Genomic DNA, 144,179 nt, shown 5'->3' with positions numbered 1-144,179 from the left:
ATCTGCCCAAATCTCTAAATAATCTCTGAACCATATAAGCATGAGACAAAGCACAAGAATTATAGCTAAAAATGAAAGAACTGCACTTATGTTTGAGCTATTACCAAGAGACTGAGTTTGCAGTGTGAATTCAAGGAAGTTAACCACTTGATAAAACAGGAGAAAATTAGCATTTTTGGAGACATGGAATAGAATCAAACTATAACAGTCACAATATTCATTAAATAATCTAAATTTATTCAACATATGAAGAGTCAAAAATAAGTGATGTATTCTAAAGATAAATGGCAATCAAAGGAAGACTGCTTCAATAAAATTGATAAAAACAAGTTAGTACACCTGTAATCCCAGCACTTTGGGAGGCTGAGGCAGGCAGATCACTTGAGGTCAGGAGTTCAAGACCAGCCTGGCCAACATGGTGAAACCCCTTCTTTACCAAAAATACAAAAATAAGCCAGGTGTGGTGGCATGCACCAGTAATCTCAGCTACTTGGGAGGCTGAGGCATGAGAATTGCTTGAACTCGGGAGGCAGAGGTTGCAGTGAGCCAAGATCATGCCACTGTGCTCCAATCTGGATGAAAGAGCAAGACCCTTTTTCAAAAACAAAACAAAACAAAAATGATAAAAATAAAAACCAAATGAAAATTCTAGAACTAAAAATGTTATATCTAAAACTTAAAATTTACTTGGTAGGCTTTATAACCAAAAGGAAATGACAAAGGAAGAAGTCAGTGAACTTGAAGATAAATAAGTCAAAATTATCTAATTTGGAAAACAAGAAAAATATTTTTAAATGGGTAATATAAAATGGTTCAACTCATGTGTAGCTGAATTCTCACAAGAGAAGGGAGACATTCAGAGAGAAAAATATTTGAATAAATAGTGGTAAAATTTTTCCCCAATTTGGGAAAGGTTATAAATTTACAGATTCAAAAAGCTCAGTAAAATACAAGCAGAACAAATGCCAAAAAACCTAACACATCTCGCTAGCTACATTATAGTCAAAATAATAAAAATCAAAACCAGAAAAATTTGAAAGTAGCTAGAGAAAAGTGACACATTACATCCAAGGGAGTAATAATTTGAAACCACTAACTTGCCAGAAGAAACTATGAACAACAGATGATACTGGAACAACTTGAAAGTGCTAAAATAAAATTTAAAAACAATAACAACCATCAACCCAGAAATCTATATTCAGAAAAATGTTCTTCAACAATGAGGGCAAAATAAATATGAGTCAAGATAGAAGAAAACTGAAAGAATTTGTTGCCAGCTATACTGAACTACAAGAAGTGCTCAAGAAAATTCTTCAGGTTTAAGGAAAATTATAGAAACTCGAAACTCAGATTATTTGAAAATAGTCAAGAACCTCAGAACTGATAAATATCCACTAGAAATGTCAACTATGTGAACAAATGTAAGAAACTATTTTTCTGCTAAATTAAAAGCCTTATATATTATACATTGCATGCATGTATTAAGACATCACTCTGTGCCCCATAAATATGTACAGTTATTATGTATCAACTAAAAATAAAAGAAAAACTTAGCTAAAAAAAACATGACCTAGTTGGCTTCCCGGGGCATCTTACCAAATAGTTACGGACGAGATGGTATCAATTCTTTGCAATCTTTTTCTAGGATATTGAAGATTAGGAAATATTTTGCTACTTATTCTTTGAGGCCAGCATTACCCTGATACAAAACCAGAAAAATGCGCTACAAGCAAAGCAAATTTTTCACCTATATTCTTGACAGATATTCTCAAACAGAATCAAAATTCCCTTCAGATGACCACATTCAGAGTGTACTATTCTTGATAGTTCTGAATCTGATAGATGTTGAAATATTGGGGAGACCTCCCAAGAAACAGAACTCTTAGTTCCCATAAAAGTTCTGAACTAACTAAGGCCAAAAGAATCATATAAGTGTAGGCAAAATACTTTATTCTTTTTAATAGTAGGAAATGCTATTTGTATTTAAAGGCAAGTTGCTTTAGTGATATTCCCTCAATTCATCATGACTGTATTATTGGATTTTCACACTGCTATAAAGAACTACCTGAGACTGGGTAATTTATAAAGAAAAGAGATTAAAGTGGTTCACAGTTAAGCATGGCTTTGGAGACCTCAGGAAACTTACAATAATGGCAGAAGGTGAAGGGCAAGCAAGGTACATCTTACTTGGTGGAAGACAAGATAGAGCAAGTGAGGGAGGAAGTGCCACACACTTTCAAACCATCAGAGCTCATGAAAATTCACTATCATGAGAACAGCATGGGGGAAATCTGTCTCCATGATCCAATCCCAGAAATGCAACATTTGGCAAGAGTACCACAGAGGTGATATGCTCTTCTCAATGCATTATATCAGAGGAAATTAGACATTAATATGTCTAATTACTGTCAATGCTAACCTGCTTACTTGATTAAGGTGGTGTCTGCAGAGTTTTGAGCTCGTAAAATTACTATTTTTTTGTTTTATAATAAACATGTACTTTAAGATTGTGCAATTATTTTGTTTCTCATACTTTCAAGCAATGATTTTGACATTGATTTGTGTATCTTGCCTATAACAATTATTATTGTGACGCTTTAATAGTAGTTTTTATATTTCCCTCATTGCTTCTTCTACATGTATTAATTGGAATTAACAAAAAACTGTTCCTTTCTTGCCCCCTTATTAATTTACTAGACAATATCAGTGAGGATTCATAGTTTCTTATTCCGTGAGTTTAATAAGCCAGTATTACTATTATTATTTATTTAATTGCTCTTTTTTTTTTTAACTATGGTCATTGGGAGCTCTTTCAGGCTGGTTTCTGCCCTCTTGATGCGACTTCATTTTTTTTAAGCACTTCTTTATTTTATGACCCACAAGGTACTCCAAAGGAATCTTGCATTTTCACCTTCCCCAACCTTGCAATCAACTGTTTCTCCAAGGAGCCCTTGATCCTTTTATTAGAGAATGATGTTTAGAAATCAAGCCCTGTGTGTTTGGTGTGTTCATTGCTACTAGGATATCATAGTTTCTAGACCTCTCTGAGGTCAGAACTAGGAAATATATGTATGTATATTATATATATGCACAACAGAGATGTATATAACATACATGTATATATGTATGTATACACCCATGTGTACACACTTCTATGTATGTTATATATATGCACAATATAGTTGTATATAACATACATGTATATATGTATATATACACCCATGTGTACACACTTCTATGTATGTTATATATATGCACAATATAGTTGTATATAACATACATGTATATATGTATATATACACCCATGTGTACACACTTCTATGTATATTATATATATGCACAATATAGTTGTATATAACATACATGTATATATGTATATATACACCCATGTGTACACATTTCTATGTATATTATATATATGCACAATATAGTTGTATATAACATACATGTATATATGTATGAATACACCCATGTGTCCACACTTCTATGTATATTATATATATGCACAATATAGATGTATATAACATACATGTATATATGTATGTATACACCCATGTGTACACACTTCTAAGTTAATTTCTATGTCTAGCTCTCTGGATAAGTGCTTAAAAGCCATGAGTTCCTACCCCATGAATTCAATACCTTCTATTTAAACCACCACCGCAGGGGTCATTCTAGCCTTCCCTCTTTCTTATGTATCTTAACTTTTTACTTGATATATTCATATATATTTGAGGGTTTTTTAAAAGCTTGTATTACATTTATAATTAAAACATCAAAATAAAAATAAAAGCAAAGGATATTATATTAACAAGTACAATGCTTGTCAGTTACCTACACTGGGCAAAGCAATAAGGTAGATATAAATGGGAACGAGACATATACTGTCTTTAAGAAACTTTATCGTATTGATAACATGTGATGCAACAGCACGTCAATATTGTCCAAGATAAGCAATTGAATAGTAATCTAATATGATATAAAGATTTGACAGATATTTATGGTCTTAATCGCTAATATTCTTAAAGTGCTTTTGAGCTATTCTGATAAGGAGGTCTTAGAAATTGCCAATACTCTCAACCTTTCTCTTGTATTGTTTCATTTTATTAGAGAAATAAATTCTTTCTATTGATCATGAAATTTAGTTGCTTTTGAACAGAAAAAAAGATGAAGAACTACTGAAAGCTTTTAGTTTAAATTCTCTGAAGTGTGGAAGGCGATAACTTGCCTTCAGATGCCCTGATGCTTGTTATAACCTGATCAGCAGCAATAGTCATTGTTCCCTCCAGTGATCAACTTAACACTTAGGGGGACTTAATATCCCGGTAACCAACACAAATGGATGCGAAGAACTTCAGTGCACAGACATGAGTCTCCTAGCCAGTTCATATAACCTGCAATCAAAGTCAGGGTGTAAGCTTCCAGTAAGTTTAGGAGAGATGACTGTCTTTGGGAAAGAGCCTTATTTAGCTTTTTATACACAATCATTAGGAAATTTGCTCAGCCCTCAAACATCTCTTGAACTGATGGTAAAAATTCCTCTATCAGCATTCTTTTATCTTTTATATACTGCCTTTTCCATTGTAAATCCAATAATTTGAGAGATGCAGGCATGAAGTTACAATCAATCCAGTTTGGGCCAGTAAGCGTGTATTGAATGCCTCTTACAGACAAACACTGTGCTAGGCTTAGGATGCAATGCTGAGTAAAATGCATTTCTTGATTTAAGAACCAGTGTAGTCTAAGCAACAATTTCCCAAAGCCACCCAAAGGAATGCAGAAGATTGCAACTGAGGTCCTTGTTAAATAAAAAATAAAGATCCCCAGGCTCTGTCTCAGAGATTCTCATTCAATGGATCTGAAGTTCCAGGAAATTTACAGTGTAGACATACTATTTAGACTGGCAATGATAGATGAGTGGAGTTCATTTGTTAGACACAGGTGTGAGGAAGGAAGGCTTTCCAGGCAGTGAGAAGAGCTTGAATACAAATTCGAAAGAGGGAAGATGTTTTGCATGTTCGGCGGGCAATTCATTGCCTGCTGCAATTTGAACATAAGCAGGATATGAGGACATATGGACAAAGAGAATGAAACTATGGGAGAAGTCACAAAGAGGCCACAAACAGGAAAAAAATGCATTAAACTATTGCTTTAAATGTAGATGTATTCATTCACTCATTCATGCAACAAATACTTATTTAGCACTCACTGCGCCCAAGTTGAGTGAGCAGCTTGTCAGATAGAGATCACAGGACAGGCTGAGGAGAATGGGGTCTGGCAGCACAGGAAGGAAAGTCAAGCTCAAAGATGACTGGCTCCAGCTTCCAATGCAAAGTGTTGAAATGTTGGGGTTAGATCCCCAAGAAAAGTTTCCTGAGATGGGGCTAGTTTGGATTTGAGTGGAAACATTGGAATTAGATGGGATAATGTTTGTAAAAATTAGTTGTAATTATATATTGCTATACAAATGTTCTGACTTCTACATATTCATGCAAAAATTTTGCATATGAAGTATGAGGGGAGATTGACCCAAGACAAGTTATTTATTAAAGAATTTGTTTAGTACCATGATAGATTAGGTACTATCTAATCTATCTTTAGATAGGTAGATTAGAACCATGAACTTAAAGAAGCAATTAGAAAAGGAAGAAGCTTAAGGTCTGACTTGGTTCCTTAACTCTCTATTGTAAAGTCTCCCACCAGGGCCCAAGCCATAGATATCCATTTCACTCTGAAAATCTCATTTGCACCCAAATGAGAGATTGAAGCCAGGGAATTCATGCTATAACCTACCTCCACCTCCCTTTCCATCTCTTCCCCTTCTTTATCCTCTTCCCTCCCCTCCCTCCTTGCTTTTTTCTCTCCTTTCCTTTCTTTTTTGTTGGTGTTGTGCTTTGTTTTCTGGTTTGAACTGCTTGGGGGTACTCTGTTTAAGGAGTTTCTTTTTTGTTGTTTTGCTTTGGTTTTCATTGTTGTTTTAGTTTACTTCAACTTTGTGTGAGTGTGTGAGAAGTACACAATAGACTTTTCTGATGTCACTGATGATCCATAACAAAGTAGGTCACTCTAAGCTCCTCTGCTTCTTCAAGTGACCTGACATGGAAATTGTGTCAAGGATGAGAGAATCTCAGTATTTTAAGAATTAAAGCTGGGCCAATATCTTAGTTATCTCAGCCTGCCATAACAAAATGCTATACACTGGATGGTTTAAACACCTGAAATACATATATACACTGGATGGTTTAAACACCTGAAATATATATATATATATATTGAGACGGAGTCTCACTCTGTTGCCAGGCTGGAGTGCAGTGGCATGATCTTAGCTCACTTCAACCTCCGCCTCCTGGGTTCAAGTGATTCTCCTGCCTCAGCCTCCCAAGTAGCTGGGACTACAGGCGCATGCCACCATTCTCAGCTAATTTTTGTATTTTTGGTAGATATGGGGTTTTAACATTTTGGTCAGGATAGTCTCAACATTTTTTACAGTTTTAGAGGCTGGGAATTCCAAGATCAAGGTGCTGGCAGATTCACTGTCTAGTAAGGACCCACCTTTTGACTTGTAGAAGGCTGCCTTCTCACTTTGTTCTAACATGGTGGGAAGAAAGAGCAAGATCTCTAATATCTTTTCATATAAGAGCACTGATCCCATCATGAAGGCCCCATCCTCATCACCTCATCTTAACCCTGATTACTTCCTAAAGGCCACATATCCAAATACCATTACATTGGGAGCTAGGACTTCATCTAAATTGGGGTGTGAGGGAGACCCAATTCAGACCATAGCCACCAGTGGCTCCCCAGATACCAAGAACTTTTCTCTTCATGTGCTATGGCTGGGGCTGATGGTCCAGAGTGCTTACTCCTTATGGTCACATGGCCTATGAAGTTCACCTCACATATGCTATAGCCAACTTTATCATTAGACCAGAAAACAAGTCTGACCAAGTAGTTGTAAGGACAATGAAAGACCCTTCATCAAAGGTGGAGGGACAGATATCACTACAAAAATTCAGTGCAGCCTGGGATACCCTGTGAGGTCTCTCTGATGCCTTCTCATCACTTTTTTGATGTGGTTACATTTTTCATCTTTCTCCAATGGTCAAGTCAGATCTCGCATTTTGGGTGGGAACGTGGAAGGCCATGTCGGTGAACTTCCTGTTCAGCTCAGGGATGACCCTCCCGCAGCCTTGACAGCGCCGGGGAATGTAGAGAGGATGTCCTGGGCGGAACCCCAGCCATCATGCCAATTTTCCATAGGAGCTGTCTAAAGCTTTTGGTATGGCAGTAATAGCACGGACTGTGGTCACCAATCTCTCCACAATACCAATATTGTCATGGTGACCTTGGCCAGGGTGGCCATGAGTTTGCTGGTACAGGAGGCACTGCTGCCAATACTGAAGGAATGAACATATATCTTATGACTCACTGTCACCACAAACATGGCAGCAACCACAGAAGCAGCAGAGAAGATGATCCCCTGGGGTCTATCCTGCAAGCGAGTTCCAGCCTCTTATAAGATAGTGAAGACACCAGTGGACTCTAACATATTCAGCTCCAGCATATTACCTACCTTGTATGCTGTAAGATGGAGATGTACCTCCCATTGATCACGGGCTTCCAGTCTCAGCTTTGACAGTGTCATTTAGTTTGCTATGGAGGAATCATATAAGACACACAGTTGGTGATCAGTGTGTTGAAGTAAATGGCATCCAATGAAAGTGATGGTATTGCTCTGCAACTGTTTTGTTTTGTTTTGTTTTGTTTTGTTTTGTTTTTTGTGGGTTCTTTTTAGACAGAGTCTGAGTCTGTCACCAGGCTGGAGTGCAATGGCGCAATCTTGGCTCATTGTAACCTCTGCCTCCCAGGTTCAAGCAATTCCCCTGCCTCAGCCTCCCAAGTAGCTGGGATTACAGGCACGTGCCACCACACCTGCCTAATTTTTGGTATTTTAGTAGAGATGGGGTTTCACCATGTTGGCCAGATGGTCTTGATATCCTGACCTTATGACCAACCACTCTGGCCTCCCAAAGTGCTAAGATTGCAGGCATGAGCCACCACACCTGGCCTGCTCTGCAATGGTTAAAGACAGCCCTTCCTGGCTAGCAGGCACCTGATGTGACCAAATCTGTTTATTCTAAACCATCACCATCATGTCTTAGAGATGCAGCCGGCACTGCACAAACAGCACAGCTGACCATTGAGTGGGAAGGAGCTTTTCGTTAAAGCGAAAAACGGCAACATGTTTCTATGTACCTAGTTTCTCACACACTTACTGAAATAACCAAAGAGGAAATTATCTGTATTAACACTGGAACCCAGGGATGAGTCCCAACACATGCTAGACACCTGGAGGAATTTCTCACATGTGTTATACAGAAGGAACCCCTGGGGGCTGATACAGCCTCAAAGAGAACCTAGATGGTAAACACATGGCAAAAGAAGTTCCCAGGGCCAGAGCAAGCAGCCCCTGTGCCTGATAGAAAGGGTGCTTTACTTGTCCATTGGAGACATTGAGACGTTCTAACCAGGGAAGTGATTAAGTCAACTTCTATTTTTCACAGATTAATCCAGCTACTGGAAGGCAAATAGGCTGGCAAAGGACAAGAGTGGAAAAGGGAGACCGGTTTAGAGACTTAACTAAGGTAGTGGAAGTAGAAAAGAATAAAGTGGATAAATGCTCCATACATATTGTAGGAACAATAATAGGATACAGTGTTGAATTAAAAATATTTGTCTCTGGTGGTAGAATTGTAGGTTGATTTTTAGTTACCTCTTTTTTATGCATTTTATAATTTTTTTCTGCAAGGAACATCAATTATTTAAATTTTTAAAAACTTAAAAATTTCAAAAATTCTCCCTGAATACACTAAAAAGAGCTAACTTGATTATGTAGAAGGCATATCCTGGCTAAATAGCTCTCAGATAAGAAAAGTTCTCAAAATAAAAACGAAACAGATGAAACAGGAGTAAGACTAACCACTGGCATGTATAAGGGGGTAAAAATTTTATATCTCTATGTTTGACCAGGGCAGTAATTGCAGGATTTTTTTCGTTTCAGCATTGGAATTCTTCCTTCAAATAAAATCTCAGTGGAGGCCCTGTATCTGGTAGAGATCACTGGAGCACTGTCTGGGAAAGAGCTAGGAGGCTCTGAGTCCCACCTGCTCCACTCATGCCTGAGGTTGTGCTCTTCCCTCATCTTCCCCCCTTCTCCAAGAACAAAGGCCAAGACACCTCCAAGGATGAGATCAACAATGGTTTTGCTTTTTGTTTTCTGTTCTGTTAGCTTTAGGGATTTCAGCAGAGGCAGCTCTGTTTGACGCATGTGATATCTGGGTGACAGATAAAGCTGAGTAGAAGCCTGGCTTCTATCCTTAGTCAATCACAGCCATTATTGTGCAATGGCTAGAATGAATGCACTGTAAAGGCAATATATCACTGATTACAAAGGCATCTTAGATGGGAAAACAGAGTAAAAGGTGGGAAAGCAAGAAAAAGAAGCCTTTTTTCTTTCAAGGAAAGATAAGACAAATGAGAGATCAGAACATGGCTTACAAGCAAAATGTCTGCCCTAGATTAGGTTTGAACTACCTCTTTGATTTTTCTGTTTGAATCCAAGTCATTGTTAAGGACACCTAAGCAAGTCTGAGGGAGCAGGGCCATTTCAGCAAAGGCAAATGGACTGGCCCCCTTTCCCACAGGCAGTCATTACCCCTTGCCAGCTACAACTCAGACAAATGAAGAGGTGCAACTGCTCCTACAAAATCCAGTTTGCAGCACAGCTTTAAGAGTTTATGAATTCGGGGGGAAACCACACCTTTTAGACTGGTTGGATTGGGAAGAGGTTTGAAGAGGAGCAAGTTCATGGGAGACTAGGTAAGAAATACATTGTTTTTCCATCTCAAACTCTTCTCTTTCTTCATCCTTATGGTTTCAGTGCAGCTGCCCTATTCTCATACGACACTGCACTCCTGGTCAGATGATGCACCTGGATTGGGCATAGACTCATGGTGGACCAATTCTAACACCTCATCCCCACATCCAGGGAATGAGATTTGCTCTCAGCCACAAAGGCTTGCTGACATTAAGAGTCCTATTTTAATAGAATTCTATTTTTTGTTTGAAAAATGAGAAAAATAGGCTTATACATGCCTTACTGCCCCTGGAACAAGTAAAAAGACAAGAACAGCAATTCTGATAAACTGAGAAGTAAATATGTTTTATTTTAAAGCTTGATTTTACAAAACAGAATTTAGGATTTAAAAGGAAATATCATTACATATATATTCATAAAATTTGCTTTATAGTAGGAGTTCTTTTAAACAGCCTCAGCTAATCAGCAGCTAAGCCAATATTTTGATCCTCTCTGTAATAATCCTGACCCATGCTGCAGCTGTTTGTTTACTCTATAGAACATGCTGGCCCTTGGCACCCACCAGATGAGTTGTATATTTAATTACTAAGAATATTTGTTCCTCATTTAACTCTACTCTTATTTTATATGCACTGTACTTAAATATTCCACAATCTGAAAAAAATGTGATTGCAAAAAAAATAGTTGAGTGCTTTAGAAAGAGTTAATAAAGACAATTTACTTTTAAAAAATGAATTAGGTTGAGTGAGACAGCTTTAAATGACCAAAAGGAAAAGTAAACATCTAGATGGAATATGTATTCAGATTTTTTTTTGGCAAACAACTTTTGTTTCTCATTTTACTTTATAGAAATAAAAAGTGGAAATCACAGATAATGCATTCTAAGTATGACCTAAGCAATAAAGACCACATAGAATGCCAGTCATAGGACCTAAGTTGTAAAAACCATATTTTTATATTAAAGATTTCATGTGAATATATTTATATTTTAACAAAATGTTTCATCATTTTACACAAAGGTATGTCCTTCACATTAGCCCCCATTTTTACTACCTCTCTACCTTGACAGGTAATCTATAGATGAGAGAGCATCTGCTCACGTACTTTGTCTATCCACTCATATAACTTCAATTATCATCAAAATACTGATGTCTCCAATATCTGTATCTCTAGGACAGATTGCTCTCCTAATTTAAGATAGACTGCATATTGGATACTTCCATTTAGAAGTACCAAAAATATCTAAACTCAACATCAAAAACTATCTCCCACATCTCATTGATTTCTTATCTCTAGGATCCCAGTGTCGCTCACATGTAAGGTTCATACCTGATTTCCTCTTCATCCACCACTGCCACTGCAGCATCTAATCAATTCCTGAGGGCTGTGTATAAGCAAGAGGGGATGTGGACTCTTAAGAACCCTTCACGTCTATGTAGTTCCCTTTGCCACACTGCCATTCTCCTATTTCCAGCCACTGTCAACTCTCTCCTGGAATACTACAACAAGCTCCTAATTGATCTCTCTGCTTCAAGCTTTTTCCAATTCAAATATTCTCATTATCACAAAGCAATCTTTCTAAAATGTTAAGTGTGATCCAGTGAGTCCCTTGATGAGCTTCTTGATTAAAATTCTATGGTTTCTCTTTGTTCTTATAATGAAATCCAAAGTTCTTAACAAGGTTTACAAAGCCTTGCAGCATCTATCCTCTAATTATGGCTCCAGACTCAGATATTACCACTTTCCTTTTAAACTCTAAACTTCAGCTAGAATAAATGTCCTTCCCTTCTGGCGACATACTAAGCTCACTATTGCCTTCTGGGCTTTGAGTATACTCTTCCTTCTTCTTGGTTCACTCCACTACCCATCCCAACTTCACCCTCCAAAAAAAGTACTTCCTTGGAATTACTACCACTCATCCTATAATTCTCACCACAGGCATTGTTTTCACAAAAAACCTTCAGGGACATCCATGTCATCAGGGTGGTTTAGATGTTCTTCTAAGAGTTCCAAGGTACCCTGCACCTTCCTTTCCATGGCATCTGTCACTCTGTGTTGTTGACTATCTGCTTACAAGGGCTAGGGCAATGTCTTGACCACTGCTATATCCTCAGAGCCTAATAAGGAGTAGTTTCTTCATTAATGAATGTTAAATGAGTGATTGAAGAAAGGGTCCCTGCAAGTAGCTCTGTTCTAGCAATGGAACCTCCATTTCTGAAGGAAAATCTCTCTTATCTTTCCTGCAAACTTTGCCCTATTTTGGACTTTTAGTACTAAGTACTCTATTATTTATACCCTAATACTAAGATTCTATTCCTTAAGGGCTTGCAGGAGTAGCCTATGCTGGGAATTCCTCTCAGGATCTACTCCTTCCAGTCGCAAAAAACAATAGGTTTCAGTCTTGGTATATGATCAGGTCGACTATGAGCTGACTTGTTTATATTTTATAGCCCTGTAATAAAGGCATCCATCAACAATTTGGTAGGCCCTAGGATTTTCTCTAAGAGGTGATATTTTTTTGTGAGAAAAAGTAAAACATTCTTGTTTACTAGTAAATTAATGTTTATTAATTTTTCCAATAAACATGCACTAAATATCTACTGTGAGTTGTCACTGGACCACAGTCAGACAAAAAAATAAATCTTCCATAAACACTAGATTTACATCTAAGGGTTAAGCATGACATATTGAGGAAAGGCTGAAGAGCCTTTTGCCAGGCTACAAACTCAATCCTTTATCATTCTGAAAATTTGCTATAAAAGAAACTAATCAAGTAATCATGACTCCAGGGATAAAATGGCATAATTAGTTTTCATTGACCAAACCCTAGTTTAACCCCTCATCACATGTCTGTTCCAATAGCTTACTAACAACTTGTCTCACAAGGTAGCTTAAACTGAGGGATTTAAAATTTTATTGCTAAAATTTAAAAGTACACATTTACTTGGGGGAAAAAAAAGCATTCACACATGGCAACCATTGGCTGAGTAATACTGTGGTTGCCTCCTTTACATGGGTCAACTTCTTGTCTGTTCCCACCAGCTTCCCACTTACAGATCTACCTGTTCCCTGGAGGCTTTTAAGATGATGACCCTTTATATCAGGATAAAGTCTAGACACATCATACATGTTCAGTGTGCACCTCTTCAGCACAGTTTCTACTGCATCCCATTATTCCAGTACTCTGAATAGAAAATGGTCATAATATACCCTGTTTTTTCCTGTCTTTCAACCCATGAACATTCATTTCCCCTATATGACCAACATCTGATTTATGGATGAAAGAAACAGAGGAAAGGAAAGCAAGCTATAGAAAGGTGGAAAGGCTACAGAATTTCTCAGACAAGGCATTAGAGTGGCAACCCTGCATTAGGAAGCCACAGAAATTAGCACCTATCTGTGTGGAACCCATGCATACATAGCCTGAACTACCACTGAATTGGCTTTAGAATAAACTTCTCCATTAGGTGACCAAGTTAAAGGCACTATAGCCTTGCCTGCTGGCTTTGTACCAGTTTTTCACATCAATGTAATGAAAAAGCTGACAATGGCCTGGTGTTGTATTGGTTGTTAACATGATACGTCGTGGCAACACTTATCCAACCGACTGCTTTGTCAAAAGATGAAGGAAAACAGAGAAGAGGCAGAGACTTTGTGACAACACATTCTAGGGCAAGATAAGCTGTATTATAAAACCACTTAAATAACTGAAGATGTAAATTACCTATTCTCAATATAGAATGTACAAACTAGTTTTCTTCATTCTAAGTATGGGCAGCAGTTGTGTGTCTGCCCAGTAGAGGGAGGTCTCTTACCTGCATACAAAAATAACATTCAATACACAGTCATGCTCAAATGTACACACACACACATATACACAAATTTCAAGTTCTCATCCTGAACTTGAAATATTTAAAAAAAAAAAAGATTTTAGGGATTTCTGCCAAGACAGCCAAATAGGAGCAGCTCTGGAGCACGGTTCCCAGTGAGAGTGATGCAGAAGGTGAATGATTTCCACATCTCCAACCGAGGTACCAGGTTCATCTCAATGGGACTGGCTAGAGAGTGGGTATAGCCCAAAGAGGGCAAACCAGGGCAGGGTGGGGCACTGCCTCACCCAGGAAGTACAACGAGCCAGAGGATCCCCCTCCATCCCCACGGAGGCCACTGGGGACTTTTCCAGCCATTCCAGCACTCTGGTTCAGATACTGCACTTCTCCCAGGGTCTTTACAGCCCAGAGACCAGGAGATTCCCACGGGGTGACAAGCACCATGGGTTTCCAGCACAACACTGGTGGCCGGTTCAGCCAGCACCAGGGGTTTCCAGCACAAATCTGGACCCCTTCCTTATACCTTATGCAAAAATTAACTCCAGATAGATTAAAGATTTAAACATAAGACCTAACACCATAAAAACCCTAGAAGAAAACCTAGGCAATACCATTCAGGACATAGGCATCGGCAAGGACTTCATGACTAAAACACCGAAAGCAATGGCAACAAAAGCCAAAACAGACAAATGGGATCTAATTAAACTTAAGAGCTTCTGCACAGCGAAAGAAACAATCATTAGAGTGAACCAGCAACCAACAGAATGGGAAAAAAAATTTGCAAGCTACCCATCGGACAAAGGGTTAATATTCTACAAAGAACTAAAACAAAGTTACAAGCAAAAAAATGCAACCCCATCAAAAAGTGGGCAAATGACATGAACAGATAATTTTCAAAAGAAGACATTTATGAGCCAACAAACACATGAAAAAATGCTCATCATCACTGGTCGTTAGAGAAATGCAAATTAAAACCACATTGACATACCATCTCACACCAGTTAGAATGGCAATCATTAAAAAATCTGGAGACAACAGATGCTGGAGAGGATATGGAGAAATAAGGATGCTTTTACACTGTTAGTGGGAGTATAAATTAGTTCAATCATTGTGGAAGACAGTGTGGCAATTCCTCAAGGATCTGTAACTAGAACTACCACTTGACCCAGCAATCACATTACTGGGTATATACTCAAAGGATTATACATTGTTCTATTATAAAGACACATGCACACATACATTTGTTGTGGCACTGTTTACAATAGCAAAGACTTGGAACCAACCCAAGTACCCATCAAGGATAGACTGGATAATGAAAATGTGGCACATATATACCATGGAATACTATGCAATCATAAAAAACGATGAGCTCATGTCCTTTGCAGGGACATACATGAATCTGAAAACTATTGTTCTCAGCAAACTGACACAAGAACAGAAAACCAAACACCACATGTTCTCACTCATAAGTGAGTGTTGAACAATGAGGACACATCAACACAGGGAGGGGAACATCACACACTGGGGTCTGGTTAAGGGGTGGGGGTTGGGGGGCATAGCAGAGGGTAGGGAGATTGGAGAGGGGTAACATTAGGAGACATATCTAATGTAGGTGATGGGGGCATGGAGGCAGCAAACCACCATGGCATGTGTATGCCTATGTAACAATCCTGCGAGATCTGCACATGTACACCAGAACTTAAAGTATAATAATAAAAAAAAACTCAAGAACTTGAAAGTGTTTGATGTAAAATCATGCCAAAGGTTATTGATCGGCATGATAATGGGATGCAGAAAAAACTATGTGGAGAGGCAAGCTGGGTACACATTGAATAGATTGTATGCTTAGTTTAGACTTTATCCTGACATAGAGGGTCATAATCTTAAAAGTCTACAGGGACAGGTAAATCAGTGATTGAAACAACTAGTAGGAACAGAAAAGAAGTTGACCCTTTCAAAGGAGGGTTATTAGTGACTTGAAATCTACCTAAGACAACAAACAGGAAAGGAAAATGGATCATAGTAAATAAACTCTTGGGGATCATTATGAAGTTATTTTTGCTCCAGACTGCCTGGATTATAGAAAGATATTAATATATAGCCCAGTCTGAGAATGTAATGTCTAATGAAAAACTCAGCATCTCCATCTTGAGCAGTTAAGCTAATGAGATATAAAAGATTTCTACCTTCAAAGATGGAGGTGATTAATCAAATTATTTTGCTATAGAATACATCCTATGAGTAAACATTTTGAGTGATAACAAGTGATCCTGTGAATAAACATTTTGACTGATAGCATCTCAACTAGAACCCAGGATGCTGAACCTACACAACCTACAGAACCCCACATTCAATATAAAGTAGGGGCTGAGCCAACACAGGTTCTTTTCTGCTTCAGTCATGTGACTTCTTTAACATGGTCTCCTGATGACTTCAGGAAGTTCCAAACTAAAGTTTTAAACAAAAACAAGACAATGGCTTTCCTAGTCCATTTCCCCAAGTGATTTAGCTCTAATTCAACCATTAGGTGTCATGCTTCTTCGATGGTGAATCAGGGTGAGCCAAACAAAGAGTAAGCCCGTGGAAAACACACCTTCAGAATAGCAGAGGAATCACTGCTCCCAGAGGTTGTCCAAGCCACTAGGTGCCACAGACACAGCAGCACAAATAACTTTTCATGGTCTTATTTAAAGAAAGTGCTTGAGAACTAAACCAAAAATTGCTTAGGGTCTAACAACATGAAATGAAAACTACAAATAAAAGTAGTAATCTTGGCAAATGCTTATGTGCTCCTTGCTATATCCCAGGCTCTATTCTGAGAGCTTCTCTCATACTGACTTATTTGCTCTTCGGCATTCCTGTAGTACTGTTATTTCCATCTTCACATTATAGGTGAAGAAACCGAGCCATAGAATAGTTAGTTAATTTGCTAGTAAATGATAGGGTCCAGATTGGAACCCAAGTGTCTGCTTCCTGAGTCCTTGATTCTGGATCGCTAAGCGAGAAGAGATCCAGAATTTAGAAACTTCCCTAAATAAGTACATCTTTCATTTAAATGTCTACAAAATGTAGCATTCTGTCAACTAGAAAACTGCCCTTCAGGCCGGGCGCGGTGGCTCACGCCTGTAATCCCAGCACTTTGGGAGGCTGAGGTGGGCGGATCACGAGGTTAGAGATCGAGACCATCCTGGCCATGGTGAAACCCCGTCTCTACTAAAAATACAAAAATTAGCCGGGCGTGGTGGCACGTGCTTGTGGTCCCAGCTACTCGGGTGGCTGAGGTGGAAGAATCGCTTGAAGCCAGGCGGAGGTTGCAGTGAGCCGAGAGTGCACCACTGCATTCCAGCCTGGCGACAGAGTAAGACTCCGTCTCAAAAAAAAAAAAAAAAAAAAGAAGAAGAAGAAGAAAAAGAAAACTGCCCTTCAACTCGACTCTTACAGTTGCATATAAATTACCTTTATTAGCAATGTAGTATATTTTAGTAAAGTTTGATGTAGTAAAAGTAGGAGAGGCTAGGTCCTGTAAAGATTTTAAAGTAGCTCTGAAGCCAGGTCCTCAGAGCCACAAGAACTTTGTTAGAGGAACTGAGAAGAAGGTGTCAGAGAGCCACAGGAGCAAACTCACTGCTCAGACTCAGGACCTCCGTGCAAGCACCATCTCTTGCTCCATAGGCCAATAACATCCTTGCTGACCACCCTAGGGTTGGCAAACTACTTCTGAAAGGTCCAGATAATAAATATTGCAGGCTTTGCAGACCATTCAGGCTCTATGGCATTCACTCAGCTCTGTCATTGTAGTGCTAAAGCATGTACAGTGGATATATAAATGAATAGGCATGGCTGTGTTCTAAGACAACTTTATGAACATTGAAATTTGAATTTCATATAATTTTTATGTATCAGAAAATATTATTATTCTTTTGTTTGTTTAACCATTTGATTTAATTTTTGATTTGTTATAAAACCATTGTCACCTAATAGGCTGTACAAAGACAGGCAGGTATGATTTGGCTCTGGGGCCATGATGCGCCTACCTTTGCTCTTCAGGGAAATCAGGAAGGAGGAGGTGACAGATGGGGAGGAAGAAGCCTGAGCGCCACCTAGAGGCCAGAAAAATCTGATGTCACCCCAGGATAATCATTTTGGAAAGCTAAATCATTTCTGTGGCTCCCAACCATAGAAATACAACAAAATTATCCAGAGTACTTGTTAGAAATACAAATTTTTAGGCTCCACCTCCAGGAATTCTGATTCAGTCATGTGGTTAGGCGAGGAATCTATTATTTTAAAAGCAGCTCATTGAAAAGCAAACTCAAGATGGCGCTGTGAGAACAACCCAGGATTGGAGCTCTTCTCGTTGAATCTGCAAACGGTGAGTCAGTGCTGCATTTCCAGACTGATCTTTGTTGCCCACAGAACGGGGAAACTCCCAAGTATAAAAAAGACACGGGACGCCAGGCAGTAGGTCTGCCTGGCGAAGCCGGCAGCCGGGGCGGCGGCGGCCGGCCCTACCCAGCAATCCCCACAGGGCGCACTTGTCCGGGTGCCCTGTTGAACCGGCAACCTGAGACTTGAGAGGCCTGGACTTGAGACTGAATGAGACTTGGACAGTAGCCCAGCCCAGGGGATTGCAGGAACAGATCGTTTGGGATACCCAGTGGGACGAACAAAACCGCGATTTCAAACTATCTCGAGTAGACGGTCCGAGACGCTCTGTGGGGGAGGGGCGTCCACCACTACCGAGGCAACCCGCCCCAACTGAGATACACGCCCACTGCTGACGCAGCCTGCCGTTGCTGAGGCAACCCGCCCCAACTGAGATACACGCCCACTGCTGACGCAGCCTGCTGTTGCTGAGGCAACACGCTACAACAAAGAGACTCCGCCGCAGGGCGAGGCGGAGACCACAGCAGAGCCGGCAGGAACAGCACGAATCACACAACAGCAGGGCGGAGCCTCGGCAGCCAAACAGTGGCTAGTCTGCCTTCTAGCTGGGCAGGACACCTGATCAGACATCCAAAAATAAAGCCCAAACCCCTCAACACAGAGCATTTGAGAAAAAAAAAAAGGGGTTTTTTAATGAGCTCAGTTGCAGCAGAATCAAACATAGCAGCCTAACAGCCCTGAATGAACAACAGAGTGCACAGCTCAGCAATTAAACCCCTATAAAGTACAAACTGTCTCCTCAAGCAGCTCCCTGACCCCTCTATATCCAAAAGACTGACATTAGGCAGGCATCATCCTGGGACAAAGAGAGCAGAAAAAGAAACTGGTAGCATCCCTCGCTGTGCCACAGCTACTAGAGGTGTACCCCAGACAAGCAGGGTCTGGAGCAGACCTCAGCAGTCGTACAGCGAAGGGGCTAGACTTGTAGAAGGAAAACAAAGCAACAGAAATACTTCATCATCAACATTCTGGGTGTCCACTCAGAGACCCAAACGAAAAGTCAGCAACTACGCAGACGACCAGCGGACAAATCCACAAAGATGGGAAGAAACCAGCGCAAAAAGGAGGAAAACACCCGAAACCAGAACACCTCGCCTCCTAGAAAGGACCAAAACTCCTCACCAGCAAGGGAGCAAAGCTGGACGGAGAATGACTGTGACGAAATGACGGAATTAGACTTCAGAAGATGGATAATGAGAAACTTTTGTGAGCTAAAAGATCATGTATTAAATCAATGCAAAGAAACTAAGAACCTTGAAAAAAGATTTGAAAAAAGATTCGAGGAAATGATAACAAGAATGGATACCTTAGAGAGGAATATGAATGAATTAAAGGAGCTGAAAAACACAATACGAGAACTTTGCGAAGCGAACACAAGTTTCAATAGCCGAATAGACCAAGCAGAAGAAAGAATATCTGAAGTCGAAGACCAACTCAATAAAATAAAACGAGAAACCAAGATCGGAGAAAAAAAGCACAAAAAGGAATGAACAAAGTCTCCAAGAAATGTGGGACTATGTGAAAAGACCTAACCTACGTTTGATAGGTGTACCAGAAGGGGACGAAGAGAATGAATCCAAGCTGGAAAATACTCTTCAGGACATCATCCAGGAAAATTTCCCCCACCTAGCAAGACAAGCCAACACTCAATTGCAGGAAATACAGAGAACACCACAAAGATTTTCCACAAGAAGAGCAACCCCAAGGCACATAATCGTCAGATTCAACAGGGTTGAAATAAAGGAGAGAATACTAAGGGCAGCCAGAGAGAAAGGTCAGGTCACCCACAAAGGGAAGCCCATCAGACTCACAGCAGATCTCTCAGCAGAAACACTACAAGCCAGAAGAGAGTGGGGGCCAATATTCAACATTCTTAAAGAAAAGAACTTTCAACCCAGAATTTCATATCCAGCCAAACTGAGCTTCAGAAGTGAAGGAAGAATAAAATCCTTTGCGAACAAGCAAGTACTCAGAGATTTTGTCACCACCAGGCCTGCTTTACAAGAGCTCCTAAAAGAGGCACTACACATAGAAAGGATCAACCAGTACCAGCCATTCCAAAATCACACTGAATGCTAAAGAGCTTCAACATAATGAAGAATCTACAACAACTAACAGGCAAAACAGCCACTTAGCATCAAAATGGCAGTATCAAATTCACACATAACAATCTTAACCCTAAATGTAAATGGACTAAATGCACCAATCAAAAGACACAGACTGGCAAATTGGATAAAAATCCAAAACCCATCAGTGTGCTGTATACAGGAAACCCATCTCACATGCAAGGATACACAAAGGCTCAAAATAAAGGGATGGAGGAAGATTTACCAAGCTAATGGAAAGCAAAAAAAAGCAGGAGTTGCAATTCTCATCTCTGATAAAATAGACTTTAAAGTAACAAAGATCAAAAGAGACAAAGAAGGCCATTACATAATGGTAAAAGGATCGATACAACAAGAAGAGCTAACGATCCTAAACATATATGGACCCAACACAGGAGCACCCAGATACATAAGGCAAGTTCTTAATGACTTACAAAAGGACTTAGACTCCCACACAATAATAGTGGGAGACTTTAACACTCCACTGTCAATACTAGACAGATCAACCAGACAGAAAATCAACAAGGATACCCAGGGCTTGAACTCAGACCTGGAGCAAGCAAACCTGGTGGACATTTACAGAACTCTCCACCCCAAATCCACAGAATACACATTCTTCTCAGCACCACATCACACCTACTCTAAAATTGACCACATAATTGGAAGTAAAGCACTGCTCAACAAATGCAAAACAACTGAAATCATAACAAACAGCCTCTCAGACCATAGTGCAATCAAGTTAGAACTCAGAATTCAGAAACCGACCCAGAACCGCACAGCTTCATGGAAACTGAACAACTGGCTCTTGAATGTTGACTGGGTAAACAACGAAATGAAAGAAGAAATAAAGAAGTACTTCGAAACCAATGAGAACGAAGACACAACGTGCCAGAACCTCCGGGACACATTTAAAGCAGTCTCTAGAGGAAAGTATATAGCAATAAGTGCCCATATGAAGAGAATGGAGAGATCCAAAATTGACACCCTATCGTCAAAATTGAAAGAGCTAGAGGAGCAAGATCAAAAAAACTCAAAACCCAGCAGAAGACAAGAAATAACTACGATCAGAGCTGAGCTGAAGGAGATTGAGACACGAAAAACCCTTCAAAAAATCAATAAATCCAAGAGCTGGTTTTTTGAAAAGATCAACAAAATAGACAGACCACTAGCCAGACTGATTAAAAAGAAAAGAGAGAACAACCAAATAGATGCAATAAAAAATGATAAAGGGGAAATCACCACAGATTCCACAGAAATTCAAACCATCATCAGAGAATATTACAAACAACTCTATGCGCATAAACTAGTAAACCTGGAAGAAATGGATAAATTCCTGGACTCCTGTGTCCTCCCAAGCCTAAACCAGGAGGAAGCTGAAACTATGAATAGACCAATAACAAGGTCTGAAGTTGAGGCAGCAATTAAGAGCCTACCACACAAAAAAAGCCCAGGTCCAGATGGGTTCACAGCCGAATTCTACCAGACACACAAGGAGGAGCTGGTACCATTCCTTCTAAAACTATTTCAAACAATCCAAAAAGAGGGAATCCTTCCCAAATCATTTTATGAGACCAACATCACCCTGATACCAAAACCTGGCAGAGACCCAACGAGAAAAGAAAACTTCAGGCCAATATCCATGATGAACATAGATGCAAAAATCTTCAATAAAATATTGGCAAGCCGATTGCAACAGCAAATCAAAAAACTTATTCATCATGATCAAGTAGGATTCATCCCGGGGATGCAAGGCTGGTTCAACATACGCAAGTCTATAAACGTAATTCACCACATAAACAGAACCAAAAACAAAAACCACATGATTATCTCAATTGATGCAGAGAAGGCATTTGACAAAATTCAAGAGCCCTTTATGCTAAAAACCCTCAATAAACTCGGTATCGATGGAACGTATCTCAAAGTAATAAAAGCTATTTATGACAAACCAACAGCCAATATCATACTGAATGGGCAAAAACTGGAAGCATTCCCGTTGAAATCTGGCACTAGACAAGGATGCCCTCTCTCACCACTCCTATTCAATATAGTACTGGAAGTTCTAGCCAGAGCAATCAGGCAAGAAACAGAAATAAAGGGTATTCAAATAGGAAAGGTGGAAGCCAAATTGTCTCTATTTGCAGACGACATGATAGTATACCTAGAAGACCCCATTGCCTCAGCCCAAAAACTCCTGAAACTGATAAACAACTTCAGCAAAGTCTCAGGATATAAAATCAATGTACAAAAATCACAAGCATTCGTCTACACCAATAACAGACTTAAAGAAAGCCAAATCAAGAGCGAACTGCCATTCGCAATTGCTACAAAAAGAATAAAATACCTTGGAATACAACTCACAAGGAACGTAAGGGACCTCTTCAAGGAGAACTACAAACCACTGCTCAACGAAATCAGAGAGGACACAAACAGATGGAGAAACATTCCATGTTCATGGTTAGGAAGAATTAATATCGTGAAAATGGCTATACTGCCCAAAGTAATTTACAGAATCAACGCTATCCCCATCAAGCTACCATTGACTTTCTTCACAGAACTGGAAAAAACCACCATGAACTTCATATGGAACCAAAAGAGAGCCCGCATAGCCAAGTCAATTCTAAGCAAAAAGAACACAGTGGGGGGCATCACACTACCGGATTTCAAACTATACTACAAGGCTACAGTAATCAAAACAGCATGGTACTGGTACCAAAACAGAGATATAGACCAATGGAACAAAACAGAGGCACCGGAGGCAACACAACATACATACAACTATACAATCTTTGATAAACCTGACAAAAACTAGCAATGGGGAAAGGATTCCATGTTTAACAAATGGTGTTGGGAAAACTGGCTAGCCATGTGCAGAAAGCAGAAACTGGACCCCTTCCTGACACCTTACACTAAAATTAACTCCAGATGGATTAAAGACTTAAACATAAGACCTGGCACCATAAAAACCCTAGAAGGAAATCTAGGCAAAACTATCCAGGACATAGGAGTAGGCAAGGACTTCATGAACAAAACACCAAAAGCATTGGCAACAAAAGCCAAAATAGACAAATGGGACCTAATGAAACTCCACAGCTTCTGCACGGCAAAAGAAACAGTCACTAGAGTGGATCGGCAACCAACAGAATGGGAAAAAATTTTCGCAGTCTACCCATCTGACAAAGGGCTGATATCCAGAATTTACAAAGAACTCAAACAGATTTACAGGAAAAAAAAAACAAGCCCATTCAAAAGTGGGCAAAGGATATGAACAGATACTTTACGAAAGAAGACATATATGAGGCCAACAATCATATGAAAAAATGCTCATCGTCACTGGTCATCAGAGAGATGCAAATCAAAACCACATTGAGATACCATCTCACGCCAGTTAGAATGGCGATCATTAAAAAATCTGGAGACAACAGATGCTGGAGAGGATGTGGAGAAAAAGGAACACTTTTACAGTGTTGGGAGTGTAAATTAGTTCAACCATTGTGGAAGACAGTGTGGCGATTCCTCAAGGCCTTAGAAATAGAAATTCCATTTGACCCAGCAATCCCATTACTGGGTATATATCCAAAAGACTATAAATCGTTCTACTATAAGGACACATGTACACGAATGTTCATTGCAGCACTGTTTACAATAGCAAAGACCTGGAATCAACCCAAATGCCCATTGATAATAGACTGGATTGGAAAAATGTGGCACATATACACCATGGAATATTATGCAGCAATCAGAAATGATGAGTTCGTGTCGTTTGTAGGGACATGGATGAATCTGGAGAACATCATCCTCAGCAAACTGACACAAGAACAGAAAATGAAACACCGCATATTCTCACTCATAGGTGGGTGATGAAAAATGAGAACACATGGACACAGAAAGGGGAGTACTAAACACTGGGGTCTATTGGGGGGAAAAGGGGAGGGCCAGTGGGAGGGGGAGGTGGGGAGGGATAGCCTGGGGAGAAATGCCAAATGTGGGTGAAGGGGAGAAGAAAAGCAAAGCACACTGCCATGTGTGTACCTACGCAACTGTCTTGCATGCTCTGCTCATGTACCCCAAAACCTATAATCCAATAAAAAATTAAAAAAAAAATAAAAATTAAAAAAAATAAATAAATAAAAGCAGCTCATTGATTTAGGCAAGAGGTCTTCAAAATGTGGTTTGCACTTATGTGAAGAAAATAGTAGAACTGCTTCCTATATTATTATTAGTCAATAAAAAGCAAGACGAAAGTGAAGTTTTATAAATACTTATCACATAAATTGACATTGGCTCCTTCACTGGGTGTGTGTGTGTCAGTGATCACTGATCATAAGCAGTACATGAGGAAATCCTAATGTGGAAGAACTGGTAGAGGCACCTTCAGTCCTGTTTCCTCTCAGTGTACAACATTTAAAAAGGCCAGTACCAATAATTACTGAGACAATTCTGAGAAAGGGAAAAGATGATTTATCTACCAGATCTCAAAACCCATCATGAAGCTATGTTAATTACAATCGTAGTATGGTGCCGGGATAGACAAATAGGTCAATGGAATGAAATAATAGTGTATGAGATGATAGACTACTCAATACATACTAGGGGAACTAGTTATATCTAAATAAGAAATGAAAGTAGATTCCTAACTCACTTCATCAATAAAAATGAATTGTAAGATAAGTAAAGTATGAAGAATACAATTGTTAAACTTTCAGAAGAAAATCTTTTTGGTTTCAGAATCAGGTAAGATTCTTAAATAAGACACAGAAAGTATGAATTGTAAGGGGAAGGACTGATAAATCTGACTCCTCTAAAATAAAAACTTATTTATGTTCAACAGGAAACTTCACAAACATAATTAAAATTCAAGCCATGAAGCAGGAGATTTACAAAGTATATAACCAATAAAAGACTGTATCTAGAATTTGTAAAGAACTACCACAAATTAGTAGAAACTAACAAACAACAACAAAAAAAATGCTTGTATCTCTTCTTTCTTTTCTATCCCTCCTTCTCTCATCAGAGAACCAATTATCATCCTGAATTATTGCTGAATTTATCACGGTAGGTGAACCACAGCCCCAGAGCCAAATCATGCCGGCCTGTCTTTGTACAGCCCATGAGCTAAGAATGGTTTTGTAACCAATCAAACTTTTTGTAACAAATCAAAAATCAAATTTAATGGTTGAAACAAATCAAAAGAAGAAGAATATTTTCTAACACACGAAAATTATATGAAACTCAAATTTCAATGTTCATAAAGTAGGGGGAAAGGGAAGAGTGGGGGGGGGAAACAATGCAAATGCATAACTCATAGAAGAGGAGCTCACAGCTAAAAAGCCAATAAATACAGGGAAAGATGTTTAATATCATTAACAACAGAGAAATGTGATTTCAGATGACAAGATACAAAGTCATATACCAGATTGTAACTAGATTAAAATAACTGATTATACCATGTGTTGTCAAAGATTAGGAGATAAGGAAACCCTTCTTTGTAGATGCCAAGAGTGTAAGCTGGTATAACCACTTCAGAGAGAAATTTAGTAGAAATACTTGTTAAAGTTGAAGAGGCACAAACCTACAGCCTCAAATTCAACTTCTGGAAATACACCCTAGATAAATTCTCATACATGTTTCAAAATAAGATATATAGAATAATTTTCATAGCAGCACCGTTTGTAACAGTAAAAAAATAGATAAACATAAACATGCACGAATGGGAGAATGTATAATTTGTGGTCTATTAGAAAGGACTTTAAACTGACTGAATCAGAGTTACATGTGTTAGTATATGTACATATCTTAAAAATAGTGTTATTGAGAAAAGGCAAATTGCAGAATAACACATGTGGTTTTAAAACAGAAATAATGCCAGGCATTATTTATGGATGTATGCATATGTGGTAAAGTAAAAAACTGCACAAGAATGATAAATTCAGCAATAATTCAGGATGATGATTGGTTCTCTGATGAGAGAAGGAGGGAAAGGAAAAAAGGAAGGGATACAAGGGACCCGGTTTATATCTGTTAGACACCTAATAGGGTTGAGTATTCTTTGTAATGTAATTCTGTGTATTTTTTAGTATGAGTAAACTGCTATAGTAAAGAGGATTTAGAAGAAGAATAGAGTTAGATATAAGGTCATAACTTTTTAATCAAATACCAGAATGTCCACAGCTTTAGTAGTGAATGGGGGTGGATAAAATTTCAGACAGATTTTGTCACTCATCAATAGATTCAATGAATATGGGGCTGTCTGAGGTGACGGACACTTATAATGAGATCAACAAATCCTAATTTGCCCCAGACAGTCCTGGTTTATATATGTTGCTTGGTGTGATTATTAACAGTTCTCCCTTTCCCTTTTAAAGGTGTCTCCCTTGCGGAATATCTTTGTGGTGTTCTCTGTATTTCCTGCAATTGAGTGTTGGCAAAACTATCCAGGACATAGGAGTAGGCAAGGACTTCATGAACAAAACACCAAGAGCATTGGCAACAAAAGCCAAAATAGACAAATGGGACCTAATGAAACTCCACAGCTTCTGCACGGCAAAAGAAACAGTCACTAGAGTGGATCGGCAACCAACAGAATGGGAAAAAATTTTCGCAGTCTACCCATCTGACAAAGGGCTGATATCCAGAATTTACAAAGAACTCAAACAGATTTACAGGAAAAAAACAAACAAGCCCATTCAAAAGTGGGCAAAGGATATGAACAGATACTTTACAAAAGAAGACATATATGAGGCCAACAATCATATGAAAAAATGCTCATCGTCACTGGTCATCAGAGAGATGCAAATCAAAACCACATTGAGATACCATCTCACGCCAGTTAGAATGGCGATCATTAAAAAATCTGGAGACAACAGATGCTGGAGAGGATGTGGAGAAAAAGGAACACTTTTACACTGTTGGTGGGAGTGTAAATTAGTTCAACCATTGTGGAAGACAGTGTGGCGATTCCTCAAGGCCTTAGAAATAGAAATTCCATTTGACCCAGCAATCCCATTACTGGGTATATATCCAAAAGACTATAAATCGTTCTACTATAAGGACACATGTACACGAATGTTCATTGCAGCACTGTTTACAATAGCAAAGACCTGGAATCAACCCAAATGCCCATTGATAATAGACTGGATTGGAAAAATGTGGCACATATACACCATGGAATATTATGCAGCAATCAGAAATGATGAGTTCGTGTCGTTTGTAGGGACATGGATGAATCTGGAAAACATCATCCTCAGCAAACTGACACAAGAACAGAAAATGAAACACCGCATATTCTCACTCATAGGTGGGTGATGAAAAATGAGAACACATGGACACAGAAAGGGGAGTACTAAACACTGGGGTCTATTGGGGGGAAAAGGGGAGGGCCAGTGGGAGGGGGAGGTGGGGAGGGATAGCCTGGGGAGAAATGCCAAATGTGGGTGAAGGGGAGAAGAAAAGCAAAGCACACTGCCATATGTGTACCTACGCAACTGTCTTGCATGCTCTGCTCATGTACCCCAAAACCTATAATCCAATAAAAAATTAAAAAAAAAAAAAAAGGTGTCTCCCTTTGGAAGATCAATAATATGGTCTCCTGAATGATAAAGCACTGTGGCTGATGATGCAGGCTATCAGGGGCTTGTCTGATAGGACCACATTGCTCATTAGATGAATAAAGAGCTACAGAGGAGAAATTAAAAATAATATGGTTAATAGCTAGTCTTCAGTTGATCTTTTATCTGAAAACTGAAGACCTCAGCCGTCTCACGTTTTCTTTAGAACGAGGCCAGTTTAGAACATAGGTCTGCGATCTTCTCATCTTCTCAAAGACACACCTGATGGAGTAAAAAGAATTACATAGTTAAGATCACAGACATGGCTGCAGGCAAAAATCACCTGGGGAGCCTTGAAAGATGGAGATTCTTGGGTCCTAACACCAGATTATTGATTTGAAATCTGTAGAGTTGTGGCTGCAGAATCCATACATTTTTTAAAACTCTACAAGTTACTGTGGTGCACAGACCCATGAAATTTTGTAATAAATACCAGAGCTCTCGCAGTTGTGCTATTTTAAATAACAACTTATTATTGGGAGCTGAAGTGTTTTTTATATTAAATTTAAATCCTCATATATCTGACATGACCTGTCTTCATCTTTTGCCTTAATGATTTTCTAGCCTCGTTATTCACAGCATGCAGTCAATCTTTCTCCTGGCGGGGTAAAAGCAGATGGGTGTCTATAAAAAGAAGGCTGGGGCCCAGGATCTGAACAGGCTTGTCATGATCCCTCTTAGCAGCCATAAGGACATAGAGGACAATGCCAGGCCAAGGAGTGTTCAGTTATTTTGCTGATCCCACACCATCTTGAGAAACTCTAGTCTTGGTTAGTTAGTGGATAAAATAAATGCCAGTGGGCTCCTGCTTTCTGGAGGAGGCATGTCAAAATGAAATTCCCTTTGAGTTTCTAAGAGGGTGGGCTGAAAATGAGAGGAAGAAAATTGTCTCAAGCTGTAGTAAAAATTATTGAGAAATGCTAAAGCATAATGTTTTGCATTTCCTGCTCTTATTTTCTTTGTTTGGTTGGTTTTAGTTGTTCTTTAGTTTCATTTTTTTTCTCCTGGAAAAGCATCTTTGGATTTGGCCAAGGGTTGCTGGATTTACTTTTTCATGTACTGAAAGACATCTGTGTAAACTGAGAATGTGACTGACTGGGTGTGCTGCAGCCAGCAATCAAGGGGGCACACCACTGAGCACTGGCGAAGCTTGGGTAATGTCCTTGTCACCTTGAATTTTTAATTCACTGGCACTGGATTCTTGAGGACCCAGGTAATATTGTGTCAGATACACGAGCTCCTAGAAATTGTTCGCATTGAATTGTCTGGGAAATCATCTAAGTATAAAGTTAAACATATCTCAGTAATAATTTTTAGATATTTCATCTAATTGGATTTTCTCATTTCCTTATTGAACTCTTTTCTTAGGGGGAGAGGGTTTTGGGGATAGGGAGAGTATTAAACCATAAATACCTTCATATCCTAAAGGCCTCTGAGAACTGGGGTCAGGCTGGAAATCTATCAGAAATATCTCTTATCATGTCCTGAGAGACTCCTTCGCCACTGGCCTGATCGAGCTGACTGATAATGTCCTACGTGTGTAATTTTAAACCTTCGTTGAATATCAGAACCCCTGGAGGAACTTTTAGACATCATTAATGTTTCACCCCACCCAGCATAATTAAAAGATAATGTCTGGAGAGGGGGGTCTTGATGTCAGTGGTTTTCTGTTGCTTCTTAAAAATTCCCAGGCGTCGGATGACTAAACATTCAGTATGCTTGAAATGGAGGGGTTTCACTTGAAAAGCTAGAAAAATCCTGCCCAAATCAGGTTGAGTTAATCACCCACAATGCAGGTGAGACTCCCATTAGGATCATTGCTTCCTGGCTCTGTCTTACTGCACCCTAAGGGAGCAAAATCTCTGGGCTCTGCACCCAGTGTATAGAACTTGCCAATCTGTCTCACTGATGGGATTCATATCTACTGGTGATGGAGGAGATAACTGTTACCTGGAACCTTCTGATGCTGTTAACTGTGACCTAACAAAAGGCTGTGAGCAAGATATTAGAAGATGCAACAAACCTGGCCTAAGAAGATGGAAGAAAGAAAGTGGTTCCACGTGGCTGGCAACCAGAGAGCAATGGCAAAACCTGAGTTCACATGAAAAGAAAGGTGGTAAGGAGGGATTTCAAAAACAAAGCTTTCCTATTAGTCAATTTTTCTTATTCTGTTTTTTTTCTTACTCATTATTATGAAGAGATTAGGGATACCCTTTAGAGTATCAGACACTTTGTGTGCCCCTGCCTCCACAGGTGTTCCTCCTCTTTGGAGAGCCAGCTTTTGGTTTTTTCCAGGTGTTGTATCCTATAGTGTCCTGTGCAGGCCGCTGGTGGGAACATCAGCTTGTGTATGTGGTAGAGCCAGCACTGCTGCCACACACCGGCACCTAAGTCTGAGTCACTTTAGTCTTCCCTGAAGCCAAGCTGGACTGTGTGGCACTTATTGCACTTCAATGAAAAGGACATTTGGGTGTATAGGAGAGGATGCCTGATATTTGAGCGTACCAATAGTAGGTAGATTTATATACCATGCAAATGTCCTTGGGATGAAGGTGAGCTAGCAAGGTACTCAAATCTAGAGGTGAAGCTCATGCAGTAGTCACCTCACACCCACCTTGCCGTACAGCACTCTACCCTTTAGAATAAAGCCTTTGTAATGGCCGTTTTGCTTATTTTACATCATCTCTTGTGAATTGAATATGTTTGCCTAATATTGGTATCTCCTGGGCACTGGGAAAGGAATCTCCTTGCATGGAGAAGTTAGAATCTCCTAGATCCACCTGGTGAATTTCCCAGTGCTCACGAGCAGGTTCTTTTTGCCACAAAATGTCAAATTTAAAGGATCTAAGTTGTTAGAATGATAGAAAAAGACTGAACTGGGAGGAGATTAGACAATGGGGTGGAAGGTTATAAACTACCTAAACTTTTATGTAAATTTCCTTTGACTTGGACTTGAAATATCACATTGCCTGATCCCACGATAAGTGCAGAAATTGATAAGAGCTTCCTTGTTTCCAATAAAGCCCATCTCTAGCCTCTGCCTTGAGGGTTCTGTGTTTGGAAGGCCACACTCCTGGGAGAAAAGGAGTCCTGGAAGTACTGATAGAGATAAGCTATATTCTTTAGTTTGTATCACATGCTAGACTGTTTTTATTTTCCTATGCATAAACTCATCTGATTCTCATAAAAGCAGTACAAAATATATGGTATCATCCCCACTTTATAGAAGGAAGCTGAAACACAGAGAATGGAAAAAATTCCCCACAGTTGCACAGCCAAGAAGTGGAGGGGCCTTAGTTCAGACCCAGGCAACTGCTGATTTCTGAGCTAGAAAGGCTCTTGTTAGACCCCAGGGCCTTGTGTCAGCCTTAGCAGTAGAGCATAAACTCATCCACTCAGAGTGAAGGGAGGTAGGTTGACCAATCTGGCAAACACTTGAAATAACGCGAATGAAGGGGATGACTGAAGGGTGAGGCGGGGAGGATGAGAGACCTAGCCAGTAATGGTTAAAAATACTGTGGGGCAGCAACAGCATTGGAGAGTGGGGGTTTGTAGAAGCACCAATCTGCACATTTGGGTGATTTTTGTTTTTAATCAGTGGCCTTTATATATTGGGACAAAGAAGATAAGCAACTGGGCTTCTCCAGACCAGTACATAGCCAAATGGTGTACATCTCAACAAAAATGGGGATTTTATACTAGGTTGGAGAGTGGTTTTAAAGCAGCAATGAGGGGCTCATAGAATGCAGACCCCACGGGTCCTTTGCTTTGTATAACGTGGGGAATGGGCAGCCTCCACCCTAGTCAGATTTCCAGTACAACAAGATGTTGAGTAAACCCCCAGGGAAGAAGTGAGTAACTGTTTCTTACGTTATAGTGGAGTGTGCATAGGGCTTAGTAGAAAGCCTTGTGCCTTACGTAGTCCATTCATGCTGCTGGAACCGAATACTCAAGATCAGGTAACTTTTAAAGAACAGAACTTGTTTTCTCATAGTTCTGTAGTCTAGGAAATCCACGATCAAGGCACAGGCAAGTTTGGTTGTCTGGGGAGGGCCAAATCCTCCAGAGATTAAGAGTGCCCTGTCCTCGACTTGGTGAAAAGAGAAAGGACCAGCCAGCCAGCAAAACGCTGGGTAAGCCTCTTTTATGAACGCCTTAATATCATTAATGAGGAAGGAGCCCTCATGGTCTAATCACCTCTTAAAGGCCCTACCACTTGATACTATCATATTGGCAACACCTGAATTTTGGAGATGCTGCATTTAAACCACAGCACCTTGCAAGTGAGTGAGGAAAAAAAGCAAAAAATATATGGGATAGGGAGGCCAGGAGAGGAAAGGCCAACAAGAGAACTTACATCATCAGCATTCGAGGCATGGAGTGTGGAGTGCTCACCTATAGATCCCACAGGACTTGAGCACAGGTACTCCCTGGCCAGTTAGGTTGAGGATGGGGGGTGTTGGAATGTGGTCTTCAGAGGTTGAGGTGGACAGGGGCTGACTAGGGCCAAAACTAGTGTCTCTCCCCTGATTTTCAATGTGTGCTCTTTCCACTAGTTGCAAGCATGGTGAGGAGGAAGTTGTGTGGGATAGAAAAGGCCTGGGGGAAATGGTGCCTTCAGGCCACCTATCACATGCCTCAAACTCCAAAGAATGTGAACAACAGGACAACAGGAAAATAGATTTGCCCTCTCCCCACTGTCATATGTGTGACAGTAGAAAGCTGCAGATTTGAGTCAGAAACTGGTAAGTACACCCCTGTCTCTCAGCAAAGTATGGTATAGGACTTTTTCTTGGTCCTCCTGGAGCCTGCTCTAATACCCAGGGACTTATACCAACAGGGTGTGTGGTGTGGTTCAAGTTTTGGCCTCAGTGCAGGAGTTCTGGTGGCTATTTAGAAGGGAAAGCAGCCAGGGTCTCTTTGCTTGCAATGAATGACAGCCTTACCTGCTTTTCTTTTCTTTTCTTTTTTAAATCTGTTCCATACCTTGGCATTCCAGAGGTCACCTTTTTATTTTACCTGAATGGAAAGCCTGACCCAATCCATCACTATTCTCTCAAGCTTCCCCCACCAGGAGCCCAGGCAGGCTTGAGTGCAGCATTTCTCCAAGTGTGGTCTAAGGACCACCCACAGGAGAGAGGCCCTGCCCAGGTGCTGCACGTTTATCAAGTTCCCCAGCACGCTCTCAGGCACATTCCACTTTGGGAACCACTATTGGGATGTCCTGCCCCACCTCATTGCTTCTTAGTTAATTTCTCTTTATTTCTTTCGTGACCTTCAGTCATTTACTTACCAAAACCCCTGAGAATATAAGCCCAGGCTAAGTGCTGAGGATGCCACAGCAAACTAGACAGGCACAGGCTGGCCTTCACAGCTTAGGGCTTCTGGTATTTGGGGAGGGGAAAGGGGAATAGTAGAAAGGTTGGCAGACTAAATAAATGATCATAGTAAAGTGTAAAAAAATTACAATAAATTGTGGCAAGAATAATAGTTTGTTAATGTGGCTCAGGAGGCCACCCAAGAGAGGGAAAAGTGTGACACCCTTACCTTTATGGTTCAGCTGCAGATGGCACCCCCTGGTCCTGATACATCTCTCAGAGAAAGGCAAAGATGAGAGACAGAGTTCTACCATGGGATACAAGGAAGGATGAAACAGTGTATAGAGAGGCTCTGCACCATCCATGGTATGGGGAGTTAAGGGTGAAAGTCTGGAATGATTTATGTTTCAATATCAGCGGGAGATGCAAAATTTTCCCAATATCTGTGACCTCACCCAGAGTAACAAGCAGTAAAAGCCAGAAAGTAAAAATAAGGCTGGGCTTTTATAGAGCCTAGCAGAAAAGGGAGTGTAGAGAGGTCTGCAAATCATGCTGCAGCCAGCAGCCAGGCTGGTGGAAGGGAGAGACAGTGGGTGAAAGTTCTACAGTGAGAAATAAGGGTGCATGGAGAGCCAGCTGCAGGAGGAAAAAAAGACCCAAGCTGCAGACATGGTGTGGTCCTAGACACATCCACATGCAGTTTTCCCCACTGCTTTCCACATAGTCAGATCTTGCCTTTCAACTTGGTACTCTATCTCTTCCTATCAGCAGATTCAGTTCTTTTTATTTTGAATTTCTTTAAAAGTTTCATTTCATTATGCTGCTTTTTTTTCTTGGGCTGCCAGCTATTAAAAGTTTCTTATTTTTCCCTCTGCTGCTAGGAAAGTCAGAGCTAAAGTCAATGCCTAGTTAAAATAACCAGATTTTCCTAGGCATTGAGTCAATTTATTTCCCGTTCCTTCCTGTTTTAATTTTTTTTTTTTTCTATTTTAACAGCTGCACTACAATTTATTTCTATTCTTGAAAGCTGTCTTAACTTTTTTGGAAGTTTATGGAGATATAAATTATGATGAAATGAAACACATGTGTCCATTTTCTCCCACCCACCAATCCTTTACCCTTCCCCCTGACTGCAGTCACATTGCGGTGGAATCGCATCTTCCTGTGGTGTTATCCCAATCTCCATAATACTCTTTCGTTACTATTCACTGCAGGCACAAACACACCTGCCAGACCTCCCCATTCTCTTCATTTTTCTCCTTGATTTTCACCTACTGACCTTACTTGTGGCTCCCACCTCTGTCCTGACCCCTAACATTTAGTGTTCATTGTTCTTTCCTGATTCTGATGCATCCCCTGTCTCCCAGAGGTTGGCTAATGTAACACCATTCCCCTAGAGAAGAATTAATGTTGACTTTCTTTCCACAACAGATCCCCCTAGGGAAATTGAGCATTCACTTATGGGGGACCAAAGTGGGACTCAATTCAGAGATTCTTACACCCTGCCCCCAAACCCTGAGCAATGAAATATATGTAACCAAGGTCTTCCTTTGTGCATTTCTGTTCCGCTGCTTGGTAAATGTGTGCTCACTCATTCATAAATGAAGCCTTCTCAGCCCAGCATTGCTCATCCTGCTGTTTGACAGTTGTGCTTCCTCAACCCTTTGAATCTTAAATTAGTGTCACTGCAATGTTATGATTCATTGCTCTCACTTCTTCTCGAGGTTGTGGTTGTTTCTTTTAAACAGTTCTTCCATTAAGGTGAAAGAGCCAACACGGAACACACGCATGTGTCTTCCCCATTCCCCAGCTCTGTGGGTGGTCCCAGGATTTTGTTCCAAATATAGCCTCTGAGAAAGGGAAAGCATACTTGTTTGTCTGCTCCTGAAACTTAATTTTTAGTGAAAGTCAGTACTAGCAAAAGATAGTTTAAAATTTTTGAAGGAGTTACAACTGTTTGTGTTCTATACTATCTGAGTTCTACAGTAATATGGTGTGGCTCTGTGTCCCACCCAAATCTTATCTCGAATTGTGATCATCATAATCCCCACATGTCAAGGGAGGAACCTGGGGGAGGTGATTGGATTATGGGAGCTATTTCCCCTATGCTGTTCTTGTGATAGTGAATGAGTTATCACAAGATCTGATGGTTTTATATGTGTCTGATAGTTCCTCCTTCTCTCTCTCTCTCTCTCTCTCATTAGAAGATGCTTGCTGCCCCTTCACCTTTCACCATGATTGTAAGTTTCCAGAGGCTTCCTCAGCCATATAGAACTATGAGTCAATTAAACCTTTTTCCTTTATAAATTACCCAGTCTTTATAGCAGTGTGAAAATGGACTAATACATACAGTCTTAAAGATGAACTTTAGCTTAGCCCAATTTGGCTAATACAGAGCATGAACATCATTCATTCATATAACAAATGTTTGTTGATGAGGCTATGACATGGTTTGGCTGCAAGCCCACACAAATCTCATCTTGAATTCCCACCCACTGGGAGGTAATTGAATCATGGGGGTGGGCCTTTCTCCTGCTGTTCCTGTGATAGTCAATAAATCTCATGAGATCTGATGGTTTTGAAAATGGGAGTTTCCCTGCACAAGCTTTCCCTTTGCCTGCTGCCATTCATGTAAGACATGACTTGCTCCTCCTTGCCATCCGCCAGGGTTGTGAGACCTCCCCAGCCATGTGGAACTGTAAGTCCATTAAATCCCTTTTCCTGTATAAATTACACAGTCTCGGGTATGTCTTTATCAACAGCATGAAAACAGACTAATACAGGCTCTGTTTTAGGAGCTGGGGATACATCACTAAACTTTTGGTGGAGCTTGTATTCCAGCAAAAAGAAGACAGACATCAAAGCATGTTTAAGTGATGTCATATTGGACTGTGTTAAGTGTTATGAAGAAAAATAAGAAAATTTTGGGTAAAATGACCAGGAAAGAACCCTTTGATGAGGTGTTATTTGAACAGGGACCTGAATGAAATGAGTGATTCTTTCCACTTCCCTTGACCATGGCAGAAACCAGTAATCAACCAGAGCCATCCTTTCTTTTTCCTGGAGCTATGCAATCCTCCACTCAGTACTCCAGGCCATCACTGCCATTTGGTTGGTATTGACATGAATGAATGGGCCTATTTTCCATTCTATTCCAAAAATGCATTTCTTTTCTAAAATGAGGAGGAAATTTTAAAATAGAGAATAAATCTAGGAACCAGCTTTTACTCATAATTACTTAACAGTTTAATGATGCAGGGTTGATTGTTTCCTGTATGAGCCCATTTTTGCACTGCTGATAAAGACATACCCAAGACTGGGTAATTTATAAAGAAAAAAAGGTTTCATGGACTCACAGTTCCACATGGCTAGGGAGGCCTCAGAACCATGGTGGAAGGCAAAAGGCACTTCTTACATGGTGGCAGCAGGAGAGAATGAGAGCCAAGTGAAAGGGGAAACTCCTTATAAAATCATCAGCTATCTTGATACTTGTTTACTACCATGAGAACAGCATGGGGAAAGCTACACCCATGATTCAATTATCTCCCACCAGGTTCCTCCCACGATATGTGAGAATTATAGGAGCTATAAATCCAGATGAGATTTGGGTGGGTACACAGCCAAACCATATCATTTCCTCTTCTTGTGACAAAAAGATTTTTTTGTCCTTTTGTGATTACTTTGTATGTCTGATTTTATAACTCACCTCTTTAGTGGTTTATGGCCCTCTCACAGTCATGGGGCTATGCAGCTACCCAGTGCTATTAGTCCTACCTACCAGCTTTAAATTGTGCATGCTGTCATGCCATAGTCATATTTTTAGGTTTTCAACTGGAAGCGTCTTGAAAGTAGCATGTTTTCCTTAACAAAATCCATTTTCATAAATAAAAACACTCTATACATATATCTCCCAATTTTCTTTTTATCCATTCATTTAATGGGTGCCAGACACAGAGTATTAAAGATAAATAAGCCATAGTGTCTTAGACTTGCATAAATGCCAATGGAGAATAAAATAAAATAAAATATTATATACAGGGATAACTCATATCCTCTTATAGTTGTTTTTAAGATACATGACTCTATAAATCACAACTTCAGTGATCACCAGTGACTTCCAGTTGCCAGTCTAGTGGTAATCTTTATTCTACTTGATTTTTACTTAGGCCTGGGGACCACTTCCTGCTTTACTCCAATTGCCTTTCTTAGTTCCTGTTGTTATGTATTTTCTTGCTCTTTGTTCTCGTCCATCTCTGCATTCTTTCTCTTGTGGATCTTTGTCACTCCCAGATATTTAATATTACTTTCATGAGTCTCAAATATGTATTCCTGCTTACAACTTCTCTTCTGAGTTATAGTCCACTGGAATATCCTTCTGGGACCTGAAATTCTGTATGTTCAAAGTCAAACACATGATCACTGTATTTACCAGCTTCTTTCTGACTGCAAATAATGGAAATACAATTGAAACTGGCTTATATGGGGAGAAAGAGGAAAAGATTTTCCTGTATAATCAAAAGACTCCTGAGCTACAACCAGGAACTCAAACAGTATTATCAGAAATTGAGTCTCTTCTCCTTTCCTCTTCTCTCTCTCTCACCCTCCCCCCACCTTCTCTCTCTCTCTCAGAGAGGGTGTGTGTGTGTGTGTGTGTGTGTGTGTGTTCGTGTTCTCTCTCTCTCACCCTCCCCCCACCTTCTCTGTTTCTCCACCCTCCCCCCACCTTCTCTGTTTCTCTCAGAGAGGGTGTGTGTGTGTGTGTGTGTGTGTGTGTGTGTGTGCACTGACTTTCTAGGTCAGGGTCTCCATATTATAGCTCCCATAAGCACCAGGCTTTCCTTCACTAGCTTAGTAAACCTACAGAAAAGGGAGAACTTGTCTTTCACAACAGTTTTATCAAAAATCCTACAATTGAATAGTTAAATAGTTTATTTAGTTTAAGGAGGCACTTCCTACTGTTTGCTCCAGAGCTCCTCAGTTCCAAGGGGTGGTCACTGGTGAACATAATTTGAGAAATGTTGTCTTAAGAGATACTTGTTTGTTTAACGAATAATTTCTGGAGAAAGGACACAATTCTGAACTCTAAATGCTGTATCTGCTACAAATAACTGGTTGCCAAGAATATGCCACCGTATCCAAATTACAGAACTTATATAAGCAGATGGATTCTTGCTTGGGGGTAAGAAAATTCATCTGAACTTAAGAGGTAGGTGGAGCTAATGATTCTAATTTGACAGAAAGTCACATGGTTTATATGGCTGACATAAAAACACACCCTTATAATTTGTAGGGCTCTCTTGTTTCTACTCTTCTGCCAATGGGGATATTACTTAGTTTCAGCTTAACAGAACAATCTATTTATGCAACAGAGCAATCTATTTATTTCCTTTTTGTTTTCTTTCTTTCAGTGGTAGGTAGAGATGGGCCTACTGGTAGTGACAGTGGTAGGTAGAGATGGGCCTACTGGTAGTGACAGTGGTAGGTAGAGATGGGCCTACTGGTAGTGACAGTGGTAGGTAGAGATGGGCCTACTGGTAGTGACAGCTTAACATTGCCCAGACACCTGGGCAGAGGCCACATAGAACCTAGCTAATGCAGCCATGTCTCATCTCCCACAAGCTGCATCTTCCTGCCTTTGCCTTTTAGCCGTATTCCACTCCGTAGTTCTTCTCTTTGCAACTGACCTTACAACTGAGCTCTTCCTCGGGTGTCTTTTCAAAGTGCTCTCTACAATTAGAATTCTGTGATTATCTGTATGTTCTCTACTCTGAACTTTCTCTTACAACTGTACCTCTCCTCTTACCCAGCTGGCCTATGGGAATTCATTATACTTTGTAAGACTCTGTGGTCGGCCCAGTGTTTCCTCTACAACCCTGGGAGTGCCGGGCTGACAAAGTTGTTTACTTCCTATTGCTGCTGCAATAACATACTGTAAATGTAGTGGCCCAAAACAACATCAATGCATTATCTTATAGTTCTGGAGGCCAGGATTTGAGATGACTCTTACGGGGCTTTAAGAAAGATGTCCTCAGGGCTGTGTTAAGTCTGGAAACACTAAGGGATAATCCTCTTTCTTGCCTTTTTTAGAGGCCAATTGTCTTCCGTGTCTCCTGGCTGTATTACTCCAACCTCCGCCTCTGCCTTCACACATCCTTCTCTGACTGTGACCTTGACCCTCCCACTTTCCTCTTATAAGGACTCTTGTGATTACATCAGGCCTAATCAAATAACTCAGGATTATCTTCTCATCTCAAGATATTTAACTCAATTATATCTTGAAAGTCCCTTTTGCCATATAACATAACACATTTACAAGCTCCAGAGGTTAGGATGTGGACAGATGGTGGGGGATTATTTAGCCTACTCCAGGACAGTTGAGGAGAGGGAGATTGTGTTCTGCATTGATCTTTTTCCCTATTAATATCTACAATAGGCATCAGCAAACTTTTTCCATAAAGGGTCATATGGTAAATAATTTTAGGCTTTGTGGGCCAAGAGGCAAAATCTAGAATATAATATAGGTGCTTACATAACTCTTTTGAATGTAGCTGTTTAAAAACGAGCAAACCATTCTTGGCTTACAAGTGGTACACAAACGTGGTGGTGGGATTTGGCCCATGGGCTGTAGTTTGGCAAATTCTGCTCCACAATCTCTTGTAAAATACTTCCTAAGAAGCTCATGCCATTCAGCTAAATCTCTTCTGTTTTTATCTTGCCTTTGTCACTTATGTATATCCTGGTCACTCTTCAATACACATTGAGGATACATTACCCACTGGAACAAGTATTCAAGAAGGTAGAAACAGTCTCTTGAGTTCCAGATAGGCAAAAGTCTAACCCTACAGAGTAACAGTAACATCATAAAGAGAAAACATGTTTCTGTTTATGAATCACCTTTCTATAAAAAGTTCCTGATTCAGAAGTGCATTTTTTTTATTCAAGAAACTCACTTGGAAATACCCAGATATTGCCATGAGTGACCACAGTTTTTCTACTCCAAAGTATCTGCCAGACTTAGTGTTGTGACAGGGTATAAGGCATCAAAAACTTTCCATGAAAAGACTAGAGACTGGCTGAAAACACAAATTTTCAGGACTATAAAGGAAATTTTTTAGTTAATCATCTCATCTTTTTTGATGATGTGGAGCTAGTTGCATGATTCTGGGTCTTCATGGACTCCCTAATATGGGCCCTGGCCTCAGGCCCAGATAAACCTCTCTTTAGAGTGCCTCAGAGGTTCCTTGTGTTCTTCAAACCACAGCTGGAAGTGCAGGTTATTGTTAATTTCACTGTCACTACCAGTAGGCCCATCTCTACCTACCACTGAAAGAAAGAAAACAAAAAGGTAATCAATAGATTGCTCTATTGCATACGCTGGAGTACAGTGGTGTGTTGTAGCTTACTGCAGCCTCAAACTCCTGGGCTCAAGTGATCCTCCCACCTCAGCCTCTGGAGTAGCTAGGACTGCAAGCATGCATCCCAAAACCTGGATAATTTTATACTTTTTTTTTTTTTTGTAGAGACAGGGTCTTTCTATGTTTCCCAGTCTCATCCTGAACTCCTGGCCTCAAGTGAGTCTTCCAAAGTGCTGAGGTTATAAGCATGAGCTACCTTAGCCAAGACATTTTCATATATTAGTTCCCTATCTCAGTAACTAAATGATGGTTATTTCTCATAGACAGGAGATAAATTGAGTCTGAGGGTCAAGTGTCTAGACCATATGAGTGAGACTGAGATGGTCTTGAAAGCAGAAATAATGGAATAGATGATGTGACTATTTTGCAGACACAAGAGGCATACTTCCGGTGTTTACATTTTAAAAGTTTACCTTGATTTGTTCAATCCTTGAGGGACTGAAAACCTGTATCCATGAAGTTAAGAACAGCCATAGCAGTTCAAGAAGAAACATCCATGCCTTCAAAACCTGTAAGAATTTTGTAACATTCTGAGTGTTAAATCGAACTTGGAAAAATGTACTGCGAGCTCTATCACACAGTCACATCTAAGTTAATGTAGGAAAGATGGGAGAGACTCTAAAATTGAGAGAGACAAGGAAATAATTAATGGTAGAGGAAAGAATAAATGAAATCACATAAAAGAGACCTTCGCACACTCAAGAAAATTATCTTCATCACAAACAATCAAGGCTTTGGGGATTTGTGGAACAGCATGCTGCAATGGGCTGTATTTCAAATTCTCTGAGACCTTCTGCATTACTTTATCAACTCAAAAAACATTTAAGGGGACACTACTATGAAACAGGTCCTGTGTGCACACTGAGAAATTAGAGGTAAGATACAGTAGAGTTGCCAGGGGCTCAGGGACTAGGGCACAAAAACAGGTACAGAAAAACCACAGTGTGAGTGTGCAAGGAGCAGTGGGGACACAAAGGAAGAATTTTACTCTATCTGGAAAAAGAAGAATATTCTTTTTTTTTTTTCAGATGGAGTCTCACTCTGTCACCCAGGCTGGAACGCAGTGGCATGATCGTGGCTCACTGCAACCTCCACCCCCCAGGTTCAAGCAATTCTTCTGCCTCAGTCTCCCGGGTAGCTGGGACTATAGGTATGCACCACCACACCCGGCTAATTTTTGTGTTTTTAGTAGAGATGGGGTTTCATCATATTGGCCAGGCTGGTGTTGAACTCCTGACCTTGTGATCTGCCTGCCTCAGCCTTCCAAAGTGCTGGGATTACAGGCATTAGCCACCACGCCAGGCCAAGGAAGGATATTCTTATTCCAGGGTGAAAAATCAATCATATCTTTAAAACTTACAAAAAGTCATGAATTTTCAAATTTGCTATTGACATGGGAAGACTCTCACTTTGAAGGCTGATACTTTTGGTACTATTTTTAATATTAAATTTAATTCTCAGGACAAGAAATGTATCATGATATATACTGATTTGGGCTGTGATATGGTATGGCTCTGTATCCTCACCCAAATCTTATGTTGAATTGTAATATCTACATGTCAAGGGAGGGACCTGTAATTCCCACCTGTTGAGGGAGGGAAGTGATTGGATTATGGGGGTAGTTCCCACATACTGTTCTCATGATAGTGAGCTAATTCTCACAAGATCTGACGCCTTCATAAAGGGTAGTTTTCCCTTGGCTAACACATGTTCTCTCTCATCTGCCGCCATGTAGATGTGCCTGCTTCCCCTTCTGCCATGACTGTAGGTTTCCCTGGGGCCTCCCCAGCCATATAGAACTCTGAGCCAATTAAATGTCTTTCTTTATAAATTACCCAGTCTTGGGTATCTCTTTATAGAAGTGCAAAAATGGACTAATACAGTAAATTGGTATGGGGAGTAGGACACTGCTATAAACATACTTGAAAATGTGGAAGTAACTTTGGAATGGGCAGAGGTTGGAAAAGTTTGGAGGGCTCAGAAGAATGTAGGAAGATATAGGAAATTTTGGCCCTTCCTAAAGATTTGTTGAATAATTTTTTGACCAAAATGCTGATAGTGATGTGGATAATAAAGTCCAGGCTAAGGCGAGCTCACAGGGAGATGAGGAATTTATTGGGAGCTGCAGCAAAGATGACATTCTCTCTCTCACCTGCTGTCATATAAGATGTGCCTGCTTCCCCTTCCACCATGACTGCAGGTTTCTGAGGCCTCCCCAGCCATGTGGAACTGTGAGTCACTTAAACCTCTTTCCTTCATAAATTAATCAGTCTCGGGCATTTCTTTTTAGGAGTGTGAAAGCAGATTAATACAGGCTGGCAAACAATTAAAAGATTGACAGCCAGTATCTGATCACAATTTTCAAGAGGAGTTCATTTTACAATTTGTACAATCTCAATGTTGGTCAAGAAGATAAGGAAAGACATGGGAAATGAGGCTAATTTTGCTCTGCTCAAAGCTGATTAGAATAGTGAGTTTAGCTGCCTTTATCAGAACTGCCACTCTGATAAGCGCGATATTGAAGCTTTTTTGACAGCTGTGATACTAGGTGGAAGATACTGCCTGACTCACTTTACTTCAATAGAGTAGAATGTATGTATATATGTAAATAAAACATTAGAATAAAAAGGGAGAAGTCAACATGAAAAGCATATAAGTAAATTAGGAACTATTCAGCATAAGGAGAGAAAAGGCAAGAAACACATTAACTTTGAATGTTCATTATTGTGAATTACTATAAGGGGAGATGAATGAAAATCCTTTCTGAACATAAGGTAACTCCAATTGAAGCATAAGAAGTTAGAAGTAGTAAGGGAAATGGTTACCTAAATACAAGTGTTACTCTGCTCTATATAATTCCCTTTGAAGTTTTAGGATCAATTTTACTCATGAAGAATGAGTAGAAGTAAGCCTCTCTGAAGATAGAGTTGGAAACAGAGATTTCAAGAGCCCCCCCAGTCCTCAATTCAGGGTTGTATTTCCTCAGCCTCTCTCCTAACACAAAGTACAATATGGATATTTGTGGACAGTGAGTAGCCCACTGTGAGGTCATTCAGAAACCCAGCCTCCTTCCATTTTGTGGCTCCACTATCCTCTAGAGTCTCAGAGGTCTTTGCTGAATCTTCTACATCCAGCCAGCAAAGAAGGGTAGAGGGTCACATGGAATCCTTTATGAGCCAACCAACATTGTAATGGCAAATGTCAATTAGGTAGTCCTTCCGTATTCCATTGGCAAAACTGTCACACAGCCACTCTACCCAAAATAGTGTCTTAGAAATGTAGTCCATCTATGTGTCCAGAAGTCAGAGAGAAGAGGGTTTGGTGAATCCAACAAAGTCTTCGCCTCAGTTCAACAAATAGTTGCTGAAAGCGTGTGATGTGTGCATCCTGCTGGGACCCAAGAACAAGGCAGATTCCCTGCCTTTGAGGCACAAGTGAAGAATTTCACAACAGTGTGGTAGGAACAAGGAGCATAGCAAGCACAGGATACGTGGAAACTTGGAGGACAATACTTAGCTCAGGCTGGAGAAGTCTTGGAAGGCTTCCTGGTAGAGGAAACACTTGTGCTGAGTCTTGAGGATAGGTAGAAAAGTAGAAGAAAGGGAAAGTTATTTTAGACAGAAGGAATAATTGGGATAAAGAGTATAGAAGAGAACTATAAGCAATTTGATATTAGAATGTAAAGGAGTGAGCAAAAAGGGGCAGGTGGTGAAGATGCGGGAGCCTTCTATGGAGAGCCTGTATGTTATCTAGAAGTATCTGGACATTCTCAATAAGCGATGAGGAAAACATGGGAGATTTAAAAGAGAGATTGGTATATGAGCAGCCATGCATTTAATAGAGGTCACCTTGGCGGCTCTATTCAATATGGCTTTGATAGTAGCAAGACTTGGGTAACAATTTGGAGGCTTTTTCAGTTGTCTAGGCAGAAGATGATAAGTGCTTTAACAAAGCTGTAAATGAAGAACAAATGCAAGAAATATCAATTCTTAAAATTGGGAAGGCTGTTAACTGTTATATGTGAAACTTCAAGGAAAAGAAGGAAACTGTAACGGTTCCAGGCTTCTGACTTGGCTTACCTTGTAACTTGCCTTGTCATTAACTGTATTAGTCCATTCTCACGTTGCCATAAGTACTACCTGAGACTGGGTAATTTATAAAGAAAAGATGCTTGAAACTATTCCAAATAATCCAAAAAGAGGGAATCCTTCCCAAATCATTTTATGAGACCAACATCATCCTGATACCAAAACCCAGCAGAGATCCAACAAGAAAAGAAAACTTCAGGCCAATATCCATGATGAACATAGATGCAAAAATCTTAAATAAAATACTGGCAAGCCGATTGCAACAGCACATCAAAAGCTTATCCATGATGATCAAGTAGGATTCATCCTGGGGATGCAAGGCTGGTTCAACACACGCAAGTCTATAAACGTAATTCGCCACATAAACAGAACCAAAAACAAAAACCACATGATTATCTCAATTGACACAGAGAAGGCATTTGACAAAATTCAACAGCCCTTTATGCTAAAAACCCTCAATAAACTCGGTATTGATAAAACGTATCTCAAAATAATAAAAGCTATTTATGACAAACCAACAGCCAATATCATACTGAATGGGCAAAAACTGGAAGCATTCCCTTTGAAATCTGGCACTAGACAAGGATGCCCTCTCTCACCACTCCTATTCAATATAGTACTGGAATTTGTAGCCAGAGCAATCAGGCAAGAAAAAGAAATAAAGGGTATTCAAATAGGAAAGGTGGAAGCCAAATTGTCTCTATTTGCAGACAACATGATAGTATATCTAGAAGACCCCATTGCCTCTGCCCAAAAACTCCTGAAACTGATAAGCAACTTCAGCAAAGTCTCAGGATATAAAATCAATGTGCAAAAATCACAAGCATTCGTCTACACCAATAACAGACTTAAAGAGAGCCAAATCAAGAACGAACTGCCATTCACAATTGCTACAAAGAGAATAAAATATCTAGGAATACAACTTACAAGGAACGTAAGGGACCTCTTCAAGGAAAACTACAAACCACTGCTCAATGAAATAAGAGAAGACACAAACAGATGGAGAAACATTCCATGTTCATGGTTAGGAAGAATCAATATCATGAAAATGGCCATACTGCCCAAAGTAATTTACAGAATCAATGCTATCCCTATCAAGCTACCATTGACTTTCTTCACAGAACTGGAAAAAACCACCTTGAATGTCATATGGAATCAAAAGAGAGCCCACATAGCCAAGTCAATTCTAAGCAAAAAGAACACAGCAGGAGGATCACACTACCAGACTTCAAACTATACTACAAGGCTACAGTAATCAAAACAGTATGGTACTGGTACCAAAACAGAGATATAGACCAATGGAACAGAACAGAGGCATCGGAGTCAACACAACATATCTACAACCATACAATCTTTGATAAACCTGACAAAAACAAGCAATGGGGAAAGGACTCCCTATTTAATAAATGATGTTGGGGCTAGCCTTGTGCAGAAAGCAGAAACTGGACCCCTTCCTGACACCTTACACTCAAATTAACTCCAGATGGATTAAAGACTTAAACATAAGACCTGGCACCATAAAAGCCCTAGAAGAAAATCTAGGCAAAACCATTCAGTACATGGGAGTAGGCAAGGACTTCATGACCAAAACACCAAAAGCATTGGCAACAAAAGCCAAAATAGACAAATGGGACCTAATGAAATTCCACAGTTTCTGCACAGCAAAAGAAACAGTCACTAGAGTGAATCGGCAACCAACAGAATGGGAAAAAATTTTTGCAGTTTACCCATCTGACAAAGGGCTGATATCCAGAATTTACAAAGAACTCAAACAGATTTACAGGAAAAAAACAAACAAGCCCATTCAAAAATGGGCAAAGGATATGAACAGACACTTTACAAAAGAAGACATACATGAGGCCAACAAACATATGAAAAAATGCTCATCACTGGTCATTAGGGAGATGCAAATCAAAACCACATTGAGATACCACCTCATGCCTGTTAGAATGGCGATCATTAAAAAATCTGGAGACAACAGATGCTAGAGAGGATGTGGAGAAAAAGGAACACTTTTACACTGCTGGTGGGAGTGTAAATTAATTCAACCATTGTAGAAGACAGTGTGGCGATTCCTCAAGAACCTAGAAATAGAAATTCCATTTGACCCAGCAATCCCATTACTGGGTATATATCCAAAGGACTATAAATCGTTCTACTATAAGGACACATGCACATGAATGTTCATTGCAGCACTGTTTACAATAGCAAAGACCTGGAACCAAATGCCCATAGATGATAGACTGGACTGGGAAAATGTGGCACATATACACCATGGAATATTATGCAGCAATCAAAAATGATGAGTTCGGGTCCTTTGTAGGGACATAGATGAATCTGGAGAACATCATTCTCAGCAAACTGACACAAGAACAGGAAATGAAATATCACATATTCTCACTCATAGGTGGGTGATGAACAATGAGAACAAATGGACACAGGGATCTATTGGACACATGGACACAGGGAGCACTACACTCTGGGATCTATTGGGGGAAATATGGGAGGGACAGCGGGGGGGTTGAGCTGGGAAGGGATAGCATGGGGAGAAATGCCAAAGGTGGGTGAAGGGGAGGAAGGCAGCAAAACACACTGCCATGTATGTACCTATGCAACTACCTTGCATGTTCTGCACATGTACCCCAAAACCTAAAATGCAATTAAAAAATAAAAATAAAAATAAATAAAGAAAAGATGTTTAATTAGCTCATTATTCCACAGGCTGCATAGAAAGTATGGTTGGAAGGACTCCAGAAACTTACAATGATAGCAGAAGGCAAAGAAGAAGCAGATACATCCTACATGGAAGGAGCAGGAGGAAGAGAGAGAAGAGGTGGGTGCTACATACCTTTAAACAGCAAGCTTTCATGAGAATTTACTCACTGTCATGAGAACAGAAAGAGGGAAACTGGTCCCAGTGATACAATCACCTCTCACCAGGCCCCTCCTCCAACATTAGAGACTACAATTTGATATGATATGGTAGGGACACAGATCCAAACTATAGCATTAACTGACAGAAAATACAGGTAGAGTCTAAGGTCTGGGGAGAAGGTGAGTGCAGTTTTGGGAAGTTGCCCAGCTATCTATTTTGTAAACTAAGGGGGGCATATTGCATGTAGAAATGTTTACTCCTCTATCCTTTGGGAACAGTAATACATTCAAAACATGCTATATTTAAAAAGGACTCCTCAGGGTGACCAACATTATGGTAGAGGTTGTTAGGTAATATATTTCTCCTTCATAAAAGTGGAAAAATAAACTTAGTGGCACAAAACTACCACCAATTTACTATGTTTATGGATTCTGTGGATTAAGAAGTTGGACAGGGGTGATTTATGTCTCTTCTACAATATCTAAGGTTTTGGTTGGAAAGAGTCATACGGCTGGGGGCTGGTGGAATAACTTGGAGATTGTTTCACTCACTGCTGGAGCATTGGTGGAGAGGGTTGGAAGGCTGGCTTTGGCACTATAGAATGTCTAGCAGCATTCCTTGCCTCTAGCCACTAGATACAAATAGCATCCCACCCACCTAGCAGTAACAATTAAAGTGTCTCCCTGACACTGCCAAATTTATTCTGTGCAACAACTGTCTCCTGTGGTTGAGGTCAGTGGATAATATGAGTGTGAATCTTAGCCAGGACTGGAAAGAGATTTTTCAAGTTATCAGTGTGTAGGTGGTCTTTAGAGTCACTGCAGTATACGAGATGTCTCAGGATGTCGGGTGAGAAGATCAGCTCTTCAGGGTTAGAAGAATGGACCCATATTGAAGGGGTTGAGGAAAAGAAGATAAAATGTTAAGAAAAATGAAAAAGAAAAATCAAGCGAGAAAGCAGGAAAACCAAGAAAGACAGGAAAGAGTGGTGCAGTGGCTATTCCAAGTATCTGCCTAGCATCCTAGCTCCACTTTCTTCTTAGAGAAGCTCAGTCTCTTGTCCACAATGACCGATGATTTTATCCATCAACCTATACAAGCCAGGCCATTGAGTCCTTCCTGTAATTTTATATTTTAAGCCACAGAGCAAGGTGTTTTCTCCTCTGTGCTTATTTGAAACTATGTAAATCCAGAAGTGCCTATGGTGCGCTCCCTGCCACATGGCAAAGGTTCAGCTGAGTGGGTTTGCAGATGCCATGAGTTGAAAATGACCACCTGACCCTTGCAGCTCAGGAAGAGCCTCTTAAAGGAAGCTGGTGGAAGCATTAATGCCCAAAGAAGATTTCTTGGGCTCCAAAGACATCTTTACTTGGTAAAGTTATCTCAGGATTTTGTCAGCTAGAGCTCTGTGAAACTGCCAAAGACCAGGAAACCTGCACCAGAAGCATCCCTTCCATGTTGTCTGTCTTGCTTCTGACTTCTGAGCTAAATAAGCCATGAAACTGTGCCAAATATGCACATACACAGTCTGTGAGCTGTGTGGGGGTTTGTTCAGAAGCAAGCAACACAACACACTATATTGTACAAGTGTGTTACAGTTTCATCTACAGTAGACGATAATGAAACCAGCAGCAGAAGCAAAGCAGAGAGCTAAGAAAGACCAACGTTTTGGTAGCATTTAAGCCCCTGGATCCAATCACCCATGAAGCTTCAGATCCAGCAGTGACCTTCCAGTTATGTGAATCAATGAATGCTCTTAAGTGGAATATCTTTCTGTTGCAAGGGCAAGTGTCCTAACACAGAAACTTAAACCAGATGTGAAGTGATAAACCTAAAATGTGGAACTGGTTGAATCAAGACAGGGAAGGTTGAAAAGCTGTAATCCTTGTTATATGAAAGTGAAGCAGCTGCTACCTAGTGTATTTTATGCCTCAGGTCATGCCCCCACCACCATAATGGCAACAACATTATGGACTTGGTCAAAAGGTTATGGGAGTGAGAACTGAGACAGGCATATGCCCAGAGCCCTCCCAAACACCTCTGCTTCTGCAGTCATAAGGCTCATAATCCTGCCCCATAATCAGCCTTGATGCCTCCTGGTGATGAAAAGCAGCTCCCAATGGTTCCATTTTTCTAAGAGGTGGAAAAAAGGATAGTTGATGTTCATCTAAAGCCCAGGGGAATGGATGATTCCTGCAATTATTGCTAAAGGACTGAAACCACGAGGGCAGGGATCCAGACTGAGAGATGCTGACTCAACAAGATTTTTTGGCACTTATAACTAGCCAATATCACTAGCCACCCAAAAATATAGTCAGGCCAGTGACTGAGTGTTTCAAGTGAACTTTAATGCCCCCTTGGCAAGTGGAGATTGATTATGAGTGTTCAATTCTTAAGACCACCCTCCAAGAGTTCTTACAAAAAGTGGGTTGCTAAAGCAGTAGAGACATCACCAGAGAAAAGTCTCCTGACATCCTCTTAAGTATTGTGACAAAGTCAATGAACAGGGGAGATCCTCCCAGCAGGAAGGTCCTGGAGCATCCAGATAGACTGACTAGGAAGCTACACCATGGCAAGAGAAGGGAGTCACCAGAGAGACAGGTCTCACCATTCCTGTTTGCCAGCCTGCAGGATGTTGCTTTGTCCTCTGTAACCAATTTCTAAATGTGGCAGAGCCTGGCTCCTCTTCCTTCTCTACCAACTTCTTCTTTCGATATAAGGGCTACCATCTTATTTCTAGCTTTAAGTAAGTCTTGTATTCCTCTATCTGCTTAACAACTCAACTATAGCAATCATACATATAACCTAGAGAAAGTGAAAAGCCCGTTATCACACAGGAACCATCTCTCCTCTCTAATCCTTGAGGGGCCTGGCAAAAGCCCATACCCATGTATATAAAAGAGCTGTCATTTAAGGTAAGTGTAACCACAAAGACAGACATGAAACAAAAAAGATTTTATGTAATGTTTATTTTTTTATTCCCATCCTAACTTTGGCTTTAATCCTTACCTCTCATTTCCATTCTTTTCTTTGAAATCCAAACTTTAAAAAAACAAAAAAATGTTTAAAATTGCAATTATCTAGAGTCATAATAAAATTTTCTTGTCTCCAAAGAGGGGGAAAACATACCACTTTTATTTTTATGCAGCATTTTCAAATGTGCATGTCAGTATATATTTTATAAACTATTTAAAATAAAAACCCTTCATCCTTTGAGGTTATTGATATTTTCTACTTCACTGACACTTCTCCCATAATATAATAGTTCTATTCATTTTCATAAATGAAGTGGGAACTATTCTAAAAAATAGGACTGTAATCCCTGAGGTGCCAGTTAAAATGGACGAGGTTGCCCTTGCAACACAGATTTTAAAAATCAGCCTTAAATAATAAGCATGGATCATGCTATTTGAATCAGAATCACCTCCATAACATGGAGTCATTTAGGAAATTGCATTTACTGGGTTAAGTACACCCTGCTATTCCCATCCCTCATGCTATGATGATCTTTCCTTTTGCAAAGGAATAACACATAGCAATCAAGTCTGCAGAAACTTCCGAGATCCTCAGAAATCAAGAGAAACCACAGTTGCGTTTCTCCGATCTCCATCCACAGTGTTGGAGAGGGTTTTTCAGCACCATTCCAAGACGTGGAAAGGTTGATGAACTGCCTTGATTTTTCTACTTCTCCGTAGATTTGGCCAAAAAGGAGCAATCCTCCTAGCTAGAAAACAGGCATGTCCTGCTTTTTCTCAGAAATCACAATATCAGCAGGGCTGGGTTCAGTTCCCTGTGCCCGCTGTCCCTGCAGAAACTCTCCCTTCCAGGAGGCCTCCAGCGGTTTCTGGGTCTTGCTGCTGCCCTAATAGTAGCGGTTCAGGCTCCTGGTCCCGGGCACCTCAGGCTGGCCGTTCATCCAGATCTCCCTGATGATGCGCTCGCGCTCCTCCAGCCGCTGGGCGCGCTCCAGCTCCTCCGCGGAGGTGAACACGTTCTTGTTCAATGTCCTCTCGAAGCGGCGGTGTCTCCGCACGGAGAGATCAGATGCAGTGTCCTCGCTGCCGTCCTCGCTGTCACTGCTGTCGCTGCTGCTCTCTCTGTCCTGCAGGAACTTCTTCCCAGGACGCCTTCGGCAGTCTGTGTGGCAAGAGATCCTTATCACCAAAGCAGCCAAGGTCAGGACCAGCCCGACGCACACGCCAGAAACAAAGTACAGAGCTGCTCGCTCAGGATTTTCTGGAGGAAGAAGAGGAAGAAGCAAGCATTTGAGAGATGACAACTCCAAAGGCAGAGACCCAATATGATCACAGCCTACACCTCTCACCAGGCCCCACAGTTTTGATGGTTACAAATATTATCTTCCCATGTGGCATATTTTATAATGTATTCAGAATATAATTATTGAGAAACAGTGAATCTGTAAAAGGTATATGAGATTCTTTCACTCTTCCTGCAACTTTAACTTAGAGATTATTCCCAAATGAAACGATAAAAGAAAGAAAAACAGTAATTATTTAGCACCTACTGTATGCAGGCAGCTGTGCTTAAGTGTCATTTTGTTTAAGAGATTTATCTTTCTAAAGCCTCTTTTCACCTAGAACAAAACGTCTTTACTTGTGAATTTGCTCACGCATCCCCACTGAATTAGCCTTTCATCATAGTGGCAGCTTCTGAGATAAACCCCACCTCCCAGTATTCACACCCTTGTGCAATCCTCTCCCCTTGAGGGGTGGACCTGGTGACTTACTTCTAAGAAATATAGTTGACCTTTGGACAACATGGGTTTGAACCGCGCAGGACACTTATACGTGGATTTTTTTCAAACAAATATGTGAATCGAAAATAACTTGTTTGCAAGATGAGAAATCCACATATAAGGATTGTCAGCTTTTCAAATATGTGGCTTCTGCAGGGTCAACTGCAGAACTTTGAGTATGTATGCACAGATTGTGGTATACATAGGGATGCTGGAACCAATCCCACGCATATACCAAGGGATGACTGTAGGACATGGCGAAAGCCATGGGTGATTCTAGGATTAGGTTACATAAGACTGTGATTTCGTCTTGCTGTCTCCCTCTCTCCCTCTCTCGGGCACTTCTTACTTGCTGGCTCTGATGAAGCCAGCTGCCTTGTGTGGTTTTCCCTATGGAGAAGTCCAAATGGCAAGGAAATAAGGGTAGCCTCTGGGCGACACCCTTTGAGGAACTGAATGGTGCTTACAGTCATGTGAATGAGCTTGGAAGTGAATCATCCCTCCATCTAGTCTTGAGGGACCATAGGCCTGGCCTTGCAGCAGCCTGTGCGATACCTTGAACCAGGGAACTTAGCTAAGCCACACCCAGATTTCTCACTTGTAGGAATTGGAAGATAATATATGTGTTATTATTTACAGCCACTAAGTTTTCGGGTAGTATTGTAAAAAGCAATAGTTGCAACCGATCACACATTGAAAGCCAGTGTAGGTATTTAGGGGTGGCCTCAGCAGGTTAACTGAAAGGGGAGGATAAATTTGGGTTCTTTCCTTGGTGAGAGAAGAAAAGAGTCATTCTGTTGATGATCAATACGCTTAGTGGGCCTGGTGGTGACCCCCACTCTGTAAGGTGCGCTTAACAGAATAGGAGTCTTTGGGTGAGCAACTTTCCTTTCTGTGTACCTATAAGGACACAGGGACAGGCCTGCCGTTGAGTCATAGGGCGTAGTTAAGCTAACAGAACCCAAGACTGACATGAGCAAATTTACTTTCCATATTCTATATTCACTTGTAAGTACTAATCAAAATATATATATTGTTTTGTGGGTTTTAAGTAATAAGTGGGATAATATAAGCATTGATTATAATAATAAAGAAATTAGAAATGATTTATATGCTATCCAAAAGGAAATGATTAAACTTTGATAGGTTTCTCTAAACTACAGAACACTACACAGCTGATCCTACATTTAATAGTAATTAAATGCTATTAATCTACACAGATTTGGAAATCCCTCTAAGAAATATTCTTAAATTTTAAAAGCAAAGGATAGAAGTGTAAAAAAGCATGTCAGTGTGAGAAAGTATGAAAGACAGAACAAATCTACAGAAAAATGTTAAATTCCTCTTTTCTGTGGCAGCACTTTAAATATTGGAAATAACTATCATATAGCTAGGTTTCAAAGAATGTTGGCTGATAGTCACTCTGTAAACATCATAATATTCCAGCACAGAAAATAATAGAGCCATAACCTCCCTCATTATAGGAACTATATTTCTAGTCATATAGCCCTAAATCATGTCTTTATCACCAAATCACAATAGTCTCATATAGTGAATTTATTGTTAAATAAACCCTGTAAGTCTTTATCAAAGGTAATGGCAATAAGTTGTGTTTTCTATTTCTGTGTGCTACCTATTAGAAATCTTTTCAATTCAAATACAAAGACTTTACTTTGTTTCACCCTGGTCTTATATTGTTAAGATTTTTTATAATCTTGATGTTGTCATCTAAATTAATCTCTCTGAGCCTACCACTTTGTCACCAAAACCAATATGTACAATTCCATCCAAGACAGCATAAAAATATTGAACAGGACAGTGACCTGGAACAAGCCACCAGACCAGCCTGTAGGTTAATGTTGACTTGCCACATAAGGGTGGTCTTCAGTCATCTTAAATTTACATAATCATCCTAGCGTTTGGTCCAAGTATCTCCATCTCATCCTCATGCTCACAAAATGCCCCAGTGACTCCCTCTCTCCTAGGGCTGGTCACCCACACAACGTGCTTCCATCACTAATGGCCCATTGTCTTACTTTCTGTCTATTGCTTTCATCTGTTCCCCAGTAGACTAGGTGCATTCTGAGAGCAAGAACTGAATCTTATTTAAGTCTCTGAGCTTCCGGAACCTACAAAGATTGTCCAAATATACATAAAGGCATGAGGATGATATAATGGACTCTGGGGACTCAGGGGAAATGGTTGGGAGGGAGGTGAGGGATACAAGACTATATATTGAGTACAGTGTACACTGCTCCAGTGACAGGTGCACTAAAATCTCAGAAATCACCACTGAAGAATGTATCCATATAACCACAAACCACCTATACCCCCAAAACTACTGATAAAAAGAAAAGAAAAAATATTATCCAAACATGTTCCTAAAATTTCACGAAATCCATTACATCATCAGCTTCAATCTTTATAATAGCCCACTTACTTCTTTTCCTTCTCCTTTCCTCCTTTTTTGGTTGTCTTTTATGAAATAAAAGGCAGAAGCAAAAAGAGGTACTGTTACAGCCCTAGGCCACAGGACAACGTAGAAAGGCCTAAGATAACAAACCCAAGTCTATCCCGTTTCAAAGCCTAGTCCCTTCTCATCATTTCTTGGTCTTCTACAGCATCGGTATCAATGCTGAGGTGCCATCTATTACACAAAGCTGTTGGGAGGATCAGCGTATATAATGCATGTGAAAGTGCTTGGTAAACGTTTCTTTCTGAGTAAATAAAAGGTGGTCTTGTAAGACCTAACTAGAGCAATCAGGCAAGAGAAAGAAAGAAAAGGCATCTAGATAACAAGAGCGGAAACCAGACTGTCACTCTTCACAGACAACATGACTTCAAACCCACAAAACCCTAAAGACTGCCAAAAGGCTCCTCAAACAGATAACTGATTTAGGTAAAGTTTCAGAATACAAAAATCAGTAGCATTTCTATGCACCAACAATGTCCAAGCTGAGAGCCAAACCAAAATGTAATTTCATTTGCAATTACCACGAAAATAATAAAATACCTAAAAATATAGCTACCCAAGGAGGTGAAGAATCTCTACAACAAGAATTACAAAACACTACTGAAAGAAATTGGAAATGTCATGAACAAATAGAAAAAGACTCCATGATCATGGACTGGAAGAATCAATATTGTTAAAATGGCCATACTGCCCAAAGCAATTTACTATGCTATTCCTATCAAAATACCAACATCATTTTTCATAGAATTAGAAAAAATGATTCTAAAATTCACATAGGACTAAGAAAGAGTTCAAATAGCCAAAGCAATCCTAAGGGGCAGGCGGGGGGACGGGGACAGACGAAAAGCCAGAGGCATCACATTGCCCAACTTCGAGCTATATTACAGTAAGCACACAGCATGGTCGTGGTATAAAAACCTACACAGAGACCAATGGAACAGGATAAAAAACCCAGAAATAAAGCTGCATTCCTATAAGCATCTGATCTTTGACAAAGTCAACAATAACAGCAAAGGAAAAGGATTCTCTATTTAATAAAGGGTTGCAGGATAACTGGCTAGCCATATGCAGAAGATTGAACCTGGACTCCTTCTTTTTACCATATACAAAAAATAAACTCAAGATGAATTAAAGACTTACATGTAAGACCTAAAGCTATAAAAACCCTAGAAGAATACCTAGGAAATACCATTCTCGACACTGGCCTTGGCAAAGAAGTTAAAACCAAGTCTCCAAAAGCAATTGTGAGAAAAACAAAAATTGACAAGTGTGATCTAATTAAACTAAAGAGCTTCTTCACAGCAAAATAAACTACCAATAGAGTAAGCAGATAACCTACAGAATGGGAGAAAATATTCCTAAACAATGCATTTGACAAAGGCCTGATATCTAGAATATATTTTAAAAAAACTTAAACAGTTGAATAAGCAAAAAATAAACAACTCCATTAAAAATAAGCAAAGGACATGAAAAGACACTTTGAAAAAGAAGACATATATTCAGCCAAAAATATATGAAAAAATGCTCAACGTCACTAATTATCAGAGAAATCATGATCAAAGTCCAAACCACAATGAGATACCATCTCATACCAGTCAGAATGGCTATTACTAAAAGTAAAAAAATACCATGTTGACAAAGTCGTGGATAAAAGGGAACATGGTTGGGCATGGTAGCTCACACCTATAATCTCAACACTTCGGGAGGCTGAGGCAGGCAGATTGCTTAAGCTCAGGGAGGTCCGGACAAGCCTGAGGAACATGGTGGAAAACCCATCATTACAAAAAATACAAAAATTAGGCATGGTGGTGCATGCCTGTAGTCACAGCTATTTCTGAGGCTGAGGCAGGAGGATCACTTGAACCAGGGAAGTGGAGGCTACAGTGAGCCAAGACTGCACCACTGTACTCCAGTCTGGGTGACAAAGTGAGACCCTGTCTCAAAAAAAAAAAAAAAAAGGAATATAAATTTATAAAATTAGTTCAGCCCTGTGGAAAGCAGCATGGAGATTGCTCAAAAAACATCACAGAACTATCGGTTGACCCACTAAAGGAAAATCTTTCTACAAAAAAGATACCTGCACTTGTATGTTTATTGCAGCACTATTCACAATAGCAAAAAACCTAGAATCATCCTAGGTGCCCATCAACAGCAGATTGGATAAAGAAAATGTGGTACATATACACCATGGAATACTAACCAGCCATAAAAGAAATAAAATCATGTCCTTTGCAGCAAATTAACACAGGAATAAAAAATAAAATACTGCATGTTCTCACTTATAAGTGGGAGCTAAACACTGGTTAAATCTGGACGTAAAGAAGGGAACAATAGATATTAGGGACTATTAAAGGGGCAAGGGTAGGATGGGGAAATGGCTTGGAAAACTACCTATCAGGTATTATGCTCACCACCTAAGTGATAGGATCATTTGGACACCAAACCTCAGTGATATGCAGTTGACCCATGTAACAAAACTGCACGGGTACCCCCAACCCTAAAATAAACATTAAAAAAAAACTAGTGGGGAAGGGATATGAGAACCTTCTATAATATCTCTTCAATGTTTATATTAATTCAAAACAGTTGTACATAATGTGTCTTAATTTTTTTAAATCTGGCAACACCGTTTCAGGAAAAGATCTGTTTTAGCTATTATTTAACAATTAGCTTAATGTCTCACCATTAGATTGAGATGCTATTTACTTTTTTTTTTTTTTTTTTTGAGACGGGGTTTTGCTCATTACCCAGGCTGGAGTGCAATGGTGCGATCTCGGCTCACTGCAACCTCTGCCTCCTGGGTTCAGGCAATTCTCCTGCCTCAGCCTCCTGAGTAGCTGGGATTACAGGCACGCGCCCCCATGCCCAGCTAATTTTTTGTATTTTTAGTAGAGATGAGGTTTCACCATGTTGAGGATGGTCTTGATCTCTTGACCTCGTGATCCACCCGCCTCGGCCCCCTAAAGTGCTGGGATGCTATTTACTTTTAAAAGGGAACCAAATGTTAAGTTGTCAATGTATCTGTACATCTCTAGTTTTAGCACTACTGAGTGACTTATAAATTTAAATTTGTACCACACACACACATTTGTTTTTTTTTTTTTTTTAAAACGATGGTCTTCTCAGAACTCATTTGCTTACAAATAGAATATTCCTATGCAAGGTGCTATGGGATCACATTAAAGACCCCACTTTTATCTTTAGATTTATATTTTCCTGGAGAAAATAATGACCAGGAGAGCCCATGAACTCCACGCCAATTTGCATTTATTTGTGATTTGCTCATGTCTGCCTGATTATAATTAACATGCACAAAAACATGCTATCTGATGACAGGCTGGAATGGGCCTGGGTTTTATTTAGATTCTAGAGCAACTTAGAGAATTCTTAAGCTCTCAGATACAGAGAACATGTCTTGGGGCAAATAAAAACCCTGGACTTGGCCGCCTTTGGATTGGGTTAAATCCAATAATTTGCCTTTCTTTTGTAAAGTGGGAGGAAGGTGCTCTCATTTATTAGTTAAATTACCTTGGGCCAATCACAATCTCACTGGACCCTCAAGCCTCATAGAAATGGACATGCAATAAACATAATTGGAATTGAGCATAACCAAGTGAAATAATGAAAGTGTGCATAAGGCACCACTGGGGCAGGCTCAGAGAGTGCAGAATTGGTGAAAAGTCAGTGGGCACAGGAAATGGAAAACCAAAAAGGCAAGAAAGGGTCAGTCCAGAGTGGTCTTTACAAAACCTAATTCTAGTGATAATCCAAAAGTCAAAATCACTGGGATAAAGCAAAATGAAGTCCATCTGCTGGAGAAATGGATTCTGCTGTTTATCAAGATAAAACATCTTCCCAGGGTCAGGTCTTTGACCTGTCTGCTTTGTCCAGAGTTCCTTAGGAGCCCTTTTCCTCTAAAGCAGTCTTGACTCTGCCTCAGAAATCTGTTTCCAATTGCTAAAAGAATTGATTTTCTGCCACTAGATGCATCAGGTAGGAATAAAGTCACTCTACTCAGGGTGATGGCTGGTCAGAGGGCCCAGGGTGCCGCCTCTGCCCACAAACTCATGGTCCCATCAGTCCACTGACGATGATGCCTAAGTCCTTGTGGGTCTAAAAGGGTCTGAGTTTTATCTCACTGCTCGGCCTTACTTGAGATTCACAGTGGGAACGTGTGCCTAAGAGGTGAACGGGCACAGCTGGTTTTAAGGAAATCTGTTTCTAGACCTTACACAGTCATTTTCTTTGATCCTTCCTATACTGGATCTGCCTGAGAAGGTGCCTGTGGAGGAAGGCACAGGTTTATCTGTTCTACACCACCCACTGCTTCCCCCATGTCACTAAAGTCAAGTCAGACCCTTCCCCCACCCCACATCGCATCTTACTATGGTGCGCTGCCCTGAGTGTAAAAATGGCAACCAAGCAAAATAACAGTTCCAAATATTGGAATATTGATATCAATGACAGGGGGCAAAAGCCCCTAATAACTGGTAACACATCCTTTTTCAAGTCAGTTTCCAACTCTTGGTTTTCAACAAAACAGAAGGAAGCCCTAATCAGGTTGTCATCTGATAAATCAAAATAACTTTTGATGATGGATCACTCTGATTTTTGGCATACAATGAAAAGTGAATTCAAAGACTGGAGTGACTTTATTACAACAAAACTTCTTTTGTTTTTGTCTACATGTTTATGTGAACAAAGTTTCTCTACACTGCTATACAAATAAAAATCAGAAATAGAACCATCACTGAATCATGTGATAAGTGATATTTATTTGTGAATACATAAATACATAAACAAATTGAGAGGAAAGGAAGAAACTCATCCATTTCTTTAAGAGATACATTTCCTGTAAGTTTTAACTTTTGTGTTTAAAAACTCTCATGTACCTTCCAACTTCATACAGAACGTTCCTCACATTGATCCCACCCTCTTTTATCTCAAACAGCAAGTTCTCTTTCTTACCTCCCTCTCTGTCCCTTTCTTTCTCTCTCTCCCTTCCTCCCTCTCTTCCTCCCTTTTTCAACCTTCCCCTTTCTGCCTGAGACTCCCTTCAGTCAAATATGCCCAATGCCAGAGTCATCTTTTTGACTCACTCTTTGGCTTCCATCCATAAACTAATTAATTTCACCATTCTCGTGTCTCCTCCATCCCGTTCCTACTCACTGCCATTTTGCCACACCTGCAGCTTTCTAGCTTTGGATTCCACTTTCTTCCACCTTCAATTCATTTTGCACATGGATGTCAAAGCAACATTTTAAAATGTGACTCCTATTACTTGCCTTATTACTACTTTTTCAAAAAAAAAAAAAGGATATTCAAGGCTGTCAAAAATCTGGTTCCAATCTCCCTTTCAATCATATCCTCCCAAACTCTTCCACAGGAGCCTTTAGTGCCGACAAGCAAAAGACTTCATTGTCCACTCTTGATCCACAAACACACCCTCCTCATGTTCATTCCTGACTCCTCTGCTGGAATGTGAGAGTGTGGGCCCCTTAGTGAATTTTTTCCAATAGATAATTAACCTTCAATAAAACTGAGTCTTTTTTACATTGATGTTGTGCTCAAGTGACATGCCTTGAATTTCACAAACACTTTATTCCTTCTTTTGGCAGTATGAAACATTCTAAAGGAATTTTCTTAAAGTTCTATTAAAGATCACTTTATTATGAGTGTGGAATAAAAATTCTACATAGGTTATTGTGAAAATTCTCCCCTTAGGAAAAAAAGAATTTAAAGTAATTCTTCATATACTTTGGTTTAGGAGGTATGGCTTTGAGTATACGAATTAGAAATGAATTTATACTGCTCAGTATGCCCTGGCAACAGAAAAGGTTTTGATTTCTGGCCTTACTTTGGCTTTGCCTCCTTAATTAAGCAAAAGAAATTGAGCCAATTATAGTTACGCTACAGCTTTTCTGAGCTAGAATGAAATAAGCCAAAAAAAGGGATTGGCCCACTTCTCATATGATGCCCTTGAAGGAGCCGCACAATGGGAAGCTGGCTCTGCTCTCATGGGTAAGGGAAGGAACCCTGTAGGCAGAGTAAGTGGCAATCAGCAGACAAAGCACCTGTGATTGGCACTTTACATCCATTTTCTGCGGATGAACCTTCAGACCAAAATCTCGTCCTCTGTCTCCACAATGGAGCCTTGAAGAGAACCTGCCTAGGTAAGTCATGATTCAGAAGGAGATACTGACACTGCCTCTTCCCTCAGTCCCCTCAACCCGTAGAAGACAATTTCCCAACCAAGAGGAAATCTTCCTGGATCCTGAGTGAGGGAAAGAGAACATGACAGAGAAAGAGTACATCAGTTACACTTGCTTTATTACCCACTTCATGTGATAACTTAATCTCTCTTCTGTTAGTATAACTGCGTAGCATGAAAAGAACTGAATTCAACCAATCAATGTTGGTAGGTTAGAAATGAATTTGGGATAGCGTCTTTTAAAACCTCTAGATAGCTCACGTATCCACTAACGCAGCAAACAACCCTGTCCTTCCTGGAATATAAATCTGGATCTCCATAAAGCTATCTCCATTTCTTGGAAACACCTATATTTCCTACAAGGGTTTTCAGACCATGAAGGTTTCTAACATAATCACAATGGCCACATACTCCAGTGAAATAAAAGTCAAGAGAAACCTAAAAATGCTGAACAGATATTGCAGAGCTTGAACTATATTTCTTCTACTTCCCAATCCCTTCACAAATGGCATCTCTACATGCACCCTTTTACCTATTCTGGAATCTAAGAATGCTTTAAAAATATTAGGATATATACAGATATACATATGGCATATATGCATGTACAAAGAGACAGAGAAATGCACTCACAGGGAAGGGAGGGAGGGATGAGAACAGGAAGGAAGGCAAGAGGAAAAGAGGGAAAGAGGGAAGAAGACAGAAAGATACATACATACATACATACATACATACATACATACATACATACATACATACATAGAGTGAGTGAGAGAGCTATCATTCACTGAATGCTTCTCTTTGCCAGGATCTGGAATACTTCCTTTATGTTGATCATCTGTAATACCTTCAGCCATTACCACTGTTCAGCAGGGTAAGCAGTGTTACTCTTGCTTAAAAGTTGAGGCCAAGATGAGGGTGTCAAATATAATTCTGCCGGATACTCAAAAGTCCATGCTTTGACCAAAATAGAAAGTGATACTTCAGACTATAGGCAGAAAAACAAGTCATTCTAGCTTTCACATACTGCCCTTACCCCATCTATTACATAGGCCTAACTTCAAAGATAGTTTCTGAACTCCATCTTGGAAAGCACTCTTCTCCCTCTGTAGCTTAATAAATCCACCTTGTTTTGCCTCCCAGATCGGAAAACATCCCCTTTTGCCTACAGCATCCAGATGTGGATCCTGGACAAGCCCAGTAAGAGCAACCAGACTGAGTAAGGGAGTTTACTGGGTCCCACGCTGGTGACTCAGGCCTGATTTTCACAGCTGATACAATTTATATCATTCCTCTTCATCCTTTTCCCACAAAATTCAAAACTGGAGCTCTAAGGTGATTGTTTTTTCTCTCCTCTAATACTTTCTGCTCCAGGTCACTTCCTCTTGGCCAGTGATCCACCCTGGTCTTGACCAGATCCAGACAGCTGTTAATTACCCAGGAAGCAGAGTGGGGAGGGCTATTGTCAGTTGTTTTCCCTTAATAAATAAAAATAAATGTATTCCTGTATCTTGTTTCCTGCAGGGTCATTGTTTTCACGAGCAGGAAGAGGCTCTATGTAGAGGTCCTGAAGCTAATTTCATTTGCACCCTCAGCGGTCAGATCATGCCCAACAGACTCCTTGCAGGAGAGGGCAGCAGCAGCAAGCCCAGACCAGGCCAGCTGGTTTCCATGCAAATGTAACCTTCTCTCTGGCTGGGCTTTCTTCTTGGCTTTGAAGCTTCCAATTCCTTGCGTGAAAAGGAAAAGGCTTTTAACATTGGTTTTGACAAATATTGCATGTTTTCACTTAAATGTGAGAGTTAAAACATTTGATCACATGCAGATAGAAAGTGGAAAGACAGATAACAGGCTGCGAAAGGTGAGTGGAAGGTAGGAGGGAGGATGTAGAGAAGCAGGTTACAAGGTACAAACATACAATTAGATAGAAGGAATACATTCAGAGTTTGATAGCAGAGCAGGGTGACTACAGTTAATAAAAATGTATTGTACTTGGGTGACAGACATCCTAAATGCCCTGACGTGATCACTACATATTATATACATGTAACAAAGTTTCACATGTGCCCCGTACATTTATCCTAATAAAAACAATTTTAACCCCCCAAAATAGGAAATAAAATTAGAAAGTGGGCGTTAAAGAAAGTGATGGGGTTTGTGTGTAGGCGGGGAGTGCTCAGCATAATCTCTTCTCCAAACTCTTCTGGCACCATAAGAAATCTCTTTATGGCATTCTGCCCCACCCCATAGGAAAGGGAAGACCTCCACTAACACTACTGCCCTCTCTAAAATGCTGGAGGAAGCTTCCATCCTTTTCCTTCCTTCTCTGACTTGTTCTTCCCCAGGAAGGAGTATTGGAAAATTTCTGTCCCTACCTGGCTGGCTCTGACATGTGCTCCTTTAAATTCACTCATTTCAGTTCATGTCCTTTGCAGGGACGTGGATGAAGCTAAAAGCCGTCATTCTCAGCAAACTAACATAGGAACAGAAAACCAAACACCACATATTCTCAGTCATGAGTAAGAGTTGAACATGAGAACACATGGACACAGGAAGGGGAACATCACACAGTGGGGCCTGTCAGGGGGTGGAGGGACAGGGGAAAGAGAGCATTAGGACAAATACCTAAGGCATGTGGGACTTAAAACCTAGATGACAGGTTGATGGATGCAGCAGACCGCCATGGCACATGTATATCTATGTAACAAACCTCCACGTTCTGCACACATATCCCTGAACTTAATGTAAAGTAGAAAAAGAAAAAATTCACTAATTTTATCCCCTTCCACAGGCAGTAAGTGCCCCACAAGGAAGCATCCATTGCACTATCTTTCCTCCCAATCCACTGGCTCACTTTCCTTTCCCTGCAAGGGAAAGACCTACAATCCCATAGCTACCCTGGAACTCAACAGACCAGGTAGAAGACCCTGACACATTTTTTTCACCCAGCTTTACCACTGCTGAAATTGACAATGATGAAGTCAACTTCAAAATTTGAGTGCTTTTCTGGGTCCTTGTGTTTGGAAGAAGGGTGTGATTAATTAGCCCCTCCAGTCTAGGAACCACTTTATGTGGTTGTGTTATAATTAGTTATATAACCATCATCTTTCCCACATATCAGTGAGGAATCTGAAGGCAGAATGCATGTGATTGATTCACTTTGGATTCTCTGAGAACCCAGCACAGTGTGTTTGCTCATAGTGCATATCTCACAATATTAATTGAACTAAATTATGAATATACTATTTCTAAAAGTTCAGCTAATAAATTTGTTATATGTAGATACATATGTATATGTATGTATGTGTGTATGTGTGTAAACATGTACAAGTATAACATTAAAAGAGTAGAATTTTTTTTTGAGATGGAGTCTCGCTCTATTGCCAGGCTAGAGTGCAGTGGCATGATCTTGGCTCACTGCAATCTCTGCCTTCCGGGCTCAAGCCATTCTCCTGCCTCAGCCTCCCGAGTAGCTGGGATTACAGGTGCATGCCACCACACCCAGTTAATTTTTGTATTTTTAGTAGAGATGGGTTTTCACCATGTTGGCTGGATGGTCTCAATTTCCTGACTTTGTGATCCACCTGCCTCAGCCTCCCAAAGTGCTGGGATTACAGGCGTGAGCCACTGTGCCTGGCTGGGAATTTTTTAAAATTGTAAAATCAGCATAATTTCACAACCTGAATATAACTATGCAGTGTGTAGTATAGTGAATTTTCCTTTGTTATTTATCATATAAACATGCCCGTATTTATTCACATTTACTTGCTTATAGTCAGGGTGTGTGTGTGTGTGTGTGTGTGTGTGTATATAAAAGGTATACATATATAATTCATATCTTTTCTTCTGGATATACTGTACATGTACACTTCACACAGTATATAACACTGTTCAGTATTGCTCCATGGTCTCCCTCCATCATGCCTAATAATGGTTACATAGTATTCATCCGAGTGAAAGTGCCACAGTTGATGACAAAAACTGCTTCTTGCCTTTGGATATTTAGGTTGTTATGAGGAAATATTTTTGAAAAATAATAATAGAAGAAATATTTTTGTGCTTAATGCTGCTTCCTTTTTTGCTTGTTGTTTATTGCCTGCAATGGATTTTCAGGAAAGGAATCTCTACGTCAAACAGGATATACATTATTATAGCTCTTGATACACATTGCCAAGTGGGTTTTGAAAGTAGTACACTAATTTATCTTGCTATCATCTGTGCACAAAAGTCTACTTTCACCAGTAAGTCCTCTCTAGCAGAGGATATTCCAACTGTTAAAAAATGTTACAAATTGTGAGCCCCTCCCTAGGGGTTGGGACTGGAGGCCTGGGTTTCTCCATTCCTCAGCCCACGCAGGAAGCTCCCTGCTGAGTGTTTGAAACCTTTTTCAGATTAACTTTAAGTACCACTCTACTGCATGCTTCTGAAACCAGAGTAGCTACAGCCTCAATTCTGTGCAGGGAGGAATTTTCATGCATGAAAGCAGAATATCTGTGATACATCTTTCTGGAGCATCAATTTTACTGCAAGATTTGGAGGAAACAATTTAATTGATTTCCAAGAGAACGTGTAAGAACTATCAAGTCTTAGGACACATGACCAGGACCAGTAGGTGCCCAGTAAAGGGCTGGGATGGGGCCCTGTCCTCCAAAGATAATCAAAGGGGGCCTCTGGAAGCCATTTACTCTTGAGCCTCCTCCCTAGTGAAAATGGACTTGGATACAAAGAGGCAACCTACTGACCTCAAAGACACCAGCCCAGATACTGAGCATTGAACTCCTGTGCCCGTAAGACAGACTTCATCTAAGCCACATCAAAGCCCAAACTGTTCTTCAACCTCCACCATCCAAACAGTCCAGAACAGCCCCTCAGAATTGTCTTGAGATGGGACAAGAGATAGTAGAGCTGCAGATTCACAATGGTTGCCTCATCCCTCCCTCCTGAAAAGTCTATGCGGATCAGAGCCTCATGCCTTAGGGGACTTAGCCCTCCCAGTAAGTGTCCCCTAAGAGAACCTTCTGGTCTTTTTCTTCTCAGAGGGGAATGCTCGGGAATGATACCCTCTATGCTACAAAATATATAACCTCTACTCTCACATGATTTGGTTGACTGAGGACCTGATGCCCTGAGTAGGAAAGAGATGCAGAGGATAGCCTGTGCCATGTCTTGTGAATCCCTGTTTCCCTAGTTGTGGTGCCTTTGCAAATGGAGGAACCCCAAATAATACTGGGTGGGGGACACATAGACACTACCTAATGAAATTAAGTAAATTTAAAGGGAACTCATCATATGTCATATAAAAATTTAAGTTGGTGAATTTAAAAGAAAACCGAGTTAAAATGTATAAAGGCATTAAAATATAATTTTAATAGGAGGCCATGAAAATTATCTGCACTTATGATATAAATGACTGAATTTGGGGTAACTATGTAAGATCATCTATGGGCTTGAAAAGATATCTGCTACTTAATTTTTTCAAACATTTACTTTCAAATATTTGCTGTTAACCAGTTAACCAGTACCCTCTCATGTACTAAAATTTTTTGTTCTGCTGGAGCACTTCTATGAAAACAGTAAGATTATTGCTAATTTTGGTTATTAAAATAATAAAATTGGTTAGCTTATGTTATTGTTAACCTATAGATATGTTCCTATAGATAGCACATTGCACAGATGTTTTGATTCATCCTTTCGCCCTAGGTCAATTTTCCTTAATTTTATTCATCAAATTGTATTTACTGTAGATAAAAGAAACGTTGCCGTTACCATGTGCTCTGCAGATCTGTACGTTGTTAGAAATACAAATTCTCAGTCAAAACTCACACGTATTTTACAGAAATCTGGATTTTAAATAATACTTCGAGATAATTTCTATGCACATTATAACTGTTAAGTGGGGGTAATTCAATTCTGAAAAGAGGGGAAGTTTACATCGGTATATTGATTTGTCAAAAGGTACAGTTAAGATTGTACCTTTCAATGTGTATGCATTTTATCTAAAAAATAATCAAAAACCTAATGAAGTGGGGGTGGGGAATGAACTGAAGTACAGATTAAACAAAAATGACATATGACTAGTAGATGTTAAAACTGGGTGACAGTCTATTATACTTTTGGTATTTTGTTTATGTTTTGAATGTTCTGTAATAAAACACTTGTATGAAATGACAAAGTTGATTTATACTTAGTTCTTAAGATCTTGGTTACCTTTGGAAAGAGAAGGAGATCATGACTATCAGGGGCATGAGCAAGTCTGATTCCATTTCTTGGTTACACAAATGTACTTATTTCATAATAATTCATCAAGCTTTCCATAAATGTTTTGTGCATATGTTTCTGTATGCATGTTATACATCAATAACAATTTAAATATTAAAAATTTACAAATTGTATATATTAATAAATGGTTACTTACATTCATTACACAAACATTTACTGAAAGTCTCCAATGCCTTGGGCATAGCCTAAAGGGTAAGGACACAAAGGCCCTCAGCCCTTACAGCATTCATAGTTTAAAGAGGATTGAGAAAACCCAGAACTTGGATACCTTCTGAAATGTCCAAATTTGTGACTATCATCAAAGAAGTTGTGGAGGGTCTTAAACTCACTGCTGAGACACTGCCTCCTTCATACCAATGTCATGGGAAACGTGATTCACATTCTATTCAATACTATACAGTTAGCATAGCTGTACTTGCAGGCACACATTCAAAGAATATTGGTTGAACAGGGAAAAATAATCACCCAAAACTCCTGCTCTGAAAAATATTACTATACGAAAAGTCAAAAGCCATTGAATAAGTAGGAAAAATATCTGTAATATGTAACAGACACAAAGGGCTAATATAGGAAAAGTACCTAGAAAGAGTATTAAGAAAAAGGTCAATAAAAATGAACAAAAGATATGAACAGTTCACAGAAAAAGAAACACAAATGGCTCTTCAACATATGAAAAATGGGGTCTGACACACTATGGCTCACAAGCCAAGTCTGCCCAGCCATATGTTTTTGTAAATAAAATTTTATTGAACACAGTGACACCCATTCATTTGTGCATTGTCTATGTCTGCTTTCACGCCACAATGCAGAGTTGAGTTGTTACAGCAGAGACTGGCTCACAAAGCTGAAATTATTTACTGTCAGTCCTTTCAAAGAAAAAGCTTCCTAACCCCTGACCTAGAAAAGCAGAAATTAAATAGCACTTAGACATCATTCTCCATCTATCAGAACTTCAAAGTTCGAAGGTTTGAAAACATTGTTGCAGGAGCTTCTCATATATCTTTTAAGAGGAGATTGGTAACATTATTTAAATGACAATTTATTAATATTTTTCTCAGTTGATAATTTATACATACTTTGTTCCCGCAGTTCCACTTCGGGGCACTTATTCTACAAGAGCACTTCAACATATATGTCATACTTATTGCAGCTCTGTTGTTGCTCAGTTTGGAAAGATTTGAACCATTTTTCACTAGACACCAGTAGAGAACTGGTTAAACTATGGATGCTCATTTATATAATGGCACAATATATAGTTGTCTAAAAGAATGAGGAAGGTCTTCACATGCTGATCTAAAATATCTCCTTAATATATTGTTCAGTGAAAAAAGTGAAGTGCCAAACAGTGTGCATGGTATGCTACCTGTGCATAAAAAAGGAGGAGGAGAAAACTGTATCCTTGTATTTTCTTAATATCTGCGTAAAGAACTCTGGAAGGATGCATAGAGGCCTGATGATGGGTCAGGTTTGGGAACTGGATCGAGGAAGTAGCTGGTGGGTAAGACTCCTTGCTATACGTCTTTTTATAATTGGTTATTGAGCCGTATTTATTCACGGATTAACAGAGCATCTGATGGGTGCCTGGCACTATTCTACATGTGCAGGATATAGCAGTCAACAAAAGAAACAAAAATCTCTCTTCTCCTGGGAGCTTATGTTCCAGTAGGGGAGATGATACTAAACAAATAAATAAAACGTATAGTATGGTGGGTGATAATAAGACGATAAGGAGAAAAAAATGGGAAAAATAGGAAGAAGGAGATGAAGTGCTGAATGTGTGTTGTGGGAGAAGTGGATAATGACAAAAGCAAAATTCACTGAGAAGGTTATTTATTTATTTATAAATTTGTCAGGATGCATAGAAGCTATACATATTTATAAGGTACACAAAGGTGACTTTTAAGAAAAAATTGTAAAGGAAATAGAAGAGTGAAACAGCCAAATGTACTAAATATTCAAATCATTAAATTAAAGTAAGCAATCATTCCATTTACTCTAACAATCTTGTTAGAAGTTATTAATGAGGTCATTATTATTAATGAGATGATCTTCATTATAAATGATCATATTCTGGTCCAAATGGGTTGTTTACAAACAGTTAAAAAAGAAATGTTAACTTCTCCAATCCAAGTGCTAAGATAGAGGGAAATAAAACATGTGTGGGAGTATGTGGTGGGTGCCTAAGCCCATTGATTCCTGGAGGGGTAGGTTGAGGAGAGATGACTCTAAGAGAGTTCTACAGACTGGGAGGGAGTCAGCCAGTCCAGAACTGAAAGGGAGAATTCTTGGAAAAGAAAACAACTGAGCAAAAGCAATGAGGTGAGAAAAAACCTGGTAAGTGGTTTAGAATAACTGGAGCAGGGGTCTTGGTCAGGGAGAATAGTGACTAAATAAAAGCATGGAGTAGAAAAGGTCAGACATTAACAGCCCTGATAAGCCACACAAGGACCTTCAGAGTGGGATGCCACAAACCATCACCAGGTCCCTTCTTCCTTGCCTGCCTCTGCTCTAGGCATGCTTTCTCCACCTCAGCACTGTTGATGATGTCTTGGCTCCAGTAATTCTTTGCTGTAGGAGATTGTCCTGTGCATTGTAGGATGCTTCTCCACCCACTAGATGCCAGTAGCAGCCTGCACTTCTAAGCTGTGACACCCAAAAATATCTCCAGACATTGTCAGAAGTCCCCTTGCAGAGCAAAATTACGCCTGGTATGAACCACTGATCTAAAAATTGAAAAAGCTAAAATTCTCATTTTCCCAGCCTCCCTTGCAGCTAGAAATGACCATGTAACACAGTCCTGGCCAATGAAATATGAGAGGAGATCTACTGGAACCTCTCTCTATTTTCTGTCTTTTTTGATCTTGAATCAGCCTGAACAACAGCAGTCATTCTGCAGCCATGAGATGACAAACATAGAAGAAAATTTTTGAGAATCACAGAGATATTGGTCCCTATATTTTTTATTGTATATATTTAAAGTGTACAACCTGATGCTTTTATATACATACACACAGTTAAATAATTACCCCAGTCAAGTGAATAAACATGTCCATCTTCTTCCTATTTTTTTGTGTGGTAAAAGCACCTAAGATCAACTCTCTTAGCAAATTTTCAGTATACAATAAAATATTTTTAACTATCATCCTCATGCTCAGGAGAGAAGCTATAACTCTCTTGCCTGTTGCTTGCTAGGGAAGGGAGTAAACGATAAAAGAGTAAAAAGCTGAAGTCAGCAGTCAGGTGGTTAGCTGATCTCACGGGCTGTGCCTCAGCGGGGCCTGAAAGTTAGAAAGATAACTCCCCTTCTGAAACTGGTGCCTATGTTATCTATAAACCTTAAGAATGTAATAAAGGAATGTTCTTCCTGCTGCCCAAGAACCTGCCATTGGTCATGTACTCCGCACTTGACCAAGTCCACCTGTCTTTAGTTGCATCTGTCACCAAATGATTAACTGCCTTTGTTCAACTTCTCAAAGTTTGCTGTAACCCTTCCCCTTTCCCTCCTTCCCATGCATGCCAAATATGAATTAGTGAATCAATGAAAGACAAGACTGTAAGGTCAGATGTCCAGCCAATGGGTTATAACACAGTTTCACCTCCACTCCCCCTTTAGAGTTGTGAGCCCTTAAAAGGGGAAAGGAGCTGCTCTTCAGGGAGCTCTATTTTGGGGATGCAAGTCTGCCATTGCTCTACGGCTGAATAAAGTCACTTTCTTCCTTACTCCAATGTCTTAGGGATTTTGTCTGTGGCTCGTCCTGCAACAAGGTTATACATTAGAACTCTAGATTTATTCATTGCACAAAACTGCAAGTTTGTATCTTCAGACATACTTCTCATATCCTCCTCCTTGCCCCTGGTAACTACTATTCTATTCTCTATTTCCATGTATTCAACTTTTTTTTTAAGTTTTATATATAAGTGAAATCACTTAGTATTTTTATTTCTGTCTCTGACTGGATATATAAACAAAGGAAATAAAATCAGCATCTATAGAGATAGCCTCATTCCCATACTCATTGTAGCCCTAGTCACAAGAGTCAAGATATGCAAAAAACCAAAGTGTCCATCAATGGCTGAATAGATTTTAAAAGCTGTGGTATATTTACAAAATGGAATATTATTCAGCCTTAACAAAGAAGGAGATACTGCCACTTGTGACAACATGGGCAAAGCTGGAATACATTATACTAAGTAAAATATGCCAGACAGAGAAAGAAAAATACAGGCCTCTACGTGTTTGTGCCAATGAGTCAATGCTAGTGACCACGTACCTCCACACTTCTTAGTATGTGGGTAAGATAACGTCTATGTGTTTAAGCCACCAAGTTGAGGTTTTCATTTTTTGTAGTTGAAAACAATCCTGACTCTTAAACCACACAAATGGTTTGGATTTTATCTCAGAGATAATGAGAATCCTCTGAGGGATGCTAAAAATAAAAAGAATTGCATCATCACATCTGCATTTTGGAAACATCATTTTGCTACAAAATACAGACTGTGAAACAAGATTGTGGAGACAGGAAGATCATGGCAAATGCCATTATGATGAGGTAGGTAAAAACATGATGGGGCTTGAAGCCAGTCAATCAAAGATGGTGGGAATAAAGTGAACGTGACACACTGAGGGACATTAACAGGCAAAATGAATTGACCCAAACTAGCTGGATATGGGCAGTGAAGAAGATGCATCAAAGTTCAAAAATCATATTTCTGGATTAGGTGATGCCCTAGATGGGTACATAGAAGACAGAGCATATTTAAAGAAAAGGAAAATATTCTATTCTAGGCTAGAGTGAATTTGAAATGCTTATCGCGCAACCAAATAGTTATTTTCGGGACACTTAGACACGAAGCTCGGGAAGTTAGAAGAGATGGAGTGAAACTGTCTTATATGTGTGGTATAATTCAAAATTAATATTTTAATAAAATAACATCCCTCTCTCACCACTCCTATTCAACACAGTATTGGAAATTCTGGCCAGGGCAATCAGGCAAGAGAAAGAAAGAAAGGGTATTCAAACAGGAAGAGAGGAAGTCAAATTGTCTCTGTTCGCAGATGACATGATTGTATATTTAGAAAATCCTATCATCTCAGCCCCAAATCTCCTTAAGCTGATAAGCAACTGCAGCAAAGTCTCAGGATACAAAATAAATGTACAAAAATCACATTCCTATATACCAATAATAGAGAGTCAAATCATGAGTGAACTCCCATTCACAATTGCTACAAAGAAAATAAAATACTTAGGAATACAACTTACAAGGGATGTGAAGGACCTCTTCAAGTAGAACTGCAAACCACTACTCAAGGAAATAAGAGAAGACACAAACAGATGGAACAACATCCCATGCTCATGGATAAGAAGAACCAATATCATGAAAATGGCCATATTGCCCCAAGTAATTTATAGATTCAATGCTATTCCCATCAAGCTACCATTGACTTTCTTCACAGAATTAGAAAAAACTACTTTAAATTTCATGTGGAACCAAAAAAGAGCCTGTATAGTCAAGACAATCCTAAGCAAAAAGAGCAAAGCTGAAGGCATCATGCTACCTGACTGCAAACTATACTACAAGGCTATGGTAACCAAAACAGCATAGTACTGGTACCAAATCATATATAGAAAGAGACCAAGGAACAGAACAGAGGCCTCAGAAATAATGCCACATATCTACAGCTATCTGGTCTTTGACAAATCTGAAAATAAAAAAAGAAAACAAGCAATGGGGAAATAATTACCTATTTAATAAATGGTGTTGGGAAAATTGGCTAGCCATATGCAGAAAATTGAGAGTGAACCCCCTCCTTACACCTTATACAAAAATTAACTCAAGATGGATTAAAGACTTAAATGTGAGAGGACTCAAGATGGCGCTGTGAGAACAACCCAGGATTGGAGCTCTCGTTGAATCTGCAAAGAGGTGAGTCGGAGTTGCATTTCCAGACTGATCTTTGTTGCCCACAGAACGGGGAAACTCCCAAGTGTAAGGGAGACACGGGACGCCAGGCAGTAAGTCTGCCTGGCGAAGCCGGCAGCCGGGGTGGCGGCGGCCGGCCCTACCCAGCAATCCCCATGGGGCGCGCTTGTCCGGGTGCCCTGTTGAACCGGCAACCTGAGACTTGAGAGGGCTGGACTTGAGACTGAACGAGACTTGGACAGTAGGCCAGCCCAGGGGATTGCAGGGACAGAGCGTTCGGGGTACCCAGTGGGACGAACAAAACCGCGATTTCAAACTATCCTGAGCAGACGGTCCGAGACGCTCTGTGGGGGTGGGGCATCCACCACTACCGAGGCAACCCGCCCCAACTGAGATACACGCCCACTGCTGACGCAGCCAGCCGTTGCCGAGGCAACCCGTCCCTACTGAGATACACTCCCACTGCTGACGCAGCCTGCCGTTGCCGAGGCAACACGCTACAACGAAGAGACTCCGCCGCGGGGCGTGGCGGAGACCACAGCAGAGCCTGCAGGAACAGGGCGAATCACACAACAGCAGGGCGGAGACTCGGCAGGCAAACAGTGGCTAGTCTGCCTCCTAGCTGGGCAGGACACCTCAACGGACATCGAAAAATAAAGCCCGAACCCCCCAACACAGCATTTGAGAAAAAAAGGGTTTTTTTAATGAGCTCTGTTGCAGCAGAATCAAACATAGCAGCCTAACAGCCCTGAATGAACAACAGAGCTCACAGCTCAGAAATTGAGCTCCTAAAAAGAACAGACTGTCTCCTCAAGCAGCTCCCTGACCCCTCTATATCCAAAAGACTGACATTTGGCAGGCATCATCCTGGGACAAAGATAGCAGAAAAAGAAATGGGTAGCATCCCTCACTGTGCCACAGCTGCTAGAGGTGCATCACAGACAAGCAGGGCCTGGAGTGGACCTCAGCAGTCGTACAGCGAAGGGTCTAGGCTGGTAGAAGGAAAACCAACTAACAGAAATACTTCATCATCAACAATCTGGGTGTCCACTAAGAGACCCAATCGAAAAGTCAGCAACTACGCAGACGACAAGCGGATAAACCCACAAAGATGGGAAGAAACCAGCGCAAAAAGGAGGAAAACACCCGAAACCAGAACACCTCACCTCCTAGAAAGGACCAAAACTCCTCACCAGCAAGGGAACAAAGCTGGACGGAGAATGACTGTGACGAAATGACGGAATTAGACTTCACAAGGTGGATAATGAGAAACTTTTGTGAGCTAAAAGAACATGTATTAAATCAATGCAAAGAAACTAAGGAACTTAAAAAAAGATATGAGGAAATGATAACAAGAATGGATAACTTAGAGAGGAATATGAATGAATTAAAGGAGCTGAAAAACACAATACGAGAACTTTGCGAAGCATGCACAAGTTTCAATAGCCGAATTGACCAAGCAGAAGAAAGAATATCTGAAGTCGAAGACCAACTCAATGAAATTAAACGAGAAACCAAGATTAGAGAAAAAAGCGCAAAAAGGAATGAACAAAGTCTCCAAGAAATGTGGGACTATGTGAAAAGACCTTACCTACGTTTGATAGGTGTACCAGAAGGGGACAAGGAGAATGAATCCAAGCTGGAAAATACTCTTCAGGACATCATCCAGGAAACTTCCCCCACCTAGCAAGACAGGCCAACACTCAAATGCAGGAAATACAGAGAACACCACAAAGATATTCTGCAAGAAGAGCAACCCCAAGGCACATAATCGTCAGATTCAACAAGGTTGAAGTAAAGGAGAAAATACTAAGGGCAGCCTACAAACATATGAAAAAAAGTTCATCATCATTTGTCATTAGAGAAATGCAAATCAAAACCACAATGAGATTCCATCTCACACTAGTTAGAATGGCAATCATTAAAAAGTCAGGAAACAGCAGATTCTAGAAAGAATATGGAGAAATAGGAATGCTTTTACACTGTTGGTGGGAGTGTAAATTAGTTCAACCATTGTGGAAGACAGTGTGGCAATTCCTCAAGGATCTAGAATCAGAAATACCATTTGACCCAGCAATCCCATTACTGGGTATATACCCAAAGGATTATAAATCATTCTACTATAAAGACACACCATATGTATGTTTACTGCAGCACTATTCACAATAGCAAAGACTTAGAACCAACCCAAATGCCTATCAGTGATAGACTGGATAAAGAAAATGTGGCACATATGCACCATGGAATACTATACAGTCACCAAAAAGGATGAGTTAATGTCATTTGCAGGGACCTGGATGAAGCTAGAAACCATCATTCTCAGCAAACTAACACAGGAACAGAAAACCAAACACACTCATAAGTGGGAGTCGAACAATGAGAACACATGCACACAGGGAGGGGAACATCACACACTGGGACCTGTTAGTGGGTGAGAGGCTAGGGAACGGATAGCATTAGGAGAAATACCTAATGTAGGTGACAGGTTGATGGGTGCAACAAACCACTATGGCACGTGTATACCTATGTAACAAACCTGCAGGTTCGGCACATATATCCCAGAACTCAAAGTATAGTTAAATAAATAATAAAAAAACATTACTTATTATGAAGTAATATCAATGAATTGTAGAATATTAAAAATACAGCCAGGCAAAATAAAATTATAAGTACATATACCTGCACCCACACAATTCTGGCAGCCAGTTATAATTTGTAGTAAAATGTGGTTACCTATACATATGAATATACATGAATAAATGGGATCAATGTATATGATGTGTGGTAACAGGCTTTATTTACCTAGTAGCAGGTCATAAATATCTTCCTATTTCAATTAATATTCACAAATGGCTGAGCATGGTGGCTCAAGCCAGTAATCCTAGCATTTTGAGAGGCCGAGATGCATGGATCATGAGGTCAGGAGATTGAGACTATCCTGGCTAACATGGTGAAACCTTGTCTCTACTGAAAATACAAAAACATTACTCTGGTATGGTGGCAAGCTCCTTCCAGCTACTCAGAATGCTGAGGCAGGAGAATCACTTGAACCCGGGAGGCGGAGATTGCAGTGAGCTGAGATCACACCACTGCACTCCAGCCTGGGCAACAGAGGAAGACTCCATCTCAAAAAATAAAAAAAAATTCACAAATTTTTCCTAATATTTTTATTACATGTATTATAAGTAGTTCTGAGATTAATCATCTTCACAGTAAAATTTCTGCCTATATCCCTAATTATTTCCTTAGGAGACATTCCAGAATTGGGATTTCTGGCTAGTGTATGTTTCTAAGGGATTTGATGGATATTGCCAAATCCCTTAGGTTGTAGCAATTCACAGTCCCAACAGCACAACATGGAAGTACTCATTTCCCCATACTTTCTCCAACACTAAAATTATATACTTCACCAGTCAAGCCTTTGAGAAATGTATAAAATAAAAATGTTAATCTAATTGCAGTTTCTATTTTGCATTTTTATGCCAGAATTTGAGCTGTTTCTGTTTTATCGATAATTTGTATCTTTTTTTTGCAAACTGTTGATTCTTGTTTTTTGGCAACTTTCCTTTCGAGACACTTGTTGATTTGTAAGAGCTCTTCATAAGTTATGAACTTTAACTGTTCTTCATTAATGTTTCATTTTTACCTAGTTTGACACTTGTCATTTGTTTGTAGGGCCCATTGTGGTAAGCAGATATTTACAATTATTGGAATGGTCAAAGTTTGAAAGGTCTGTTGTGAAGAATGGTGTGCAGAAATGTGTGCAGAAATAGATGTGTGCAGAAATAAATAGATTAAAGTACAATGTGAAAAGCTCAGCTGAGATTGGAGACTATGAATTTCTAGTGGCATCCAGTTGCAAATTATACTGGTCTTTGGTAACTTGTGCACAGTGAGAAAGGGTCACTTTTCTTAAGTCATCTAATATGAACCCTCGCTGGATTAGAAGAGGAAAGTAAAACCAGTCCTTACCCAAAGAGAAATCCAATCAGAACCTCCGTCCCTTTCTTTTTACATAACATCCAGAGACATCAGGCAAAACAAAAACAAAATATCAAATATTTTTAAACTCACTTAACCAGCAGAGGAGCAGTTTGGTCATTCAAACCATTAAGCATTTGCATGTAATTTAAAATGGCTCCTTTTATATAAACAGTATTTGTTTCCAAGAAATGATCTTGAGGAGAAAGTCTGCAGTCTTCCTAAAGAGTACAACTTGAAACTAAAAAAGAGGTAAATATCAAGACTCTCCCAGCTCACATGCCTTCTTCTGTCTCCATCTCTCCCACAGGTTACCAAACACCTTAAACATCCCCCTAACAAAGAACACACAGACACAGAAAGTGAGCAGGATTCACATAGAGTTTGGGTTTCACCTACTAGTTTACTCAGAAGCTCCAAGAAAGAATAAGGCAGTTATGTGTATTAGCAAGTGTGTTGCTGAAGTAAGGGACCGCGTGGATAGGAGAAGAGGCAATGGATACACAGGGAGAAAACAGGAGGGGCCAGGGACCCTGTGTGGTTGAAGACCAAATAGAGCAGAATGAGAACATGAGACAGCTACAAGATTAGGACATTTTCCACAATTTTCTTCCATCATACTTTTCATCACTGTTTCCAATCCATTTATTTGATTTTCTTCACTAAAAACAGTAAGCATTTGTATCTTGTATATTCACCTTTGTATTTTAAATTTTCCTTATTAATTTAACTTAAAATCAGGGAGTGTCCCCATTTCAGAATTGGTTTTCAGTCATTGAGTCTACACATTGGATCTAAAGTTTATTTTAGCCACTCTGCTTTCTTGCATTTTCTTTTTATCTCTGCCCATACTTACTTAAAGCAGCATTGTTTTCCTGCATCCCAAGTAGTATTTAATTCAAGAGTATGGGGCAGGGGCCGGGCGTGGTGCCTCACGCCTGTAATCCCAGCACTTTGGGAGGCCGAGGTGGGTGGATCACGAGGTCAAGAGATTGAGACTATCCTGGTCAACAAGGTGAAACCCTGTCTCTACTAAAAATACAAAAAATTAGCTGGGCATGGTGGCGCATGCCTGTAATCCCAGCTACTCAGGAGGCTGAGGCAGGAGAATTGCCTGAACCCAGGAGGTGGAGGTTGCGGTGAGCCGAGATCACGCCATTGCACTCCAGCCTGGGTAACAAGAGCGAAACTCTGTCTCAAAAAAAAAAAAAAAAAAAAGAGTATGGGGCAGGAAGGAGGAAGTTTGGAGGAGAGAGAAAAACAGAGCCATGTACCCTTTCAGCCTTGACAAGATCACACAACACATGATAAACATAGGACTATTCAATGAGTTATCACTTTCTGTGGTCACAATTCAGGGTCATGCTGACTGAAATGGAAAATTGCCAGGTACCTCCTGGGCTGAGCATAAGAGGTCCAAAGTCCAATACTCTGTTTGCTCCCACGCAAGACATATTTTTGCAACAGCTGATTCACAGGTGTCCTTTGGGGCTTTGGAAACTACAGACCCTCTCTGTCAGCCCCACTTCATTTGAGGGATAGCTTCACTATAGGGCTAAGAAAATTATCCTTCAATTGTTTGTGAAAACAATGCCTGAATTTTAAACTTCTTTTCCAGCTCTTGCGTCCTTTCTCTCCAATGTAGCCTTTAAAGCAAGAGCAAAGATAAGATTCCTCTAACGGGTAAGTACCTGGAGAAGGATGTCCCAGACTTCCTCAAGGGGAAAGAAAAGCTGAATGATGACCTAGGTGTTCCCTGATCCAAGAAGGCAGAGCCCTGGATCCGAGGCACAAGCAGACTACATGCTGCAGCTCGCCTAGCACGAAGCCCTAAGCAGTCCCCTTTTTTTTTCTGAAATCAGGTTGCACGTCTTCCAAGATCCTCTCACAAAGAGAAGCCATGAACTTCCTTGGCTCATGAAACCCTCCACTTGGCTCAGATTTGCCACTGTAAATCATAATATCAGGTTTGCATTTCAACTCTTAGACCACCATGTGTCAACCCTGTGTAGAGAATTAGAAAGCAAAACCAGTCCTCGCCCAAAGGAAATCTAATGGAAACCTAGTCCCTTTCTTTTTATACAATATGTCCAGAGACATCAGGCAAAACAAAACAAAACAAAAACAAAAGCAAGGTATCAAGAAATTAAAAACTTATTCGAGCAACAGAGGAACAATGTGGTCATTCAAACCAGTGAGGATTTTCATTTGTTTTTAAATGGCTCCTTTTATATAAACATCTGTTTTCAAGAAATGATCTTGAGGAGAAAATCAGCCATCTTACAAAGGAGTACAACTTTGACCCAAAAAAGGGACAAATATCAGACTCTTCCATACGCCACATGCCACTGTCCTCATCTCTTCTACAGCTTCATCAAATACCTCAGAAAGCCCCCAAACTCAGAACATATACACACGTACTCTCTCCCACACACAGTCTCACACACAGGCAGCCTATGTGGGGTTAACTGCTCAGAATAACCAGACCGAGGTACTCTATCCACCCCCTCCCTGATCAGAGTTAATGCATAGTGACAGAAGCCAACAGTAGCCCCGGGCCACTTCAATCACTCACTTGAGCTGAAAGAAACCTAAACATTTTCTTCAAGACAAAGCTCTTAGAACCCTTCATTTTTCAAATTAGAGAATGACAAGCTTAACTCTCAACGAGGAGATCTTTCATCTCGAAACTCAGCACAGCAGAGCAGTAGCTATGATTACATAGTGTGCCTTTCCTGAGAATAAGGCCAGAGATGGCCACCCAGAAGACAGCCTTGGACCAGCCCCAGACCTCAGTCCTGGCCCAGTGGAGACCAGGCACTTACCTGAGACAAAGGAATAGGCCGCTAGGATGTTGCTGAGTAAAGCCATCTCGATGTGCTCTGGGCTGTGGCTGAGGAGCAGCCTCATGGGACATCCAGAGGGGACTTCCTGGAGGTGCTTGGCTGAATCAACGTGGCCAGTCTACCGCTTCTCTTCTGTTTGGGAACACAAAGTGAGTGATAAGGCACATTCTGCTGTCCTAAGGCCACGTTCCAGGTAGCCTGGGCTTGAGAATAAAGAGCCAAGCTTTCTTTAGAAAGACCAGCCCCAGCCAGGGGTCCACAAATATCTGAGGTCTTGTGCTCTTTGTTCAAGTGAGCTTCCTGGCTTTCAAGGAAGTAGAAACCCCTTACATCCTTGATTTTCCTGACCTTTCTCCCTTCTCTTCTCTGTATCCTCCTAATTCCAACTTAAACAATGCCCCCTTACCTCTCCTGGAACTCTTTATTTCATTCTCCCTGGTTCACCTTCAAGGCATGGCCCATCCGGTTTAAATCATAATCACATTAATCCTGCATTTTAACTCCAAGCCACAGCCCTCTCCTCTCCTGCTGTGCATTTCCAGGAGCCTGCACTAATGATACTTGTGTACCTTGATCAGTTTGCCTCATCCCTCAGGTCACTAAATGTGTGCCCTTGGCAGTGGTTCAGAGCTGGCTATCCCAGAACCGACATAGCAGTTCCTATTCTAAAATACCTACAGGAATTTGGGAGCTCAAGCTGCTCCCTCCCTCTAGCTCCATGACTTCACCCGTGACTTTGATGGGCCAGTCGAACACACATATGGCCCACAGAGACTGTCCATCCATAGAACCATCCCTCCAGGAGTCAGAACAGGGACTTGGGATCTCCGTGCTCAGCCTCTAGCTGGAGGAGCACGTCCTCTCTGGAGCTGCTGCAGCTCTAGCCTGGCATTATTAGCATTACCCAGTTCACTCAGCAAAGGCTTTACAGAGAGTTCCTGAGCATGAAGTGGGAGAGAGGCGGCAAAGACCCCAATGGCTCATTCGATGCAGCTATGAACTGAAGCAGGGAATTGAGTCACAGGGTGCAGAGGAATGTCAGGCTTGGGGAAGGAACCTGGGCTCTCAGTGGGTCACAGAGGTGAGTAACATGGGTCACAGTTAGAGCACCTAGAGCGTGGCAGTTCCACGAGGTAAATGGAATGGGCTACAACAGAACAGTCTCAGGCTCGTAGATTTCATCAGGCTTCAGGTAAGAGCAAAAAAAGAAAACACCAACCAACTCACAGGTAGGAGGAAACAACCACAAAGTTCTTGGAGCAGCCAGAGGCTCGAGAATGACAAGGAATGGGAGCACAGGAGCTTTGAAAAGAGACTGGCTGCTGTTAACGGCCCCCTGAGCCTCTGAACCAGAACACAGCGCCTCCTTCAACAGTCATTTGAGTTCCTAAAAGGTGACAAATAGATGATACTGGTGAATGGTTGGAACCATCACCCTGAGTTCAGAGGCTATTCCACAGATATAAGGACTTCAAGACCCAGGAAAAGAGTGAAGCTACTGGAATGTGACTGGGGGTGTAGTGAGCCATGTCTATTTCAAATCCACTCCCTCCTTCCTATGTCCACTAATGCTACCAGAGTGCAAGTCTTTTTTTTTTTTTTTGGGAGGAAGGGAGGGAAGGAGGATGGTAGGGAGGAAGGAAAGGATGAAGGAAGGAAGGAAGGGAAGAAGGGGGGAGGGAGGGAGGGAGGGAGGGAAGGGAAGGAAGGAAATCAAGCAATGAGAGAGACATTGCCGACCTGGATCTAGAGGTTTACAAGTTGATTTCTTTTTTTGAGAGAAGGAAAGAAAAAAAAAAAAGTAAAGGAGAGGAAGAAAGAGGAAGAGAAAGAGGGAGAGTAAATGGAAATATTGCTTTATTCTGAAAAAAATTGGGTATTAATAATGGCCAATCAATGTTTCATTTAAACTTATGAGTAGGTGTGATGTGGTATTGACAAGAATGTGTATTTTGTGTATTTGAAGTGGGGAGCTCTATAAATATTTATTAAGTTTACTTGTTCTGGATCTGAGTTCGGGTCCTTGATATCCTTATTAATTTGCTGTCTCATTGAGTCTAAGTCTTTATGTATCTGGGTGTTAGGATCGTTAGCTCTTGTTGTTGCATTGATCCTTTTACCACTGTATCTTTGTTGCTTTAAAATCTATTTTATCCGATACGAGATTTGCAACTCCTCCTTTTTATTTATTTATTTTTGCTCTCCATTTGGTTGGTAAATCTTTCTCCATCCCTTTGTTTTGAGTCTTTGTGTATCCCTGCATGTGAAACAGGTCCGGATGTAACATGCCGTTGGGTTTTGGCTGTGTCTTTTGATTGGGGATTTAGTCAATTTAAATTTAGGGTTACTGCCATTTGATGTTAACTGGCTGTTTTATCCATTCACTGCTGTAAATTCTTCTTTGTGTTGGTGCTCTTTACTTTTTGGTATATTTTTAGAAAGGCTAATACTGGTTGTTTCTTTCTGTGTGTAATGCTTCTTTCAGAAGCTCTTGTAAAGCAGGCCTGGTGGTAATAAAATCTCTGAGTTCTTGCTTGTTCATAAAAGATTTTATTTTTCCTTCAGTTGTGAAGTTTAGTTTGGCTGGATATGAAATTCTGGGCTGAAGGTTCTGTTCTTTGAGGATGTTGAATATTGGCCCCCACTCTCTTCTGGCTTGTAGAGTTTCTGCTGAGAGATCTGCTGTAAGTCTGATAGGCTTGCCTTTGTAGGTAACCTGACCTTTCTCTCTGGCTGCCCTTAGTATTTTCTCCTTCGTTTCAACCCTGGTGAATCTAATGATTATGTGCCTTGGGGTTGCTCTTCTTGAGGAATATCTTTGTGGTGTTCTCTGTATTACCTGGGGTTGAATATTGTCCTGCTTTGCTAGTTTAGGAAAATTTTCCAGAATAATATCCTGAAGGGTATTTTCCAGCTTGGATTCATTCTCTCTGTTGCATTCAGGTACACCTATCAAACGTAAATTTGGTCTTTTCACATAGTCCCACATTTCTTGGAGACTTTGCTCATTCCTTTTTATCCTTTTTTCTCTAATCTTTTCTTCACGTTTTATTTCATTAAGTTGGACTTTGATCTCTGATATCCCTTCTTCTGCTTGAACAATTCGAGTGTTTAAACCTGTGCATACTTCTCGGAGTTCCTGTATTGTATTCTTCAGTTCTATTAATTCACTTATACTCTTCTGTAAGTTGTCTATTCTCAATAGGATTTCATCAAACCTTTTTTCAAAGTTCTTGGTTTCTTTACGTTGGGCTACAGCATGTTCTTTTAACTCACAGAAGTTTATTATCCATTCCTTGAAGCGTGATTCTGTTATTGGGATGCGCTCGTTCTCCATCAAGCCTTGTTCCATTGTCGATGTGGAACTGTGATCATCTATAGAGGGAGAGGCATTCTGATTTTGAGTATTCTCAGCCTTTTTACGCTGGTTTCTTCCATCATTGTAAATTTATCCTCCTGTCGTCTTTGAAATTACCAACTTTCAGATTAGGTCTCTTGAGTGGACATCCAAATTGTTAGTTCCCAGGGCCAGAACAGCGGCGTTAAAACTGATGGTGCTTTTCTTCCCAGGATTCTCCTGTCGGGCTTCCTTCTTGTGTCCGCAGTAGGCGACTCAGCCTTCCCGGGGCTCCAAACCTCGGTCAGAAGGGGAACCGGTCTCGTTTACTCTGTGCCGAGCGCTGCTGCGCCGAGGTGTCGGCGGAACCGCTGCGCCAGCCACGAGAGTCGCGATGGCGACCCGTGTGTTTCCTCCACTGGGGATCTTCTGCTCCGTGAGCGACCAGAATTTGTCTGAAAGTGTGGCGTCCTCTAGTTCTCAGCGCCTTCACTGAGAGCTGCAATCCCGGGATGTTAGCGATCGGCCATCTTGGATCATCTCCTCCAGAGTGCAAGTCTTAATCATTTTATCTCTGGGAGTTTTGCAACAATCTCCTACCTGGTCTTTCTGCTGATACTTTTTTCCTGCTCAATGTAGCATCCATTCTTAACAGGGTCATTTTTCTATATTACAAATATGATCACATCATTCCACAACCCAACTCTAACGAATTTCCATTGACCTTAACATAATACCCATCCACTTTCATAATATCTGACCCCTGCCTTAGCTCCTAATGTATCTCCTATCCAAACTGATACTCAAACACATACAAACATACAGATAATAAGAATGCTTAGTTCTTCAACAATACTACATCTTTTAGTTCCCACGTGTAGAGCAAGATCTTTCATCTTCTCATGCTTTTGGTCACACCCTTCCTTTTGCCTAAACACCCCCCTTCTCTTCATCTGTCTGGCAAATGTTTCCTATAAGAAAGAATTCAGAAGTTTTACAGCAGTCTCAAAATCTCAGTGATTTTTTTTTTTTTTTTTGCAGAAATAGAAAAATACATACTGAAATTCATATGTAATCTCAGGGGACCCCAAATAGTCAAAACAATCTTGAAAATTAACGAAGTTAGACATCTCACTCTTCCTGACTTCAAAACTTTTTATAAATCTATAGTAATCAAAACAGTGTAGGACTAGCATATAAAAACAGACATGTAGCATAATGGAATGGAATAAAACATCCAAAAATAAACCCTTATGTATATGTTCAAATTATTTTTGCAAGGGTGCCAAGACCATGCAATGGGAAAAGATTGTCTTTTCAGCAAACAGTGTTGGAAAAGCTGAATATTCATGTGCAAAAGGATGAAGTTGGACTCTTACCTTATACTATATAAAAAATTAACACAAAAATATATCAAAGACCTAAATGTAACAGCTAAAAATTTTAGAAGAAAACATAGGGGTAAAGATGCATGACATTGAATTTGACAATGAATTTTTGGATATGACAGCAAAAGCACAGGCCACAAGAGTTAAAAAAAATGTACTCTATTAAAATTAAAAACTTCTGTGCATCACAGGGTACAACAGAGTGAAAAGGCAACCCAAAAAATGGGAGAAAATATTTGCAAATAATATATCTCATAAAGGGTTAATAACCTGACTACTACCTCTCCTAATTCCTAATATCAGAACTTCCATAACTCAACACCTAAAAACAAAGAGCTCAATTTAAAAATGGGCGACAAACTTGAAGCAATATTTCTCCAAAGATACATAAGTGGCCAACAGGCACATGAAAAGATGCTCCACATAAGTAAGCATTAATGAAATCAAAATCAAAACCACAATGAAATATCACCTCAAACCTGTTAGGATGGCTACTATCAAAAATCAGAAAATAAGTACTGGAACCTGTGCACTATTGATGGGAAGGTAAAACTGGTTAACCACTATGGAAAACAGTATGAGTATTCCTTAGAAAATGTTTAAATATGATTATCCTATGACCCAGCAATTCCACTTCTGGATATATACTCAAAGGATTTTAAAGCAGAGACTTAAACAGAATCTGTACGCCAATGTTCAGAGCTGCAATATTCACAATAGCCAAAAGGCGGAAGTAACCCAAATGTCCATCCACGGATGGATGACTAAATAAAAAGTTGTGCATACAAAGAAGGCAATATTACTCAGAGCCTTTAAAAGGAAGGCAAAAACATGGATGAAACTTGAGGACATTAGGCTAAGTGAAATACACCAGGCAAAAAGGACAGATATTATACGATTCCACATGTATGAAATCACCTAGAGTGGCCATATTGATAGAGACAGAAAGTAGGGTAGTGGTTGTCAGGAGCAGGGGCAGGGAAGGGAGGAAAAGAGAATAACTGCGCAGGGCACAGGGTACAAAGTTTCTGTTTTGCAAGATGAAAAGGATTCTGGGGATGGGTGATGGTGATGGTTGTGCAATAACTGAACTGTACAATTAAAAATAATTTAACATGATTAATTTTGTTACGTTTATCTTACCACAATTTAAAAATTGCATTGCTGAGGTAAAACAGTGAATTTTGAAGGTTGCTTTATTTAAAGAATCTTGCAATCAAGTTTTGCTTTTAAGTTAATAAGAATGATGGCAGAGTTATCTTTTAGTGGTATTAATTCGAAGTCAACAAGATCCTAATTCGTATCACATTTGAATATGGCTTAATTTTAAGTAAGAGATGTTATTGTATTTATTTTTAAAAATTGGATTGTAAATAAGTATAATCTATCTATAATTTATAGATAAACAGGAAAAAGATCGTATCAGTAGACAGAAGAATGTATTTGTGTAAAATTTAATAAAAATTCATGATTTTTTTTTTTTTTTTGAGACGGAATCTCGCTTCTTGTTACCCAGGTTGGAGTGCAATGGCGCAATCTTGGCTCACCGCAACCTCCGCCTCCTGGGTTCAGGCAATTCTCCTGCCTCAGCCTCCTGAGTAGCTGGGATTACAGGCACGCCCCACCATGCCCAGCTAATTTTTTGTATTTGTAGTAGAGACAGGGTTTCACCATGTTGACCAGGATGGTCTCAATCTCTTAACCTCGTGATCCACCTGCCTCGGCCTCCCAAAGTGCTGGGATCACAGGCTTGAGCCACTGCACCTGGCCAAAAATTCATGATTTAACCAAAGGAAAGACTTATTACAGTGAAGCCCTCTATGAATCTTCCAAATGCCTTTCTTTGGCTATCAAAGTGTCCAAATATTATTCTAGTATTGTCCCTATGATACTGCAATTGGAATGAGTGTGCCCTGGTATGTACATCCCCATACAGGAGACCATCTCATTACATAGTGTTCAGGGGTAATAATCTCATTATCCTTTTAGCTACCTGAGGAGAGGTGTGCTGTCAGGAGCAGAGAAGTTTCTGGTAAGAACAGTTCATCTCTGATGATGTTGGCATCAGCCAGTAGAGGTTCTAAAACTTGCTTAGCCCCAGCTGGCTTCTCAGACACTGAAAGAAAAAAGAAGCAGCACAAAAACCATCACATACCCAGGAGATCACATCATACCTTAGACCTAGTGTGTGTGTGTGTGTGTGTGCGAACCCAGCAGAGAAGCTTTGGTGGGTAGTGTCTGGATCCTCAGAAGGATTAATACCATTTCCAGAGAGGATAAAGCCCATTGATAGAATTTAATCTGGAATTTAGACTAGACAGCCAGATAAACCAACCTCCCAAGATCATAACAGAAAGGATGCAAGAGGTAAAAGGTCAAAGAAGCATGCTTCCTCTCTATTCCTGTCAGCCAAAATCCACAAAACAGCTAGTGTGGGATGTGCCAATCTGGTCACTCATAAGTGAAGATTGCAGGCCAACCTCTCTGTAACAGGAAGGGAGGGAATTCTGTTTCCTTCTAGCAAGGCCCAGATAGGCCATGAAATGAAGTCTCACACAGCTCTGTAGGCACTAGAATCCTGGAAATGCTGATATGTAGATTCCTACAGCCTGTGCCCGCCATGAAGCATCAAGGCTTCTGCTCAACCCAGCTAGGAAAGCTCTTCTCTGTGTCCAGCTTCACATAGAAGACTGCAGGAAGAATGGAATCAGTCATGGAGCTCCGAGCACCAAACTGTCCCACTTCACATGTGCATACTCATTCATTCATCATCACCACACCCTGCCAACTGCTGCAGCTTCTGACTTCTGCTTATTGATGACTTTATAGAGACACATCTCAGCTGCTTTTTCCCCAAAAAGGATTTGTGGCACCTCCTTATGTTAATTTTACAGGCCAAGAAAATAAGGGCAAGCAAGTAAAGGAAACTTGAAGCATGGGATCGGTAACTGTCTACAGACTCATGTACCAAAGTGCAGAAGCATGACTTTGAGGCCCATTGACCTTCCACTCTACACTTGTGAAAACCATCAGGGACTGACCCTAGGACAGTCACACACAGTCTGAAGAGCAAAATCTCAAATGGAAAAACAGTCCTCATATCACTGGCTGGGGCAAGGATACACATGGCCCCAGAGAAATAACTGAGCCGAGAGAAATCCCGATCTTCTTTGTAGGGCTGATAAGCACCTGAGTATGACACATCTAACATGCTGGCCTGCCAGCCACTTGGCTTCCATTGCGCCATCAATTTTCCCCTCCCACTCATCACAGCAAATCATTTCCAGAGACATCCTGGATCTTGTCATCACCTGGAAAGGATTTACCTCTGAATTCTGGGCTGTGAACTCCTTAACAGCAGAGACCATGCCTTAATTTTTATCTTTATTCTCAGTTTCCCACAATAAGTGCTTAGAGCTAGCTCTCAGGGGCCGTTTGTTGGATGAATGACTCATACTGAGAAATCTTAATCTCCAATCAGAACCTCTATCCTACCTCTGTGATATGGTTTGGCTGTGTCCCCACCCAAATTTCATCTTGAATTATAATTGCCATAATCTGCAAGTGTCCTGGAAGGGACCCAGTAGGGGGTAATTGAATCATGGGACAGTTACCCCCATGCTTCTGTTCTGATAGTAAGTGAGTTCTCATGAGATCTGATTGTTTATAAGGATCGTTTCCCACTTTTGCTCAGCACTTCTCCTTGAGGCTTCCATGTGAAGGATGTGTTTGCTTCCCTTTCCACCATGATTGTAAGTTTCCTAAGGCTTCCCATGCCATACAGAACTGTGAGTCAATTAAACCTCTTTCCTTTATAAATTACCCAGTCACAGGTATATCTTTATTAGCAGTGACAATACTGCTATACACTCTCAGTACCTGAATCAAAGTAGACATGCTCCCCAAGCTCCCTGAGCTTCTATCTTTTCATCCCCTCCATGCTCATTCAGTTTATCACTCTTATCCTAGACACATCTTTGCTCTGCACAGCCTGGCTACTGCAACTATACCACATGCCGCTCTCACCAGGACCCTTCTGTTACCCTCTCCCTATCCTCAACCCTAACTTCCAAAGCACTCCAACCCTCACTGCCTGCTCTTCTCCTTATAGGCTAGTGCTTCTGAAGAAATAATAATTACATTGCAAATGCCAAGTTTACAAACTCAATCAATTGAGGCACCCAGTGCTGCTACATGTATATCCCTACATGTATATCCTTGACATCTTACTTTCTCACTTTCTCATTCCCCAGAGAAAATATACCAAATCTCTACCTCTTCTTTCATTCTCATTTCTCCATTCTCATCTCTCTCAATCTTCTCAGCTTTCCAGAGAAATAGAGGGCACCCTACATGAACTCTAACTTTCCTCTCTTCCATCTCATTCTGACCTTCCTTCCTCCTGTCTCTAAGGAGTTTTCACCTGTTCTTTCAATTAAATTATTTCCTCCTTCCTACAGGACATGGTTATATTAATGAATGACTCTTCTTTCACTTTTCCTTTTCTGGCTGATCTCCATCTCTCTATATAAATAGGTAGGTAGATAGATGGATGAATAGATAGGTAAATAGATAAATAGATAATATATAGAGAGATTTTATTATATGTATAATTCTCTCTCAAAATTTCAGTCTTCCACTTTCTCCTCACCTTCTTGCCCCATATATAAATGCATATCTAAACACACATACATATATACATTTTATACTTATATACAATGTGTATATGCATGTATGCATGTATGCATATATGTATATGTACATGTATATCTATTGTTATTTCTCAAACATTTGTTCATCCTTTCCCAGTCACTCTCTCAATCTCTCTATCTTTTGATCTACTCGCCTTATTTCTTTTTATCTACTATAAACTTACTTAATTTCCCCCACCCTTAAACTATCTTCCCTTTGCTCAGCCTCTGCTGTAGTTTCTTACCACCCATTGTACTTCCCTTCACAGCCATACATCTTCAATAGGAACTTATACTTCTTCTTTCCATTTCTTCCATCAGTCCATCCTTAGCATAAAATATCTGGGTCCATATCCATCCTCTCTACCAAAACAATGTTGGTAAGGTGGCCACAGTAAAACAATCAGGTCTGTGCTTCTCACGATTGCTCCAGGATGGAGACTATGAGCTCCTGGCTATTGAGGGGGTTCTTGGGTCCCATCCTTCTGCATTTGTGGTAGCTAGCACAGTTCCTGGCACATAAGTGCTTTAAAAACAAATTCTGTCTCAGTGGTGAAAGTCAAGGTGTCTGAGGCTAAGATTGTCAGACGTGAGCCTTAAAACCGAATGAACAATGTCATCAATGACACTGATATAACTCCTAAGACCTCAAGAAAGATCTTTGTCTTGATTTGAACATAAGAGAACCAGGGTTAAGGAATGATATTGTCCTGACAAGACTCACATACTGGTGGCCACAGACCACAGGAATCCCAATGCTGTTATAGCAGGGCTCTAATACAGAGCCTGAGTCCTTCATTTAGCACTATGCAGAGGTCAGTAACAAGGATGGTTCACAAAAAGTTTCTAACTTTAACACACCATGACGCTGTTTAGCCTGAAGGCTGCCTGCTGTCCTATCCCAGGGCAGAGACTGCTTGTCTTAAATCAAAAAGTATTTATTAAGCCCCACTATAACTGTTTATTTAGCAAGCAGTCTTCAGCTACTAAGGAACTGAGAATTCTCTGAAGGAAGATCCACATCTTAATCACCTCTGTGCCCAATGACTGATTCATAGTGCTTCCTCTGAATGAATAAATCCAGAAATGAGCAAATGTGGTCAGCAAGAAAGATCTGCAATCTAGCTACCTATATTGCAAACAGAATCAAGTGTAAATGCAATGTAAATTAAGTGGAGAGTTGGGAAAAGAATAATTAATTTCAATAACAAGGTAGCAATGGAGAGGACCCATAATGATTTCACAGAGAGGTAACATTCAAATTGAATGTTGAGCTACTGCATATTAACTTAACTACTATTAATGTAATAATGAATTATACTAATAGCCCACATTTATGAAGACCTTCCTCTTCAACCAGGCGATTTGCTAAGTGCTATTTAATTTAAGTTTCATAACAATCCTATGAGGCAGATGCTATTATCCTCGTTTTTCAGGTGGGAAAACTGAGACATGGAGAGATAAACTTGCCCAAGATCACCTAGCTAGAAAATAAGAAAGTTGGAATTTAAACGTAGGCAGTCCAACTCCAATGCTCTTCACTTTAATCGGTACTTCGCTAGAGTAAAGAAAAGCACTGGAGACAGAAGGTAGAGCAGGAACTAAAGTACACGGCACATCTTTAGCCCAGGAGCAAACAGATAGGCAGAGAAACTGAACACAAGTCAAAGTTGCAAAGACAAAGTTGGAATTGCATTTTGGTGGATCTTCAGTGCCTTACAGAGGTTGAGCTTTATATTATGCACAGTAAGTAATATTAACAGGAGAGTGACATGGTCAGTTCTGCTTTGTAGGACAAAAACACAGGCAGAAGTTTGGAGGAATATGTTAGAGAAGCCAGAGATGGTCTAAAAGACTTACTTGGAGTCCAGCTCAGTAGTCCAGGAAAAAGATGATGCACACCAGAAACCAAGGGGATGAAGTAGCTGAAGAAGCCAGCAACCCAGAAACCTAACACAACTGGTGCAGACAAACAGACTCCCAACAAATACCTGCTCTCTCTAGCCAGAGGACCAGGAAAGGAGTAGTCTAGCAAGACAGAAAACTCTTAGATAATAGCCACTCTACTTCAGCCAAACACCACTTAAAAAAACAAAAAAATGTACAGCCTCACCCACACTATACCAGCAAAGCCTGAGTGGATAGCCTAGACTTTCACCCTCAAGAGACTATAACAAGAAACTCTAACACCATTGCCTGAGTGATGTCAGAGAAGGCCCAAGGGTAGAGATGAAACTTTCATCTGAGACAGCTAGTAGTGAGCCACCTTACCTGGCAATAACAATAGGGACTACATGAGAAGCCTGGACATCCGACCCCTCCTAGAAGTAACTAGATACCCCTCCCCCTCTCTACTGGGGTATGAGAGGCAGCCTAGTCAGGACTTTCATCACCACAAGTGGTTACAAGCCCCACATTGGTGGAGACCACATGGGATCCAGAACTCCCATCCCCATCCAGCAGTAATGAGGAGCCAATCAATTGATGTCTACACTAAGATGACAGGGATAATAGAATTATCTGGCAAAGATTTTTAGACAACCATGATTTTAAAAATACTTCAGCAAGCAATTATACACATGTTTAAAACAAAGAAATTAAAAGCGTCAGCGAAGAAATAAAAGTTCTCAGCAAATAAATAGAAGATATATTTAAAAAGTAGAATTTTATAATTAAAAAATACAATAATGTGTAGTGTGTGGAGACTCACATTGTGAACTTTTGCTCCAAGAACCACCACAGGAACATACCAGGGAAACTGAAAGAATTTACGGACCTTATGAAAGAAGTGGCTTGCCACTGCAAACTCCATGAAATGGCCAACAAAACAGTCAGTGCCCAAAGTACGAGAGGAGGAAAATCTGCCGCTGAACACACATTCTCACTGGGGAACCCGGAAATCTAGATCATGGAAGAAGGATTTAACTTTACCTAGAGCTGAAATGAATTTAGAGAGCTAAGCAAAATGTAAAAGAAATGAAGCAGCAGGAAGTGCCTGTAGGCACTCCTGGTCCCCAGGGAAGCCATTTCTGACTTTATCCCACAGGGTTCTTTGGGGAAGGCAGCCAGTGGAATTGGGGAAGGGCCACAGGGAGAAGGAGACTCCCAGCCGAACTTTGTAATAATTTTGATCAAGTACAAATATTCCTGGGCAGAATCTGGGGGTGGGGACAAATAGGAAGTGCAGATATGAGCTCAGAACCTGCAGCAGTCAGGGAGGGGTGAGGCCTGAAAGCCCTGCTTGCTTTCTCAGCAGGGAGGCGTATAGCCTGGGGCAAGATCACATCAGAGGTCTATATATAACTTCAGCTCTGTTGGCTGTTGGCAGGAGTGAGACAGACCTTGCTAGCTGTGTGGGGGCTGGGTGTGGCCTGTCACTGCCGGCTTTCCCCCACTTCCCTGGCAATCTGTATAAAGCAGTAGAAGCAGCCATAATCCCCCTTGGAACATAACTCCATTGGCCTGAGAACCACTGCCCCATCTCCTTCAGTGGTCTCAGCAAGCACCACCCAAGAAGAGTCTGAGCTCGGACATGCCTAGCCCTACTCCCACCTGATGGTCTTTTTCTACCCGCCTTGAAGACAAAAGACAAAAACTTGTGGAAGCTTTAGAGCCCCGCCCATTGCCTGAGAAAGCCAAATACTTATCCAGGTGACCTTAGGGCAAGCTTGCATCTCCCAATACTACTGTAGCTGATGCTCTCTTGAAAGCATCACCTCCTGGCTGGAGGACAACCAACTCAAGCCATTACAGCAACTCATGACAGAACAACCCTCCTCCAAGAAAGGAGAAAACAACAGCTAATTTTACCACTATTAGAGGTCCTAAGTCTCTGTGACAACTTCACTATAAGCATAACCAGCATTTATGAAAACCAATCCACTAAACCAAACTACAACCAAGGACTCTCACAGAATCCAACCAGAACAGGTGCTGGTATTCAGGCTAAGAGACCTGAAGATAGATCACATCACAGGACTCTTTGAAGACACTCCCCAATACCAGCCTGAAGCACGGTAGCTCAGCTAACCCTAACCCTAACCTTAACCTTAAATGTTATACACCTAACAATGGAAACCCTGAATTTATAAAACAATTACCACTTGACCTACGAAATGAGATAGACAGCAACACAATAATTGTGGGGAACTTCAATACCCCACTGACAGCACTACACAGGTCATCAAGACAGAATGTCAACAGAGAAACAACGGGCTTAAACTATACCCTAGAACAAATGGACTTAACAGATATTTACAGAATATTCTGCCCAACAACAGCAGAATATACATTCTATTCATCAGCACATGGAACATTCTCCAAGATAGATTATATGATAGGCCACAAAACAAGTTTCAATTAATTTAGGAAAATCAAAATTATATCAAGACCTCACACCTCTCAGACCTCAGTGGAATAAAATTGGAAATCAACTCCAAAAGGAACCCTCAAAACCAAGAAAATATATGGAAATTAAATAATCTGCTCCTGAATGATCTTTGGGTCGACAATGAAATCAAGATGAAAATTTAAAAATTCTTTGAACTAAATGATAATAATGACACAATCTATCAAAACCTCCAGGGTACAGCAAAAATGGTGCTAAGAGGAAAGTTCACAGCATTAAATGCCTACATCAGAAAGTCTGAAAGAGCACAAATAGACAATCTAAGGTCATACCTCAAGGAACTAGAGAAACAAGAACAAATCAAACCCCAAACCCAGGAGATGAAAAGAAATAACAAGAATCACAGTGAAACTAAATGAAATTGAAACAAATAAATGAAAACTGTGAGATCATTAGTGATATTGACCAGGAAAAGAAGAGAGAAGGTCCAAATAAACTCAACTGGAAAAGAAACAGTAGATATTACAACTGATACCATAGAAATACAAGATCATTCAAGGCTACTATAAACACCTTTATGCACACAGACTAGAAAATCTAGAGGGGATGGATAAATTCCTGTAAATATACAACCCTCCTAGATTAAACCAGGAAGAAATAGAAATTCTGAATAAATCAATACCAAGTAGCAAAATTGAAACAGCAATAAAAAAGTTGCCAATAAAAGTAAACATCCAGAACCAGATGGATTTGCAGCTGAATTCTATCAGGAATTCAAATAATTAGTACCAATGTTGCTCAAACTATTCCAAAAGATAGAGAAAAAGGAAATCCTTTCAAAATCATTCTATGAAGCCAGCAACAGCCTAATACCAAAACCAGGAAAAGACATAACAAAAAAAGAAAACTACAGACCAATATGCCTGGTGAACATAGATGCAAAAACCCTCAACAAAATACTAGCTAACTGAATCCAAGAGCATATCGAAAAAATAATCCACCACAATTAAGTGGGTTTTATACCAGGGATGCAGGGATGGTTTAACATACACAAGCCAACAAATGTGATACACCACAGAAACAGAATTAAAAATGGAAATCATATGATCATCTCAACAGATGCAGAAAAACATTTGACAAAATCTAGCATCCCTTGATGCTAGATTTGTTAACAAAATCAGCATAGTAGGGACATACCTTAAGGTATAAAAGCTATCTATGACAAACCCACAGCAAACATTATACTGAATGGAGAAAAGTTAAAAACGTTCCCGGTGAGAACTTAAACAAGACAAGAATGCCCATTTTCACTACTTCTATAAAACATAGTACTGGGAGTCCTAGCAAGAGCAATTAGACAGGAGAAAGAAATAAAGGTCATCTAAATTGATAAGGAGGAAGTCAAACTGTCATTGTTTGATGATGATATGATCATATACCTGGAAAACCCTAAAGACTCATCCAAAAAGCTCTTAGAATAGATAAATGAATTCAATAAGGTTTCAGCATACAAAATCAATGTATATAAATCAACAGCACTGCAACAGTGACCAAGCTGAGAATCAAATCAAGAACTCAACCACCTTTATGATAGCAGCAAAAGCAAAAATAAAGTACTTACAAAATAAATAAATAAATAAATAAACAAACCTAAAAAAAGAGATGGAAGACCTTACAAGGAAAACTACAAAACACTGCTGAAAGAAATCATAGATGACACAACAAACAGAAACCCATCTCATGCTCATGGTTAGGCAGAATCAATATTGTGAAAATGACCATACTGCCAAAAGTAACCTACAAATTAAATGCAATTTCCATCAAAATGTCATCATCATTCTTCACAGAACTAAAAAAAAACCCAAAATTCATATTGAATGAAAAAAGAGCCTGCATAGCTAAAGCAATACTAAGCAAAAAGAGCAAATTTAAAGACATCATATTACGTGATTTCAAACTATACTACAAGGCTATCATCACCAAAACAGCATGGTACTAGTATAAAAATAGGTACATAGACCAATGGAACTGAATATAGAACCCAGAAATAAAGCCAAATACTGATAGTCAACTGATCTTTGATAAAGCAAACAAAAGCATAAAGCAGGGAAAGGACATCCTATTCAATAAATGGTGCTGGGATAATTGGCAACTCACAGGTCTAAATCTCATGATAAAATGTGTTCTCCAGTGTTGCGTGGGACCTGGTGGGAGGTGTTTGGATCCTGAAGTTGAATCCCTCATGAATGGCTTGGTTGCCCTTGTGGAAATGAGTGCATTCGCATTCTATTAGTTCATGTAAGAGCTGATTGTTTACAAGAGCCTAGTATCTCTCTTGCTCTTTCTTGTCATATAACATGCCTGCTGTCCCCTAGTCTTCCACTACGAGTAAAGCCTTCTTGAGGCCTCACCAGAAACCAAACAGATGCTGATGCCATGCTTGTACAGTCTGCAGAATGATGAGCCAAACAAACATTTCTTCTTTATTACCCAGTCTCAGATATTCCTTTTGCAAAACAGACTAATATATCTCTTAAAACTAGTGAGTTTGGCCAGGTGCAGTGGCTCACACCTGTAATCCCAGCACTTTGGGAGACTGAGGTGGGTGGATTACCTAAGGTCAGGAGTTTGAGACCAGCCTGACCAATACAGTGAAACCCCATCTCTACCAAAAATATGAAAATTAGCCAGGTATGGTGGTTTATGCCAATAGTCGCAGCTACCCAGGTGGCTGAGACAGGAGAATTGTTTGAACCTAAGAGGCGGAGGTTGCAGTAAGCTGAGATTGAACCACTGCACTCCAGCCTGGGCAACAGAGCAAGACTTCAACCCCCCAAAAAACAATAATAACAATAAAATAAAACTAGTGAGTTCAGCAAGGTTGCAAGCAACACAAACTTACAAAAATCAACCGTATTTCTACATACTAAGAGTGAACACTAAAGTTAAAAAATGCAACACCATTTAGTGTTGCTTAAAGAATGAAATACAGGCCTAAAGGCCAGGGACAGAGGCTCACACCTGTAACCCCAGCACTTTGGGAGGCCGAGGCAGGCAGATCACAAGGTTAGGAGATGGAGACCGTCCTGGACAACATGGTGAAACCCCATCTCCACTAAAAACACAAAAACATTAGCTGGGCGTGGTTGCGTGCTCCTATAGTCTCAGCTACTTGGGAGGCTGAGACAGGAAAATCGCTTGAACGTGGGAGGTGGAGGTTGCAGTAAGCCGAGATGGTACCACTGCACTCTAGCCTAATGACAGAGTGAGACTCTCAAAAAAAAAAAAAAAAGAATAAAATAGAGTCCTGCACTACATTAATGAAGTTTTGGTCAATGACAGCATGCTATATAAATGAGATCACATTATGCCACCTTTTGGGATTGGGCACATGAATATTTATAGAAGCTGTGTTTGCAATAGCCCCAAACTGGAAACAATTTGTATGCTCTTCAAGGAGTAAATGTTTAAGCAAACTGTGGTACATCTATATCATGTAATAATACTCGGCAATAAAAAAGAACAAACTGTTGGTACACAAAGCAACCTGGATGAATCTCAGAGGATTATTCTGAACTAAAAAACCCAATCCCAAAAGGTTGTATATTATATAATTTCATTTATACAACATTCCTGAAATGACAAAATTACAGAAACGGGGAAGAAATTAGTAGTTTTCAGGGGTTAAGGAAGGACTGAGGTGAGAAAGTTATTATAGCTAACAAAAAGCAACATGAGAAATCCTTGTGATGTTGCAAATGTTCTATGTTGACTGTATCAATGTCAACACCCTGATTGTAACATTGTACTACAGTTTTGCATGATGTTATCATTGGGGCAACTAGTTAAATGGAACTTGGGAACTCTGCATTATTTCTTGTAACTGCATATAAATTTAAAATTATCTCCAAAAAAGTCTAATTAAAACTATGATTTAATGCATAATCTTTAGAGTCCTTCTAAATCATAATCTGCACATTAAATTTTGAGAAATATTGATCTAAAAGTTCAACCTGGATATTAGGGGAAATATCCTCTTTCTCATTAGGAACAGCTGAAGGGACAGAAAATGTTTGACTTTGGGAAATCTTGAAGAAAACCATGAGTGTTTTCTTTTTCCAGAATATGAAGTGATTATACAAAAGAATTAAACTTGGTATGCTGCCAGTGAACAGAACACAGACTGATGTACAAGAAAGTGCACCAGCTTCAGGACAAACCAAGCATGGGTTTAAACCCAAGCTCCACCACGACCTATATCTAAGACTAGACAAAGTAGTTAACCTCCCTGAGGTCCCATTTCCTCATCTTTAAAACAAGGCTAATGATTGCCACCTCAATCCATCAATCAGCATCTAAGCAAAGAAATAGATACAGCTTCAGTATTTGCAACAGAAGGAATTTAATGCAGCGAATTGGTAGCAGTGGTGAAGATAGATATGTAGGTAACAGGTGATAGAAAGGCTGATATTTGAAGATTACTGCAATAGATAACAAAGTCAAGAGTATAAAGATCCTCTTAAGTTCACATAACCTTGCATACTTACTAAGGACCAGGAAAAATGGGAAAACTAAAAAATTAAATAATTTAGAAAAATTAAAAAATTAAGTTTGTATGCCTTTGAAAAGATAAAATTAGTTGGAAAAGGTCCCTGGATGGGGTCATGAAGTAATCAGATATCAGCAACAGTGGGCAGTGGGTAATTGAAAGCATAAAGCTAGGAGGCAGTGTTGCCAGAGCCCAGGAGCCAGAGTCACCAGGAAGAATCGGGAACCATAGAGGACCCAAATAGTGGGAGCTGGAGCCATGGAGGAGATGCTGGCAGGGATGATTGAAGCCGGGAGAGAGGGAAGAAATACTCTGGTTTCCTCTTTTCACTACCTTCTAACCTTCCACAGGCCCAGCAACCTTCCTCTAGCAGGAAGCCACAGATATAGAGCCTGGAAAAGGCAGTCTCCCAGATCAGCCCTGCTATCAAGGGCAGAGCAGGAATCAGAAGATAGACAAACCTAGATGTGGCACCTTCACAGGGTGCTTGTGAGGATGCAGGGCTTGTAAGATAGCTGGCACAGAATAACAGTCACTCAAGAAATGGTAATTTTTATTTTTGAGTGACTATGTTGTGTGATAACATTTAGAGCTACATTTTCTCATCATTTCATATCTAAATAGACGGAAGCACAAGCTGGGGCTCATGCCACTAGATTTTGCCAATAGTACTTATTTTTTCCAAATGAGCAGCACATATGAGAAATGTGAAAAGCAGCCCTGTCCCAGAGTGTCATTGTATAAAGCAAACGTTGAGTTTCCACAGCTGCTGGCTTCAGCCTACCCTGAGGAATAGTTTTCATGAAATATTAATCTCGGAGAAAGCCACACTGGGGTAAGCTTGCACCGTAATTCAAGCAGCATGTGCAAAATTTATTTAATGTTTGGCTGGGCATGGTTTTAATTATGTGACGTCTTCAGAATGAGAAGAAAGTGATTGAAGATGTTTAACTAAGTCAGTCATGGAGGCTGTGGACACTCCAAGACCCTTCTCCAACTTTGGTTTATTTCTGCAGTCCCCAAACTATAAACACAAAGGAAGCTCCCATGGAGTTGGATGATGGCACTGTAAGAATCCAGATGAGGATAAAAACAATAAAAACAGAAGACACCAACACCAGGAGTCCAGAGACCTCCAGTGTCACATAAAGTCAGGTGTCCATTCATGGTTCCCTACAACCAAGGTAAAGACAGAAGGGTGAGAATCCACAGGATAGTCCAAAACCTGGAAAGCAGCATACAAGATGCTTTCATCAAAGTCCCAATTGAGTGCAAGGTGCAGAGTGTGTTATGTACCTGCTGGGTATCTTATACTTCCTGAGAGTCACTGGCATGGCATGATGTTGAATGTCAGATAGCATCTGGGAGTGCAGAGAGGGCCAGGGCCCCTCCCTGAGGATAATACAGGCATGGAGACAGGCTGGGCAGCGCATACAGTAGATGAGCCAACCTGCAGGGCTTTAAAACTGTCAACAACCAGCAGCCACTAGATGGCCCCTTGGCTGATGGAACAGATAGAAAATTCAGAACTCATCTCGATAAGATCAGGTTTTAAGACACTAGGTTCTGTCCATAAATATTAGGGCCCTAGCACCAGCCTGGGGGCAGAGATTTCTGTCCCAGGAGGGACTATACGAGTCAGAACCTCAGAAAGGCAATGCTAGTTTTCAGAGACAATCAAAAGCTAGTCCTGTGAGGTAAGGCATAGGAGTTAGAGATAGGCAGGAAGGCTCTCATGATCAGTCCATCAGAATTGATGCCCTAATCTCTATGCCCTCATGGGGGTCAGGGGGACCTGCTGAGTTATTTACTGCCTCAAGTCAGATAAGTCTGGGCATCAAGGTGGGCTGGTCCTAGCTAGGAGGAGAGGAGGAGGAAGCCAGACTGTGCTGACCTGAGTCCAGAACACTGAGGTTATTGGGGAAGGAGTCTCTGCTTATGCCTGCCAGAGATTCCTCCAACTCAACATGTTTTAAGTTCATTCCCCTGGCTCACCTGCTTCCTCTTTTCTCTACAGTGTTCATAATATTCTGAGGATCCCAATCACTCAGGCTCAACCCTGAGGAACACCATGGATCCTTCCTCTCCCTTGCCCCAGAAATCCTACCTCCTATCCTTTCTAACTCTCTATCCCCACTGTCACTCCCAATTCAAGAATTTCCCTCCCTTCTTCCCCTCTCAACCCCAATCTCATATAGTAGTATGATACGATTTGGCTTTGTATCCCCATCCAAATCTCATCTTGTTGCTCCCATAATCCCCATGTGTTATGGGAGGGGCCCAGTGGGAGATGATTGAATCATGGGGATGGATCCTTCCCATGCTGTTCTCATGACAGTGAATGGGTCTCACAAGATCTGATGGTTTTAAAAATGGGAGTTTCTCTACACAAGCCCTCTGTTTGCCTACTGCCATCCATGTAAGATGTGACTTGCTTCTTCTTGCCTTCTGCCATGACTGTGAGGCCTCCCCAGCCATGTGGAACTGTAAGTCCAATAAACCTTTTTCTTTTGTAAATTGCCCAGTTTCTAGTATGTCTTTATCAGCAGTGTGAAAGCAGAGTAACACATGGTGCCAGATTATTTGGAAACAGTGTTCTAACAATGCCACTCATCTGTTTCAAAAATTGCCAAAAGATCCAGAGTGGAATTCAAATGTAAGCCTGTAAATCAAAGCACTTCATGAATTCTTCCCAACCTACCTTTCCAACACAGCCCAACACAAGGCACACAGAACCACTCTCTTCTCCGTTCATTTTTCACTTGGTTCTACTTCTGGGTTTTGCTCTACTTGGCATGTGCTTTCCTGCATTACTGCATTTCCTAGTCTTACCCATCCTTCAAAGTTCATGTCACATCACCTCCTGCAAGAACATTCTCTGATCCTCTCCTGCATGCATAATCACTCCCTTTTGGACTCCAGCAATGCTGTGTGCCACTCTTTCACATTAAGTAAAAGTATGTGCTTTTCATATGTTTCCATTGGCTGGTTTGTAGGAAATATAACAAAGTTTGGGGGAATAACTTTGGAAAGGTAAGTTCGAATCATATTGTGACTCCAGGGTAATAGTTAAAAGTGCTTGGGAGTCATCTGCAGAAGTATAAAGCTAGATGAGGCAATCCTGAGAAAAAAATAGCAAATGTGAAGAGAAAGTGCCCATCCCTGGAACCACAGGGAACATCAGCCTGCAAGTGTCCATTCTAGGTGGGGAGTGTGGCAGCCTTCCGGGGTGGGACCTGTGTGACATCTTGGGGAGATGGGCAGCTTCTACTTGAGACCTTCCTGATCATTCCTCACCAGGGGGAGCTAGTCCCACAACCACTTAGGACTGTCCTGTGTCAATTCAATTTAATTCAGCACAGACAAACTGCTGAGCTCCCGGGAGGTGAAAGCCCTGAGTTGGGCAGAGGCTTACCTGATCAAACAGGGAGGCCTTCCCAAGACAGCTCTGCTAAAGTTCCCACCTGAGACCACAATTTTCTTACACCTTATTCTAATACAGTGAAGGTCAACTTATTCATTTCAAGGGTTCTAGAAATGTTTCATTCAAATTACATTTTTAAAAATATTTTTTAAATGGTAAACACAGACAAGTGTGTGATACCAAATGTGAACCATCATAGACCCCGCTGGTTTACATGAGCCACAGGTTATAACATACTCATGCCCACTTCAGAATAAAGGTTCTCCTGCTAAAATCATGATATGTTTGAACGCATGTAGGTGTGTCATTAATTAGGAAAGCTGTAGTTCCAAAAAGGTCTTTCAACAGTTCAAATCCATGCAAGTCTTCTGATGCTGTAAGACTGAAGCAAGTACACTGCCACCACCGTGGCCCCCTAGCGCCATTTCAGTAAGTCCCTACTTCCTTGGACTGTATCCCCTTATAAAGACATAATACTAAACTATACAGTAATATGTAACCACATAACATGTTGTATCATGATAAGTACTATTAGGTAGCATTAGTACTTATTTTAATCTTAGACTGGTTGGCAGACATTAAAACATCTGAACAAGACTAACAGCAATGCAGGGCCACTGTATTACCGCTTCTCTTATGGCCAGTAGTGTCAGCGATGAAACTGACAACTGAAGTTGGGCTCAAAATGCCAGATTAAATATGTTTTTCAGTGTTAAAGGCTTTAAGTGATCACTAGAGAGAAACAAACAGTGAAGTTTCTGAAAAAAAACATTCAATAACATAATTAACCTCTCATGATGATACAAAATAATTTTGGGAGGTATTTTCTGCCAAAGATATATGTTGGTGAATCTAAGCAAAAGAATCTGTTCCTTTCCATTACACCTCTGATAATTAAACAATTGTTACATAGTGCTAGTGAGTCACCATTATAACCAATTCTTCCTCTGTTTATCTTTCATGTTTCTAGATCATTGAAATCACAATAGCTTGAATCTGTAAGGTACTGTTTAAAAGTGCTATAATATCCAATATCTAGTTGCAATTTTCCCCATGCTGTACAGCCAATATAAAATACAGGGGTGAACTTGATAGTGAGAATGCCATGAGGCTCCAACTGTCACCCAAAACTCTCAATTTTAAATTTTTATAACACTCTCATTGTTTTCATTAACTGTATGTTAAAAACTAAATTTATCAAACAAACATATATATATAACAGAATGTTGGTTTTGCTCTGTTATACTCATTGATATTCCACATAAGATTTCATGTGAACAGTTTTAAATCTAAAAATTTTCCAAAAATCACTGTATCATTTAATATATAGAAGAAATGCAAAATAGGAAGCAGGAAAAGATGTAAGAAACAGATCTTTTTGGCTAGAAAGGCAGGAGTAGAAAAGGGTGAGAGTAAGTCAACTACAACTCCAGATATAAACTTGAGACTCAAAAACAATGCTTTTTGAACTGATCAATAAGTGTAAATAGTGTGCCTCTTGCTCCTGGAATTGGGATAGGGAAACCTCTGCGACTGGAGAAACAGAGAAGGCCATAGAGGAAGTTTTGTTTTCCTGATGAAAACCATCTTCCTATAGGCAAATAAGAAGGCCTTTCTCTGTAGGAAGCAGGGCAGATCAAAGAGATGAAGGTCAATGGCTAGCCCAATGTGGCCACTGATCATTAGGGCCAGCAGAGCTGAAGTGTCAGCACAACAGAAAGAAGGCCTTCAGCAGTGAGGTTTCTGGACTTGTGGTAGAGGAAAATGTGGTGACCAGACATGTGATTCCAGGAAGGAGGCTAAAGGGAAAGTGCAGCCTGGAAGGCATAAGCAAAGCACAGGACACAGGAATCATTCATTCACTCATTGATTGACGAAGCTCCTATTAATACAGGCATTTTATTGGCCACTGTGGTTACAAAGATAAATAAGCCTCAGTCAGTGTCTTCTAGAGGGAGGAGAGGTTGTTACCAAGGGGAAGCCCAAGGAGCCACAAGGATGACAGAGGAAGGAGTCATAGGCAGCTTCCTGGAAGAGGTACCCCCAGAGATGAGTCTCGAAGAAGAAGTAAGAGTTAATCAAGCAGATCATAGCTGAGAATGGGGGAGGAGGAGCCCCTCTTAACTCAAAGAGCATGTGTGGAGAAAGACACAATTTGAGAGAGAGAATAGTATAGCTGGGGAAGAGCAAGTAAACGAAAACGAGTCAGGCACAAAGTGAAAGGAAGGGACAGTGAGGGAGGAAACTGTTGAGGAGGCTGGTGCCAGGTCATGGGAGGCCTGGTGTTTTCTGCAAGGGAGCTCAGACTCTTTCCTGGCAGCCATAGGGAGCCAGTGAGGATTCTAAGCTGGGAACCTGCACTCATACTTCCCTATTCAATTTCTCCACACTATGTGCTTGTGTGGCTTCTCATAACCATTCACCATAGCCATTCATCAAAAGCAGGAACTGTTTTTTTTTTTTCATGTTTTCACCTTTATATCTTTGGAGCATAACATAGTCCCAGAATGCAACAGGAACTCGGCACTTATTTTTATATGAAATGAATGAATGAGCAAAGTGCCAAGTATGGAAAGAAGAGGCTGGGGGTCAAATGCGGTGAGTGATGATGAGAGAATGCTGTCAAATACAAATGCTAAGGACTTAGAACAGAAATCCATCTGAAATGTAGCAATAAAAGTATATGTAAATATAAACAGAATCTTCATGGCCCAAGCAGTGTATATAGGAAATGGATGGAAAAACTGACCACAGATGAAGATATCCTGGAGAAGGAACTGAATTGGGATCCACTCAGGAATCTTGGTCAGAGGAAGCTCTTGAATTCTTCTCGGGAAAGGACCGTGTTAGGGATTGAATTGTATCTTTCCCCCTAAAAACATGAGAAAATCCTAATTTCCAACACCTCAAAATGTGTCCTTATTGGAAATAGGGTCTTTACAGATTTAATCAAATTAAGATAAAGGCAATAGGGTAGGCCTCAATCCAATAGAACTAGTGTTCTTATAAAAAGGAAATTTGGACAAAGACACACACACACAGCAAAGACGATGTGAAAAGACAGAGAAGACAGCCATCAATAGGCCAAGAAACACCTATGACTACCAGAAGCCATGGGAGAACCCTGGGACAGATGGTTACCTCGAGCCTTCAGAGGGCACGGCCCTGCTGACATCTTGATTTTGGACTTCTGGTCTCCAGAACTGTAAGACAACACATATCTATTATTCTAAGCCACCCACTTTGTGATACTTTATTAGAGGAACCCTAGGAAATGCATACTGGCTGGAAGTTAAACAGATTAACACTTGCAGCCGACTTTGGTATTTATCTTCCCTACATGTACTCCCTTGTACTCCTTGCTGGATGGATCTTAGAAGGAACAGAGGGAAAGAAGGGAGCTGTACAGACTCATGGATGGGGCTTCGTGCCACCCACTGGAAGAGGGAGAAAGATTCTGCTTCTCAGGAATGGTACAGGCTTTGACACTGACCTGGGTTAAATCTTAGCTCCACCATTCACCAGCTATATAGCTTTAGGCAAATGACCTGCCATTTTCAAACTTCGGTTTGAAACAGAAAATACATCTTAACATTCTAAAGAATTCTTAAGAATTATGCTTAACAAGAGATAATCTATGTAATGCACCAAGCACGATGTCTAGTGACCAGCAGGTGACCTCACAGATGTGCGCATGATTCTGAGTCATACACCCAGAATGCCCAAGATTTTTTTTCTTCTCTGGAACAATCAGTCCACTGAGCATTAAAGAAACAACTAGACATGTTCTCATCAAACTGGTCATGAAGTCCTGTCATTTTTCCTTGGAGCATGCCATGAACCATGTCTCCCCATCGTCCCTTCCTCAAGTTCCCTGAATGAAAGCAACAGCTCCTAACTGGCTCCCTACCTCCATTCTCTCCCCATCCTCCAATTCAGCCTTCACAGAGCCACCCACCAGAATTATCACTCTAGAGCAGGGACCGGTAGGCTACTGCTCATGGGTAAATCCAGCCCACTGCCTGTTTTTGTTTATAAAGTTTTATTGTCACATAGCAACACTCATTCATTTGCATATTGTCTATGGCTGTTTTGCACTACAGTGGCAGAGCTGAACAGCTACAACAGATTGTAGGTCCATAAGGCTTAGAACACTTACTATCTGAGACTTTACAGAAAAAGTGTCCCAGCCCTTTGGTAACTTGCCATTCCCTTCAGTGACTTGCTTCTCATACAAAACCTACACTGAGTAGTTGGCCCCTGCCTATCTTTCCTGGCTCATTTCTTTTTTATTTTATTTTTTTGAGACAGGGTCTCATTCTGTCACTTAGGCTGGAATGCAGTGGCACGATCTTGGCCCACTGCAACCTCCACTTCTTGGGCTCAAGTGATTCTCCCACCTCAGCCTCCCAAGCAGCTGTGATTACAGGTGCACACCACCATGACTGGCTAGATTTTTTTGGATTTTTAGTAGAGATGTCGTTTTGCCATATTGGCCTGGCTGGTCTTGGACTCTTGGGCTCAAGCGATCTGCCTGCCTCGACCTCCCACAGTGCTGGGATTATAGGCTTGAGCTATGCTGCCTGGCCTCCTGGCTCCTTTCTAGCCACTCCCCTGTGTCACCCTGGCTGATTAAGAGTCCCCCCAGAACACCACACATTGCCTCCACCTGGAACACCATTACTCCTATCCGCATGAAAAATTTTCACATATTCTTCAAGATTATTTTTAAATGTCCCTTCCTTCTGAACCCTTCCAGCCCTATTCAAGGGTCAGGCACTCCTTCCTTAGAGCTGCCTTAGCAACCTGTGACATGCTTTCAATAGACAGCATGTTGTAGAGAGTAAATATGGGTCTACAGATCTTTCTCCTTCACTAGACACCATCAACCTAAACCTCTCTCATTCCCCACTAGAACATCCTGTTCTTGTCCAGGATAGAAGTTACCAGTTTGTAATCATCTTCTATTTTATCTGTGTATTTATTTCTTGAATGCCCATCCCCTAGTAACTGTGAGCCCTGAGAAGGCAGAAACTAAGACTGTCAGAATCACCATCACTTTACCGTCACCTAGCCTGGAGCCAGCCATGTAGTAGTTCAAATTATTAAATAAGCTGATGATTGGCTAAATAAAAAACTTTATACACACACACAATCAAATACAAGTGAAAGAGAATCTAATATATCACAGCTGTTGCTTTATGGGCACACAAGGTACTGCTTCCCAAACCCTTTTGCACCTTCCCACAACTCAGACGGTCAGATGGGCAGAAGCAACACCGATAGCTTAGATGTGGACATCTGATGCATGTATACAGCCCTGCGCACACATTTGTGGGCATCAGTGTGGAACATGTACATAGGCCTTTTCCATGACAGAAAATTCACACCCTGTGGAATAAGAATAAAGCCAAGTAAGGGATTACGTAACTTCACTGAACCACACTGAACCACATTTGTGTGGAACCATATGGCATCCCAGCCATGCCTTTCTGGAGAAGTACTTCCTCCACTCCTTGTCTATGGAAGAAAGGTGGGGCAAGACACCTGCTTCTTCCCTCAAAGAAAGAGGCCCCTAAGAAGAGCGCTCTGTCTGTCCATCACACCCACACCCAGCCAAGGGACTCTGTACATGCCCACATCCAGGTGAGAGACATGGCTGGGAAGAGAGTAGGGAGGGGTCTGACAGGGATGATCCTTCCTTGCATACTACAGTGTCCTACAGTACCTTCGAGCTGTCCTCCAGGAAACCTTCCAGCTGGAAATGTGACTCGTGAATGATGCACTGTTTACTTTTCCTGATACCTGAAGGCTCAAGATCAAGCAAATAATTCAGCTGAGCTGCTGCTTTGTGTAGGGAAAGAAAAGCATCCTGAGGCCATTTCCTGTGTGGCCTTTTGGATTCAGGATGGTGCCCTTTGGGAGAGCCCTTTCCATAAAGGCCCTCTGTGAAGGTGTATGTGTTTCACTGAGATGTTTCCAAGAAGAGCAAAGATGCCATTTCAAGCAAGGCAAATCTATGAAGTTGGCAGCCAAAGCCGAATTCCAGCCCTGAGCCTCAGGGATGTCAGCACCATGAACATGAACCAAGGCAAAGCTGAATTTCTTGTGTAAGTCAAGCTTTTAACCCTCTATGGTATCTGCCTCTGGTATGAACAAAAGAATCTTACATATGAAAACAGAGATTGTCTTTGCCCCTAGACAAAAACATTTTCTGGGATGGCTTCTGGGAGGCTCTGGGATGCAGCCTCTAAGCCTGGTAACAAAGCATTCATAGGAAACGCCCATATTTTTCCATTATTAAGAACTTAAATGACAGTGGTCAAATCCTGTAGGGTCAGAGGATTGTCACTTCAGCAAATCTTCTTATAATAGACCTTCCATTTCCTACAAGATCTAAACAGCTCTCTGTCTCCTCTCATAGATTTGCCTTCATCTCCAACTACTTTTCCATTTGCTCAGAGAAGCAAGTGTCTCTTGTCTAGTACAAAGCTAGTGTCTCCTCCCCACAGCCCTGCTATGCTCTAGGTCCTCTTCCTTCCTCCTAAAACGTTGGAGGAATACTGACACTCTTACCTCCAGGTGTCTACACAGCAGATACCAATTCCCCATGCCTGACATGGAGCTTTAACATGTCATGCATGCTCTCTTGGAAAATACTTTGAAGGCAAATTCAGTGGATGATATAGTGAATGCACCCGAATTTGACATGGTCTGGACTTAACAGCAAGTGATAAGTCACCACTGGGCATTGTGAAAGAAATTTTCTCTGCTCCACCTGATAAAATCTGAATACTTGAAACACCTTTCCAGAACTTTTTTAATGATGTCCAACTATCAACATGGAAGCCATCCAGAATATGGAGAGAAATATTAGAAATCTGTGTGGAAAAGAAAAGCAAACATGGAAACACCTCTCCCAGCATGCACAGTCCATTTGTGGCCACTCTATAAATATGTGCTGGTCTTTTCCATCTTCAAAACACTGCCTCTGCCTAATACCTCTAGCTGCTGTCTTTTCTCTTGTTACTTTCATAGGCAAGCTTTAGTTGCCAAAGTTTAATATGTCCACTTGTTCACCTCACATTTGTTCATCAGCCCCCCTCGTCTGTCAGACTCCCCTCACCAAGTCGTCAATAGCTTCGGAATTTCCAAATCCATGGACATTTCAGATCTCTCATTCTTCTGTATCATGTGAAGCTGTTGATCCCCCTCTCCTGAAAACTCTCCTTTTCTGCACCCCAGTCTCCTATTTTCTCCTGCCTCTCTGCACATCCCCTTCCCTGTTGACTTCTCTGGGTATGCTCCTTCCTTCCCTGAGGTCAGTGATATATACTAGGACCTCTACTCCCAGAAACAGTCTAACACAGGCCTAGGATCCTGATAGCTGACTGAAAATCATAGGTCCATGACCTATAGCTGTTTGGCCTTCATCAAATTACTTACCATCTTTGTGCCTAGGTTTACTCAGCTGTAAAGTAGGTAAAATAATAGTAGTCCTTCCTAACAATGGTTGTTAAGAGAATTAATGCACATAAAGTGTTTAGAACATACAGTGCACAGTCAATAAATGTTAGCTATTATAATTCCTCTTCCTGTACTCCATAACCCTCCATAATCAACTGATCCACAGCATGACTTCACTACCTTTTGCTAAAGTTTGTTTGTGGGCCAGGCACAGTAGCTCATGCCTGTAATTCTGGCACTGTGGGGGACTGAGGCTGGAGGATCACTTGAGGCCAGGAGTTCAAAACCAGCCTGGTCAACATAGTGAGACCCTGCTCTACAAAAAGTTTTACAAATTAGCTGGATGTGGTGGGATATGATTGTAGTCCCAGCCACTCAGGAAGCTGAAACAGGAGAATGGCCTGGGCCCAGGGGTTTAAGTTCAAGACTGCAGTGAGTTATGACTGTGCTGCTGCATGCCAGCTGGCTCACAAAGTGAGATCCTGTCTCTTAACAACAAAAAAAGTTAGATTTCTTGTAAATCTTTAAGACTTCTCTCCTGAATACCAAACCTACAAAACATCTGCCCACTAGACATCTCTCTTTGACTATCTTAATACCTCAAACTCAGCATATCTGAAACTGAGTTCATCAGCCTTCCTATAAATGCTGCTCCCTCCTGCCTGTTCCTTCTCTCTCCTAATGAATAGCTTCACTATCCTTCCCACTGGCTTCCAGGCCAAAATGTCACAATCATCCTAGACTCCTGCCCCTCCCTTACTCCCCCATTCAATCAGTCACCAAATCATGTCAACTTTATTGCCAAAGGATTTCCTGAGTCTGCCCAATTCTCCACCCCAATTACCAGTGTCTTATTAGGACCCCATTATTTCTCACCTAGACAACAGTAAGTCACAATAATATTAAAAATAATACTGGCCACTAGTATGACATGCCAATTACAAATAAACCACTTTAGTAGACACTTCACATACTTCGTTGTAAGTAAGCCTGACCACCATGCATACCATCCATAAGGGAGAAGTACAGTCCTCGGTTTTCAGGTAAGACAAAAGCTCAGAGACATTTACTAAATATCCCAAGTTACAAGGAGTCATTGTGTGGCTGGGAAAGAGACTGAGATGTATCTGACTCCAAACCCCTAAACAGCAATGACAGGCTAACTGGTCTTCTTGTCACCTATCTAACTCTTCTCCAATATTTACTCTAATGCCAGAACAGTGTTAGAACAAAACTTTGACCCAGTCTCTCCTCTGTGTGAAATCCTGCAGTAGCTCCCTACTATCTTCAAAGTAAAATTCCAATTCTCTAGCAAAGTTCTTCCAGATGTGGTTACCTTGCCCCTTCACAGACTTACTTCCTTTGTCCCCAACCACACCTATCTGCCTTCCTTTCTTGGAACAGCCCTGGCCTGCTCACCCAGACATGCCGGACTTCTCACCAGGCCATCTGCTTAAGCTCCACTTCTCCTCTCATCAGCCTGGATGCTCCAGCTCATCTCCTTTGCTACATGTCATCTTGGACTCACCTGCTCTCTAAGCTGAGTTTAGATGTCCCTCTTGTGGGTGCACACAGCACCCTGTGATTGCATCTAGTATGGCACTTTAGGGTAGTACAACAGTCATTGATTGAGCATCTACAATATGCCAGAGTTTATGGTAGGCCACGGTGATTTGGGAATCAACAAGACACATGTCCAGCTTTCAGAGAACTTACTCTAATAAGAGGCAGCAAAACATCGCATTACTATCTCTGATTCCCTCGTCTGGCTCTGCACTGGACTGCCGAGCTCCTTGGGCACAAAGAATATCTTGTTCATTTCTGTTTCCAGGGTCTAGAACTGTGCCTGGAACACAAGGGTATCAGTGTATGTTGGCAGCTTGAGCTGAGCAGACACACCAAGGCCACCAAGCTGTCTCTTTGAGCACAAGAGCACACCCACAGGAACACTTTTACTTTCACGTGTCTTTTTCAGACTAAATGGCCAAGTCATTGTTTTCTGAAGTTCCACGAGATCCTACAGTGTACCCCACTTTGACATGCAGCAGAGTCTAACATTGGAGAATGTTCAAGCCAACCATTCCTGCCCTGTATGACTGACCCACTAGGAGATTAAGGGACCAAGACCTCACAGCAAGTAAGTGGCATTGCTGACTCCCTTCCAGTGCTCATTCCACCCACGCTTAGGTTCATAGCCACATCTCAGCGCAACAAAAAAGGATGTCAGAGGTTGCTCAGCCAAGTGACACTCAGGATGGGGGACCTCAGGAAAGAAATGCACACTTCTTCAGTAAGAGGCCCTACCCGCCTCCTCTCATGGGCTGCCATGGCCTGTCTTGTCTTGACAAGATGAGCGTGTTTGTGGAGGTGCCCGGAGAAAGACAGCTTAAGGCAGCCCTTTTGATCGAGGTCCCTTGCAGAAACAAGATCCCCTGAAGTCTGTTCCCTGCAGCTACCGCTGGCCCCATCTGAGTGACAAGGGCAGGAGCAGGGGAGGGCAAAAGGGGAGAGGCTTAAATTACAGCAGGTGTTTGTAAAAAGTCTTTTCCTTGCGAGTTTATGGTTGCTTCTCTTCTAAGCAGCATTTCCCCCTCCTCTCACCACAGGGGGCAAAATGCAGGCTGCCTTGGTGATCAAAGAGGGGGTGAGAGGAGGAAGAGAGTTGCTGAACCCCAGAACAAAGACTGTCTAACTGCCCCCAGGCACAGCCTCAGACACCAGGCTGGGGAGAAGAAAAGGGGCAAAAGCAGGGAGGAAATGACCATTCCTATCCCAACCACAGTGGCCCACATTATTTCACATGCTTTCTTGAAAACAGATTTTCTAAATGTATCTTTGATGATAACAACTCTTTGGAAACTGTCTGGGAGGGATAAAGGGCTCAGAGTCTGAGCCCTTTTAGCTGTGGGTGTGACCCCAATTCCTCCTCTAATACAGACCTCAGAGGGTGTTTGTCAGGATTCACGCAATAAAGGCACCTAAAACCTTTAGCACAGTGCCTAGCACCCACCCCAGGTTACAACTGATCTCTAGGAACCACTCCTGGGACCACTTCCCTGGAGGAAAGATGGTTTCCAGAAGAGAGCATTCTTCTCTCTGTCTCCATTCCCTGATCCCTGGCTGGATGAATTCTTCCTCTGTACTATATCTTCTCTGTCATGGCACTAATCCATCATACCGTGTGGGCTGTTTTCTTGTCTACCTCTTCCTTCAGACCATGAACATCTTGAGGGGTAGGAATACGACTTCCATGCTAGGGCATTCTTTAACTCATCTATCACTTACTAAGTGCCTCCTATGTGCCAGGGGGTCACTAAGTGGTAAGTAAATGAGTAAAGCCTAAGGATGACCTATCGAAGGACCTACATCAATTGTCTATGCACCCATCATCTGTGGGGAGCTCAACAGAACATGCAAACAGCTTTGGGCTCAAAGAAAGACTGCAAATGAGCATACAATTCTCAGCAAATGTATCAACCCTAATAGCTGTTGATCTGCTGGATCACAGGCTGGATTTTACGTGAAACAGACTTTAGCATCAAAACTCTCTCTCTCTTCTTCTTTCTCTGTCTGCCTCTGTCTCTGTCTCTGTCTCTGTCTCTGTCTCTCTCCTCTTTCCTTCCCTCTGTTTCTCTTTCCCTCACTAAGTCTGGAGAAATTTAGCAATTGCTTAGCGATTCATATGGACTTTTGGATGCTCTAAAGGTAACTGTTCAAAAATCCAGACTCTGGAGGGGCCATTCACATAGCTCATCAGCTAGGGCTTTGAAAAGAAAACACAACCACCACCCACAACTTCCCAGCTCAGTTTCGTTTTTGACTGTGATTTCTTTGCTTACTAGAGACAGTGTCTGTCCCTGACCCATGGGCTCTGGTCCCACTGCCCCAGAAGGAAACAAGGCCAGCAGAGATAAGAGGCAGAGCCACTATTCAAAGAAGTCAGCACACCTGAGCTTTAAATGTCCACTCCATTGTCTAGAAACAGTACAGAGACAGACTCCTGGACTGGTAAAATGTCAAAGTCACCTCCCCAGGCCCATCGCTGCCCTCCAGCCCCCACCATATGCCTACATGTCTTCCAGGCCCTTTCTTGACTCTTACACATGCTGTTTCCTATCTGTAACGCTCTTTAATCACCAGTCCCTTCAAATTCACCAAGCTCCCGCTTACACATTAAGGCTGAGCTCAAACATCCTCTTCTCTCTGACACCTTTCCTGACTCTTCTTCTAGCAGAGATGGTGCTGGTTCCTGTGAGCTTCCAGTTATCTACTCAGATATTTTATTCTATTTAACACACTCTGGTGATCTATTCACATGTTCATCACATGTCATGGACTGCAATCTTGATGCTACAGACCAGGTCTCCATCTTTGTGTCTCTGGCACCTGCACAGAGCTACTTACTGCACGTGTATTCCAAGTCTACACTAATACCTCAGGATTCTGCTGTCACTCTAGTCTGAGACCAAATGCCCTTTACAGCACTAAACGGGGTTTCACACAGAGTCAAACAACAGAGTACATTTCGCAGAGAATACAGCTCAAGGCGTAAACAGGGCAAAGTGTGTCTCCCTAGAACTAGACACACAAAAGAGGGGCCAGCTTCATTAGAAGTCTGCTGCAGGTCAGTTAAAACGTGCTACCCAAAGTGGCAGCCAACAAGATATGACACCAGAGGCCTCGAGACCTGGCACCAAGCCTGATATCCCCCTGACCTTTCCACCCTGGGCTAGTTTATCTCCTGTGCCAAGCTATAAAAGCCTCAGTATAAATACAAGTGATGCCCAGAGATCTCGGGTCTTTTACTCTGGCTATTGATATCCTGAAGGAATTTGTTTCTCAGGTCACCCAGCTAGTGACAGGAGAGGGAATAATGCCAGGAGACAGTAAGAGTCTGGTGTCTGAAGGGGCAGGCAGTGCTATAGGGCAGTGGTTCCCAACCTTTTTGGCTTCAGGGACCAGTTTCCTAGAAGATAATTTTTCCATGGATGGGGGAGATGGTTTCAGGATGAAACTGTTCCACCTCAGATCATCAAACGTTAGATTCTCATAAGGATTGCACATCCTAGATCCTTTGCACATGCAGTTCACAATAGGGTTTGCACTCCTACGAGAATCTAATGCAGCCGCTGATCTACCAGGAGGCGGAGCTCAGGCCATGGCCCTGTTCCTAATAGGCCAAGGAACAGCCAAGGGTTTTGAGGACCCCACTATGGGGATCTGAAGAGTCTTGGATGTCAATGGGCAGGAAAGTTCTCACCCTACTCCACCCTCAAAAGCAGCACTTACTAGAGTGTTTCCCTGGCCCCTAACAAAACCACAAGGCTTTACACGTGCCAGCTGACCTCATCCCACTGAAGTTTTGGAGACAACCTGCCAAAACAAGCAAACTCAGGGGGATTACAGCTGTGCCGGACAGCTGTGGAGGAAGCCAGAGTACACAAAAGTGCAGGAATTTGTGTAAGGCAGTCTAGCCCACAGAGCAAGTAGTCCAGGGACTAGCAAGGAGTGGGCTTTCAAAGCCAAGGCTGCATTAGAAGCAATAAAAGATTCCAAGTTAGTTTAGTGATCAGTTGTAACCAAGTATCCAGTGTCAAACACAACTTACCCAGAGGGTCAGTGAGTGGCTCCAAATCTTCCCCAACACCCCATATGGGTTATTAAATTCCCTCAGCCCGTTTTACCTTCAATAGATAAATGAGCCTTACAGTATGTGGAGAGAAGTTGTACTCTGCATCTGATCATGTATGAGGTGGAAGACTCAGCTGGTGGCATTTATCCATCCATCCCTCATTCATCAATTCGTCTCACCAATATTTATACGCTAGGTGCACATTGCAAAGGGCACATGCTTGGTAGGAACAAAGCTGGGGTCACAGAGTTTCTGACCCCAAGACTGTATGTACCTTTCTCTTCAGGCAGGTGTATGTTGACTCCATCCCCACATCCCAAAAGAGTTAATACTCTTCTAGCCCTGACTATGTATAGTTAGGCTCAATTTAGCATCAAGATCAGTGGTGCTGGGGACTAACCCCAATGTCCTGCCCCTCTGTTGTAAGAATAATGGCACAGTCTTAAATCACAAGCATGATGCAGGTGGAAAACCCAATGAACTTGGGCTGTCACTAATACATTTAACAAACCTTATCTCACATTAGTTGGGCCCTTACTATATGCTAAGCACTGGGCTAAGCCCTTTACCTGCATAGTGTGAAGAGTGTGTGTTCTAAAATCCAGATGTCTGTGTGAATCTGGGCCCTAGCACTCATTGGCTATGTGACTTTGAGCAAACTGCTTAGCCTCTCCATGCCTCTGTTGCTTTGTCTGGAAAATAGGGCAATACCAGCAGTAACTACAGAGGACATTATAGGGTTTAAATGAGTAAAAATGTATAAAATGCTAAACTTGAACCATGTCCTGGAATTAGGTAGGCACTGAGTATTAAGATGAATGATTATTATTCCATTAGTTAGTCATACTCATCTGCAGAGAAGGCAGGCATTTCTTCTTACCAAGAAGGCTTTGACAGACTGAGTCAACTTGACCAAGATTAAGTAATTAACTTTTAACAGAGTTAATAAGTGGCAGAACTGGGATTTGAACGCCAAACAGCCAGACTCCAAGGCCTGAAAGCTTAGCCATCACTGTGAGCATGAAAGGCACTGAGCTAGATTCTAAATATGTAAGACCAGGGGAGAGATAAACAAAATACTACCAGAGAGATACATTTTTTAAAAAGTAGAGGGGAGGGAGCCTGAGGCTGAGGCTTTTCCCCAACCTGCAGAAGGGCAGGGAGCAACAAGGCTGTCTCCAGGAACTGAAGAATGACAGGTAAAGACCCAAAAGGAGACTTGTCCTCTAGTCTCAAAGAATGATTGTCAGCCAAGGAGGAAGAAGGGCATTCCAAAAAATCAGGACCTAGAAAACCAAAAGAATAGTGGGTTGGAGGAAAGTCAGGAACATTGAGGAAGTGGCATAAGGTGAGGCCAACTGCGAAGAGCCATGTGTACAAGGTCGGGGGTTACATTTTATTCCGTAAAGAGTGATTTTCAAACCTTAACACACAGAGGAATTACCTTCAGTGCTTGTAAAACACCTGCAGATTTCTGATTCCAATCCCTTCTGTTAGCAATGGGGGACCAACAAGGGTATTTCGGCAATATAGTAGTATGACCTGTTGTGGATTTAGCAACAGAATTCTGGCACTGGAATGGAGGGAAAGACAGGAACAGAGGCTGGTATAATCAGCCAAACTAGAGCAGATAAAAGGACAAGAGCTGGAAATAATGGCAGTCTTCATCAAGTGATACATTAAACCTGGGCTTCTCACCTCAGAACTATTAACAGGTTAGGCAAGATGATTCTTAATTTCTGGAAGTGAAGTGGGGCAGGGGAGCAAATGTCTTGTCCAATACAGGATATTTGGCAGCATCCCTGGCCTCTACCCACCAGATGAATAAGATCCTCCTCTACTCACATCATGACGCCCAAATATGTCTCCAGACATTGCTGGATGTCACTTGGGAAGCAAAATCAAAATTTCCATCGAAAACCATTGCTTTAAGCCCTAGCATCCCTTTTTTGTAGGAAATGCAGCTACAGAAAGGTACAGAAAGGCTCCAGCCAGGATTTAAGCTGGGGATCTCATTCCAGGGCCTGGGCTCTTGGCCACTGGGCTTGATTGCCTTTATGGAAAGGAGATTCAAGCCAGCCTTCTGAACAGAATTACAGATTTTGTGACAGACTGGATGACAAGAAGGGGATAAAAAGAATAAGGTTCAAAGGCGAAACCTCAGTGCTTGCCGATGAACTCAGAGGACAGTAGTACTAAATAAGTAGCTTGGGTGTGAATAGAATCAAGGTGTATTCGGTCAAAAAGGGAAAAGCCTGGTGCCCTGTACTACGAGCAAGGAGGTGGGGGTTGGTTCTTGCTCAGACTGAAGAGAGGAATCTTCCCTTGGGCTGGACTTGAAGTGTGTGTGTGGTATCGACCAGCTAGGACCCAGATCCTGGCTGGGCCCTTTCCTAGCTGTGTGGCTCCAACTCATTGTGCCCGTGTGAAATAGGGGTAAGAGTCCCTACACATAGGCTTGATATGAGAACTCAGGCAGTTAATAAGAGCAACACGGCAAGCCAACACAGCACGATGTGGCCGGCACTTCCCTCCTTCCAGGACATCCTTGTTTCCTCCATGCCCCAAATGCGCTCCATATTGCGTGCCAACACCTCCCCGTACCCGGCAATCGTAGGGGTTGGGATCCCCACGCAGACCCCCAGATAGAGGGGTCTGGACTGTCTGCGCGCGCTCTCCACCAGCAGAGCGTCCCACTGAGACTTTAGGGGGCGCCAACAGCCTTCCTCTCCCCAATCCAGCCTACTTTCGGGGTCCTGGGGGTCGCCAAAAGCGCGCAGCGAGCTGGATGCCTCCGAAACGAACCAGGTAAATAGTCCACGGTGCAGCACGTACATTTCTGGCAGGTCTGCCCCCGGCAGACTCGGGATCGAACGAAGCCAGACAGGCTCAACCCAGCTCCCAGAGGCGCAGGAGGAGAGAGCGTTAGAATTGGGAATGACCTGCTCTCCGAAGCTGGGCTGCAGAGGCAGGGAGCTGAGAGTTGTTTTATCCAGAAAGAAGTAGGAGGCCAGAAAAGCAACAGGAAAGTGGGAGGAAGAGGAGGCAGAAAAGAAAGCCCTGGGAAGCAGAGTTCCCTGTGGGACCCAGCCTACAACACCTGGGCAGAGGCTTGGGAACAATGCAGCGGCTTCAGGTCAGAAGTGCTCTGGGTGTTTCCGAAAAGGCGGCGCTCCGGAGAAGCCGGAGCCCGCTGGGGATGCCGGGCACTTCGGAGCCCAGGGTGAGCTCTTGGGCGCCGCTTACCTTCGCCAGGGCCCCGGCGCGCACTTCCGGGGACTGCGCTCGGGGCGTGCGGGGCCGAGCAGGGGAACCCGGAGCCGATCACCGAGAGGCGGACGCGACAAAGCGCTGCCCGGGGCTTGGGCCGGCACCAGCGCCTCGGAAAGAAATCCCGGCGGAGGGGCCGCCGGGGCCAAGGCTGGCTGGGGACGTAGGGTCCCGGCCTGGGCGTTCACGGGCGGCCGCGCCAAGCCCCGCAGAAGCTGGAGGAGCACGAGTCAGTGGGAGGAAAAGGTTGTCTCATTTCCTTCGATCTCCCCCCTCCTCCACCCGCTCGGCTCCGGACCTGCCCTCCCTCTCCCCCGCCCCCTTCTGCAAGCCAGTGGCCCATGTGGGCGCCCGCAAGACGCTAAACCTGAACGGCTGCAGCTTGCGGCACCTCCCTCCGCGCCAAGTTAGTTCACGCTCCCAACTCCCGCCTGCCTCCCCGCGCTGCCTCTGCAGGGCCCTGAAGGTTCCCCATCGGCCGTCCACACCCTATCCCGGTCCTCCAGCCGTTCCCCCTGCGGGGGCGACCCCAGATTTGAAAGCAGACCTCCAAGCCCCTGCCAGCATCCATCCTCTTATTCCTGTCCCGTCGCCTGTTTTGAGCCTGTATTAAACCACTCAACTCAGACAGGAAATAAGCACTTACTTTGTTAAATTTGATCACCTTTTTTTTTTCTGAGTGGGAAGTTAAAGCCTAATGCATAATCTCGAAGGAATGTTCATTTTTATCGGAAGAAATGCAGCAGAGGCCTCTGTTTGGCCTTTCTCTTTCAGGGTTGGGGTTTTGTTTATTAAAATCAATAAGTATGTATTGAGCGATAGGCGCTGAGCTGGACGCTGCAAACACAGACAGAAGCAGAGGGGCACCCTGTTCCTAGAAAATCGTCATAGCGGAGAGTGCAGGGATAGAGCAGGTTCTGGGATGCAGTGATCTATTAAGAGATGGGTCACAGAGTGAAAGAGCCTTCTACACAGTCAAAATAAAAGCATGGACAGAGGGAAGACAGGATAAGAAAGCCCTCAGGAGGCAGTCTAGCAAAGAACACAGCCAGGGCAGCCAGCGGCGGTGGGGAACAGGGAGGAAAATGCCGTGCCATTCTGTTAGGAAAGGAGAGGAGCTGCTAGGAGCTGCTAGAAGCAGCGGGGTGGAACTGACAAGATCTGAAGACCAAGGGCCGGATAGGGAGAAGATGAGGAGAGAATGAAGGAGAGCGTAACTCCCAGGCCTCTGTCTAGAGTAGTCAGTGACCATGTGGATGAACAGATTCCAGAGTACCTTCTGGAGCTGCTACTCCAAGTGTGGTCCAGAGACTGGCAGTATTAACACCACGTGGAAGCTTTTTGGAAATGAAGACACTGGGGCCACACTTGAACCACTGGATTAGAATCTGCAGTTTAACAAGATCCCTAGATAATTCAAATGTGCATTCGAATTTGGAAGCACTGCCCGCTGTGTATTAGACTATGGAGCCCTGGCTGAAGATTTAAAACACCTGGGGAGCTTTAAAAACCAATAGGAGGCCCCAAGCTCCACCCTCACAAATACTTCTTTAATTGCTGGGGGTGGAGCTCCCACTTTAGTATTTTTCAAATGCTCTCAACATGATCTCATACAGCCAGAGATGAGAACCACTGTTTTAGATGAACTCAAGAGCTACTTTATTTTACCTTGAAATGCTGCTCTTCAGAAAGGAAAGCAACACCTATCTGTAGATGAAGATGTAAAGACAAGTTATCCCACTCTCAGCTGGTCTAGTAGAAAGGGCCCTTGTTTCCTCAACTAATCAGGGAACATGGTAGCCTCAGACAGCACTAAATTACTCTCCGAACTTGAGTAAGTACTCCCCTCTCCCACCTCTGTTTTCTTATCTGTAAAAAGAATACACACTTGCCTGACTCCAAATTCCACACTCTGGCATGCCAGGTGCCATCATCAAAGCTCCCCCTAACTCTCCAGCTTTCCAGCTGGCAGATGGAGAAGCAGTGTTGAGAAGCGGGGTTTCCTGATGTAATAATACATGCATCAGCCCAGGGCACAGCCATGTATGAATATCAGAGATCAGAGGTTTGTGTGCCAAGCACAGAAGCATCCCTACATGAAGGCCAACATTGAGATAAATCACTATTTAAGGATCCTACAGAGGTAGATTCTCTCAGGAGCTATGTCAGGGGACCTATGGGTTATGGCTGCACCTTGGAAAGGAACCCCTCAAAGCTACTAACTTCATGCTTGCATGCACTGTGTGTTCATGTGTATGTGTGTGCTTTTAATGAGAGCCTCTTAGATACCAAACTCTATGCCAGTCCTTTTCACGTACGTTTCTTCTAATCAACACAGCATCTTGATTGGTTAAGCATTCTTGTTCTCATATTTTATAAATAAGAAAACTGGAACAACATGAAGATCTGTTCATCTCTGTAGCCCAAGTTTCTTAAGCGTGCATTCTATTGCAACATTGTTCATGTCCACCACCCCACCCACCCCCATTCTATGGAGGGAAGAATCCTCATTTCAAGTTTCATTCACTTGTTATGGTTACAACTCATCAAAACTCTCTATGTCTCATTTTCCTACCTGCAAAATAAGTTGCCTTTGGTTGCTCTTTTCTGAAGGTACTGTGTGTGGCTTGACACCCTAGGCTGAGAGGAGAGGAAGGGAGATAACCCACAGACTATTAGAGAAACTGAAAACACTGGGGTGATTTATTCCAATATGAGAGGGCCCACTGGTTCATTAATGGCACAACTATTATAAAAGAGAGAAATAGCTGTTTTCTGCTTTTAGGGAGACATATTTACAGAACAGTGCTAAATATCAATTAAGACTTTAGGTCACATGTGAGAAAGGGGCATTAAGCCTCTGCTAGACTAGGGCTCAATGGCTACCTTCTGAAGCTGCCCAACCTGGTCTCATAGCATCTGCTGGATGGGCCTTCAAGGCAGAGGTGGTCAGGAAACACAGGAGAGGTTGGAATGCACAGGTTGACACAGGAAAGGCAGAGGAATAGGGAGTCCCAGGCACAGTGTACAGCTCCAGTTCTAACCAGAGATGAAGAATTAGAGGAAGAGAAGGGTTCCTAGGAAACCAGGATCTGCAGCTCAGCATCTCAAGTAACAACTTCATGCCTGATTGATTCCAGGCCCAAGGCTGAGAGCTGGGCTCTCAGTATGAGCAGCCTTGCAGATGTGGGCAGGTAATGCCAGCAGAGTGTGCAGGGCTCCCATGGCACTGGTGGTCAGAGCAGGGAACCACCCCCCACAATGATGTTGTGGCCAACAGCACATCCAGTTCATGGAAAAGGTTTAGAAGCCAGGGCCCCTTCAGTTAATACAAAGAAGATGTGAGAGTTTTAATGCTCAGTGAGTGGAGGCTGTGGCATTCCCTCAGTGTACAAATGTCGTGATGACAAGATTTGATAAGAGGATCGTGTTCCATCCATGTCATGGCTGAGCCCCATAATCAGCTACTATTTGACAGGACTCCAGGCACATTCCTGCTGCTTCTGCTTCCAAAACTCCATCTGCATTTGCATGGCAGTAATTTGATGATTTTGCACAAAGCTCATTGTGGCAAATATTTACTAGTTTTTGCCTCAAACAGAACAGAAATACAACCTCAGACGTTGATTACCCCCATTTTACTGATGAGCAAACTAAGGCACAACACCCAAAGGCAGCCAAAAACAAAAACAAACTGAGTCACCAGCTAAGGTGAAATCCTTAGACTCCTATGGTTTACCCAAAAATGATGAGCTGCTAAAGGCACCACAAGATGCTTGCAGTGAGAATATGTCCAGATTTGTCCTCATCCAAAATCATCTGGCATTGTGTAACTCGTGTGTTACACAGTTCAGCTTAACCGTCGTTTCCTGGAGACTGCCTGCCCTTCACAGAGAACTGTCCTAGATACCACTGGCAACCTTGCTGCACGATGTACTCAGCTCTCACCTGGGGCATGTTCTGAAAGCACAAGCTGGGCTCCAGACCAAACCAATTGAATCAGAATCTCTAGGAGTAGGGCTTTTTATTTAAACTTCTGCAGGTGATTACAATGTGCTATTAAGATTGAAAGCTACTCCTGTAGGAAATGCAGAGACAAAATCCAGGTCCTCAAAGATAAGAAGTTTATAAAACAGTAAGGAACTCAGTCTAGTAGTGAATGATCTTCAAAAGTCACCTGGAAAAGGAGAACGTCAAAATTGCTATCCTGTGTGCAGAGTATTAAGACAATGCCAAACAGACAAAAATCGCTGGACTTTTTCTCTGCCATAAGTGAGTGAAATCATCCCCATGTGGTAGGATGCAGGGATTTTCCTACCCCACAAGGTAGGAAATCTGGTTTTGTCCCAAGAAAGTACAAATAATTGAAACCAGAATCCTTGTCTGCTTCTACTATGGCACTGCTATTTACAAGAAGCCTTCAAACTTCCAGCTCTTATTAATTCCAGAAGTAGTAAATGATCTCCAGGAGTGATGGAGCAAGGCAAGCATGTAAACTGAATAATAAAAGACAAAGGAAATTGCCTCATGGCCTGATGAGAGGCTAATGGATGTGCAGACAGAGACACCAATGTGTCACCATTAATGATGTCACTTTAGGAAAATCAGGAGGCCGAAAATCTTTTTTCATGCTTTGCCCTACAGTCATTTCCTATCTATTCATCTTAACAAAAGTGAACTTGAAAATGTATACTTGTTTAAAATGTTAGTTTGGGGAAATGAGGACAGCCTTTCTCTCTCTCTCTCTCTCTCTCTCTCTCTCTCTCTCTCTCTCTCTCTCTCTCTCTCTCTCTCTCTCCTATTGTCTCACTTTTGCTATTACATTCCCTGGCAAAGTAATGGGACTTCTGTTAAGATCCATGGATAGTCATTAACCTAGTGGCATTTACATTCATTCATTCCACGACAGCCTGCTGAAATGAAACTAGTCATTTGATAGTATTAGCTACTAACATCACCTAGACACCAAAGGTCAAAGAATACAGTATGCCTTATTTATAGTCCAACCTTTCGCCAACTTTTTATAAGGTCTAATGGATGTGTTTAATTGCCAAATAAATCAATGTTGACAGTTATACCCCCTCTACAATCCTGGATTCCAGATGCAGACAACCAAATTATAAAAACCAATGTTCTCCAGGACTTGTCTTTTTTTTTTTTTTTTTTTTTTTTTCCCAGAAAGAAAGTTTTACCTGTAGAAAGGAATATGAGAGGATGCTAGGAGCACAAGTAAGTTGTTTAAAAGAATTTTTCATGGAACTAAAACCTCTAGGGAATATAAGTCATCAGCTAAATTTCCACATGCTCTATCTAAATTTCCACATGTTCTATCTGATCACTTCTCTCAACTTTTTAAATGTGTTATGTGCCCTAAAAGGATAAACAATGAATAAAAAGCATCAATTAAGTATCCTCTTTATCTGTTCTACTGTGGAGTGGGGGGTTATCTCATTGAATTATTTCCTCACAGGCCCTAGTCAGAAGAATGGAGATTTAAATACCCTTGGATCAAACACTTTATCTTGCTTGGGGTAACAGAGTAGAAATCAAAATATTTCTCTAGCCAGTTGCTGCTGCCCAATACAACATGTCTTCTGGTTAATTATAGTTTTTTGTGTGTTTTTTTGTTTGTTTGTTTTGAGACGAAGTTTCGCTCTTGTTACCCAGGCTGGACTGCAATGGCACGATCTCGGCTCACTGCAACCTCCGCCTCCTGGGTTCAAGCAATTCTCCTGTCTCAGCCTCCCGAGTAGCTGGGACTACAGGTGTGCGCCGCCATGCCCAGCTAATTTTTGTATTTTTAGTAGAAATGGTGTTTCACCTTGTTGACCAGGATGGTCTCGATATCTTGACCTCATGATCCACCTGCCTCAGCCTCCCAAAGTGCTGGGATTACAGGCGTGAGCCACTGCACCCAGCCAATTATAGGTTTTTAATCAAACATATTCCCCATTTAAACCATAAACATACCTTAGTGTAAATTTTGCTTCTTTTTTTCCCCCATTTTTTATAGGAAATTCTCATGCCCAGGCTGACACTTCCTCTACTTTTTTCATGTTGACTAACACGGTTAAATAAGCATAAACAGAACTTAAACAAATCATCCATATACAGCACTGTCTTTCTAACCAACAGGAAGCCTCTATAAAAATGAAAGATTTCAATTATTAAAAAAATTATACCATGGAACTATGAAACATGCCTAGAGAAAAGGCTAATAGTTGTTCTTTAAGAAAATTCAAGTTAGATCCTAAGACACAATATGCATGGGCCCCAAAAAGTTGTCAATAAGATAAATATTTTAAAAATAAGATAAATCTGTTTACTTTTATATTGAAAATACCATTGATTCTCATTACAAAATTGAGGTATCCCACTACATTTTAATCTCATGACCTGTTTGAAAATTACCCTGCATGTTTAAAAAACTATACATTTTTAGAGAAACAGGATACAGGAGAGTTTGGAATAAAGGTTAAATGTCGAGTTAAATTAGCTCAACCTCATAGCACACCTGAACTGGACACTATGGAGCCCTGTGTCAGGGTTCCATTATGAGACCACCTGCAACTCTTCCAAATTCCTCAAAGACTCATTTTCTGTAACTCTGTGAAAGGTGTGAACCCAAGAAATTGAGAATGATTTGGTCTGAAAGATAAAAAAACACAGGACAGAGAGCACATTTTACCAAGCTCTTAATCTCCTTGAAGAGTGTACACTAACCAGAACAGATTATTGAGGGGGCTCCAAACTTGTGAAACTTCCATAGGGCATGCCTTTAATCCATTCTTCGATTCTAGATTTCATGGTTGCGATTTCTGGAACACGGTATCCTTATGCACAGCTATGCTAGATCTAATCAAACCAGCTGGATGGCAATGTGTTCATGTCCCCAGTGCCCAAATTGGAGTGATTTCCATTTCTAAACTAGTGTCTGCAACCAGCAACCAATCAGCCTCCTGTGTCTGGACAGAGCTGATGGTGTTTGGGATATACTGTAGATGTAAATGAGGAATCTAAGATTGTTATCCTAACAGAAGAAGAGCTAATAAATTAAAGGCTAATTTACTTTCTTCATTTTTAGTCCACACTGGGAATCTGTTAAATTAGCAGGTTTGATTAACGTATTAACAATACAATACTCTTGATTATTTTAAATGGCTTGCTATACTTCCCAGAAGCATAAGGTTTACATGAGATATGCAGGGCAACAGAGCTTCCTGTGACTTCAAACTCCATGGGCACATGGGAAGTTTGGTCTGGGGGGCTCCTCTCTGTGTCAAAGCCCCTACTTCCCAGACCTTTCCTCCTCATCCCTATTTCCTCTCCTTGTCTTTAATGTTCCCACTGCCTCCTTCTCCTGCCTTGAACATACCTGAACTTCCCCCATGTTTATGTTAATAATATATTATTATGAGATAATTAAAACAAATAATTATTACTGGTCAATAATTATCAAATAATTTAAATAATAAATGATATTTAATGTTAATATTAAATAATAATTATTATTAGATTATAATAAATATTAAACCTTCAAGATTCTGGACCCATTTCTAGATATTTTTCTTTTTTAATTTTAATTTTGTTTTATCATTTTTGGGGTACAGGTGATTTTTGGTTACACGGATAAATACTGATTTCTGAGATGTTAGTGCACCTGTCTCCTGGGCATTATACACTGTACCCAATATGTAGTCTTTTATCCCTCACCTCCCTCCCAACCTCCCCCCTCAAGCCTCCAAAGTTTATTATATCATTCTCATGCCTTTGCATCCTCATAGCTTAGCTCTCATTCATAAGTGAGAGCATACAGTATTTGGCTTTCTATTTCTGAGTTACTTCACTTAGAATAGGCCAGGTGCAGTGGCTCACACCTGTAATCCCAGCACTTTGGGATTCTGAGGCGGGCAGATCACCTGAGGTCAGGAGTTTGAGACCAGCCTGGCCAACATGGTGAAACCCCGTCTCTACTAAAAATACAAAAATTACCTGGGCATGGTGGAAGGCTTCTGTTATTCCAGCTACTTGGGAGGCTGAGGCAGGAGAGTTGCTTCAACCTGGCAGGCAGAGGCTGCAGCAAGCGGAGATCATCCCATTGCACTCTAGCCTGGGAGACAAGAGCAAAACTCCGTCTCAAAAAAAAAAAAAAGAAAAGAAAAGAAAAGAAAAGAAAAATAGCCTCCAGCTCCATCCAAGTTGCTGCAAAAGACATTATTCTGCATAATTCTGTCCCTTTTTATGGCTGAGTAGTATTCCATGGTGTATATACACCACATTTTCTTCATTCACTGGTTGGTTCATGGGCACTTAAATATGCAGGATATGGAGCTATGGTTCCATATCTTTGCAATTGCAAATTCTGCTGCTATAAACATGTGTTGCATGTGTCTTTTTCACATAATGACTTCTTTTCCTTTGAGCAGTTACCCAGTCGTGGGATTGCTGGATCAAATGGTAGTTCTACTTTTAGAACTTTAAGGAATCTCCATGCTGTTTTCCACAGTAGTTGTACGAATTTACATTCCCATCAGTAGTGTAAAAGTGTTCCCTTTTCATCACATCCATGCCAACATATATTGTTTTTGATTTCTTAATTATTTAATGTTAATTTAATATTTTAATAATGTTTAATTATTTCTAGATATTTTCTTTATATTTAATTCTTTTCATAACCAAACTTCTCAAACAAATGGTATTCACTTGCCTCACTTTCTTAATCCCCTTCAATCCTCAGCTCACGGTGGTCTGGATTTTGTTCCCAACACGCCACTGAACCTGCCCTCATTAAAGTCCCCCTTGGCTGCCTCCTGTTAATGTTCTTCATCTCCCTGCAGTACTTGCCACTGTAGCCACGTCCTTCTTCACACCTCCTCCTCCTTTCACTTCCACGCTTCTCCATTTCCTAGATCCCCACTTACCTTTGTGATCATTTCTCCTCTGTGGCCTTCTTTAACTGCCTTTGCTCAGCAAACAGACACATCTGGTTCATGTTGCTAAAATGCTTCAGGAGTTGCCATCTCTTAAAAGATAAAATCAGGTCTCCTTAGCATGGGATGCAACGTCCTCAGGGTCAGCCCCTGCAAATCTCTCCCAACCATTCAGTACCAGCCCATCTTATGCTTCAGCTATGTCAACCTTTTTGCAGTTTCACAAACATGTTTTGCTATTTCACGCTTCTGTACCTTTGTACAGAATGTTCTTGACTCCACCCCCATCCTCCACTAAGGAATTCCAGCTCATCTTTTAAGACTGAGGGCAAGGGTGAACAATTCTGGGAAGCTTTGTCTCCCCTCAAACAGAGGCAGCAACCCCACCTGGGTCCCAGGCATCTGTGACACATTCTCACTATAGAGCTCTGCACCCTGTTACCTCTCGTGGATCGAGTCTTATGAGAGCAATAGTTTTTTGTTCTTCTCTCTCTGTCTCAAGTTTGCACACCACACCTACCACATGATTAGGGCACAAGAAATGCACCCTTTTTTATTTCTCTGATTTAGTATAATTTGTCCTGCGCTTTCTACTCAATTCATAGAAAATTTTCATTTCAGTTACCATTGGGAAATGTCCCCTTCCCAGAGTGGGTAGAAGTCCAGGATCAGATGGAGGTGGATGATGCAGAGCATGCAAAGAGTTTCTGTCTGCCTAGTCACCACATCCAGGCCTGTTGTCCAAAACAGCATGGAGCCCTGAGACAAGTTCTTTTAAGGCTTGGGCCTAGGGCTTCTTTTCACAGAGATTCTCAAGGTCACAGCCCTTAATGTTTAGATATTTCTACCCCACCCCTCAGCTGCCCTCATTGTTGGGGCTGTTGAAAAGAGAGGTCCAGATGAGCATACTTCAAGGGCATCCCAGTGACTGTTCTTTCTCTCATATCCAGGGACTTCCTTAGTCTCCAGTCAGGTTGCATACCTTCAGAAAGACAAAGCTCCCACTCCTACCCATCACCAAGCAGCTCAATTCTCCTCAAGGTGCAAAGGGAGCTGAAACAAAAACAGAAATACGGATGTCTCTTCCTGGAAAGTCTGTTTTCAGCCCTGCAGCAACCAGCTCTCAAAGACAAGCTGCACCACAGGGTCTTGCTACCTTTTTGAAGCAAAGAGTACCCTCAGCGAAGAAACCAAGACACAAGTAAATATCTCAATAAATTACTCTGCCATATAACCACCCATGAATTTCTTTAATTACTTAATTAAAAGCAGAAATGGCCATGAAAAACACAAATGGAATTGCTCTCCCAAAGAAAGACACCTCTACCTGGCAGACCTCCTCTCTCAGCCTAATCCTTCTTCTCCTTCCTTCACCAAGGAGCAAGCCCTAAAGCATCTGGGATTCCCTGTCTGTGGTCCGGGATCACTACTCACATGGCCGAGTTTATTCGAGCTGCTGACGCAGGGTATTTGCAGCAGCTGCACTAACCCACTTTTTCTCATGGATGATTTTAATCTCTTTAATTTTTGCCCAGCCTGTGAGAAAACTGAAAGCGTGGTTGGGAGGGGGTGGGAGATAGAAGTTACAGGTCATGAGCTGAGTGGCAGCTAAATCCTGTGGGAGGAAGTGAACGCCAGTGTAATCCTTTCAGGAAAACAAGTATTACTGGAGAGGAGAAAGCTGCCAATGTAACTTAGTTCCAAGAATAAATAGCACATTTTCCCTCAGTGTTTGCTTTTCTCTCTTTGATCCCCTTGAAGCCCTCTGGAAATGCCTGGCCAGCAATTTTTCTCTGCTCTGAGGCTGGGGAGAAGGAGCCACAAGCACTCACTTGAGATTCCTCAAATGAAGGCATACAGAGGGGCTCCCGGGCAATGCTGGAGTCATGAGGCCTGTGGAAGCCCCGGATCTAGACATCGGCGTGAAGTTTAATTACCACAAATATGCCACGGTGTTTCCAAACATGCTGTCATCATGCCCAGAAGCCATTTTAAAGGGAATAATAATAGATAGGGTATATCTGACTAAAGCCACTGGGAGTCATGGGCGTTTGAAAATGGAAAAGGAAAGGCAAAGCTTGAGTGTGTTAATGTTTAGCTTTGGTCCCAAGCAAAATAAATGCCTGCACACAGTGAGGCTGACAAGAGCATGCCCTCACCATGGGAGTTTATGACTCAAGCGCTCTAGAAACCACAGTCCTTAGTTATGCACATAGTTTCCCAGAGAGTTTCATTCCAAGGGAGTTACAGGCAGGGCAATGCCAGTGAAAGATGAAAGCCATGGCATCAGATAGACTTACCTTCAGTTTTGGTTCTCCCACTTATTACTTGTACTAAGTATGACAAGTTAAGTACTCAGCATCCTCATCTGTCACTTGGGAATAATAATACTTCTCTTACAGGATGGTCATGAAGAATATATGAGATGATGGATGTAAACACTTAGCATCATACTTGACTCTGAGTGTTCAAATGTCAATTCCCTTCCACCACTGTCTCCCCATAGCATCATTCAAATCAGAAAACACTAAGCACTGATTCATGGAAAGACTTATAGCAGGCTTAAGCAGGAAGCCAAGTATAAAACCCACTCAATAAGAAATGACATTTGAAATGAGGATTCAAGCCTGAAAAGTGTCGAATAACAGGCAAAGGTGATGTCATAAAACTGCACATGAGGCACTGATGAATGGCCAGTCCTGACAGTCTGTCTTAGGAGTCCCCTAGAGAGTTGAGAAAGCTAAGAAAAGCTTTGTGGAGAGGGCTGGGCTTGCTCTGGGCAGAGCAGCAAGGAACAACTAGGAAAAAGCCAATAGACTTATTTGACTTAACTAAGTACACCTTAAGGGATTTGGGGAAGATATCTGGAAAGGAAATTGGAAATTTTCATGAGTTAAAGATGATGAAGAATTCTCCATCACTCTGCCCTTTGAGAGATAGAGTCTATATGTCTTCTTAAATCTAGGCAGATTCGGCAGCTGCTTAACAAATAGGATGTGGCAGGAATGATTCTGTGCCGGTTTCAGACCTAGTCTTGGAGAGAACTAGTAGCTTTTGCTTCCTACTTCTTGCTGCTTCTGCTCTGTAGACACTGCCTCTTAGAATCTAGCCATCATGCTGTGAAAAACCCAAGCACGGGTTTTTCACAAATGGAAAAGCCATATGTGACTCTTCAATCAAAAGCCCAGCTGAGCTCCCATCCAACAGACACAATCACATGAGTAATCCATCTTGTATATTCCAACCCAGTCAAGCCCCCAGATGACCGAAGTCCCATGTGGAGCAGAAGAACCACCCAACTGATCCCAGTAAACTCACAGAATTTTGAGAGATAATAAAATGTCACCTGCTGTTAAATACAAATTTGGTGGTGGTATATTACACAACACTAGATAACTCACACAGGAAGGGACTCATGGGAAGCACTGAACATCAAACACCATAGTCTAAATTCATTATCATCATCATAGAAACTATTAGCAAATTATCACTATGTGCCAGACACTATAAGGTAAGATTTATAACTTTAAAAATTTAACCTTCTTATAAACCGGTTAAGTAGATACTATTATTCATGTTTAATAGTCAAGTAAACTAAAACTTAGAAAGGTTTAGAAATTTGCTCAAGATTTTACAGTTTTTACAGCCAGGAAATTTTAGAGATGGGATTCAAACCAATTATATTTTACAGCCAAAAAACAGTAGAGATGGGATTCAAACTAGTTATATTCTGAACACTTCCTAATCTGCCATCTTTTTTCTACAAGGTAAATAAACAATAAGCATACTGATAATCTTGACAGATACAAACAACTCTCCAGCTGCAAATTGTCAACCAGTTTGAAAAACCACAAGCTGCCTGGGCTTGTCAAATAATTCCACGCAAAACAATGGCAATTGTATTAGTTATCTATTTCAGTATAATCACCCCTACAAAAACAAAAACAGTGGCTTATAACAACAATGATCATTTATTATTTCTCATGGTTTTGATGGATCAGGAATTTAGGAGTGGCTCAACTAGAAAGTTCTTAGCTTGGGGTCCCTCAGGAAGTTGCAGTCAGTGTTGGCTGGAATTTAAGTCATCTGATGACTTGCCTGGAACTGCAGGTCCACTCCAAGGCAGCTCACATCTTCAGCTGGCAGGTTGGTGCTGGTTGTTGGTGGAAGGCCCCAGTTCTTCATCAGGTGGGTCTCTCCAGAGGGTTGAGTGTCTTCATGGCTTGACAACTGGCTTCTCCCAGAGCAAGTTTTCTGAAAGGCAGAAGCCACAGTGCCTTTTAGAATATAGCCTCAGAAGTCACACGTCAACCCTTCCACCTTATTCTGTGGATTACTTAGGGTCATCCCTGATTCAGTGTGGTAGGGGACTCCACAAAATTATGAATACCAGGAGAAGCAATCATTAGGGGCCATCTTAGAGATTTGCAACCATACTTCTCTGTCTATTCCAAGTACTTTGGCTTTAAAGCAGGACACTTGAGGCTTTTATATGTGTCTTTAGGGCTAAAGAACAAAGGTTAAAGAAGTCATTTGAGATGACCCCAGCCTGCATTACCAAAATAAGAAATTCTGAAGCACTCATTTGAAAGCTGTTTCAAATATCAGAACATTTTAGGAAACTCCTACCATCTATCTCAGCCAGCAGCTCAGAAATGAGAAATTCTCTAGAGGGCACCACTGGCTATCTTAGGTTCCCATAGCACCAGAGAGGGTCATTCACAAGAGAATATCCTGAAACTGCTAAAAACCTTATATCTGATGGAGGGATCCAAGATGGCCAAATAGGAACAGCTCTGGAGTGTAGTTCCCAGTAAGAACAACACAGAGGGTGAGTGATCACTGCATTTCCAAATGAGTTATTACTGCCCACAGAGCAGGAAATTCCCAGGCTGAAAAGTACCACGAGTTTCCAGCATGGTTGTTTCAGCCAGCACGGCTGTTTCAGCCAGCACAGCGGGGCTCCTCATAAAAACTCACACAAATCTGGGTTCCCATTTCAACTGGTGCCTGGAATGCCTGGGAGACAGAGCCACCCATTCAACTGAAAAAAAAAGAGGGCTGAAACAGGGAGCCAGGTGATCTGGCTTGGCGGGTCCCACCCCCACAAAGACCAGCAATCTGAAACACTCTGGATTGAGAGTTTTGCAGCAAGTGCAGCTGGACCCAGGAAGGTCCAGCTCTGTGGGGAGAAGGGCATCTGCCACTAACGAGGCAGTCTGCCACTACTGAGGCAGTCCCCGCACTACTGAGGCAGTTCTAACTATACCTCTATAAACAAAACTGCAAGGAAGTTCACATAGTAGCTGGGCAGAGTCCATGGCAGCTCAGCAACGCCTCTGCTGGTAGACTATGACTAGGCTACCTCCTTGCTGGGCAGGGCAGCTCTGAAAAAAGCAGCACATCAGGAACTTATAAATAAAGCCCCACCCTCTCAGGACAGAGCACCTGGGAGAAAAGGCGGTTATGAGTTCTGCTGCAGCAGACTTAAATGTACCTGTCCAGAAGCTCTGAACAGAACAACAGAGCTCACACCTCAGCACTTGGGCTCCTATAAGGGACAGACTATCTTCTCAAGCAGCTCCCTGATCCCCATATATCCAAAGAGACACCTCTGAAAGGAGATCTCAGGCTAACATCTGGCAGGTATCCTTCTGGGAAAAAGATAACAGGAGAAGAAACTGGCAACAACCCTTACTGTTCTGCAGCTGCCACAAGTGATCCCTAGGCAAGCAGGGTCTGGAATGGACTTCCAGCAGTCCTACAGCAGAGGAGTCTGTTAGAAGGAAAACTAAAAAACAGAAAGAAATAACTTCATCATCAACAAAAAGGACATCCACTCAGAGACCCCATCTGAAAGTCACCACTACAAAGACCACAGGTAGATAAATCCACAAAGATGGGAAGAAACCAGTGCAAAAAGGATGAAAACACCCAAAACCAGAATGCCTCTCCTCCTCCAAGGGATCACAACTCCTCACCAGCAAGGGAACAAGGCTGGATGGAGAATGTGTCTGATGAATTAACAGAAATAGGCTTCAGAAGGTGGGTAATAACAAACTTCTCTGAGCTAAAAGAACATGTTTTAACCCAATGCAAAGAAACTAAGAACCTAGAAAAAAACGATTGACAAAATACTAATGAGAATAAACAGCTTAGAGAAGAATATAAATGACTTGATGGAGCTGAAAAACACAACACAAGAACTTCACTAAGCATACACAAGTTTCAATAGCCAAATCAACCAAGCAGAAGAAAGGATATCAGAGATTGAAGATCAAGTCAATGAAATAAAATGAAAAGGCAAGATTAGAGAAAAGAAATGAACAAAGCCTCTAAGAAATATGGGATTATGTGAAAAGACCTAATTAACATTTGATAGGTGTACCTGAATGTGCCAGAGAGAATTAATCCAAGCTGGAAAATGTTCTTCAGGATACTATCCAGGAGAACTTCCCTAACCTAGCAAGGCAGGCCAAAATTCAAGTTCAGGAAATACAGAGAACACCACAGAGATATTCTTCAATAAGAGCAAGCCCAAGGCACATAATTGTCAGATTCACCAGGGTTGAAATGAAGGAAAAAATGCTAAGGGCAGTCAGAGAGAAAGGTCAGGTTACCTGCAAAAGGAAGCCCATCAGACTCACAGTGGATCTCTTGGCAGAAACCCTGCAAGCCAGAAGAGAGTGGGGGCCAAAATTCAACATCCTTAAAGAAAAGAACTATCAACACAGAATTTCCTATCTAGCCAAACTAAGCTTCATAAGCGAAGGAGAAATAAAATCCTTTATGAACAGGCAATTACTGAAAGATTTCATCACCACCAGGCCTGCCTTACAAGAGCTCCTGAAAGAAGCACTAAACGTAGAAAGGAACAGCCAGTACCAGCCACTCTGAAAATGTACCAAATAATAAAAAGCATTGACACAATGAAGAAAATGCATCAACTAATGGGCAAAACAATCAGCTTACATCAATATGGCAGGATCAAATGTACACATAAGAATATTAACACTAAGTGTAAATGGGCTAAATGCCCCAATCAAAAGACACAGGCTGGCAAATTGGATAAAAAGTCAGAACCTATTGGTGTGCTGTATCCAGGAAACCCATCTCACATGCAAGGATACACATAGCCTCAAAAAAAGGGATGGAGGAAGATTTACCAGGCAAATGGAGGGCAAAGAAAAAAATCAGGAGTTGCAATTCTAGTCTCTGATAAAATAGACTTTAAACCAACAAAGATCAAAAGAGACAAAGAAGGGCATTGCAAAGGATCAATGCAACAAGAAGAGTTAATGATCCTAAATATATACACACCCAATACAGCAGCACCCAGATACACAAAGCAAGTTCTTAATGACCTACAAAGAGATTTAGCCTCCCACACAATAATAGTGGGAGACTTTAACACTCCACTGTCAATATCAGACAGATCAACGAGACAGAAAATTAACAAGTATATCCAGGACTTGAACTCAGATCACAACCAAGCAAACCTAATAGAAAAATACAGAACTCTCCACCCCAAATCCACAGAATATACATTCTTCTCAGCATCACATCACACCTACTCTAAAATTGACCACATAATTGGAAGTAAATCACTCCTCAGCAAATGTGAAAGAATGGAAATCATAAGAAACAGTCTCTCAGACCATGGTGCAATCAAATTAGAACTCAGGATTAAGAAACTAACTCAGAACCTCACAACTTCATGGAAACTGAACAACTGGCCCTTGAACGTTGACTGGATAAACATTGAAATAAAGGCAGAAATAAAGATGTTCTTCAAAACCAATGAGAACGAAGACACGACATACCAGAATCTCTGGAACACATTTAAAGCAGTGTCTAGAGGAAAATTTATACCAATAAATGCCCCCATGAAATGCAAGGAAATCTCTAAAATCAACACCCTATCATCAAAATTGAAAGAGCTAGAGGAGCAAGATTTTAAAAAAAAACTCAAAAGCTAGCAGAAGACAAGAAATAACTAAGAGCAGAGCAGAAATGAAGGAGATAGAGACACAAAAAAAATCAGTAAATCCAGGAGCTGGTTTTTTGAAAAGATCAACAAAATAGACTGACCACTAGCCAGATTAATAAAAAAGAAAAGAGAGAAGAATCAAATAGATGCAATAAAAAACGATAAAGGGGATATCACCACAGATTCCACAGAAATACAAACTACCATTGGAAATTATTACAAAGAACTCTCTATGCACACAAACCAGTAAACTTGGAAGAAATGGATAAATTCCTGGACACTTGCATCCTCCCAAGCGTAAACCAGGAAGAAGTTGAAACCCTGAATAGATCAATAACAAGGGCTGAAGTTGAGGCAGCAATTCATAGCCTACCAACCAAAAAAAAAGCCCAGGTCCAGATGGGTTCACAGCCAAATTCTATGAGACATACAAAGAGGAGCTGGTACCACTCCTTCTGAAACTATTCCAAACAATCCAAAAAGAGGGAATCCTTCCTACGTCATTTTATGAGACCAACATCATCCTGATACCAAAACCCGGCAGAGACTCAACAAGAAAAGAAAATTTCAGGCCAATATCCTGCATGTTCTGCACATGTACCCCAGAACCTAAAGTACAATTATACACACACACACACACACACACACACACACCTTATATCTGCTTTCTGCCTCTGCCTACAACTACTTCCAGAGAGCCTTTCTCACTCTTCTGCCTTCCCCCTCAAGCAAATACCTCCCATTCACTGACATCAACTTAGGATCACAAGAAACAAAAGATTCCAGGAAATGTCATTCCTGACCTCTTACTGGTAATGCTAAGCTGAGCCCAGGCATTCTAGCACAGACTTGAGGTAGTTTCCAGCCAATAAAACAGGTATGTGCTATGCATTTTGGCTTGAAATTCTACCTCTGCTCCAAAATAGTAATAAACTGTAAATATATAAATGTATATATGAAAATGGAAAAAAATTTCCATGAACAAGACAGTAATGAACAGGAGATGAAGCTATGAAGCTGTAGATTCAAAGGTTGGAAGATAACACTTAGAATTCTACTCCTTTAAGTAGTTCAAATCCTGAAGGGTGACGGGATTTAAAAGCACCCTGTGCCTGAGAAATGATATGAGCGGCACTCAATCCTGAAAAGAAGGTTACTAAAAGATGAGGCCGCCTAGGGCTTTGGCTTGTTCAAATGGCATATTTATGGCCTTATCCAAGTGATTGTCACCCATCCCTAGTCTGAAAAAAAAAAGGTCTTATGTGCATAATTTCTCACTGAAATCCACCCCTTCTTTACATTAGCTTCATCTTTTTAACCCTCACCCCAAATTATTTTATTAGACTTATCAACATATTTTACTGATGTTTTCGCTCCTTGTTTTTTATATCCCATTTCTTCCCTGTGAATTTACATCTTATGTACATCTTTTTAGTAACATCTTCAAGGGTTTATAAGAGGTAAATGCTAATAATTTTTATGTTACTGAAAATATCTTTATTTTTTTCCCCTCTTGTAAAATAATTTGGATATAAAATTCAAGGTTGACAGTGATATTCCTTCTTAACTTTGCAGATACTGTTCTACATCTCCTGGCATCTGTTGTTACTAATGAAATGTCTTTTGTTAGTCTAGTTGTTCTTTCTATTAACTTTTAAGAATTTCTCTTTATCCTTCATGTTCTATTAATGTGAATTAATTAATATTTCTGATTGTTAGTTTATTTCATTCGGCCCAGCACCCTTTGTGTTCTTATACTCATAAAGCTCATGTTGTACTTTAGTTCTAACATGTTGTTATGATTTCTTATAGTATCAATTTTCTGCCATGTGTCATTTCTTTTATTTTTTACTTTTTAATTCCCTATTTAATTTGTGTTGAAAACTTTTACTTGCCTTCCATGTCACCTTTTTATTTTTTAAACTTTTTCACTCTCTAGAGAGTTCTGTGTGATTCCTAATGTACTATATCCCAGCCAACCAATTATCTCTAAGGAGTTTCCAATCTAGAGTTTATCCCATGTATTGATTTGTATTTTAAATTTCAGAGGGCATATTGACATTTCCAAGATTAATGATTCTGGTTTTTTTCTATGCCAGGATTTTTCATGTAGAGCATTCACCTCTAAATTGTTTCTGTTTCACAATTCCTTGTACTTTTTAATAGATATTATTCTGTCCTTTGACCTTTGAGATATTGTATTCATTAATTAAACCGCCTATTTTGTAGGGTTTACTATGTGGCAGGCATTCTATAGTCGTACTTTTGTTATCGCCGCATTACAGATCAGGAAACTGTACAGAAAAATAATTGAGTAAAAGCCAGTATTCTAGAAAAGAGGTTAAGATAAAGAAGTGTGAATCTGAAGGAGAACATGGAAGATATCTGACACAATATCATTATCAAATTAATTTGTATATTCTATGCAATTCTGACTAAAACATCAATAGGCATTTCCGTTGAAATGAACAAACTGATTCTAAATTGTTTATAGAAGATCAAAGGGCCAAGATAATTCTGAAAAAGAAGAACAGACACAAAGAACTTTACCTACAAGTAACACATGTAGGCTTACTATGAAGTACAGTAATAAGACAGTAAGCAAGTAAGACAGCAACAGACCAGTAACCGACACATGGCTCAATGGGATAAAATTAAAAGACCAGAACCTCAAGTATAAAAAAGTCTTTGGCATAAAGTAGATGAGGCAGTATAAATCACTGGGTGAATGACAGAGTGTTAAATAAGTGGAACTGGGAGAACTTTATTTCCATATGGAAATTTCCATAGCTGGAAAATACGATTAGATCTTTACTTCACACCATTACAAAAATAATTGTATCTATATGACTTGGAAAGAAGAACTTCCATACAAGTTACAAAAAAGCAGAAATTGTAAAGGCTTCATTAATCTGGCTATGCCAACACTAAAACTTCAGTACAATAAAGGCCACTATTTTAAAAGTTTGTGTTTTTAAAAAAAGAAATGGACACAATAGAAGACAATTTCAACATACTTAATAACTAAAGTTGAGTAATAAAGTTAAGTAAACTCTACTTTTTATTCAAAAAGACTTGCTTCTACAAAATAAGAAAAAAACAAAATGCAATAAAAAAAGAGGAGCAGGTGTTCCTTATGTTCACAGAAGGACATAAATGGATGTTTAGCATATGAAAGTATAAGTAACAGAAAAATGAAATGTAAAACAACGCTGGGCTTCCATTTAATATTTCTTCACAGGACAAAAGCCAAAAGTCTGACATATTCCTGTGGGCCAGGATAAAAAACCAAACAAACAAGAACTGTCAGACACTGCAAATAGGAGTACAATTTGGTTCAGTCACCTTGGAGACCTGTTTCATAATAACTGGAACCCAGAATTTGGCAACACAGTAATTTCAGTTACAGGGTAATGCATCAGGTAAAGTCCTGTACCTGTACTCTAGAAGACAGAGTAATGTTTACTTAACTCTGTTTAGAGTCACAAAATACTTGAAACATACCAAATGTTTATCAGAAGAAAACCAGATAAGTAAGCAGATAAGTATTGGTGTATTACCTATGACAGAATATCACAAGACAATTAAGATGACTGAACTATAATTTTTGAATACCAGTGAAAATAAATTCCAACAAAGTATGTTGTATAGAAAAAGTTGCCTAACATTGTGTACCATATGATACCATTTATATGTATTTTATAAAAAATAATTTTATATTATTCATGGCTATCATATGTATTTATACTTTTGTATAACAAATGCATGATACTGATGCTACTGGGGAGGGGAGAAGGTGAATGAAATTGGAGAGGAGAGCAAATGAGAATTCAACTTTATTGTAATGTTTTGTTTATTTAAAAAGAAACAAGGAAACATGATAAAATGTTGGCATTTATTTATTTTTGGAGTTAGTGTTATAGTCTGAATATTTGTGTTTTCCCAGAATCATATGTTGAAACGTAATACCTAATGTGAGACTATTTAGAGATAGGGCCCTTGGGAAGTGATTAGGTCATGAGGGCAGAACTTTCAGGAATGGGATTAGTATCCTTATAAAAGACACCCTAGGATAGCCAAGGTTAATTAATGAAAACAAAAGTACAGCTAGATACAAAGAATAAGTTTATAGCACTACAGGGTGATTATAATTAGCAACAATTGTAACTCCTATTCAGAGAGTTAAAAGAGAAGATTTTGAATTTTTCCAATACAAAGAAATAAACATTTGAAATTATGGATTTGTTAATTATCCTGATTTATCAATACACATTATGTATTAAAATGTCATACCATATCCCATAAATATGTACAATTATTATATTAATTAAAAATAATAATTTAAAAAAAGAGACCACAGAGAGCCCCCCTGGCCCTTCTGTAATGTGAGCACACAGTGAAAACTAGAAAATGGGCCCTCACCAGACCTGAATCTATTGGCACCATAATCTTGGTGTTCCCAGCCTCCAGAACTGTGAGAAATAAATTTCTGTTTTTTATAAGCCACACAGTCTATAGTGTTTTGTTATAGCAGCCCAAACTAGGATAGTTGAGTACATTGATTTTTATTATTTGTAATTATTTTATATTTTTCTCCTATTAAAAAATCAAAGGGAGGAAGGCAGAGCAAGATGACCAAATAGCCTCCAGTGATCATATCCTCCACAGGAACACCAAATAGAACAGCTATCCACACAAGAGAGTACCTTGATAAAAAAACAAAAATCAGGTGAGCAATCACGACACCTAGTTTTAAAATAATAGTAAGCTGAGAGCACTGAAGAAGGTAAGACAATCTTGAATTGCCAACCCCATTCCCCAGCAGCAGCTGCATAGTGCTGAGAGAGTATCTATGTGCTTGGGGGAGAGAAAGTGTAGTGATTGTGGGGCTTTGCATTGGAACTCAGTGCTGACTTGTCACAGCAGAAAACAACACAGTGCAGAATTCAGCTAGAATCCATGAAGGCATCATTTAGGCCCCCCCTGGCCAGAGGGAAGTTGTCCATCCCAGCAGTTGGAGCCTGAGTTCTGCGCCACAGGTTAAAGTACTCTGGGGTTCTAAATAAACCTGAAAGGGAGTCTAGGCCACAAGGACTGTAATTACTGAGCAAGTCCTGGTGCTGCACTGGGACCAGAGCCAGTGGATGTGAGATGCATGTAACCTAGTCAGACACCAGCCTGAGTAGCCAAGGGAGTGCTTGTGTCACCTCTCCCCCAACCCCTAGCAGCACAACTCACAGCTCCAAGAGAGACTCCTTCTTTCCACTAGAGGAGAGCAGAGGGGATAGTAAAGAGGATTTTGTCTTGCAACTTGAATTCCAGCTCAACCACAGTAGAACAGGATATCAGGCAGAGTTCTGAGTTTCCTCATTCTAGGCCCTAGCTCCCAGGCACTTCTGGACACACCCTTGGCCAGAAGGGAACTTGCTGCCTTAAAAGGAAGGACCCAGTCCTGACAGGGTTCATCAACTCCTGACTAAAATGCCCTTGAACCATCAGAAAACATCAAACAGCACCTAGTCAGTACCCTAGCACTGCTTTACGGAGCACTGTTGGCCATAGGTAAGATTCAGAGATGTGCTGGCTTCAGGAGTGACCCAGACCATTCGCAGCTGTGGTGGCTAAGGGGAGAGGCTCCTTCTGCCTGAGGAAAGGAGAAGGAAGAGTAAAGGGAACTTTGTCTTGAAGTGGTGTAGAGCACCATGCGGGCTCCTGGAGTCCCCAGTTTCAGACGTTGGCTCCTGGATAACATTTCCAGACCCAATCTGAGCCACAGGGGAGCCTCTTTCCCTGAGGGAGAGACACAGGCTGGCAGCATTTACCACAAGCTGACCGAAGAGCCCTTGGGCCTTGAGTGAACATTGGCAGTACTCATGGTGGGCCTGGAGCACTAGTGGCCATGGAGAGAGATGCCTCCTACACAAGGAAATGATAATGGAAGAGTAGGAAGGACTTTGTCTTGTGGCTTGGGTATCAGCTCAGCCACAGCAGAATAGAGCACCAAATAGATTGCTAGGGTTTCCAACTCTAGGACTCGTTTCTGGATTTCTGGACCTACTCTGGGACAAGGGTGATCTCACTGCCTTGAAGAGAGAGACACAGCCTGGTTGATTTACTACCTGCTGACTGAAGAGCTCTTACGCCTCAAGAGAACATTAGTGGTAGCTAGGCAGTTGTCACCACAGGCCTTGGGCAAGACCCAGTGCTGGAATGGCTTCGGATAGGACCTAGCACAGTCCCAGGGGTGATGGCCATAAGAGCGCTTGTGTCACCCCTCCCCAAGCTTCTGGCAGCTCATCAGAGAGATAGAAACTGTTTGGGGAAAAGTAAGAGAAGAGAATAAGAGTCTCTGTCTGGTAATCCAGGGAGTTCTCATAGATCTTGCCCAAGACCACCAAAGTGGTACCTGTATGAATCTTTAAGAGTCATAGCATTACTGAGCTTGGGGTGCTCCCCAGTGCAGATATAACTGCAGTGACCAAAGATTTAGATCACAACACTTAATTCCCTTTGAATACTTGGAAAGCCTTCACAAAAAAGAAGGGTACAAAATAGATTTCAAGAAGAAAAATAAGACAAATAAGGTCATTATATACTAATAAAGGGGTCCTTTTAGCAAAAGAATATAACAATCGTAAATATATATGCATCTAACATTGGGCCATAGATGTATAAAGAAAATATTATTAGAGCTAAAGAGAGACATAGACTCCAATACAGTAATAGTTGGACACTTCAACACCCTAGTTTCCACATTTTGGACAGATTATCCAGACAGAAAATCAACAAAGAAACATCAGGCTTTATCTGCACTATAGACCCAATGAACTTAACAGATATTTACAGAACATTTCATCCAATGGCTGCAGAATGCACATTCTTCTCCTCAGCACATGAATCATTCTCAAGGACGGACCATATGTTAGGCCACAAAACAAGTCTTAAAACATTCAAAAAATTGAACTCATATATGACCATAATGAAATAAAACTAGAAATCAATAACAAGAAGAACTTTGGAAAGTATACAAACACATGGAAATTAAATAATGTGCTCCTGAATAACCTGAGTCAATGAAGAAATTAAGAAAATTTAAAAATTTATTAAAACAAATGAAAATGGAAGCATAACACACCAAGACATAAGTGATACAGTGAAAGCAGTAATAAGGAGAAAGTTTGTAGCAATAAGCACCTCCATCAAAAAGTAGAAAAACTTCAAATAAACAACCTAATGGATGCATCCTAAAGAAGTAGAAATGCAAGAGCAAACCAAACTCCAAATTAGTAGATAAAAGGAAATAATAAAAATCAGAGCATAAATAAATGAAATTAAAATTAAAAAGATCAACAAAACAGAAAGTTGTTTTTTTCAAAACAAACAAAATCAACAAACCTTTCATCAGACTAAGAAGAAGACCCAAATAAAATCAGAGATGAAAAAGGAGACATTACAACAAATACAAAAGAAAATGAAAGGATCATTAAAGACTATTATGGCATTTTATGAGACCAACATCATCCTGATACCAAAACCCGGCAGAGACCCAACGAGAAAAGAAAACTTCAGGCCAATATCCATGATGAACATAGATGCAAAAATCTTCAATAAAATATTGGCAAGCTGATTGCAACAGCAAATCAAAAAACTTATTCATCATGATCAAGTAGGATTCATCCCAGGGATGCAAGGCTGGTTCAACATACGCAAGTCTATCAACGTAATTCACCACATAAACAGAACCAAAAACAAAAACCACATGATTATCTCAATTGACGCAGAGAAGGCATTTGACAAAATTCAACAGCCCTTTATGCTAAAAACCCTCAATAAACTCGGTATCGATGGAACGTATCTCAAAGTAATAAAAGCTATTTATGACAAACCAACAGCCAATATCATACTGAATGGGCAGAAACTGGAAGCATTCCCTTTGAAATCTGGTACTAGACAAGGATGCCCTCTCTCACCACTCCTATTCAATATAGTACTGGAAGTTCTAGCCAGAGCAATCAGGCAAGAAAAAGAAATAAAGGGTATTCAAATAGGAAAGGTGGAAGCCAAATTGTCTCTATTTGCAGACGACATGATAGTATACCTAGAAGACCCCATCGCCTCAGCCCAAAAACTCCTGAAACTGATAAACAACTTCAGCAAAGTCTCAGGATATAAAATCAATGTGCAAAAATCACAAGCATTCGTCTACACCAATAACAGACTTAAAGAAAGCCAAATCAAGAGTGAACTGCCATTCGCAATTGCTACAAAAAGAATAAAATACCTTGGAATACAACTCACAAGGAACGTAAGGGACCTCTTCAAGGAGAACTACAAACCACTGCTCAATGAAATCAGAGAGGACACAAACAGATGGAGAAACATTCCATGTTCATGGTTAGGAAGAATTAATATCGTGAAAATGGCTATACTGCCCAAAGTAATTTACAGAATCAACGCTATCCCCATCAAACTACCATTGACTTTCTTCACAGAACTGGAAAAAACCACCATGAACTTCATATGGAACCAAAAGAGAGCCCGCATAGCCAAGTCAATTCTAAGCAAAAAGAACACAGCGGGGGGCATCACACTACCGGATTTCAAACTATACTACAAGGCTACAGTAATCAAAACAGCATGGTACTGGTACCAAAACAGAGATATAGACCAATGGAACAAAACAGAGGCACTGGAGGCAACACAACATACATACAACTATACAATCTTTGATAAACCTGACAAAAACAAGCAATGGGGCAAGGATTCCATGTTTAACAAATGGTGTTGGGAAAACTGGCTAGCCATGTGCAGAAAGCAGAAACTGGACCCCTTCCTGACACCTTACACTAAAATTAACTCCAGATGGATTAAAGACTTAAACATAAGACCTGGCACCATAAAAACCCTAGAAGGAAATCTAGGCAAAACTATCCAGGACATAGGAGTAGGCAAGGACTTCATGAACAAAACACCAAGAGCATTGGCAACAAAAGCCAAAATAGACAAATGGGACCTAATGAAACTCCACAGCTTCTGCACGGCAAAAGAAACAGTCACTAGAGTGGATCGGCAACCAACAGAATGGGAAAAAATTTTCGCAGTCTACCCATCTGACAAAGGGCTGATATCC

At 41.0% G+C, this 144,179-nt stretch overlaps 1 protein-coding gene, 1 long non-coding RNA gene and 1 other non-coding gene across 5 annotated transcripts; 2 read left to right on the top strand and 1 right to left on the bottom strand.

Moving 5' to 3' along the window:
* The first annotated feature begins 29,892 nt into the window (after positions 1-29,892).
* Positions 29,893-51,801, top strand: LOC118147264 (uncharacterized). Its single transcript, XR_008476265.2, has 5 exons — positions 29,893-29,978; positions 32,419-32,607; positions 41,624-41,745; positions 47,405-47,516; positions 51,667-51,801. It is a non-coding gene; the product is annotated as an uncharacterized LOC118147264 (long non-coding RNA).
* On the top strand, positions 47,796-47,930 carry LOC118147643 (small nucleolar RNA U109). Its single transcript, XR_004734084.2, has one exon. It is a non-coding gene; the product is annotated as a small nucleolar RNA U109 (small nucleolar RNA).
* EVA1A (eva-1 homolog A, regulator of programmed cell death) lies at positions 50,511-118,749 on the bottom strand. Of its 3 annotated transcripts, none has more exons than XM_035272147.3 (4): positions 118,677-118,749; positions 86,742-86,864; positions 80,003-80,155; positions 50,511-51,794 (listed from the first exon to the last, which is right to left on the bottom strand). In XM_035272147.3, exons 3-4 carry the CDS (start codon positions 80,085-80,087, stop codon positions 51,421-51,423), a joined length of 459 nt encoding a protein of 152 aa, XP_035128038.1. In that variant the 5' UTR covers positions 80,088-80,155; positions 86,742-86,864; positions 118,677-118,749; the 3' UTR covers positions 50,511-51,420. The 3 variants fall into 3 exon arrangements, with proteins under 3 accessions (XP_035128038.1, XP_035128041.1, XP_078204550.1); XM_035272150.3 differs by lacking the exon at positions 118,677-118,749 and adding an exon at positions 118,106-118,361; XM_078348424.1 differs by lacking the exons at positions 86,742-86,864; positions 118,677-118,749 and adding an exon at positions 118,106-118,361.
* Positions 118,750-144,179: the final 25,430 nt, after the last annotated feature.

This window comes from Callithrix jacchus, chromosome 14 (genome assembly GCF_049354715.1).
Source record: "Callithrix jacchus isolate 240 chromosome 14, calJac240_pri, whole genome shotgun sequence".
Classification (NCBI taxonomy): domain Eukaryota; kingdom Metazoa; phylum Chordata; class Mammalia; order Primates; family Cebidae; genus Callithrix; species Callithrix jacchus.
This window is presented reverse-complemented; position numbering and strand designations above follow the sequence as displayed.

Coding starts and splice junctions, on each gene's coding strand:
- EVA1A (XM_035272147.3), bottom strand. CDS start 80,087: ATGAGGCTGCTCCTCAGCCACAGCCCAGAGCACATCGAGATGGCTTTA. Junction 51,795..80,002: donor GGCCTATTCCTTTGTCTCAG/GTAAGTGCCTGG, acceptor TTCTTCCTCCAG/AAAATCCTGAGCGAGCAGCT.